The sequence below is a fragment of the Emydura macquarii genome, unplaced genomic scaffold (assembly GCF_026122565.2).
Source record: "Emydura macquarii macquarii isolate MOO-44397 ecotype Brisbane River unplaced genomic scaffold, CSIRO-AGI_Emac_v2 contig_18, whole genome shotgun sequence".
Taxonomy (NCBI): Eukaryota; Metazoa; Chordata; order Testudines; family Chelidae; genus Emydura; species Emydura macquarii.
In genome coordinates this window covers 7,607,184-7,751,362 of record NW_027130155.1, presented here as the reverse complement: position 1 = coordinate 7,751,362, position 144,179 = coordinate 7,607,184, and the positions used below count along the sequence as shown (strand labels likewise).

General features: G+C 40.5%; 1 protein-coding gene across 2 annotated transcripts; it reads right to left on the bottom strand.

Annotated features, from left to right (window-relative positions):
• Positions 1 to 38,466: 38,466 nt before the first annotated feature.
• PLOD2 (procollagen-lysine,2-oxoglutarate 5-dioxygenase 2) lies at positions 38,467 to 115,880 on the bottom strand. 2 transcript variants are annotated; one of them, XM_067555677.1, is made up of 20 exons: positions 115,475 to 115,880; positions 87,700 to 87,791; positions 85,712 to 85,848; positions 79,141 to 79,304; positions 75,616 to 75,728; positions 73,284 to 73,347; positions 72,086 to 72,183; positions 69,165 to 69,266; positions 63,339 to 63,464; positions 61,024 to 61,145; positions 51,867 to 51,971; positions 49,634 to 49,759; positions 48,206 to 48,347; positions 46,911 to 46,973; positions 44,881 to 44,994; positions 44,394 to 44,459; positions 41,412 to 41,516; positions 41,013 to 41,159; positions 40,512 to 40,637; positions 38,467 to 39,713 (listed from the first exon to the last, which is right to left on the bottom strand). In XM_067555677.1, the coding sequence occupies exons 1-20, from the start codon at positions 115,587 to 115,589 to the stop codon at positions 39,558 to 39,560; spliced, it is 2,283 nt and encodes a 760-aa protein (XP_067411778.1). In that variant the 5' UTR covers positions 115,590 to 115,880; the 3' UTR covers positions 38,467 to 39,557. The 2 variants fall into 2 exon arrangements, with proteins under 2 accessions (XP_067411778.1, XP_067411862.1); XM_067555761.1 differs by lacking the exon at positions 46,911 to 46,973.
• Between the last annotated feature and the right edge of the window lie 28,299 nt (positions 115,881 to 144,179).

The following is a 144,179-nucleotide window of genomic DNA, read 5'->3' as shown; positions in this document are numbered from 1 at the left end:
AGCTATTTCAGTGGGTATTTTATGCACATAGCATGGCTAAAGCCTGAAACATGGCACATTATGAAATTTCAGCTAATGGTGACATCCCAGCCCCATGCAGAGGCAAGCAGTTGGGGGTAAATGGTCAGTACTATGCAATGCCTGCTAATGACAAATCCAGAGAGTTAACTAATTCCAGATGGAATAGCTCATCAGAGCAAAAGAGGACTTTTAATGGCAAGGAGGTTCTCTGATGGTTAAAGATCACACTCAAACTCACTATTTTCAAAACACAAATTCTTAATGAACGCACCCCATAACCATTCTGAGGGAGGGCAGTAAGAAGAGGCCACAACACATTTTTTTTAATAAAGGGATTGTGGGGGATGCACCTAATTAAGTTGGTTGATGCAAAAATACTTTTGGATGATGTACATCCTCCATAAATGCACAATCCATATCTCAATCATTATGTAAAAGACATATGGAGGTGGGTGGGAGGAAGCTTATTATTTCTCCATGGTAAAAGAAGTAATTGAGTGAGATCACCTATGCAGTTATTTTTAATAGGGCAAGATTATGCAGTTCATTTTTAGTTAGGGTTGGAGAGGAAGCGAGATAAATCACTTAAAAAAATCCACTATAGTGCTCTCTGCTCACATGGTTTTATTATTGTTAGCATATCCAAAGCCTATTCCCTGCTAATGCCATACTGTATAAATCTATAGAGAAAATGTGGGGGGGGGGCGGGAGGGAGGGAGCAGGAAACCCACCACTGTCATCATTTAATGCACCCAAGACCAAGAAAACACATGGGCCATAGAATTATTAGTTTATAAATTTAGGAAATTAATGTGCCTCCATTTTTCACTTTACCCCAATACTAGAATTAACTACTTATTTTTTTTTTGTTTAATATTAATTCATAATTTGTCCTATACTCCAAATAAGGGGATTATTGCCAATTTCCTGGCACAATTACTGCAATATGTGCAATAGTTTTTACTATCTGGTTCTATTGAAAATGATCCTGTCCTACATGTTATTAGGCACTATAGGAATTTAATTTTTTTTAAAACTGTGTGTGTAGAACTGTTGGCAATTAAACCAAAAAGATTTCCACTTACTACCCATTTTCAAAGGCTCTTTAAAAAGGTTTCTGAAGGCTTTTCGATTGTTACAATTATAAGAATACAATATTATAACAGTCAAAACCATGTTTTTTGAGCATTCTTAAAAAAAATAATTACAAATAATTTTTAAAAAATCTTCTTCCAATATAGGGCTGGATTTGAGCCAAAAGTGGTTAAATGGAATTGGTTAACATAGATTCTCAAATGTTTCAGTAAAGCTCACATGTAAGTCATGCAGACTATCAAATAACATCCCTACTACAGCAAGCACTGGCATGGAAAAGTAATAATGGGAAAGCATTTAACAAATCTTTAGTGTGTGTTAATGCAGTTTAGCAGCTGGAAACAAAGAGCCAGCAGCATGGTCTCCGTAGGCCATCAGAAAGTACTTGAACTGCTGCCTCAGAAACATTTGCTAGGTGGGAAATGGCTGTTCTTTGTATCAAAAACCAGATTCACATGCAAACAAGGGTTTTTATTCATGAACATATTTGCTATAAGATATTTGTTACTTTCCAGTTTCAAAGTCTCAACCATCTGTTCAGAAGCAAGAGTGATTCAATATGACCAGTCACTTGCTATGAATACTCAGAGTCAGCCATGGGCTGAAAGTTATCCATCCATATTATTCAGCATATACTTACAAGTAGTGATCACATCAGCAGAAATCGAGATTTACAAATAGAGGGGAGAGGGGAAGGAAAAGGGCTAAATTCAGAAAAAAAATACTCCTAATGAATAATTTGACCTACTGTAAATTCTACAGACCTGACCTGGGTGAGAACCAGCAAAGTAGAAGCAAAAGCTTCTATATATTATAACATTACCAAGCCCCTGATGCATCCAGTCCTTGAGAACACTGGATAAGAATTAACTGTGTTCTGGAGTTTGTGTATGTGGTGTTTAGTGATACAGTTTCACAAAAAATTAATTAAACTATGACAATTATCAAAATTGACAGTAAACTCTGAAAAACAATTACATAAGGCTGGTTACTGAATAGCCCTCTGTCTCCTGGAGTTCACCATACCCAAACAAAGTTAAACATCATTTCCAGTGCATTGTGCCAACACTGGTTTTGCTGCTATCTGTGTATAAACTGTATGCTTAGTTTCCACTGTTGTTAAAATCTGGCACATCATACTTTGGATCATTCAGCTTAGACCTTTTAAATAGCAAAAATCTTGCACAAGTTTCCTCTAATGTCAGAAGTTTTACCATTTAAAGAGTTTTTAAGAATAAAGGGTCCAATCCAACCCAAGTTCAAAGAAATCCTTCTGTTGACTTCAGTAGGTACTGGATCATGTTTAAAGGGAATAACAACAACTAGCTCTTACTTATCACTTTTCTACAATCAGGAGGTCAATTAGTATCATTATCCCCATTTTATAAATGGGGAAACTGAAGCACAGAATGGTAAGCCCTGCTGGGCAGACAACTCCCACCTTTTACATGCTCCCTAGCCCTGTGAAAGGTGGGAGTTGTCTGCCCAGCAGGGTTTAATAGAAGTAGCTCTGATGGATATGTAAAGACCCCTTAGAGACAACTTTCGAGTGTTACTGGGTTCCAACATAAATCCTCTATGTCCTGACTCAGAGGTCGGCAGCTGAGATGGTAGACCTCTCATATGGACATTGAGGAGAGAATAATTTGGGGGATTATGTTTAAAAAAAATCTGAAGAGATTGGGATAACCTCCAAAATATTAGCAAATTAACCCACTTACTTTTTCCTCTGCAGAAGATTGAAAGCCAGTTTATGATGTGGATGTCTCCAATCAACCAGGTATGATATATTGCTATTCAAACAGCTGCTTCCCTATTAGGAGACAACACCTTGTCCTTGCAATCACTTTTTCTTGATGTACTGTCTCCTTGACCCTGATACTCTTAGAATTGACTGAATTTGTTGGTGCAGAAATGTTGTCAGAAGTGATTCCTCCAGAAATGAGGAAATATATTTCTGTTCAATAGATAAGTGGGGAATAGCCATGAGGAATGGATATTTTATTATCTGTGCATCTCTAGTGAAGCTTTTAACTTCTGTCACTATACAAATGCTCAAGTGTTTATATCTTGAAATGGGAATCAATTATTAACAGAGCTGGTCGAGAATGAAAAGACCTTTTTTCATGACAAATTGCCCCATAAACTGTGTCCCATAATCCACTGTGCTACTTCTTTGTACTTCAGAGGACAAGGAGAAGGACAGATAATACATCAATTTCAACGCAATTTTGTTGCCAGTTTATGGAAAGCTGTACTTATTCTCTGGGACCAAACTTACTTTACCATCTTTTTAAGACAGAGAACATAATGAAAACATCTGTCTTTGGTCTCTGCTAAGCCTGTAATATTGGATATCAACATGATCATTACTCTCCACCCACCCACTCAATCATATGGCTATTCCTTGAATACACGTCTGCTCCTCAAACAACTTATTTAAGCCACCTACAATGGACAGTACTTCTTTTAATCAAAAATAGGTCTCATTCTGCAGTGAGTTTATTCACACAGTTTCCATTTCTTTCCATTAAATACTTTTATGGTATGCCGTGATCCCTCTTTATAATGTTCTTCATCAGGATGGTTTTAGTTTTCGGTTCCTCAACTCCATTAAAACCTTGAATATGTTTTCTCTCTTTCCAACATCCCCCTTACCATGTCTTCTCAAATGTTTGACTCCCTAGAAAAGTGGGCCAGACATTGGGTTATGTCTTCTGTGATTTCAATGGAGCTATGCTTAATTACACTAGCTGGGGGTCTGCCTGTTTGTTTGTTTTTTAAGTGATATTGTTAGGAGCTGGGTATTGGGTCTGTGTACTACTCCTGTGCCATGAATAGATTTAGAATTACTCAGCTGTGTATCATAAGCCATATGCTGCCAAAAGCTAATGGAGATTGCCTTTTAGCTTAAGTGCTAGGTGCTTGTTGTTTTTCAAGTCAATGGATCTGAATTTTATCCTCCCAGCCACCATGAAGTTCTGAGTGTTCAGCCTAGTGATAAGGCAAGAGTGAAGGGCCTTCTCAGAAACTGCACTTTCCCAAAATGCTGATTCATGGAGAGTTAATTTTACAAGATACATGGTGCTGCACCTCTGCCTACATCAGAGCTGGAACTGGTAAAAATCCAAGCTACTGTTTCCTAGTTGAATGCTAGAAAATATCCTTAATATAATGATACATCACACAGATGTATCTCAGCTGAGCTTTTCTACTTTTTATATATACCAACTGCCACTTATTAGAAAAGCTTTATTAATAAAATAAAATAAAATAAAATACACCCCCCTCCCCACACACACCCACACCTTTTTGCTTTGAACATTAGACATAGGCCTTTTGTAATTCTTTGATTCTGGGACCAAAGACCTTGTCATAGAATCTACTACTTGCTCCAGAAATGCAATCCAAAATCTCAGCTTCCATAAATACATACATAAAATAATAATAATAAAAAAGAGTTGTTCTAGCCTTTACAGCTGTGAAGAAAAGCTAACACGAACTAAGTGTAAACTGAGGAAGCATTAACTACGAGTCTGCAGAGCACCCAAAGAAAATAGCTCTGAGAGGGGTAAAAAATTCCCATTAATCTCCATTGGGTACAAATATTTAAACATAATGTTGACAATTTAAGAATTTTGAGGCCTATGTAACTGGCTAGCTGGGAATTCCCCTGGCATAAAGGGGGCATGTCAAAGGTGAAGCTTAAAAAAAGATAGGGCATGCTGGGCTGCTGCTGCTTCTTGCAGTCTCTGGGTGCATTCTCTTCTGTCAGTATGTGATGCTACTGCGTCTCCTCTTTCCCATCTCCCCCACTCAGCAACACTGTGAAGAATGGTACTATTGTTACTGGGCTTCTCACTCTCCCTCAGTTTGTGACAGAGACTGGAGTGCTGTTTTTTCCACTGGAAAAAGGACAGTACTTAAAACACTGTGACCATTTCACTTCATTCTTGCCTCTCCTCCCCCCACTTTGCAAGCAGCCTCTTTTGTGTTTTCAGTATGTGTCATTTGCTGCACATTCTTTTAGTCCCATTTCCAAATTGTGCCCCTGCCTCCAATTGTTAACACTATCTTATGAAGAGCACACTACACACCCACAATAATAAGAGACAAAAGGAAAGAACATCTCAGCTCTCCTCTCTTCTCAGTGTCTGTGATATTGCTGCTGTGTTCAGCTCTGTGTGCCATCTGCATGGCCTCTGTTCTGCTATATGTAGTGATGTGTAACTGACAGTCAGTCCCTTTTCCTACCCGGCAAGTCCAGAGCTTTAGGGTGTGAGTTTTGCTCCGAGTGTTCTCTGTGTTGATACTAGTGTACTCTGCTCCAGCTGCCCCACTGCTAATTTGTAACCTGCTCTGCATCATACATAAGGGCACATGCTGAATTCCTGTTTCTATAGCCAGGCTGTGTCCTTTTCATCCTCACACCTGCCATCTCTACTGCTGCATGTTACTTTGCTGTTGTCTCCCCTACTGCTTATAGCACATGTCACACTGCTTGTAGGAAGGAGGAAATATTTCATTTGAATGATTGTTGGGTAGCCTGCATTGCTGCATAATGGCACCCAGGGAATGTGATATATAGTTATATACTATATAACCATAGTCTGGAGTTATCTGTTGAAGTTTATGTCAGTGGAGCCTACAGATTACTTCTATTGTACAATACATACTCAGCTGCTACTGCTCCCTTCATGCCATGACTATCAGAGCCCACATTTTACCCATACCATTTTCATTATAAGTTTTATTTAAACTCTTCATATTCTTGAATATTTCCTAACTAACAGGATCTCCAATTAGGAATGTCTTTCAAGTCTGAAATCAGCCTATTTATTCATCCCCTTACACACAGGCATGTTCTTTAATTAACAACTAATAGAGCATTGATGCCTCCTAACACTTAGGTTATTTCTGTGTAGAATAGTTTGTATTGCTCTTTCCAAAGAGAAAAACAAAACTACTTCCTGACATTTAACTTTGCCTCATTCTTCACTACACACATTTCTCATTGGCTACAGATGACAAAGGCAATTTAGAACAATTTACAGATTAACCACAAATACAACCAACATGAAGTCAGTCCGGATGCAGATTGGCACATTATTAAATATCTGTAGTCTGTAATATGTTCAGATTAGCTAATTTGTTTCAATTCATTAATTTTTAAATTAATAAATTGCACACCTACTTTGGAAAAGCTATTAGCTTCTAACTGTAGCTCAATGTTGCCCTCCTGTGGACTGCAAAAAGGCAAGACTTGTGTTTTTTGTGTTTATTTAAGGCATTCTAAATAGTAATGAAAAGCAGGGAGGTGAGCTATTCCTTTCTGTGTACTGTCGATGGTTTCAGTCGCTGCAATTCTAATCTTTACCTCACACTCTTGTCTTTAGACGCTCTTTCACTTTTAATTTGATGAAGCCCTTCAGAAAATGTTGGAATGGGATTGTCTGGGAAAGACTCTTTGTAATGTTTATTCGTAATTCACATCACAGTCTCTGTAGCACATTAACAAGGTAAATCAATGAGCTGGGTTGGGTGAATCTGGGAGCAATTTTAACTATGAAACCTGAAGAGAGCTGAAGTATGACTGAATTTAGTAAAATTTGTAAGCATGTGTGACAGGCCCAGTCTAGTCACTGGCATGCAGTGGACTATTTTCGATCATGTTTCCTTGTTCCCCTCACCCACTCCCCCGTTACTTGTGCCAAAGGGGTTGGAAAAGAGGCAGGACTTGAGACTACAGGCCAACCAGATTTCCTAGCAGGATGGCTGCTTTGGAGACAAAGTAGATGGCACTTTGGGATTAGGAAGACTCTACAGCCAATCTCTATATGGCTGAGGCAATAGCCAGAAAACAAGAAGAGGACATCCAGTCTGGGCTAGGTAGGAGCAGTTTGTGCTTATTTGTTGTATATATTGCACACTGATCACCAGGAAGACTGGTAGCTTTAGGGGGAAGAGGATACCTAAGGCCTTTTCTTTTGCTGTTCAAACTGTCTAATCCCTCTGTAATTGCTAGGGCAGCAGTTTTAGGCATGGCCATGTTTTGCAGTAGCAGAGATCAGGATCTGAAGGAACAGCTGACTCACACTAGACACAGCCAAGACCCACATGATAGTAGGGAAAAGAGGAAATGCAGCAAAAAATAGGCAGGGCACTAACGTCCTCTCCTATTTGTGAAAGTGGAACAAAGCCTCAGGGTTCTGCTGGGCTCATCGCTACCCGGAATGACCATGTAGACCCGTGCTTCCTTGCACTTGCAGCTTGCTAGGTGACTCCAGCCTGTCCTCTCACATGGGGATCTGGCCACAATGAGCCACATACTTGTCATTGTCAGACTGGGTTGCTGTGACTCACTGTATCTGCAGATGAAGGTGGAGGTGACAGAGGCTCCTGCATGTACAGGATATGGCAGCCCATCTCTGCAGTGGAACTGGCCATGTGTACTTCTTTCCTGTGCCCAGTGCTCTCCACCTGCAGTTCAAATAGAGCTTTTTAGAACATGAAATACTCTGGGAAGATCAATCTGAAAATGTAAGTTACCTATGCAATGATTTCATACCACAATGATGAAAAATTGGATAGATAGATAGGTTAGATAGATAGGGGAGAGAATGGCAGCTCATCTTCTTTGTCTTTCTGACAATAGAAAGTACCATAAATAAATCACTGAGATATAGAGGTTTTCAACAGTAGATAAGAGCTAGATAATTTGGCTATTCATGACATTCTGTGGAAGTCTACAGCACCTATATAATAACCAACACACTCTTACAAACAAGTATAATTATATGTTCTATTCTGGTATGTAGCCTAATCTATAGATTATGTATTCATTATATTGATACTTAAGAATTCTCTGTTATCACTCTGAGATTTGACAGGTTCTTGTCCCAAGATCAGGCCCAGTATTATTAAAATTACTGTTTAGTTGGGAACCCTGATGCACACAGTTGCAACACTCACACTTTAGGAACCCTTCTGTATTTACAATAGTTTATTAATACATTTAGCAAATTCACAAACTCTCTAGTCTAACCCAACAAGGTAGCTGGAGGTAATACAGAATGTACATCTGAACATCCATATTCTCACACCATCTCTTTTAACACAACCTGAAATGTTAGCCATTATCTTCCTCATCACCATCACCTTCCTCATCATCACCAGTGGACACCATTCTAGCATCTCCCAAGGGCTATCTTTCTCTCTCACCTCCTGCACACAGGCAGGGATACAACATTTATAATATGTTACGCTGATGCCACTCTGTCTAATGCATATTCAGTAGGAGTTTCTCCCCTCTTTCGTATTTGTATTTCCTCATGTTACTAATGTTGTGGTGCCCTTCTCCTATAGGTTAACAAATTAATGATCTCAACTTGTCATATCTGTCAATTCATTGCCATGGCACTCTTGTGGTCAGACATCTGCAGATGTTCTATCCTAAAATATCAAAAAGCTGGTGTTAGCTCATATTCCGGTGGTTGGCTGGTGTCATTATGGACAAACTTTCTCCTTAAACACTCTATTCCCAGTTCCGCAAAACTTAGCGGTTACCGTTAGGCTGTTTTTCTGTGCCAAAGTACAGAGGTCTCAAACCTTATGCTAACTGCTGAAACCAATGCCTGTAGGTACCTTGCATTACTGCTGAATAAAATAAATGCTAAAGTTAGCTTTATGGGCTACAGGTGATGGGTTCTATATATAGAAACTCCAAGAAAAACATGAGTTAAATCCTTAGGCACTGGTTACAGATGGATCCAAAGCAAAACCACATGTCTGACTAGCCCTGAACTTTAGGGAAGCTCATATCTGAATCTGGAAATTGAACTTCAGACTGGCCAATGATGAGCCAAACAAAAACCCCAGGTCCAAACAACCTCAAATTTGGGGAAGTTGAGATCTGACTTTTGTGGCTTGGGCCCATGTCTGGTTACTATAGAGTCAAAGGCTTTTCTCTGAGGAAAATGGGATGCTAATAACCAAGTGAAGATCCCAGTACGAACAAGGACTTAAGCAGAGAGATCCAGAAAAAACATCTGGAAGCAGTAGTGAGATGTGGCCAGATGTTCTATTGCCAAAGAGTAAACAATAGTAATGGCAAGGGAGATTTTTCCCCCCTCTAAATGCAAAGAACATCAGCAAAGGAACTGTATAGAATAAAAGGTTAGTAACAAAGAAAAAGAAAGAAAGAAAGAAAGAAAGTGGATAAGGAACATCTGCTTTAAAAAGCCATTTGAAAAGCAATAGCAAGGGAAAAGACAGCTGTTTAGTTTGTAGTAGGTCACGGTCAGGCTGCCCACTAAATGGTAATCATCATATGTATACGCCTGCCTAACTATCCCATAAGCGGACTCTTCATTTCTTAGCAAGTAGCAACTAAATTTTATAAGCCACCCACTACTCTTGATTGGTAAACAGTATTTCACTTGCAGAGCTCTGAAAACTTGAGCATCACAATGTATATGTTAATAAAGCTTCAGGATAACTTAAGAATTTCAATATCATAAAAACCATTTGAAGTCAACAGAGATCCATATTTTACACTAATAGGAAGAATGACAGAATTACCTTTTAATGAGTTCCAGAGACACCTAGGTTTATTTCTAAAGGCAGGAACTGAAAGATTTGAGGGAAACGGTGAAGCTAAGACAAGTTTTTAAAGTGACATCCTGTACTAGATGGTCCTTGACAGGTCCTAAAAATGCAAGTGTTGTTGCACTGTATGACATGATCACTAACCAGTCTTTTGTACAGAGAACTAAATTCCACTCTTGTGCAGTTCCCTTAATTTCAGCTGAATTGGAGCTCTTTACACCATGTCTGAATTTAGCTATGAGTTTCCTCCTTGATATGCAATCCAAAATACTATCAAATTAGTCAGTAAAGAGACCTTCTGATTCTGCACAGTCTACTTTTTAACCTTAGGATTTATCTGAATTTGCTGTACATTTAAATGCAGGTACAATACAGAGGATAGAGAAAGTAGATTTCCCAATCCTAAGAAACAGGGGGAGGATGGGCGAAGACTGACAGTAAAATGTAGGAAAAGGGAGACCCACAGGATTTTCCTCTTCTTGGTTTTCTGATTCCTTCTTTGTCAAAAGCAGTGCACCACACACATATGAAGAAAGCCTGGTGGCTCACTATTTTATCATTCCAGGCCAGTACAGTGCATTGTATGTCAACAGGGATAATGTTCTTGTCACATTCTGGGGTGCAGCCTAAACCAGTGAGGAGTTGTCACCACCTGCGCTGTAATCCTGGGTGCTTCACGATGCTTTGCTGCTGTAGCTCCCAACCAAGGCCACTCACAACTAGCCCAAGCATGTGTGTGTGCAGCTGCAGCCCTGGTCCAGCAGCTCTGACCCCAGCAGCTTGCTAGTGACACAGCAGTCACACTCTGGCTTCCAACAGCACACACCCAGTCCTGGAATTTCCCCAAAACATGTGTTCTTCAATGTCCAGCCCTCTCCTGGACAGTTCAGATCTTAAGGTTTGTTGATCCTCTAAAGAGTCAATATTCAACAATTTGTTACTTTAACTGCAGTTACCAAACAGCTCAGTTTAAACAGAGGACTGGATTAGTTTAGATTAAAAAAATAAAACAAGTGTATAACCAAAACAAGACAGGATTTTAAGTGAATTCAGGTTTAAGAGATAAAGTTAGAAATGGTTACAAACAAATAAAAGTGAAAACACACATCCAGAAGTCTAAAACTGAATATAGTAAATTTTGGTTCAAGGCTTTATTTCCGATGACCTTTCTCACCCCCAGTCTTTCAGCAAAATAGTGACTGACCCTTTCCATGGTCAGGATCGCTCTCAGACACCCAAAAGTTCTGGTGCTTTTTTTTTTTTTTTTTTTTTTTTTTAGGTGAAAGAGAGCGAGAACTTGGTGTTCTCTGCCCCTCACTTTTATAGTCCAGTAAAGTCCTTTGAAGTGGAGTCTTCTGAGGGTTACTCTTCCAAGTAACGTTTAGTCGAGCAGTAAGGAAGGTGAAAGAGTGCAGTGGTGAGTGGCTCCATGCTCTTTCTTCCCCCACTTGTGTTTGCTAAAATGCAAATTGTTCTGTTTCCTGCTATCTCCTCCCCCTGTGCTCTGGAGGAAGCTGTTTATTACTTATATGTAAATTGAGGCAAACGCAGTCCTTTGTTTACGATAGGCCTGTTTAACAACTTTTGCCTAAGCAGGGCTGTATGGTTTTGAACATGTACTAACAACATCGTAAGATGGAATTCAAAACTTTACATATAATGTTGTTACATGCATTTCACCAAGATATCAGCAAGTTATTAGTTTTCAGATGAATCCTCACAAGGCGTATTTTGTATGAAGATTATTTCAGTGATGGGTAGGTTGTGAATACAGAGGTGCATTCAGTCACAGTTCTGCACATGCTTTTAATGTGAGGTTCTTTTACAAGGGGTACAAATACAGAACACAGGAGCCAAGTCTACCCAGTCCCCTTTCACAGAAGTTAAAGACTCAATAGAAACCCATTGTCCCCCCTCCCCCCACACACACAGAGTGTAGCTAGGACTGCCACTGAAAGTGCTTTTCACTTTCTGTCATGATGCTTAATGGCACAGAGCACATTTTATGCCCTTTCATGACCCTGCTGGAAGTCAATTTGCTGGTTCTGAAGCTCTGCAGCATCAGCTCAGCTGCCCAGTTAAAAAGCTATATCTGAAGTGCCTATATCCAAATTACAATTAAAAGAAAATTTATAATGTGTACATTGATTTATGTTGAGGAGCATCCTTCCCTGGTAGATAGATATTTTGCATGTGTGTATGCATTGGAATTCTGAGCAAAGATGTACTGCAGGGACTTAAGTACAAGGCTGGAACTGATGAGCAAGCAGCTGTTTCATTAGCGACTGTATAGCTCTTGATTTAGAGGTTTCATTCACTTGGAGCTGAGAAACATCTTTTGTGCCTGACACTATAAATGTGGGCAATTACTAAAAACTAGAACATGACATTTTCATTGTTGCCTTCTAGTCTTGTCATTTGGAACCAATGGAGTTGAAAGAGCGATACGAGACATTGATTCTCTAACTACGGTGCAGTAGATGTTCCCATTCCCTCTCTTTCCTCTTCAGTGAAATAACTAGATATTGCCAGGGATTAGCAGAACATGAAAACAAAATGGTTCCCTTATGTGATTGTCTATGGACAATCCATGAGGTCACATCTTGTTTTGGTTCTACGAGCTCTCCCCCATGATGAAATCTTGTCCACTGCAAAACTGATTTATACCCTCTTATCCAGGTTGTTAGTCCTAGATTCACTCAAGGCCAAGATCAGTCTCTTTTTAGGGTAAATGTACCATGGTATAAATTACACAAAGCAAAGCCATATTGTAGTGTTGACTGTTAGATTTGCTCAGGAATTTAAAAAAAAAAAAATTTTTTTTTGATGAAATATCAATTTGTCGAAACGACGTTTTTAAAGGACCATACCAGATTCAATTAAAAACTTTCATCAGGAAAGGTTTCTGAGAACCAGGATGGAATTTCTGGTCAAATTCAGAGAAAGAGAGAACATGTAACTCATCCCAGAATGACCAGATGATCAGAGCCCTTACCTGGGATGTGGGAGAGCCAGGTTGAAGTCTCTTTGCCTGATTCAGGCCAGGGTTGTGAAACTGGGTGTCCCAGGTCCCAGGGAAGTGCCCTAACCATGAGACTGTGGCTACTCTGGGATGGGTCTTTGCTTTCTCTCCTGCTCATACCCCCATTTCTGGTGTGGGTGGATCTCTCACGCTTTGAAAGGTCTTGGTTTCATCCTAAGAAGAACAGAAACATTTTGGAAGTCTCAAACTTTTGCAGGATAGAACCATTTCCTGCCCAGCTCCATTGATTATGATGACTGCACATTATAAACCAAGCACTGAGCATAACATTGGTGTAAGACAAGTATAGAAAATTGTGGTATTTGTGTACTAGAGTGGTGATATGCCACACACAAAAGCAGCCAGCAAGTCCTTTGTGCACCTGTTAGCTCTCTCCAGTGACTGGTTGTCCTTTCAGACAAACTTTTCTCCCAGCTTTTCTTTTCGAAGTTCGCTCTTTATATTTCCCAGAGCCAAACAGATACAGCCCTATTGTAATAAGTTTGTAAACTGTTGCTGCATCTCTCACTCTTGCATCTGAAGACAATTCTTCATCTCTGTCTGTTAGCTTTCCTTGAGGAGATGGCAGTTGCTTTCACTGTACAATCAAATATATTTAGCCTGGTGATTTCTAGTGCATTAGCTCTTTAGAAGAAGCAGAAACAACTAGCAAGCAAACAAAAAAAGACTTACCATGAGTACCTTCTTTCAGGCTACATTAGGAATTTCTTTGTATTCCAATTGGTAAGAGAAAGAATGCCTTTCACCCTGAAAAGGCTGTAGTTGGTACAAAAACCACAGCAGCTCATCTACTCTGCAGCACAGCTCACCGTGATCAAATTACTCCATTGCTCTATTTTCTGAACTCGCTCAACATCAAACTCAAAATCTAGTCAAAGGACTGGGAATGGCCCTGTCTACCTGCAAAACTGCCTCTCTTCCCTGTATAATGACCTTCCTCATCAGCAAGGTTCCACTGGAACAACTAAACTATTAACCAATACAAAGAGAATTTGTGAGGTACAGGGACAGAGGTGAAATCCTGGTTCATAACAGTCAATGGCCCAACTCTCATTAATTTCAACTGGCCCAGGATTTCACCCAGATGTATGTGGGAGTCAGACGTAATCTAGAAAAATGTAAGCTCACAAAAGATACGGATAACCACAAACTTCAGTGTTCAGATCCAAAAGTAAAGCTCATGTTTTCAACTTAACTTTCCCACACATACTTAGCTAAACCACCCATTGAAACACTACAGGAGTCTCTACTATCTGTTTAAGGTTTTTCTTACTTGATTAGAGTGAGTAGAGACACCTGCCAAAGCAGAGCTTTTATCACATGAAAAGTATTTCTGCCAGAACATGTGGTTTTGTCTAAATCGACATTTTTTTACAAGAAAATGTTGATTTCAATTAAAATTTTTAATTTTTTGATTGTTAGAACCTAAATGAAAAATATTATTTTGACCTGTTGAGCTGTTTTGATTGAAAATACTGGTTTTCCATTTTGATATTTCCAGTTCAAAACTTATTTTTGTGAATATTTTAATCAACTTTTTGCTTCAATTTGGAACAGAAAGTCATTTCAAAATGTTAAAATTTCCCACAAGAGGGAAGTTCCATTTATTAAAAAAAAAATCTCTGTATCAAGGAGAAACTTTTGACATAGACGTTAAATATCTGATTCTACATTGTTGGTCCAGTTCTCCAATTTTTCTGTTGTGAAATTTAGATGGCATTTGTAATGGGTTAACAGAAATAGTCATAGTAATTAGTGGTTTAATAGAAACTACAGATGTTTCCCATCTTTAGGTCATATCCAGTTCATACACATCACAACTTGTTTTCATTCTTTATGAGTCCCAACTTAATGAAAGCTTGAAATGGGGAAAAACCATTATTCACAAAAATGTTTCAGAGATGGAAAATATGCCCCATACAGTTATCTAGGAAAAAAGGGGGTCTGTAATCTGATAAACTAAACAGATGCTTACCCCAGAGAGAGGGAGAAAATGCAGTATTAAAAGAAGGCAATGTAACACCTAGACACAGAGACATTCATCAAGAGCAGTTACATTAACCACAGATGTACTGTAGCTCAGAAAGAAACCCCTCTCCCGCACAGAAAAAAAAATAATAGTGAAGAAAGACTGAAGGAAGATCTCTACTCTCAAAACTCATCTATAAGGAAAAATAAGGTTTTTCAAAATTATTTGTAATCGGTTCTCCTACTAAGGTTTTTTCTAATATGAAAAATTGCTGTATATCTTCTCTGCAAGTATGAATTAATGTTGTTTAAGAACCCCAGACAGTTATATACAGCTTTACTTTCCACAGCACGATTTCTAATCATTAGTGTTTTCATTATAGTAGCACATTGGAGCCCCATTGTGCTAGGTGCTGTACAAATAGTGGACAAAAGCAGGAAAATAGCTAGCTGTAGAGCATAGAGCCCAAGACTTAGATTCAGCAAACCTGGGTTCTATTCCTGACTCTGCCACTGAGCTGCTTGGATAAGTGACTTCATACTCAGTGTCCCATCTGTTGAGAAAAAATTGCAAATAATTATACTTACTTGTTTTGAGAAGTATTTTAAGTTCTACAGATGAGAAGAGTTGTATGAGAGGGAAGTATTATTAATGTCAAAGCCTTTATTCAGCCACACAGAGGGGTAATTGTGACTCCAGCCAGGGGCTACTCACCCGTTATTCCCCAGGGTGAACAAATGGGAAGTGAGACGTGTGACAGTTCCCAGGACAGTGTCACCTTGTTACTCTTCCCCTCACCACCACACACACCACCACTGAGAGGAAGACTTGTTTGTGTTTAACTGGGTGTCAGCTCCCTGATACCTTCAGTTTGTTAGCCACCCAAACAATCTCCTCTGGGCTATACCAGCGCTTACTTTACCTTGCAGGTTAACGACAGATGCACCTCAGTCTCTGAGCTCCTTTGAAGCATTCGCCTGTAGTATTCAGCCCCTTATCCACTGAACGCTCACTCAGGTTTGCTCTCCGCAAGGCAACACACCAGCTTGAATGATTCAATTTAAGATCAGCTCCCCTATAACATCACAACGCAGAGAGATGTATAATGAAAACAGTAATACATTTATTCCCACAGGTTAAGATTTAAAAGATAGTGAGTAAGGATAATGGAAAGAGAAAGTTTACATATTCAAACAAAATCATAACACGATTTCTTGCGATTAAACTTAACTTTAACAGGCTAACCCTCTGTGTAAAGATGCTTAACTCACCCCTGATGTCTTTTGCAGCATTTCAACCTAGCCTGCTTGAGATCCTGTTTTCATTAATGTAAACATGCTGTCCATTTATTTCCTCAGGTACAGGTTAAAATAGTGTCTTTGCACATGGCCAAGCTAACCCTCGTAGCTTGTTTTTTTCATGTGTGCTGCTGTTCTGTGGACTCCATACGTAAATGAGGCTTCCATTGTGTTGGCTTATAATGCTTACTTTACATCTGACAGAGAGCTACGCATCTGACTGCCTGTCTGGAAGAAACTTGTTTTTCTCTTTGGTTGGTAAACATGTTTTCAGTACATACACATGAAAACATGTTTTCAGTACATACACACAACTCCTTAAATATCATTCATCCATCCATCTGACAACAATATTCTGACCAGTATGAGACTGGCTTTCATTGGAGACCTCACATGATATTCTTTATGGATAAATAGTATGAAAGGGGTGCACTAGGTGTAATGAGTTTGTCAGGCCTGTTTGGAGTTACTGTTACACAATAGTGAACCCTTTCCCAGTTGGCATGGAGGGGCTCTTAGGGGTCACAAGAGGGCAGAGAGGAAATGGGAGCAGCAGGTTGGGTTCATGGGGAAGCAATGAAATCCACTGCACTGATCAGAGAAGACACCAATACGCACCTTTGCTTAGCAAAATTGCTCCCTGTTCTTCTGCACTAACACTACCAAAATCTAACTTGTGCTATCACTGACATTTTTCTACCTCCATGTCATCAAACCCTGCTCTGAGTGGGAATTTATTCCCACTTTACAACTATGAGACACTGTCTGAGGGGTGTGAAGGAGTCTTAGTGCACATGAGAATCAAGACGTGTTAGATAACTACTAAAATAGATAAACGCAGGAGTTCATATTCAGTATGCGGATCTAGTTTGCCACAGATCCAGAGTCTTAGCGTACTGAGGGAGAGGTGGGCAGGCTGGATAATACATATCCATCCTCTTCCCAAGATCTGAACCTGGACCTCTGACCTCCCAAGTCAGTCCCCTAACCACCAAGCTAGAGTCATTTCCTCCACCCCCGCATGCACACACTGTTTCACCCGATGACTAGTCAAAATTGTATTTTGTATTTTAAACAAAAATGAAACCGTTTTAACGGGAGAGAGACCTATCCCAGAATACCCTATCCTGGGTGTTAGGCCATTCACTAAGGAGGTGGAGACCTAAATTCAAGTGCTTGCTCCTCTGACTATTCAAGTATTTTATATAAAGTGATTCAAGACTTGAACCAAGTAATTTAGGGTTCACAAGAAATGACAATGAGTAAATTATGGTTTTGAATAACTACAGCTGTGACCTAATGTCTTAAATCCAAAGCCATCCAAATCCAATATTTATATATTTTACAACCAACCAGAATCATCAGGAAAATCTTGTATCATTTTCTGTAATATTTACCACTATAGAGACTTCTATTAACTGGGATAATACAAATAAACACTAGTGAACCTGTAAATCCAGTACTTTCAGTGACCTTCATATTTTGAAATGGAGATATTCTAAAAAAATCCTAGGGGAAAAGAGAGATACACTATGGAGAAATTACTTAGTTATTTAGTGGAAGCCTGCCAGGAACAGAAGATTGTAACAAAAGTTCTACCAAGACTTCTAAGAAGTGTTTACATGGATGTTGGAAAAAATATTTTAAACAAATATTCATAGTAAAGTTCACATATGTTGCCAAAAGGAATCTGTCACTAAGCAAGAATTAGGCGCATTGTAGGAAGCCGCTGTGGCTTCCCACGGAGCCAGAGCCTGAGGAAGGACGCCCGCGCTCTGATTGGCTCAACTCACACCCTGCCCTGGAGTCTGCCCGGCAACAAAGGGCCCGGGCCGGGATAGGACAACCCGGCCAGGCCAATTGGCTGCCGCAGGGCGGAGCCCCAACAGGAAGGGGAAGTACAAAAGCCTGGCCCTGAGCTCAGTAGGCCCCAGACTGCTGCCAGAGGCGGACGTGCTGCCCTGCCAGCAGAGGCCTAGGCCAGAGCCTAACTGCCAATGACGACGACGACGAACCCCGGCCCCACCTGGGCCCGGGGATTGGATAGGGCCCTCGAGAAGCTGGACTAGGCAACCCGGCCAGGACGACTGGGCCGAGTTACCCCGAGCCCGGGGCCGTACTCTGGAACCGCCAGACTGGGCCGAGACCCCAGAGCGGCCCGAGTGGTGGGCACCCCCGGAGGCTGGGCTAGATTTGGAGGAACTGCCAGCCGCCGAGCCCCTCCCTACAGCGGGGCTGGACTTGGAGGAGCTGCCCGAGGCCGAGCCGCTCCCCACATCCAACGACCTTGAGGAACTGCCCCCTGAAGAGGAGGTCCCCGCCTTACCCCCGGTCGACGAGGAAGGACTGACGGCGCTACCCCTGGAGGACCACCTTCGTGGCACGGAGGAGGCAGGTACTAGGGTCAGTGGGGAGGAAGTAGCCCAGGGACAGCCACAGCCTGTGGCTGAAGCCGCCTTATAGCCGGTGTGTTGCGGCGGGAGCCCCGCCGGCACAGTGGCAGCCGCTTCTGCCACTGCTAGGGCCCTGGGCTGGGACGCAGTGGAGACGGGTGGGCCTGCATCCCCCTCCCCTTCCCCTTTTCCCAGCCACCCCAGGAGAATTGCTCTCCTGACCCCGCCTGAAGCCGTTGCCTTCTCTGCTCACCCTGCCTAGGGGGTGGAGCAACTGACTCCTGGTTCGCTCGCCCTGCCCGAGGGCCTGAGCGATCTGCCTCTGCTCACCCTGCCTAGGGGTTGGAGCACCTGACTCCTGGTTCGCTCGCCCTGCCCGAGGGCCTGAGCGACCCACCTCCGCTCACCCTGCCTAGGGGTTGGAGCACAGGACTCCTTGCTCACTCGCCCCGACTGGGGGCTTGAGTGGCAGACTGAGTGCTCGCCCCCACAGAGTGGCGAATTGCCTAAACTGACCGCTCGCCAAACGCGAGCTATTCCCCTGTAGGAAGCCGCTGTGGCCTCCCACGGAACCCGAAACGCTTACACGCATACTTCACTAAAGGAAGATGTCTACATTTCTTGACAATTTCTAAATTTAATATTACAAGCTGAGATCATTTTCTTCTATAAAATGATCTTGAATGAAAGTTATCCCCCACACAGACCATATTAGTATTGTTGTCTTTCATTTCGTGTCCTAAGCTGCTGCTGCTGGAACCATTGTGTGTCTTATTTGTGATGTCTACATTTTTTAGGGGCTGATCCTGCAATTGCTTACACATTGGAGTAATTTTACTCATGTGAGCAATCCCATCACACATGTTGTGTGTTGTTGTGTGTTTTTATTTCCCTCTACCCCCATCAATACTACCAATAACTGGCTAGTGTCTCCATGTCATTTAAACCTGCTCTGAGTGGGAATTTACTTTCACTATGCAGCCCCTTTGCACTGCAAGAGTGGTGTAAAGGAGCCTTAGCCACATGAGAATCAGCACATGTTAAATAATTACTAAAAGACAGATAAATCTTATACAGGAGTTCACAAACAGCATGTGGATCTAGGCAGAGACAATGACCAAGAATGCTGATGGAGAGATAGGTGGGTAATGCACTTCATTCCCTTTCCCACTCCATGGAGATTCAGTAGCACTGTGCAACATTGACTTTTCAGTGGGATCACCCTATGTGGTTGGATACCTTTTTAAGGGTGGTCCCCTGGGTCCAGAACCCACCAATACATTCCCTGGTAGCATGGCTCTGGAGCCATGACATCAGAAATGCAAAGGTAGGAGAGCAGATGCTGCCAAAGACATTACTACAATGGAGACATGGAAAGGCTCCACAGGTTGTGCTGCAAAGTAGCAGAGGTTTCTCATCAGCTGCTTGAAGGAGCACTTAGTTTAGTGGCTGATTTGATCACTTGGAACAAGGCCCAGAGTTCTTCCCCCCCCCCCCAAAATCCATAGGGTAGAAAGTAATTTTGTGTGTATGTGTTTAATTAGTCTGAGATACAGTGGGTGGAATTCATAGGCTGTGTAGTTTAGAAGAAAATCTACTTTTGTTTGGATTAGAAGCTAAAAAGTTAGGATTCTACTTATCTACGGTCTTATCACAATGTAAGTCTCTCTTAGTATAGGACTTTCTAACTTCTCACACACTAAGCACTTCATAACACTGCCGTAAAGTCTGAGAATTAGATGTAAAATAAAACAACAACAACAACGAGGGGAACTTAGCAAAAGATAATAGCAAAATAAGAGAAAGCCACAAGGAATACTTACCTAACAGTGATTACAATATAACGTAGTAAAGACTCCACCCCATTGCACTCCTTAGCTCTTCAGGTCTTTGCTTGCTGTGCCAAAATGGAAAGCAGGCTGAAGACACATTCGGGGACTGTCCAAACATAAAATACTGGCAAGAGAAGTGTCAAAAAAATTGTCTTCCTAAGAAGCTAGATAATCAAGATAGCTAGAACCCACATTATGTCTTCACAATGGATATCCAGAGAATCCCAGAATTTTTCATTGGGTAGGAAAATGAGAGGTGATGAAGTTTTTAATCATACATATACAGTAACACTCAGACACTGGATTGTAAAGACTCAACGAAACAAATTCAGTGATGTGTGGCACTCATGGTGCCCCATGTACTAATGCATTTTCTGTGTATTACTAATTCCTCTGCTTAAATATGTCTGACCTTAAATTGTTTCATTATAATATCAAACAATTGCATGACTACCCAGGGGTACATTCTAAGAAATAAGCTTCTGAGATCTGAGCCAGGCAGAGAGCTAGGGGTGCCACCCAGGAAGAGCCAGAGATGCAGGGAAAGTATGGCTGTTGTTTCAGTGCCGGCTGTTGGTTATTGCATAGATTAAGGTGCTAGAAATGCTGGGACCTGTAATTTCAGGGGAAAGAGCCTTAAAAAGGTACAGGACAGGGAGGGGCTCACACCAATCAGCATCATCTCTCTGTGCAGTACTTCCCTAACTTTTCATTCTTTTGATGGGAAGCCTGACTGGGTATCACATGAACTATCCCACTCTCAAACCCTGTAATCTCACAACCATTTGACTGTCAAAGTGTCTAATTCTACAGACCACCAGGAAGGAATCTAGGGAACACTAGATGACCACAGTTTGAGAATCACTTGTCCAATGGTTAAAGCAAAAGACTGCAGGGCAAGCATCCTGGGTTCTTCTCTGAGCTCTGCTGCCAGATGACATTGAACAAATCACAAGTCACTTTCCCAGTTTGTAAACTGGAGAGGATACCTACTTCATTGTGAGAAATTATGCTTGCAAGGTACTTTGAATATCTATAGAAGCATTGCTGTACCAAGAGGTATTGTATCACCCTCTGTCAAACAAGATTGTATTACTATCACCTCATGAAAGATGTATATAAGAGCTACAAAAGTGCTATAAATACACACATACTTTAAAATAAATCATTAATATTCAGGATCTATTATTTGAATAGCTAAATATTTATAGAGAAAATATAAATAAATAAGGGAACAAATAAATATAAATAAATGAATTAATTAAAAATAATATAAGTATATATTATAAATTATATAATATATGTATTGTTATTATAAATAATAAATACATAATAATAAATAAATAAATAAAGGGAATTCATTTATACAGGGAATAAATAAATAAGGGAATTGGCATATTTACAACACTAACATCTCTTCAGATTGTATGTGCCAGTTTATAATAACCTTTATACATTTCTAGTTTGACCACAGGATGGCAGAAGTATAAAATCAAAGAATTATTTTTAATTCCACTTGTTCCAGATCTGATGAATGGTGTATATAACAATGCCTGTTTACTTAGATTGCCTCGGTCTTCTCTTCCTCAGTAACTAGGCTGAATATGTGACCTCCACAGCAAATTAAGAAAAAGAATTGCATTACAAAGATTTTAATCCTTACTCTAGAATGCAGTCAAGAAATGGTCATACATATTATTTGCAAGATGTAATAGAAGTCAGATGTTGTACAGAAGCTCAGTAATTTACAGGCATGACCCAACAACTGAGACTATTTTATTTTCCATATCAAGTATTGTTTTCATTGTGGGCAAACTGGAATTACCATGGTTTATTTTGGATTTGACAGATCTTTGAGACACTGCTTGCAATAGTAATTTTAACAAACCACTGAATAAATGAAATTAAGACTCTGTCGTCGTGGCATGTTTGCTGGATACATATATGTAGATTGCATCTGAGCTAACAGGATGAATAACCAGAGCAAAACATCAGCCAAAGAGGATACCATAGAAATACCAAAACTGTATTCTTAAATTATACCCCAAAATTTTTTGGGTTGATTCTTGGTTCAACTTTGGCAACTTTGATGGCATCCTGTCCTGATTTTAAAAAAAAGAGTACTAAGCACCAATGACATAATTCAGAGAACTTTACTTGGGTTTTGTGTGTGCTTCTGAACTTACTGCATCACAGTGTACTCTAATTTGCAGACAGCAACAATTTAATTTGAATGATTGTAATGATCGTTTAAAATAGGAATTTCTCTGAGTGAAGAAGTGCAAACTCAACATTTTGCAAATCAATAAGCTTCATGTATCTGTTTCCATTTTGGAAAGCAAAGGAAAGTTTTTTTTAGTTTATATTTGGTTTGAAGGAAGATAGTATTGCAGTGAAGAGGAGACAGTGGGGAGAGAAAAACAAGGGACAGGGGAGGAGAACATCTATTTCTTTTTAATAAACACGGAGAATTCCTTAGTTTAAGTACTTACTGAGTTGTACTCTCAGTTATGCCAGCTATGCCTCAGTGTTTTTATTTTGCTGCAACACCTTACCATAAAGAAAAATTTCATAATTCAAAAGCTGAGTGGTTGAGAAGCTATCTGAAAAGGATGAATATTCTCTATCAAATTGTGCAAAGCGATGGCCACCGGTGCTTTCTATTAAAGTCAGAGGTGTCAGTGCAAAAAAGAAATGGTTTTTCTACCACTGGCTTCCAGGAGTTTGAAAGAAGTTAACCATTTAAGAAAGAGGTAAGGAAGGACTGCAGCTGATCTCTTTACCAGTGGACCACAGACATTTTAGAAAAAAGGTGGGTTAAAATATGGAAAAGTGCCATTCATCGGCAGAGTGGTATTGGAGAGAGGAAGTGTAATATTCCACTTGTAGTTTCCATGCAACACATATACAGCAATTAACAGCAGCAGGATTGAAGTACAACAGACTAAGGTCCTTTAAACATTGAAGTCAAATAGGATTACCAAAATGAAGGCAAATAAAAGCTAGGAAAAAGCTAAAATTTCCAGGCAGTTTCTATCAATCATCTTATATACCATCATCAAAGACATATTCAAAGGATCGTGTGCAAGTGATGGAAGGAGAATTTGTTGGGAAGCAGTTGGTTTCTCAGACCAAAGCATTATAGGCAAAAAGAGGCTTTGTTAATCTCTGAAGCCATTTACTCTATTTCTTTGTTCACCAGAGTTTGACAGTCTTGTCAATCCAGTTGGTACTGTACTTCATTATTGCTATTTACTGTTTCACAATCAGGCCAAGTTGAGTAGAATTACTCATGGTTTTAAACCATCCCCTTCACTCCCATAAAAAAGCTCTTTAGATGTTCTGCAATATCTAGGCATGAGAGTGAGAGTCAAGGTTATTACTGCTGCGTCTATGGAATTTCCCTTATTTTATGTTAGTATAGATTTGGTTTAGCCACAAAACCAGATATCCCTGCAAGAAAGAAAGCAGGCAAAAATGAGGTTCTTTTGAATCTTCAGTATACTTCAATACTTGTAGAAAAAACATAATTTCCGATAAGCTCTTCTCACATCTTCCTGCAGAGAAAGAATAGATACAAATCCAGTAAAGCAATGTCTACATAAAACGAAACCTTTTGACAAGTCAAAGTCCTGTGGAAGATATTCAATCCAAGTAAGCTTTTTAGGTTTCACTCTTTACAGTAAAGAAGCAGCATTACATACCCTACTGTATATGAAATCATCAGCTTGAAGTTAAACACTTTAAAAAGAGACAACAAAAGCAGTATATTTATATATGGAGAAGATAAAAACCCATTTGCTTTTATATGAGACACATTAATTTATACAACAAATAATTCCTTATCTTTTCCTCACAGACCAGGCTGCCTGTATTGAATCCTAAGGGCAAAATCTGAGCACAACTCCAGTTAGTGGCAAGACACACACTGACTTTAATGTGGCCAGGATTTCACCCCAGGTCTTTTGCATCTCTATTTCTATCAGGCCATCTAGCCTATCTACTTGCCTGTACATGGTTTGTACCTACAGTATATAGTTTCTTCCTGGGCATGTATGAAAGAAACCCAGATCCAGGATTGCTGCAGCCTGTGCTTATCCTCTGCCCAGAACATCATGCTATAAAGCTCCCTTCTGACTGGGAGGGAGGAAGAAACTGATACCTACATACAGCTGTATTTTATGTATAATATTTATAAAATATACTCTTATCCAGCAGGAATATGATATCTGATCCTGTGACTCTAGATACAGCCTTTGGCATTCGGTCTTAAGTTATAGTTGCTAAGTATTGAGCTGCTTAAAGATGGATAAGACAAGATTTTACCATTTTTTGCAAAGAAACAGGTTTTAAAATAGTTGAAAACAATGTACAAGAGCTGGCAGAATTTTCAGAAAAGCCTTTGACGATGTGCATCAGAGTGGAATAACTAAGACAAAAGCCTTGCCACCCTGATGATTATGCTAGTAAAATGTCTTAGCTTCTGCAACCTACAAACTTTATGGTATTCCACCAGTAACACTGGTTTCTCCAAGGTTTTCCAGTATACAGTAGCAGTTTCACTGAACTGTTGCAACTTTAATAATATTTTCCACCCTCTTCCACAAGTAAGAATAGTAACAGGATCAACACAGTAATTATCTTTTCCCCAGTTTCTTTGTGAAATGGAAGAGGATTTGTCACTAGTATGAGACCAGTCCTGCAAACCTTTACTCACATAGTCCTTACTCTGTGCATTACACATGTAAGCCAACTCAATCCATAGAGTTCTTTTCAAAACAGAACATAAGCTTCCCTCACCAAGGAGTTTCTTCCTCATCGAGCATTTCCCAGAGGAATTTAATTTAATTTACCGTCCATTCTCAAACAAGGACTACACCCAGTTTTTGAGACTAAGCATGGCCCTCCAAGAGGGGTTGCACGTTTTTTTCTCCAACTAAAAATTCCAGTATATCAAAATGAGCCAATAAAATAATAAAAAATAAAAAACAAACAGCCAACAGGAATTCTTAGCTCTTCCAGCTCCCTCCAACTCTCTCTCAAGATTACAGAGTTCCTTATATATTGTGTCCTACACAGCAGGCCTTGCTGGAACCGGAACTACAGCCCCAGCTGCTCTGAGAAATAAAACTCCCAACCTGCTCTGCTCTTATGGTCTGGTGAGAGGAAGACTGGTTGGAAATAAACAGCCCCAGCTCATGTACTGAGCGGGAAGGGCAATTTCACTTCCCCAAACACTTTGAAGTGCACTTTTGGGCTCTAAACAGAGATTGCAGCTAGGGGATCTTCCCCTCAGCACCCACATTCACCCTCCTATAGATATTTCTTCCAGAACACCATAGAACAGTGTAATTTCCCTCATTAGACTTAAAGGGGTTAATATATTACCAATAAAATTGGTTGCAGATTTTTTTTTTAAATTTAAATATTTATTCAACTACAATAGAAAAACAGGAGGGGGGGGGAGGGTCATTTTTCTGGGTTTTCATTGATAACCCAGAAATTTAATCACTAAGTTTTAGTAAAAATTTTCAGTTTTCAGATTAGGAAAATTGAAATAATTGGTTTAAATTAAAAACAGATTTTTTTTTCTGGTTTTCATAAAATAATTCAAAAAATTTGTCGTGGAAAAATAATTGGCATTTTTGACTGGCTCTATTTACAATTGCATTTTCATATCACATTTTGGAGTTACCAGGTTTATGAAAAAAACCTGAAGTAGCATCATGTTCAGTTCATCGCTGATATGAACACATCCATAGTCCAACAGAGCTTTATCACAGTCACTTTTTGTTCTCTATATAAACTGTGTTGCTCTATTGACCTGACAAAGGGACCTCTGGCTTTCCTACATGGCCTGATTCTGTGGAGCGTCCTCGATTCTTATGGAAGTTGAGGGGACTTAATAGCTGGTCAGTTAGGACTTGATCCTACTTTATTAAAATTAATGGGAGTTTTTCCATTGGACTTGACTAGGAGCAGGACCAAGCCAACGGTGATGAAAGGAATACATTTAAAAGTATGTGTTGTATAAAATGTGATTAATTATAGTTATTGCTAAGGCCCTACTTGAATTGCACATTGATTGTTAAAAATTCCAACTGAGTTATGGACAAGCCATGGAAAATTTCAGAAAAGTAATAATGGACCTTATTTGCAATAATAAAATCTATTATTACTTTTTTGTGATTTTTCGCAGTCGGCCTCCTGGGGCTGACAGCGGAGGGTGGAGGGGGGGGGGGCGCCTGCTCTCAGCCGTGGGGCAGCCAAGGCTCCCACTGTCAGCACCGTGCATGGTGGGGCTCCTGCTGTCAAAATTGCAGGGGAAGCCTAAATATAGCAGAATCCACAATTTCCGCAATAGCGCAAATTAAGTAAGGCTTTAGTTATTGCACATCAATATGTTAAGAGACAATTCTAAATTTTATGGCAAGCTTACATATACGTACGTTTTCCTAACTCATGCTCCCTTTAAATTTCAGAATTTCCAGATTGTTAAACTTAAGTTCAAATATTGCTATAGATTCCAGTGTGTCTGCAATTTCACACAAACTTTTTTTCAGCTCAAATTTCATCCACTGTGTCCAAGCAAATAATTTGTTTTATTTGCTATTGCCAGGAAATCCTCTCAAATCTACAGGAATTTCACTAAATCTTCATTCAAGTTGTAAAGAAGTCCTTCAGAAGAAATTATTTTACTCAGACATATACATCAGCTTTGCAGTATTGGTGGAAATGCATTTTGCTATTTATACAGATTTATGGAGGTTTAATAATGTGAACAGCCATATCAGAGAGAGGATATTCAATAGGACAGTTTCTGTATTATTTGACTGCTTTCATTGGACTCAGACCAGGAGGACAGCAGTACTGGAGACCAAATGGTGCATCTGGAAGCCTGTGTAACAGATGTCCTCATTACAGTACAATCAGTCATTTCTGTCTAGATGAAGGATGGTCAGTATTTTAACGGCCAAAATAATTGCTAATATAAAGTTAGAGAAAAGCCTGAATTTCTAACTCTGAAAAGTTCTAATTTTCCTAAACTGTAAAGCAAGAACAATACAGCTTCCAAGATTTTCTTTTAGATTCTAAACTTCCTTGGAAAATCTTCGACCTTCTATAAAGTGGTATCGTTTGCCCTATTGCAAATAAACATTCATTGTAGAAATGGACAGAGCTTTAAGATGGATTTTTTTCTAAATACTTCAGAACCACAACCCATTGATCTAGATCATTGATTCAATGCCAATTGAAGTTAAAGGACAAATACATTAATTTCAGTGGGAGATGAGGCAGACCCTTACTTACCAAATATTTCAATCTGCTCAAAACAGTCCTAGTATTCGTCAATAATGGTGTTTTTATTTTATTTTTTTTAAATTAGCTTAACTTGTTTACCATGCATGTGTTAGTAATTGGACCTACAAGCGGTACATCGACTCAACATGAGCTTTTCTCTCATGGGAGAAAAGCTAAAAGTCTATGGATTTGGCTCCCATATTTGTGAATGATAATATATATGCTCACCCCAAAGACTGAAATTTCCTGGAAGTACAAATTTATAACCAAAAACATAAAATGAGTGATGTTTACAGCTTAGGAGTCCTTGCCATTCAATTTTTAAGGTTATTTTTCTAGAACGATAAACTTAGTCAAAACCAAAATCGGTATCCCTGCTGCCATTATATGATGGACTGCTACTGCACCTCTTGTGGGTTTTTAGTAGTTCAGAGTTCCATTAAGGGCTGTGGAACCTGTCTTAATGCTTTAATGGCAGGATAGGTTACCTCTGTACGGCAATAAATTGCTGTATTCCAACCATATTTTAAAAAATAAATACAATTTTGATTCCCAGACTTTCAGTAGTGCTAAATAATCAGGCTATCAAAAGTATTTCTACAATGTGTTTCTCTTCCTTTTAGACTGAAAATAATTAAGAATGACCCCCAAGTTGCCAAAAGCAACAGAGTCCTGGTCTACACTTACCTGGCAATTCGGCAACAGTCAACGGGAGTTATGCAAGCTATACGGGGTTATTTGCATAACTTCTGTCGACTGCTGGGCTTCCCTTCTGCACGGCATCTTCATTGAACTGCACTGACGGGAACCGTGTTCCTGTTGACGCAGTGCTACGCCACTTGAGGGGGTGGTTTTACTGTATCAACTTCCGGATCGATTGAGCGGGTCTTCGCTGACCCAGATAGGTTGATCTGACGGCGGTGACTTTGCCACCATCAGTGTAGACATATTTTCCAAATATCAAGGACAACTGCATATCTGAATTTTGAAATGCATTTCTCTCTCTTTATCCCTGTATTTTACATAAAATATTAAAGAATGAGTTTGACCCAAGCCCCCATTATCTGTATGGAACCCTCTGGGGTCTAGAGAGCACAGCCCCTTTAAAATCCTGTCCTTTAAAAACAAGGGAAGTGCTATTTTTTTCCAGGAAGATGACATACTGATGGTTTCAGGAGGGAAGGAGGTAGAGAGGGCGAGCGACAGGGCAAGCGAATATGCGTCTGTAGCTCCAGACAAGAGGGCCTACACTGAGCAGGCCTCTACGTAGGGAAGCAACCAAGACTGAAGCCCAAGGAAGACAGAGGGCCGACCAGAGGACAGCCAAGGATGGGAGCCAGGAGGCGTGCCAGGCCAGGAAGGAATCACCCGAGAAGGCCAAACTGGAGCTGGACCCAGTATCATCGTCCCCAGAACTGCATGGGGCTGCAAGTACTGGGGCTTATGACTCTGCAATGGGAATAAGGAGGGCAGTTGTTGTTAGTTAAGTGGGGAGGTTGTTGCTGTGTGGGGGTTTGCAGAGAAAGCAGCACTGGAAGAGTTTGTTGGGACAAGTTTACTGGTGCCGAAGACAACCAGGACCACCCAAGATTCACTCTCAGACTGGAACTCTGCTCAGAATTCCTCAATTTTGAGTCCAGATGCATTGCTTAGCAGCTATCTGTGGTGCCACTAGTGCTGCCTCATGGGGGACATCACCCTGTGTGACTGGCTCCCTCTATCTTCTCCCCCTGTTCTTTTTTCCTACCCTGTAACTAAACATTTCCCTTTCCTATATTTATTGCATCGTTCCAGTGTGTGTGTTTACTCCACAGGGTTTGGAAAAAGTGACCCCGGGTGGAAAAGGAGGTTCCCTGATGTATTCACCTTTTCTTGGTTAGAGCCATCCCTCAAAGTGGACTCCATCTTGGTCACAACGGGATTACAGTTACATGCATCTCTGTGCTACCAACTTTTCTTTCTTGTTCTACCTGGGGGTAGAAGTTCCTTGGATTGCATAAAGATCAGAGTCCTTCCTTTTAAAACTGAATACAGTCTCGTTCTACCCTGTGGGTCGTTTGAGAACAAAAACATTTTATCACAATTATTCAGCTTGTCTATGAAAAATTTCCCATTTCCAGTGCCTGCCACTGCTTTTTAAAGATAGTGGAGTCGTGTCAGCTTATTCCACTTGGATGCTGACTTGGGTTTAGTCTTAATTTTAAGAAGGTGGCCTTAAAATATGGCTTTTGCTTGTTAACAAGCAGAAAGTGCGCATGAAGGGCACATAACCGGGTGGCCACTGAGCAGATGTGCAGAAGGCAGGGAGAAAATCTTCACTGCAAACTGCAGAGTAGCCATAAAGCCATTTTGATGAGACTGCACCAGTCAAATTGCTGACATAGCTTCTACAGGCTCATATATAGCCTCTGACATGGTGGGGAGGATCAGAGAATCCTCCAGTTCTACCCTGTCCCCTCCAACCTGCTATGCTGTAGCAAACAAAGCTTATAAGAAGCTGAACTCCATTCCATGCAGGCGAGCATGCTACCTGTGCAGCCTCCCACTCCTATCCTTTATCAACTGGAAATACACTGGTTCTATTGCCACAGAGGAAGGAATTCGATTTTGCATTTAAAGTAAATCTCATAATAAAAAACACATGCCTTGCATTTGTCCTGACTTTGCTTGTCCAACTACATGATACTTTGGATAAGAATATAAGCCTGGACTGGCACAATATGGTTATATCTCCGTTGGAAAGTTGACATCCGGTAAACACATGACAGGTGAAAGGAGTAGCAGCTTTGGATAGTGTGGGATGTGCAAACAGGCAACAGGAAGGTAGAAATGGGGCATGATGTATGTTATTTGTATTCTAGCTGTATATTGTAATACATTTAAGCAAAGTAGCAGATACACATTATTTTACATAAGTCTACATGAACACCTGTATTCATTCATCATACACTGATAATACTGTTATGTTCATTAATGCAGATGATTAATCAATAGGTTTTACTAACTGTCTTTGTGTTTTTCTTATTGCAGTGGTGCTGTGTAAGCTTTCTATCCTGCAGCACACATGCAATGGCATGGTGTATCCTTTTCAGCAAAGCAATGGCAGAGAGGGAGGCAATAATGTTTTTATACAGAACAGGCTACTTCCGATTAAAACAAGTGGTGACTGATAGGGCACAAGTTTCAGGAGACAGTTGGAAAAAATGAGTTTGTTCTAGGATACTTTATTTTTTCCCCATTTATTTACATTCTTTTGCTATAAGTCAATTCTCCAGAGAGCACTTTAAAAGTCCTATGGAAGTTTCTCTCTAAATCAGCGGGTCTTGAACATTTGGAGTAAAAGTGCCATGTTATTAGACCAAGACTTTGGATGTACAAACCTGTGTTTCTCGCCTCCTGTTCATTTGTGCTCAGAATCACAAGGCTGCTCAGCAATAATTCCACAAGATTGACATTTGGAACAGCTCAGCCTTGACTGTGAATCACAGTTGGACCACACAGGGGCTGTGCCCCAGGCCTATCATTCAAGAGGGTGACATTTAGAGCATCAGACCCAAAGATCTCAGACTTGGATTTAGGTGACACACGATTGACTGGACTCTTTTGAAAATCCAAAACTACGTAGTACTGGTGTATGTATCAGTAGTTGAGACCCACTGCTTTACATGACACTTGCAGCCCCTCTGCATGTCTACTGCTGAGGGGTGTCTGTCAGCTAGAGGAAAACAGGGTTACTTACCAGTAACTGTTGTTCTTCGAGATGTATTGCTCATATCCATTCCAATATAGGTGTGTGCGCGCCCCATGCACAGATTCCCGGAACTTTTTTCCCTTAGCAAGCCCCGTAGGGTTGGCTTAGGCACCCCCTGGAGTGCCGCACTCATGCCGCACTACATAGGGTGCTGCGGACCCTGCGGGCCCTCAGTCCCTTCTTTCTGCCGACTCCGACAGTGCAGATGGAGGGTGGGTGTGGAATGGATATGAGCAACACATCTCAAAGAACAACAGTTACTGGTAAGTAACCTTGTTTTCTTCTTCAAGTGATTGCTCATATCCATTCCAATATAGGTGATTAAATAGCCACACCTTGGAGGTGGGCAGGAGTCAACAGTGAGCTGCTCTCATGAGCACGGCCCTGTTGAAGCCCGCGTCCTCTGTCGCCTGCTGCACTATGGCGTAGTGGGATGTGAAGGTGTGGACCGACGACCAGGTCGCTGCTTTGCAGATGTCCTGCAGAGGCACTCTTCCCAGGAAGGCCACCGATGAGGCCTGGGCTCTGGTTGACTGCGCTGTCACAGCTCCTGGAAGCGGCACCTTCGCCCGCTCGTAGCAGGTCCTGATGCAGGCGGTGATCCAGGTGGAGATGCATTGGGTGGAGATGGGTGAGCCTTTCATCTGGTCCGCAACTGCCACGAACTGCTGCGTTGATTTCCGGAACAGCCTGGTCTGCTCGATGTAGAAGGCCAAGGCTCATCTGACGTCCAGTGAATGCCATCTCCGCTCCTCCTCCGAACAGTATGGTTTAGGAAAAAACACGGGGAGGAAGATATCCTGGTTATAGTGAAACTGAGACACCACCTTAGGCAGGAACACCGGGTGGTTTCTCAGTCGGACCTTATCCTTATAGAAGACCATGTAGGGGGGCTCCGAGGTCAATGCTCTTATCTCGGAGACCCTCATAGCCTATGTAATGGACACCAGGAAGGCTAACTTCCAAGAGAGGACGAGCAGCGGGCATGTAGCCATGGGCTCGAAGGGGGGTCCTGTCAACATGGCGAGGACCAGGTTCAAATCCCAGGGAGGCACCGGGTCACGGACCTGCGGATACAGCCTCTCCACCCCCTTGAGGAACCTGACTGACATGGGGTGGGAGAACAGGGATCGCCCTTCCATTGGCTGGTGGAAGGCCGAGATGGCCGCCAGGTGTACCCTGAGGGAGGCCAGTGCCAGGGCCTGGAGCTTCAGATGGAGCAGGTACTCCAAAATCACCTGTATGGGCGAACAGCTCAGTAGGATACCCCGGGACTCCGCCCAACAGGTAAAACGCTTCCACTTGGCCCGGTACACCACCTGAGTGGAAGGTTTTCTGCTACCCAGCAGAACCTGCTGGACCTGTATGGAGCAGGCTCTCTCTCTCTCCATCAGCCAGAGACATCAAGGGGACGAGCTGCTGGAGGAGCTGGATGATCTCCTCCTGCGTCTCGACCTCTTGTGGCGATTCTTCCCACCTTGGGACTGGTAGCGGCGTCGCCTATGTCTCCGTGGTGTTGACTCGGACCACGATCAACTCCTCGGTGCCGAGGTGATCGGAGCCAGAGCAAGCGTTGTCGGAGCCGACGGTGCCGAGGCAAGCATTGTCAGAGCCGGTGGCGGAGCTGAAACGGTCGGTACTGAAGTAGTCAGTGCCGAGGCACTTGATGCAGTGGCAGGCACCGTGACCCGCGTCAGGCTGCGCACCGGTGTTAGGGATCGGTGCCGAGCGAGGCTCTGTACCAAGGTACCGAAGCCAGAGCTGTGACCCCTGAGTGAGGCAGAACTGGAACAGCGTCACCTCGCACGTTTGCCTCCCGACCGCTCGCGGTGTCGAGGAGCTTGACGACTCAGAGGCGGAGTTAGGAGGGGAGCCCGCACTCTTGACCCTCCTCGACCATCTGGGGGGAGACCTTGACTTCTGTCTCCTCCACCCACTGGGGCAACCCAGGGCGGGTTTACCCCGAGACGCCGGCCCCGGAACCCTCAGCCGAGGGGGGGACGGAGGCGTGGGCAGCCACGAAAGCCTCCCGCCTCGATGGCCCTTGCAGGGGCGCTCCCCCACCCCCAGGAGTCGGGGGGGAGGCTCCTTGCAAGGAGATGCCGGTGCTGGAATAACCTCCACGGCACGTGGCTGGGGCAGCTCCTGTGTCGCTCCCTGCTGTACCGGTCGCAGGGAGGAGTCCATGTGTGCGGCCTCAGGCCGCTTCTTCTTCTTCGGCACCGCAGGCTTCGGTGCCGGTGCCGGCGCCGGCGGAGCACTCTGTACCGAGGAGACGCTCGGTGCTGCTGGCGATCGTGATGGCTCGGAGTCCGGACAAAGCGCAGACTCCATCAGGATAGCCTTTAGCCAGGCGTCCCGCTCTTTTCGGGTCCGCAGCTTGAAGGCCTTGCAGATCTTACACTTCTCTCGTCTATGCTGCTTTCCGAGGCATCGGAGGCAGCGATCGTGAGGATTACTCACTGAAAAAACTTTTAAACTTTAAAGCCAGTGGAGCCAGGCATGGCTCAACTGTAGCCCCTGAGGGCTGCTATCTAATTACTTAACTTCTCTACTAACACTAATCTATCAACAATCAACTGTAACAAAGAAATGCACTAGAATGCTAAGGGAAGCTACTTGCGATATGCAAGAGGCAGACGTTCTAGCAACCATCACAGGCAGAAAGAAGGCACTGAGGGCCCGCAGGGTCGGCAGCGCCCTATGTACCGTGGCATGCATGCGGCACTCCAGGGGGCACCTAAGCCGCCCCTACAGGGCTTGCTAAGTGAAAAAAGTTCCAGGAATCTGTGCACGGGGCGCGCACACACCTATATTGGGATGGATATGAGCAATCACTGGAAGCTCTTAAGCTACTGGTCTTAGTTGGGGGTGGTGCTAAGGGGCACCAATCCAGCTAGATCTCAGGGAGGGCATTATGCTTTTGGGAAACAATCTCTCTCAAAACTCACTGGCATGCAGGAGCGTGGCCACTGCTACGTGGCTTTTTGGGTTGTAGTGGGCACTCCTCCATGGCCAGTCAGGGCAGAGAAGGGTGTGATGTGGTGCGCCATCCTGTTTGCAGTGATTGGCCCAAGTATCCAGGAGCAGGGTTTGCCTTCAGGGGAGCACAAAGACTGCGGTTTGTCCACCTAGGTATTCTGCAATACTGCACTAAGTCACAGTTCTGCAAACAGCGTTGCACAGAGAGCATGGGTGGGCAGTTTATTTGCAGCAGCACTCCCTCATTCCCGCTCCCCCGATCTCTCTCTCCCCCCCCCCCCCCCCGTTCAGGATCAGGGAAAAAGCTGCCCCAAAGGCGTTAGCTGAACAGCTCCTCCTCACAGCTGGATAAAGGTCTTAGAAATAGCAGAGATGCTGGTTTCAGGCCAAAGAAACAATTTCTGTATAAACTTGCTGTTGAGTGACATCATCCTTTTAGGCCCTACTCCAGAGCCAGCAAAACATCTAAAAATAATCAGAGGAATTCCAAGCCAGTGGACGCAGTGAAGGCAGCATATGTACAAGACAGAAGATTCATGTTTCGGACCATGTAAAGCTTTTTTTAAAAAATAAGCTGGAATCATAGCAGGCACCATATTGCTCTTGAGCATCAATCTTGTGTTAATAATGTAGGGCCAGGATATCAGTTGGTTATTTCAATGGAGCTACACCAATTTACACCAATAGAAGATTTGGCCTACAGATTGCAAACATCCTGGGCTGAAGCTGTCTTTGGGCTGTTGCCATTTCCTACTAATACAGCGAACCACCTTAAGCTGAATATGCTTTGTTTGCACTGTTTATGCCACACAAGTGTCTTGAATAAAACAATTCCTTGGAGGATCATTGTAAACAAAACCAACACATGGATCTTTGAAAAACAAAAAGAACATTTGAAGTCCCATTCAGAAATGTAACTTTCCAAAACAATTTGTCCAAAAATATTTAAACAATACAACCTTCTCTTCCTCTTCACCTCGCTAGACCTTAGCATCATCATAGGAGACCTATCACTATCTCACAACTTCTGTCCTAATCTGAGGGAGAGGCGGCCGTAAGAGCACAGTACAGGATCTCAGAATATGCATGAATGACTCTTAGGCCTATTCCCTGTCTCCCTTACTTTGAGGGAAGCAACTCTGAGGTGAACTTTGAGGTTTCCTGAATACTAACACTCCTGTTCCCATTCCCACCACCCCGAGATCTCCCATCAATAAGTACATAAGCACATGGCTCTTTCTGCTGCATATGTGTGGTGTAGGCAGTTAAATGCACACACAGAGCAGTCTATTATCCTCTGCTCTTAAAGCTATATGTCAACAACTATAATAAACAAATCACTTCTCCCATGAGAGGAAAGGAATCTCCCTGCTTCAGGACTCTTCCCTCCTCTGGCCATATCCTATCTTTGTCTTGCAATGGATGATTAAAAGTTAATATATGGATCATGACTTCATGCATAAGATAAAGTAGGTTTTCAGGAAGCCAAGACATAGGACCACTGGACTGGATCTGCGCTCTAACTCTCAACCTAATGATACAGTGAAGATTCCACCATATGGAATCCCATCTCACTTTCAGTTTTGGCTTGGGTCTCAGCAAAGTTCTGGCATGGCAGTGCTCCACCATGAAAAAAAAATACTTTGGGCTTCTTAAGGCCAACGAATGGATCAATCAACAGAAGAGTTATCATCAAAGACAATGGGCCAGGAACCTGATATAAGTTGTCATACCTCCATTAAAGTCAGTGGAATTATAATCATTTACACCACCTGAGACTGACTTTTGCCCCAGTTAAGGACTACTGCTGACGGTCTGCAAATGATTACTTCAGAACCAGTGTGATTGTTAATGCTGCAGACTGGAGCTCTGCTATATCAACAGAAAAATCTTCAAGACATTCAGCTGATAGCTTATTCACTCACAGCGTTCTCGAGGGGAATGAGTACATTCATACCATTTATAAGGCCAACAAGCAGCCTACTCCTTTCATTCCAGAAAGGCATAACCCAGTGCTCCCCCACGCTTTCTCAGTCGCTGGACCATATCTGAGATAAAGATTAAAGAATAAAATAAGCTTTTTGCCGTGGCTGAAAAGAATTCATACAAACTTCACTTGCACAGATGAAAATAAATCCCAGCTGAAGGCAGTTTTTGGAGCAGGTTTGGCAGAGTCCTTTCCAAACTTTTGCATCCTTTTCATTTCCTTGCCTCTTTATTTCTATAAGACCTACAAAAGGAAGGCTTTAATGTGGATGCCCTGCTTTTGATTAACATATATTCCATCCATAAAATAAAACGGGGGTGGGAGGAAGCTCAAAATTCACACTTGAGATGAGGTCAGCATTACCACATTATTGAAAATCCATCATTTCCCTTTGTGCTTAGCTGTGCTCTTATTCCTGTCAACTCATTGCAGCAACAGAAGAAAATGAAGTGAGTGACGAGCCTATGCTATAACAACTTGTGGCATAGTGGCTTTGATGCGGGCTACATACTTTTTTTTTTTAAAAGAAGGCATCTGACATACTGTGTGTTATCCAGTAGTTGGCCCACAAGTAGTGCTGAAGGGTCACAGTGGCCCCCACTGAGGATTAAACATACTCGGGATTGTCATTTTGTTAAAAAGGAATTAAAAATTGCCCTCTCTTCCATCACACCTACCACTGAATCTAGAATTCATGCGTGGGTTAGCAGTGAAAAACTAGGTTTGAACGTAAGCAACACTGATCAGATAATCTGCAAACATCTCATCTACTACAGTTAAAGAGCTCACCTTTATGTCCTTGTACTCCTAGTGCTTTATTTATACTGCCAGATTTTAGGCTGCTGTTTCTCCATGTTACTTATCTTGTGTCTCAGTTGTGTAATCTAACACCTCTCAAGGTTTGCTTTACGGTATTACTAGTGCAAATTCAATTCAAATGAGCTAGTTTACTAACAGTATATTAAAGCTAACAGTGAATTTAGGTACGGTTTGTTAAGGCCAAACATTTGTGCATTTTAGATTTTAATGCCCATTGAAGTTTACCTATTCTTCCAATATTCGGTCAATGCAGAGAAGTAAATGAGTGTTTTGTCTCAATGTTTTAACATTCCTATCAGCCTGAAACAGATTTAGTAACCTCTATGGATGAGTAACCAAAGGTAAGGATTCTAGTAATGTGCGTCTGAGCAAGGTAAAAGTGTCTGCTGTCCAAGAAGAGTCTAGCTCGTTCACACGGCTCAAAGCTGAAAGGGTGAATTAATGAAAATATAGATGTTTAACAATGAAACCAAGTCTTCAAACAAATAAGAATCAAAAAGTAAATCAGTGAAAAACAAAATCTAAACTATAGAAGCAAAAATTATGCAGAGTGATCTGCAAAAATCTCTCCTTGTCCTATTTTCAAAGTATCTCTTTATAAAGCTTTATTATACTGACCTATATTAAGCTGACCCAGTAGCAAAAGGAATACTCTGTTCCATGCCATCCTAACAGACCGTAGGCAAACACTCAGAAAAAAACATGTTTGTTTTAACAAAGGCTGCTTTCATGCTGTAGAGTTCTGAAGATTTTCTGAATTTTATAATTTGCCCAAGTGCAGCCTACATCTAGCCAAAAGCAGCTCATTCAGTCAAAGGTATCTGCAAAATTGGAATTTATTCATGTCAGGAAACTCAATGTGCTGGTGCATTTCTGAAATATGTAAGCATCTGCTTGAAATGGAGAAAAGAATAGAAATACGGGAAATGATAACTTGGAAAAAAACAAATTGGTCTCAAAACCACTCTGACTGACCTACAGTACTGGTGTGAATTCCCCTCAACACAGCATCAGTCAGGGTACTGGGGGAAAGGGTTGCTGTTTAGATCACCATGAAACCCTGCTAGCAAAAAAAGGATTATTACAACAAGCAGCAAACACATTGCTGCTGAAGCTCTTAAAACTTTGCCCATCTTGATAATGAGTGAAGCACTGATTAATGAGAGACATTATTCAATAGCAACAAGTAAGTAGCGGTGAATACTCAGAATATTTAAAAGAAAACTTTTTGCCAGCATAAATCATGATTCCCATGATACACAGTAGTTCCTTTTAAAATTGTTAATTAGTAAATACACTACATTCTAAAAACAACAGTTTTGGATATATTGCCATCTTCATTAAGACAAACAATAAAAACTGTTACATTAATTTAAAATTACCTTTTATTTTTCACAAGTTTTTAAACACATTGTGCATTCTGGCGCCTTAGGTTCCATGGTTTAGAGTTTGCTTCAAGTTTCTTTAAATTACACACAGTAGATACAGTAGGAATATTTAAAACAGATTCCTTTAAAATAAATTGTAAGTCAAACCTCTCAGGTTTCAAAGAGTGACTTCACCAATTTCATTTTCCTGATACAAAATTCAAGTAATTTTAAATAACAGAAAATTGTGTTTACAAAACATCCTGATATTAAAATTTACCAGTGTTCTGAAAATAGGATTCTGATTCCCAGTATCAACCTGGTGCAACTATACATTTAAAAAAATAGCTCATTTTAATTGAAGAACACTTGGTAAGGAGAAGTAACTTTAATGGGATGAGTTCTTCTTTAAAACACATATTCGCAGTTCTTGACAAAAACATTTTTTAAATCTAACTTATTTAATCTATTCCTCAATCTCTGCAACACATGCTTTCTTTAGGAGCATATAGATGTTGATATTTAATATAAACTGAATATTTTAAAAAAATTTTACTGAGGTGTTGAAGTGCACCTCAACACACAACAAATGCTTTTGCTTAAAACCAAAATTTGTGTGCAATTCTGCTAGGGTATGGGGTTCACTTGATGCTAATTCTCTATGTGGTTCTTTTATTGGTATTTATAAAATATGCACAACACACAACTTTATCTGCATCATTTTACTGAATGAAAACCACAAGAAAAGATTTGGAGATAATTTTGTATCTAGGAACTTTTCATTACAGAAAAAACATATTCATTTAAAAATGCATTTCTATTTTCCCTCCCCACTCCACCCCTCAAGACAGCAGAGTACAGAAATAAGCAGGACATTTTTCCTTTGTGACTCAAGGCTCAGAGCAGACATTTCGAAGTATCCAACCTTTTTTAAAGTTGTTTTTTCAATCTTTTAGCTCGAAGTAAAGCTGCTGTTTAGAGGAACTAATTTAGAGTTTCTTTTATCACCATCTTCTTGGAGGAAAACTATAAATAAGAGTTGATGTCATAAAGAACCAACCACTGGTTTTGAAGAGGCAGGAAAAATAAAATTAGGGATCGATAAATGACACTGCAATGTATCTTGTTCCATTTAAAATGGGAAGTCCTTCGTGTAAATGAGTAAGTCTTCCTGGATGCATGAAACTCCATCCTTTCCTGGGTGACTCAATGGAACAGTTGTACCTAATAAATTTACATCCACCTCCCTGTTGCAAAAATGAGAAGACAAAGGTCTTAGTTTGGGTTATAATTGCATTTACAAAGTAAAGATTTTCCTTTTGGCCAGCAATTAGAGTCTGTTATTGTTATTAACAGATACTAGTATGGATAGAGAACTTCTGTGGTTAAGTAAGGCATATTTCTTAAGCAACATTTCCTTTGCAGCAGTACATGTGGCACCATCAACACATGGCAGTAGGGATTTCAGTCCCTTTTATTTTGGTAACCACTGCAGAGCAGCTCCTTTAAACAGCCTTAGTGGTATAGTTGTTTCCAACCAATTGCCACTGAATAACATTGCTGCAGGTGACAGTCTAGTTAACCATCTTTTCTAGGCCCTGCTTCAGGACAGCCGCTCTATTTGAGACAGCACATTTGTGCATGATTAAGTGTTTTCCTTTATCAGGGCTCTCGAGCTGAAGCATCATTCCTAAGGTGCGGTTTTGAAAATAAGCTAAATAATTTAAGTATGGGAGTGGAGAATACATCACATGCATTGGTGGGCAAAACAGAACAAGTTGTTCTACCTGTGGATCAGTTAATATCTTTTAGAGCCAGATTCTACCACCATTAAGTTGACTACTACCATATGCCATGGGTTGTTCCATTGACATCAATTAATAGGGCAGCAGCAAACGGTTCATCTCAGCAACACATTATCTCTGTTGCATGTCTTTTCCTCTTACACAGGGTCCTAATCATGTCTATTTGGATCCAAGCATGGAAATGATTTAATAAATTGAAGAAGAGCAATATTTAGTGAAATGAATAAGTGATGGACTTACCTGAAAATCTTCTCCTACTTTATTGAGAGCAATGTTGATTGTAAAGGTAGAGGAGTCATGATGAGGTCGGAGGGAACGCTGTCTGTCAGTAGTGTATTTGACAACAAAATTCAGCATGGCATATCCCTGAAATAAATGTGTAGTAATCCAAAGGATTTCTCATCAGTGTGTGAATTTCAAAATCAAACGTGCTTATTCATGGAAGCTAAATTTTAAAAACTACTTACTGGCAAGCGTTTTTGCTTAAAATCCACGTCAGAAATGGTTACAACATTGGATTTATTTTACCAATCAAATGAGGCAACACAGCGCAAGTCTGGAATATTTTCAATCAACACATGGAGTAACACATTTTTAAAAAATATATAAATAAAACTGAGAAAAGTGTAGCCTCCTTTAAGATATTCCACGAGTAAGATTCTGAGATTAATCTAATAAATCATTCACTACAAATTAACCACTCAGCTCAACAACTCACCAATAATAATTTTAAGAGTTTACCTTTGTATAATAGCCAGCAAAGACTTTTAGTGTTACTGGTGCAATGAATTCTCTAATAAAATGTAGCCATTCACCATCCAGTCCAATTTGCTTCATGTGAATATCATCAGTTGGGACATTTTCGTAACCTCCAGATATACGACTATCCTAAAAACCAGAAAGGCCTCAAAATGTGATTATTTTTTCAGGACTTACATAATACAGGCTTTAATTTCTTTGAAAACCGCAGACATACAGAACTACAACCAAGACAATAAGTTTCATTTTTAACTAAGCTTTTAGTACTTGCAGACTACACTTTGCAGGGCACTTTCTAATGAAGCACTTATTAAACATTAAAGTACATGAAGACCTGCTATTAAAGATGTACCAGTTTTATTTACAAGAGATGACACTTACACGATGTTTTCCTCCAGACCATTGTCCATAATGTTCCATTTCCTCTACCAGTTCATCACAGGCAGTCTCCGAAAATATGGGAAACCAGTACACATCTGGACATGGCTATAAAAAAACCCCATATCATTATTGGTTTAGAAGTCATATTTGTTACTGCAGTAATTTTTTAACTGTTTTTAAAAAAGAGCTGGGTAGATTAATAAAAAAATGCCACTATTTCCACTCTAAGTCAGAATTCAGATTTATTAAAGTAATGAAGGAAGTTCTGATCCGTAGCTGCATTTGCACTGAAGGTGGCAAAATCTAACAACCAGCGTAATACAGCGTGCCTTTTCATTTCACTTTGAAGTGTTATTTATTGTGTTTAGTTTGCGTACCTGCTGGGAAAAAAATGTGAATTACAATTACTTTAAGCTTACCCTCATTCATAAAAAATGTTTAGATATACAGGAGAAAAAATTGATCTGTAAAATCTAGGATTACTGTCATCTAAACGTGCAAATCTTTGCAAAACTTATCTTTGGAAGGCAAAATCTGCATGTGTCAGTCTGGGATATTTTAAGGGGTCTCTCCTCTGATGTCTCCAAGTACCACCCCAATATATGGTGTCTGCAATGAGCATTGCTTTGCGAGTTCCTATTGTCCAGACCGACAAAAAGTTTGTAAAACAGGGAATTTTAGTTACCTTAGTTTGGTTTCTCTTAGGTCTTACTGGTGAAACTGCTCGCCTCCTCCTCTGCCCTTTAGTCTAAGGGCCGAGAGATAGGCAAGCACTGATGAGAGTAAGGCATGAAAGGAAAACTCTTATGACCTGATCTCTCAGCACATCATTGTTATTGACCAACCTCTGACAGCTACCCACTACACTTATTCTCTTTACAGTTTTGTCCATCATTCCTTTTGGGGGTGATTACTTAGGGCTGGCTTCTGCCACTCTCACTCGCACTCAGCAGTACCTTGCTCCAGAATTAGTCTAGGTAATTACAGTGGAACTACTCACAGAGTACTCAGCATGCATGAGGACTTGTGGGAAGTTTTACAGACGGGGAAGATCCTCACAATGGAGTTATCTAGCAGATGCTCTTTTAGGAGATAGATCTCAAAACGTATGGATTTTTCTCAGTTCCATTTGCTGGGATACTAACCAATGTTCACTCTCACTAAGTAAGGACTAAGACAAAGCAATTTATCAGGGATAAGTTTTAATCCAAAAATTAACCCTGAAACCCACCAATCCAGTCCCGTGTGCAGTAATAAAGTCCTGCATTGCATGCTCGTGTGCCACTGACATTGATAGGTAAAGCACTAAAATCTGGCACACACGCCGGATCTGGCTCCACTTTCCTCAAACTGCCTTTTAAAATATATATATTCCTGTTCTACGAAACAATGTATTATATCTACAAAATAACACAGCAGCTGTCTTCAGTTCCCAGCTACTCTCAGTGGAGTGTTCATCAATGTCAAGTCACTGTCAGCATAGCTGGAAGACAAGTGAGAAGATGAAGGGTGGAAGTCTGCATGCTTGCATTGCCATGTCAGTCAACTCCATCTTCCTTAGTTTGTTTTATTTGAACCCTCCAGCTCATCAGCATGGATTTTATGACTGCCTGATAACATAAATTTTAGTTAGATCAATTCTGAAGACTGCCAACTTGACAGTATGTATTCAAGTTAGGTTTGGCATAAATATCCATATTACTACAGATTTCATTTCCCCATCACTCTGGCCCATTCATTTTTTCTCATAAGCATCCCTAGCTCTCTACAGTTTGCATTGAGGATGGACTTGCCAAAAGCACTCAGCATTAGTCTAACTCCCATTGACTTCAATGGGTCTAGAGTTAGGCCAATGCTGAGCATTTTTGAAAAGCCCACCCTATCTATCCATGCTCTCCTATAAAAAGTTAACCCTTCTGTGAAAGTCATTAAATAAAACTCCATGTGCCAAGCATCTGCAATGCTGAAAATCAACCCCAACACTGCCCATATCAACTTCTACGGTAAAATCCGATGGGAGTTTTGCCACTGACGTCATAGAGCCAGGATTTCATCTCCAGCATCAACCTAGTGATTAGGGTCAACTTCACAGAGAATAAAAGATGTAAAGCTGCTGCAAAATGGTTGTTTTACATCATTATCAGTTGTGCCAGCATCTGAGCTACTTGGACACTTTCACTGTTGTCTGGTAAAGTAATCTTTATTTTAAAATAATTTGTGGAAGGTTACTAGAAGTGCATGTGAAACAACTTGGCATGATTATGGTTCTGAGGAATCTACGGGTTTTTTTGTTTTGTTTTTCTAAACAGACTAAATACAAGGATCAAGCAATTCTGAGGTGCAAATGTTAGGCATTTGGCACTAAAATCACTGCACTGAGGGCAGGAGGATCTGTTTGTTACAAAAAAGGGAATAAAGAATATATTTTCCAATTAAAACAACTGGGGGAATTTAAATATAGGGAACGGACTAGAAGGTGAAACTTCACCAGAACACTGGGATTGACATTCTTCCTCTTGTAGAGAGTTCCATGGGGTCCCTTTTTATCTCAAGTGCTCTTCACATCAGTTGCAAGTCTCACTCAGAAAACAGTCCTTCCAACAGCAGTGTCCCTTAGCATTACGTGTGGGTACTGATGCATCTCCTACCTAACGAATTATGACCACCACTTCTTGCTGCACTTGAGTTTTCCTTGGACATCTCCCGTCCAACTGTCGAAAAGGATGAACCTTATGAAGCTTAACAGTAGAGAAAGTTCCACAATGCAAAATTCAGTTCGGTACCCATGTAACAAAATTTCTAATTTTGTGAGGTGCTCACTTCCATTTTGCTTTAGGTCCAGATACACTGTGAGATCTAACAAAATCACAGCTCAATGTGATATGACAGTTGAAGCAATTATTCTATGCCAGTTCAAATGTTTTGTAAAAGTTTTGATTAAATTGATTGTGTTTCTCTCATTTTAATAGTATGATTACCAACCTGTTCCACTAGATTTTCAGTGAAGATCTTTGAGTAGTTGGGGTTTATATAGGTTTCCTTCCAGTCCTGAAAAAAGTGATTTGAACAGATGAAACAGGCCATTTGTTTTATTTTTTAAAATGTATGAAAAATATAGAAATTAAAAATAAATTTTACTACTCTGCAAATACCTTTGATTTCTTCCATTCAAATCATTAAAAACAAATGTTTTATTATATCTGTAAGTTAACTCTTGATTTTATTATCTCAGGAAACATTTGGGGCTTTAGAGGGCCATTTTTACGACTCACACGTGCATTTCTTTTTCCAGATCATATGTCATGTATTTTATATAATATGCTGCTACTGAATATATTATGAGGCATGTGCCTCTTTGTATATTTTAATATTTTCCAATATATATTAACCATAAAAAGTTATAGTTTTCCATATGCATCATATATTGACTAAAACAGTTAACAGTTTTCAAGAATAATCTGATATATACCACAGGGTTTTCAAAAATCTGCCACAGATCATTGTTGTAGTGGGAGGTATTGTAGTTGGCAGTTGAAATAAGTCTCCCAAATTCATGTCTGTTGGTAATGTACATAAAGACACCCTGTATCAAACAAAAAAGAAAATGATGTTAGCAACATTGTTTAGCTGAGTAACAATAAGAATAATAGCTTACATTTTATATATATCTCTGTAAAACACAGACATGTAGCTAAAATATATATATTCTGTGGGCTTGTTTTTAAAGGAAATCTTTAACCTTTCACAGGACACATGCATTTTTTCTATGATCCGTGCTAAAAATAACACATTTGGTATAATTTGTCTTCTAATCACATCAAGGCAACAAATGTTTTGTAATAGTGCAAAGATGCAACTGGAAAAAGAAAACAAATTCAACCTTTTTTGTTTTTTCTTCAGTAAGCCGAGAAAGACCATATATTAAAGTCCTCAATGCTCCTGAAATACCTGTTTTCAAACAGAACTCATACAAATAAATCTGACAAGGAAGTCTAGGGCTGGGGATTCTGTCTAAAACACCGAAAGAAGTGAACCATTAGAAAAAACGTTAAAGTACTGCCTGAACACCAAACATCTAAGTTCTGCATTGCTTCAGACTATTTACTATTAAGTAATCCTTCTGGTGAATTGATCTGAAATAAAAATATATATCTGAAAATACAATCCATGTTATAATTATGATGAGGAATAAAGACTCTCTCAGTATTTGAGTGAGATAAGCCCAAAAATTAAATGTGCTGGTATATTGCTTCATAAATAAAAGCTACAGGATATTAACTTGGCTCCTTTGACTAGAATTAGTAGCGGAAATATTTTTGTTTAAAAGAAATTGGTTTTCTTTTAGTTTAACTGTTTTTCAGACCAACTACACATTTTACAAAGTTCTCTCTCTTTTTTAGATTTGCACAACACAGAGCAATTCCCTCTTGTTTTCTTGTACTTGGACCTCAGTTTTAGGTCTGAAAAAGTGTTAAATTGCCAGCATGGTAAACGTGTTAAACGTGCTCAGTTCTTGGCTCTTCTCAAAACACTAAATAGCTGTAGCAGGGAAAATAAGGAGGGTCTGGCAAAAGTGGCTAAACAATGCTGATCATAACACTTTCCTATATAAGGCACTCTGGGCCTGATTCACCATGTTGCTGTTCCAGATTTATTCAGTGTAACTGTAATTTCAATAGGACTATATCAGCATAAATCTGGAGAAATGCAAATGTAAATCAAGCCCTTCGAGGGAGTAAACTTAAGTTTGTTCTGGTTTTAGAGTGATTTTGTAGATTTGAAATGGGGAAATACTGCTAGAGATGCTATCAGTTCTAGGACCGGAAGGAACTTTTTAAGTGTGTCCAGTCCTCCACACATGTGATTGTAATGCACCATTAGTGTTTGCTTCCTTTTCCTGAAACATGACATTGAAGTTAATGGACACACTGAGATCAACTCTGCAACCCTTCACACATGTGGGGCCAGCAATAGGACTATTCATGAGAGTAAGCATTGCAGGATTTTGCCCAATGACCGCACAAACACAAGCCATAGCAAAACTGAGCAAATGGAGACTTTACAAATAAGACAGGCTAGACAAGCTTTGCACTGTGTCATCTTTTGTAATTTTGAGTAGTATTCAAAAAGATTTTGAATCGTAACCAATTTCATTGCACTAATAATGTCAGTAATTAAAATGTAATGGCCTATATCCTCAAAAATGGCTAATGATTTTGGTTACCTTGATTTCTGGATGCCCAACCAAACTGAGACAACTTAAAAGGAACCGGATTTTCATAAGCATTAAGAGCCCTCATGAAAAATCAAGGCCCCTTACGATGTCTTGATTAGGCATCTGAAGTCACCAGTTTCTTTTGAAAATTTAATTTAAGACTAAAGAGAAAGGTATAGCAACATTTTACTAGAGTAAGTGGAGAGAGGGGAAGGATTTTCCTGCGTTAGAATAACACTGCATAATAGTAATAACTAATGAATTATAAAAAAAAAAAGCAACACCTTTGGGGGTCTGAGCATATGGAATGTTTCCGAAGAAGGGGAGCCTTTTTCCCTTTGTACACTCTAAAATGAAGGAGAAGCATCACATCAGTCGGTCTCTCTCTTTCTCAGAGATATAACTGTGGAAACCTAAAACCTAATACATTAGGTAAACAGCAGCCTTTGATCAAAGACTGATATTCTGAAATAGCTTTTACGGACAGCATGCATCTCCAAGCAAAGCTCATATGTACATGTTAAAGTTGTATCCAGCAGCCCCTTCTTATCTGCTGCAATACAAAAACAAGCACGTTCCAGATAGTCTCATAGCAAAGGTTGAGAAAGAGAAAGAAAGAAGGCAATTCTCTGATGAGCCACAGAGTCAGATTAGTTTAACACGAGCACATAGTAAGCACAGATGGCACTAGCTGATGCTAAGGAAGTTGAAAACAAGAGTAACTTGATTTATTGGGCTGTTCTGTAGAATGAGTACAAACAAATGAAATCATGCCTTGTTATGGAGGGAATAAAAAAATTAATACTTGCCAACTTTTCTTGTTCAATTCAGCAAGCTATTTTTCAATGCTATACTGTCTGGAAATAGCTGTGGTTTTACCTCTTATTTGTCTCTGTTCTGAAACTAGTGTAAATATCAGTACAAATATGGATTTACATATTTATACTCTTATAATATAAATCAGTCTTCATATTACTGACAGTATAATACAAGTAACACTCAATATGCAACACCCTTTAATAAGAGTATCACCATTCTGAAAACAGCTTAAAATAAGATGTTTATATTAACAGCTTCAATCATCAACTTTAAGTATTCTCACTGAAATATAAAACACAGTGTTCCATCTAACTTGCTATAAGTTCCAAACTGTGTAGATTAATGAAGAAATTTCAAGACAAATGGATATACTCAATGATAACTGATACATTAACAAGGTAGCCACTGAGTTCTCCATCATATTACACAATTGTGCCAACAGGCAAGGTAATTACAGTACCTATGAATTTTCACTCTGTATAAATAAGAATAATTGTGCAGTCATATAAATAAGAATCATTGTGCAGTCAGTGCACCAGTCTGCTGGTCTCGAACAAAGTCAAATGCTTCCATTGTATTCTTCTCATTGATTAAAAAAATTTATCACAAAAATCCTAGTATCCTACAAAAAATTGGCTAGTACTTTTAATTAGAAAGAAGTGAACACAATTTAAGTTTAAATACAAACAAGTGTAGCAGGACACATCAAAAAAAATCTGCATGTACTGTTTAAAAGCAAATCATTATACATACACCTTACCATTTCCCGGGCATTCCTGCAGAGTGCCATATCAGGATCCAACTTATCACGAACAAAATAGTTTCTCTCTCTCATCTCTGATCTGAGAGTCTGTCCTTTAATTAAGTATACATTAGCGACATAAGGGATGTTCCAGACTCCTCTGTAAAAGAAGTCCAAGGGAAAAGGTTTAAGACTATGAAAACTGGAATGTGTTGTGTATTTTACAGTTTGAACATCATGAGTTTATTATTTACTGACAAGCCTAAGCAAAGTTCAAGGCAATCATGCTGTAAGGTTCTCAAGATATCTCAAAAACTACAGATGGACTTGAAGGGAGCACACCCTTCTGTAGGGTCAGGACAGTAATTCACATTTTATGAGCTTTTATCATGAAGAAAGTAACACCACCAAGTTATCCAACGTGGATTTAAAATATATAAACATGTCCCTTTTCAGATTAGGTCAGGCTATCAATCAAATTCCTTTATATTATAACATTACACTACTCTGTGAGATGGAGAAAACTAGTAAACAGATTTTATGTTTACACTAACACCCTACTGTAGCTTCTCACAGATGGGACTGACCTCTTTACATTGATACCCAGAGAATGCAACAGGCCATAAATTTAATTCAGTTGGACCAATAACAACGAATAGGCATGTCCACAGTACAATGCACTACTCTGCAGATTTTCCTTTTCTCAGAGGCAGATCTATAAAATCAGTACATAACTGTAAATGATTATCAGGCCAGTAAGACCTTTTTCAATTGTCAGGGCTAAGTGAAGGTCATGGGCACACATGAGAATCAGGCCCCAAGTAGTTTAAAGTGCATTCATTTTGGGAAAAGTTACTGTATGTGAAATGAAAATATTTTTCATTTGCTTCGACTTAGTCTAACATTTTTGTGCTGTTTTAAGGATGGAATATAGACAGCATTTAATGGAACAAATATTGCAGTGACAAAAATGGTTATTAATTTTAGTTTCAACTGCTGATTAAATACTGTGCTTGTCCAGAGGAGATGGGAAAGCACTTTAGTTGTTACACATTTAATGAAGTGTCACTAGGATTCTTTTTTGGCATAAATTCACAACAGCAGATTAACATTATAACTCCTTCAGTTTTTGCAATTAATTAGAGTTCATTTTCATAGTGTAATCATATTCAGTACTGACAATCATTACTTATTAATTAGATGTATTGTGATAGTACCTAGGCCCTCACTGCGCTAGGCCCTGTGACTTTCCATTCCAGGTTGCAGAAGAAGAATAAAAAAAGTGATCCCAGATTATTGAAAAAATTTACTGACAGAATTGACATGAACTGTTCAGAAATTCTCTCTCTTTACATGGAAAATATTGATATTTCTAAGGCAAGGAAAGAATGTATTGCTAACTATTGTACACAGGTATCTAGTGTTCGTGATTAACTTAAAACTTACACTCTGTTCCCTTGGACAATATCCACATAATCTTCTGATCGAGCATAATAGCCATCAGGGCTCAAAGCACCCCAAAAGTTGGACCATAGCTTCCCATGGCGAGTTACAAGTGGAGCAATTATCTTTCTGTAAAAATGATGTGCAATAAGAAAATTAAAATGAACTTTGATACTATTGGCATTAAAACAGTTGTGAGGCTGAAGATCAATGTCTGCTGCATATCAATGGCCTCTCTCACTTCTGTGCTTTGACAGAGCATCAGAATTGAAGGACCATCAATCATCAACTCTTAGAAGCAGCAGTTCTACACTTGAGCTTAAGGGAAATATTTTCATTAACTGTCAGTTTCCAAACCTCCAGCTACCCAAAGGTGAGAACAACAAATAGGAATTCAGTTGCTATGCCCAGGATGCCTATAAATCATAGAGTTTTCAGGCAGAGGTAAATACTATCTTGTCCTCTTTCTGCAGACAGGAGTAGCACAAATAGTTGCTCTTAACAAATCTTAGCTAAGGTTTTTGTAGCAAAGGCCAAAGATGGCAAGGATTTAGATTATGGAACTTATTTCAAACAGTAAAACAACTCGGTAGACATTTAAAACAGAGGTTAGAAGGGAAATGTGACGTGGCTAGAAATGGAAGCAAAATAATGGAAATTCTGTTCTAAGTACTGTCCCCTGGTAGGTCTATTTGTGAAGCTTGTGCTACTTCTGTCTGCAGTACACTGGATCCTAAACGTCTCTTTTACAAAAGTAACACATTTCAGCAAACAAATATAAGCAAAATGACACACCAGCTATGCCTTTATCTACAACTCAGTCCTCATGTCATGAGGTAAATGCAAGGTTGCAACATATGCTGATGGAACTAACATTCTGCCTCTTTCTCTGACCCACCTGAACAGCCTGGCATTACCACTCAGGGACAAATCCTACCTACTTTACTCACATGGGAATTCACAGATCCACATGAGTAAAAGCAGCAAGGTTTGGCCCTAAAGTAGAAAAAAAATACGAGCCATGAATAGTATTCAATGTTGGATCTTTTCTGGAAATTGTAAAAAGCTAACAAATTCTATTTCTATCAGAAATATGTCAAAGTTTAGTTTGTCATGTATCTTGAGAAATTATTTAACAATGAGAAACTGTTCTTAAGAGCAAGAACAAAGATGTTCTATCATCTCCAAGATGAAATCTATTTTTAAAGCTCCAAATACTAAGACTGAAAGAAGTGGGCTACTTTTATGCCTGAATTTTACAACTTTTGATCAATCAATCTTGGAAATCCTGCTTCATTTAATGGACAGCAATGACAGCACGTAGCTGCCTTCAGAATGGTTTATATACTTTTAAGTTCAGATTGGGAATTGCTGTTTGAGAATTGTACCCAGAGATGGTGCATGTTCTTCTATGCAAGACCTTTTGTGAATTGCTAGCTCCCTTGCTTGGTATAAAGAGTCAATCAGAGTATCTTCCTGGTCAACATGGGCTAGATACACAAGAGGACTTAGGTACCTATAGCTGCGCCTTTAGTTTCCTAAACTCCAGAATCAGGCCCTATTGGGATTCACAAAACCCCCACCTACCTGCTTCCGAACCCAGTAGGTGCCTAAACTTGCTTGACATCTACGGTTTCATAGTAAAAGTTCCCCAGGTGTCTATGTTCCTGCCTTTGCATATGCCTTCAGTGGAAGACGACCTGTCTTCTCCCGCTTTGTGCATCCAGACACCTAAGCCCTAGAGCTATGCACGAATTGGGGGGGAAGACAGGCACTCCTCCACCTAACTGTCCTGTGAGTATGCTCACTTCACCTACCTTTTGCTCTTTACCATTTTCAAGTGAGAAAGTGCTTCCATTAACCAGTAATTAGGTCTGATTATTTTTCCTACAGAAAACTCAGCATTCCTTTAAAGCAGGCTTTTGCAAAGAAGAAACCAAGATTAATTACAAAGTTAAAAAAATGTTTGCCACTGGAATGGTTTAGTGGTCTGTTGGCAGGTCCGTTCCTCAGTTTTGAAGGCAATGGCAGCACACAGTTTGCAGTAACATGATCACCTTGTGCTCCCTCTCAAATAGAGTGGAATGCAGATAAGCTCCAGCGTGAATTGTGCTGATTTTCTCTTACAATAATTCAATGCCTGAGAAGGAACAAGTAAAAAAATGGGGATCCTGGAGAGTATTTCCAGACTAGGGAAAATCAACATCCTCAGTTTTAAGGCAAAGATATATCAAACCTGTTTTGCTCTATCAGAATTCTTAAAGTCTTTGGGTTTGTCAGCACAACATCCGCATCTATGCTGAAGTAATAGTCACAAGCTTTATTCTGACGACAAAGGTCCCTGCAAAGAGAGAAAGCAGCTCTTAGCAGGCACTCTTATGATGTTAAAAATAAGCTTATGTGAAAAAGTCAAGGACATTTAAGAAATACTTGATAAAACTTTTCCAACTCAGGGGCCTAAAATCATGTACTTAAATCCACATTTAAATGCTTAAGTAAAAGGGGTCTCCTTTTCAAAGGTGCTGAGCAATCTCCTGCTTCTGCTGACTTCATTGGGAATTGCAAGTGCTTCACATCTCTGAAAATCTCCAGCTTGCATTTAGATGCCTAAATATGGACAAGTTTGCAAGTGTTGGCTTCCGTATTAATGTATAACTGAGTGTCTAAGGAGCTTTCCTTGAACAAAGAAGCTACAGATGTGATCTGCTGATTTGAATGGTAACAGAACTCCCTTCCAGGAAGCTGTTAACTGAAACCCTTAGCAAAATACAAGGGGATGTACTTTCACCAACTAAAGAGGGGCCGGGAGAGAGGGGGAGAACCAGGGTTCAGCTCCACGCAGCTCCCTGCTGGGTGCTCAGCTGCCCCTGGGTTTCTCACCTTTCCACTCCCAGCCGGGACTGGGGGGAGGAGAGGGCAGCTACCTGGGTCTTCTCACCTCTGGTGGGGAGATCTGCACCCTGCCAGGAGTGAGGAGCTGAAACCCCAGGGAGCAGCAGGGCTCCCAGCAGGGAGCCTGGGTGGCAGCCTGGCTTGGTGCGAAGACCCGGTAGCAGCCCAACTGGGGACCTGGGATTTCTTGTCAATTTTGCAGCTCCAGTACAGCCAGCCGATGTAAGTAATGCAGTGTCTACATTGACACTGCATCACCCTAACTACCCCGACATAAGCCCTATGCCTCTTGTGGAGGTGGAGTTATTATGTCAGCATAGTAGGGCACTTACATCAGCAGAAGCAAGGCTGTAGTGTACACAGTGACATAGTTAGGTCGACATAAGGCAGCTTATGTCAACCTAACTGTGCAGTGTAGACCAGGGCTCAGAGTCAGTTGTCACCACAGTTGCAATAATCATTTGAGCTGAATTCCTAAAATAATACTGAGTTAACAGGAAGGATAGTCCGTACAATGAAGAATTCATTGAAGAAGAGGTGTTTATGCACAGGTCCATGTTTGATAGTCCCAGGTGAAAATACAGGCTATTATTTAACCGACTCCTCCTTCACAGCCAATGTTCCATCATATGACTTTCCTACATGTTTGTGTCAGGTTATGAATTATGATTCCTGAATTTCCGGTAATTCTTTACACTCAATACTTCCATTTGACACTGGCAGAGTTTATTTCAGTCTATTAATTTGCTCTGGCCAAAGCTTTGTAACTTTGCCATAAAATTCATTTGGCTTTATTATTAGCAAATAAAGCCCCAACTAAATAGCATAGGGTTTTTCCTTTTAATCAAAATGTGAAAATAATCCATATAGATCGTTTTTAACCATATACTACATAAAATGAAACCAAAAATAGCAGCTTTAGATTCATTTTTTGGCAGACATAACTGGAAAAATTAACTAATTCTCTTCAAATAAAATGTTGTAGGCAATTTGTGGGACTTCAACTTGGTATTTTTACAAAATAAATTGTCAGAGTATTGTGTTAAAACTGGCTTGATGTGTCTAGTGTTAAAAATCCTTCTGTACTTCATTCAAATATATTAATCTAAATGACAGGCTATTAGACATTTGAAAAGCTTCCAAGTTAACATATAACCAACAGACAAGTGATCTATTTGGAAGCCTTTAAATATTACCTTAAATATAAGTGAATTCATTTGTAATAAATGAAGTTATAATAATAATTTTAACCAACAACAACAAAAAAAAAAAACAACCAAAAATCTTCAAATCCAGTTTGGACTTCCTGACCTTAGTTTGAACTCTTTCATTTTTAAAATCTTTCCTTCCATTCACACTGAAGTATTATAGGATGGATCGCTAGGTTAGAACTTCACTTTTAATTGTGAGTTTCCTTGCATTTCTACAATTTTTGTAGGAATTCTGGTTCTTATCTCCGCACTAGCAAACACCATAAACAAATCCTCTATAAAATTCCCTAGTTTTGGATTATTCATAACATGGAGTTATAAAAAGAAAACCTGCTCATAATGATGAAATTCAGATTTACTTTTCTAAGGTTTTCAATGCAGCCTAGTAGCTTTCCCTTGGAAAAAGAAATAATATTTTAGTCTTCTGCTTCAGAATATTATGTTTTGACAATACCCTAGTCTCTAAGGACACATACACTAGGATAACACGTGACACTACTCCTTAAGGACATTAGGGTTCCAATACTCAAGGATTGTCCCGGAGACAGGGCCGGATTTCCAACTAAACACAGTAGGCACATGCCTAGGGGTGCCTAAACACTGGTGGATTACCATACAGGACAACAGGGCCCGAGCCTAGTGGCCCTGACCAATTTGGGGGCCTCACATGAGCGCCGGAACTCTGACCCCCTGCTCCTCCTCCTCTTTCCCGGGGACCCGCCATCCTGCTCCTCCTTTTCCCCCTAACGCCCTCTGGCCCCTGGCTAGGTCAGAAACTGGAGCCTGGGGGTGAGCATATTCCCCACACCCAGAGCTGGCCGAGCAAGTCACCCCAATCCCCCCTCCCCTCCTTGAATGGAAAATATGAAGGTCAGCTGTAGACCGGAAGACTGCTGAAGATCTGTGCCTAGGGATGTATAAAGTGTAAATCCGGGCCTGCCTGGAGTCTCCAGGAATTTTAGATTAATCTTTCATTAAAGATTATGTCATGTGATTAAACCTCCAGGAATATGTCCAACCAAAAGGGGCAACCCTAATAGCAATGACAAATGGGCTGTTTGCTTTTCAAAGATGCCCAAGTCATATACTTTTTAGCTTAAACGCCTCAAGGAGAATTTTATTCCCCTTGCCTCAGATTTATTCCTTTTGCTTCAAATTTTGCCTTTATTCCCCTTGCCTTAGATTTATTTTAGTAGTATAAAATAAAGTAGAGATGAGAAGTGGCTAGTAGGAGAAGACAGTTTCTGTGAGAGGGTTAGAATACTGTTGAACTCCGCTTATCACTTGATCCTCTGTGACAGTGAGGATCTCAGGAAAAGGAAAAATGTCACTGTTCTTTTGTGCACAAAACTTTCCACTGAGACCATGTGATCTTGAAATAGGTTACTGCTAACCCACAGTAATGTTTTGGGAAGAGATATATAATCGAATCAATTTCCTCTAACAAACAGCCATTTAAAATGTCTGCAGGCATGATTTGTATTTGAAATTGAGGCAGACTATCATTTTCTGCCCTTCTTAGTTTGGAAAGAGAATTTCAAGTCTGGAATAGATGACATAATACCTAAGGACATATTCAGACTTCTCTTTATGAATACCCAATCTCCCACTTGAATGTCCTAATTGAGAAACACCTTAAAGAAATGGTGCACAGTGATATTATACAACATTCACCTCTCACGTGTGTCTTATGAAGGACGAAGATTAACCATCAGTATTAACAGCCATTTGGTGAATGTGAGTTAACCATTGCATTATATAGTTTAGTCATTCCTGCTCAGTTGGAGCTGAATTGAATAGATGTGGTGCCTTTTCCATAAGATGTTAGTAGCATACAGTTCCTGCCATGCCATAATTTGTCATCTAGATCTTGTTACCCTTGCCTTGGGTCAGCAGGTGACAAACTGCACTTTGCAATTTCTGAATCTCATTAATGAAATCATTCAGAACAGTATATACCAGCATTTCTGTCCCAGTAGAGATAAACATACCTAACCACACAATGGATAAAGGACTAACTTTCATTTATTAAATTAAGCCTGTGGAGCAGAACTACTGTAGTGGCTCTACTGCATCCTGAAAACTGTAAAAATCCCCTGAAGTGGGAAAGAGGTAGTGGGGGATCATCAAATAAGATGCTAGGGACTGATAATCCTACCAAGGACTGAACAAATTATTTCTTACATTTGTCACAGCCTGAACATATTCACTCTAGAGTTTTCTGTTATACCAAAATCTACAACAGCTGGTTAAATTTTTATACCCAAATTACAAGGGTGAATATATCCAAGTTCACAGTTGAATTGGAAAGAAAAATGACAATAAAATATCACACATATTCCTTGAAGACAAGGTTTTTAAAAAATGAACAACAGAAATTTCAAGAGATGTGCATACATTGAGAGAGTGCTCAGATGGTATTACATCTTTCTTTTTCTCTTTTTTATCCTCCCTCCTTCTGCTCTCACTTTGGTTCTACAGCTGGTGCAAAGAATGTCCTTTTGTGTTCCCAATATAGATTACACTCTGGAATTATATCAAAAACCATTGCTGTTAATGCACTGACAATACACAGCTTTAGGTCTTTTCAATGACAGCCAGCATTGCCACCCAGTTGTCACAATGTCTGAGAGGTAAATAGGTAAATATACAGATGGAAAGCAACTGTCTCAAACTTATCCCAAATAAGACATAAATGAAAATGGGGGAAGAGGGAATCTTTTTATCAATCTATCTGGGAAATTAACTGCAACAACAGTTGAGGAGATCTGGTCTCCAATCTTCATGGTCTTGGAGTTCTACTGGACTTATTGATTGATTGATCCAGGACACTCAGATTGTAACATTTTCCACCTTTTCTGGCCAAGTAACTGTGTTCCACGATTATATCAGCTCCAGGTTAAATTCTGCAATTGACTGTACATAGTGATGAAAATGGAAGCCGAATGGATACTATAACTAGTCCATCACAAGGTTGACTGCCTCTTAAATGTACTTTAAAAAAAATCTGAGAACACATCAATGTTCCATGCTTCTGTCGCCTCATATGAAACTAAATAAAACTCCATCTTGGTTCTGGTAAGGGTCTTAATGGAAAGTAGTGGGGGATAGAAAAATGAAAATCTACCCCATCTAATGAACATGCTGTGACAAAAGATTGCCCAAAGCAAAACCAGGAATGTCACAGGACTCTGCCATAAGTTTTAGAATGGCAGGTAGGATTTGTGGCAGGATTTTTGTCTTAAGATGGCAGGTAGGATTTATGCATGCCCTTCTCAGCATATTCTTTGTAGTGATAAGAGATGAGCAGAAGGTAATGTGCTACATAATGGATCTGATACAGCCCATGAATCTATGGATGAAGTCAAGAAAATTGGGTCTATTTCTCACAAAACTTGGATATATAAATTAGAGTGGTCCAGTTGTATGGAGCCCTGGCATCTGTACAAAACCAATGTTTACTGCTTTGATAAGGTAAAACAGACTGACTAGAAAATAAATCCAAAATTAAGAAGTCAGGAACTGAAAATAGACATTCACTAGTCAAGAAATTTATGCAATGTTGATTGATGGATTACTTCTATTTGTTCAAACACATATTCCCACAAGGAATCTGTTTAAGACAATGGGCCAAATTCAGATGCAAGTTTAAGGGAATCTCAGAGAGAAGCAAAGCAGTAAAAGCAACTTACAAGTGGGGGTGGTGAAGAATCAGTTCATATTGCAGATACTGAGGTGGCCAGAAGATGATGTATTGTAAATTACACCAGTTTAAATGACTTTTGAATTTGGCCCAAGCCCATCAGATTGTAACAACTGTGTGAGCATTGCTTGAACTATGCAATGAAATCTTGAAAAACAGTCAGGTCTGTGAAGAGTCACTCTTTTCAATGCATTCACATTGGAATACTGAAGGGAATGGAATGAAATTATTCTGAATGCCAGATGAAGAGAAGACATGGCTGAGAGAAAGCAGCAGATATATCCCACAGGGAATTTGTGTAGCAAATCTAATCCAAAAGTTTGTTGGATTTATCAGAAGAAAGCAAACATACATTTTTCAGATGTCCGCAGGAATCAGATTAATTTCAGAAGGGAGAGGAAACAGACCTGGAGGAAGTTCAACACATAGTTGAACTTGAAATTGACTTAGAATTGATTTTAGGTTGAATTAAGATGATCTGTCAATTTATATTTGCATTACTCACTTTAAAATTCCTACTTTTAATAGTTATTTAATTACAATGCAATTTTTTGGGGTGGCTTCTATATAATTATTTACACTTTCTCTTTATGCTACACATCCCCTTGAAGACAGAGACAGTTAGCAAGGGGCATTTCAGAGGAGAAGCAACATGGGCCAAATTATATTTGTATTGTTGTAGAAATAAGTATCCAGTGTTATGTTTCACAATGTGATTATACTTTTATCTTACAAAGGGGAGTCTGATAGAATGCTACACAACGCTGACAGACATGTTTACTGCAGCTGGGGGGAGGAGGTGGGCTCTTTCCTGTTTTTAATATTCTGGTGAATAGCTAGTTTATAGCCACCACTCCTGCCACCCATTTAAATTATTTATAATCCACCGGATCTCAAAGAGTCTTAGGGGCTTTTGTATGTTGTTGTTCTGCTTTCTGTTACATCCTGCTACTGTAAACTTCAGGAGAGAAGGCAGAGATCTCTAAGCTCTTCAAGTGAGATCTGGAGCTTAGCATTCTAATATGGTATAAGCTTATTACTGAAGATAGCACTGCCTTGTTATGCTTGTACAATAGTATAAATGGGGGAGGTGAGAAGATCCGCTAGACCTGTGCATACAATAAACCAGCTCACAAGTTTTCAAGTGCAGTATGTGAATGCAGAGAAAAAGCAGACTCTTATTGATTTTTTTTTCAAACCTGCAAACATCAAAAGAGCAGCACAGAGCAGACTCCATTATCCTCTGTCTACCTTGTACAACTAGGGTCACGCCTAAAGATGGATGAAGAAATAAGTCAACTGAGGAAATATCCTTAATCCCTGGAATCTAAGTGATGTTTGACCGTTAATTCAAAAGAAATTAAATGGGACTAGAGGAAGATAGTTTAACATACAGAATTGTTAATCTAACTGTATCTTGGAACCCTGCATGATGCAGTACACATTTTTACATGACCCCATAACATACAAATAAATTTAACCTCTTACATTAGGATACATATGTTAAAGAACTACGTAGGCATGGAGAGAAAAAGATGCAGGACAAAATATATAAATACACAAAGGCCAATATCAGCCCCAGCATTAGGCATGCAACTTCTATTCATGTCTAACAGAGCAGCACCTTGGTTGCACCATGGATGCATTTGGCCTATAGATGTAATAAGAGACACCACTGGTATCTTCAGTGATATCTAAACAGGCTCTAACAAGCTTATGAGGAGAATGTGGTCCATTAGCCATCCTCTCTAGTCAGTGGGTTTGCCAGCAGACAGGAAGCATTTATATATCTCCCTAACAATTTAATGGTTGTTTCTTACTACCAAATTTGGATCATCTGGGGTTTAGCTGTGCTTCTGGAGTTGTAGGTGTTATTCTATTCTGAAACTTCTAATTCTGTTTTTACAGTGAGGGTCCTTTTCTTCATTATTACTATGCCTCCAAGGAAATAAAAGGCCCCAGAGAACACTCAGCAGCAGGTAAGATTGCCAGAAACACATCGGTAATACGAAATGTGCCTTTTTAGGGAAAGAAAATACCTATAATCCCCTAAATGATGTAGACCATTAAGTCAAAAGATCTTAAACGGGAATAAAGATAACATCCACTGAAGCTTTAAATCAACAATTCTCAATACCAAATGAACAATAGCTAGGAGCCCTGTATGATGCAATTCCTCTCCCCTAGGCATTGTTTTGCAATGTCCAGAGAATAATCATGATTGCAATTTCTCATCAGAAGTCCCTGGAAATATAGTTTTAGAGGCCATTAAAGACATGAAAGCAAGACGTAAAATTGAAAGCAGCTGCATTTACATTTAGAACAAAACATGGGAAAAGACCAAGAAAGGTCTGCTAACAGTTAGCACCTGATGTAATTCTACATAGCACTAAGCCTTTCCCCTCACAAATAATAAATAAAATATTGAAAGAAAATGTACTTTTACAGCATAAAACAAAAGTTATTGTAAACCCATTGAGTAGGAATGTATATATTTGGTATTAGAGAAAGAAAATGGATTATTAAGAAGTTTGATCTGGCATTTAACATAGTCTCTGTAGAGACTATATGAATTCTCACTGTTAACTAGTGCGAATAGACCAAAGCCATAAAGCCATAAAATACAGATCAAAGCTCAGGTTCCAAACTACACCCACTACGATACACTACATTATAAATCTTTGGGGAGGCTCAGAATGGATTTGAACTAATGAAATTAAAATTAATGAAATAGATGCCAGATGCAAAATCTGGATCTGGGTTCAGTTTCTGACCCCCACCCTATTCCATATCTGCAGAAAGAGAAAATTCTGGTGTGTTCATCTCCAGATCAATATCTACTTCTACACTAAATATAATTTTACTGTAACAAACAAGATGGAAAATGTAGAGTACAAGAATGCATAGATATGATGCATCTTTGAATGCAAGCTGTATTTTTTCCTTGACACATCATTCTATACTAACTTTGTTTTAGGTTTTGAATATATGTGCTCCCATAAAAATAGCATCAGAAACAATACAATTTTTCAGAAATTAACATTTCTTTTTAAACTTGAAATAATATCCACATTTTGTAGTGTAATGTAGTATAAAATTTGACGTGTATTTTATGTTGTATCATTTACTTTGTTTTGCATATTGTGCTCTTTTTAAAAAACACAAATTTATATTTGGACAGATTTTACTGCTCATCATATATGCTTAGAAATATGTTCATGTTCCTGCCAGATATACTTCATGAATAATCCACAACATCTGTTCCATTCCTATATAATCTATTCCTCTCAATATTCTTAAAGCCTTCATCAGAAGTCCAAATGATAGATCATTTAAACAAAGTCAAATCCAAGCCAATAAGAGATGCCTTCACAAATGAACAACAGATTCTTATATTAAAAACAAATGTAATGGTATACATAAGGAGGACTGGACATAAAACTCTCAATATTACACTTTGTGTGTCTAAATAGAGATTTATTCCATGAAAACTCTCACTTAAGTGTCTATCTATTCATCTTCTATTGAAAATTAACTTAACGTTTGTATGCAATTTTTAAAAAAGGATTTAGAAAAACAGAAGTTACATTCCCATGTTCCTGACTTCTGCTTGACTCAAGTTCTCCTCGGGTCCAACAATTTTTATACTTCTGATAGCCTTCTTGGCTTTCTCCCAAAATTTCTTGATGTGCTTTTCGTGATAAACCTCCTGTAATCATGTTAACATAATTCAGAATTAATGTAAAATACCAATTAGTGTGCAATAAGACACAAATAATAAAACACAGTGTCCAAGTACAAATTGTACTATGACAGGAAGAAAGAAGAGGTGATTGCAATTTTTGCAGATATCTTCAGAATACTTTCAAATACAAAAACAAGCTCTTCAACTGAAGAATTTAGAAAAACAACTGTAATGCAACAATGGAATTCATAATACTGTGGTTCTAGTATTGGGGAATCACAAACTGTTTACATTATAATTTTGCTGGATGCATATTTTGCAACCTATAGCCCCACGACCACAATAAAATCTGTACAGATGAACCCTTATGCCAATGCAAAGTCCCATGGACTTAGTGGGCTCCAGAGATGCAGGGGTCCACCCAAACACATCCAGTTACAGGATGCAGGCTTAGAGCTACATAAAGTGTATGTAAGAGATCAGTGTTTGATCTTAGCCTCAGTCTCTGACTTTCATGCTAGGAATGCTATAGAGATAGTGCCTATCACGCTCTCCAATAATCTCGGATGGCCAGTAGGAGGAGAGGCACAAAACTTACTTTGGCTAGAACCACTTTTCCTCACAGTTAGGAAGTTTGTGATGACATGAGACCTTTAAAATGGATGAAGGTGCAGAAACTGGCTGGAAACACTGACTGAAAGAACGGAACGTTTGTGCGGGGGAAACGGGGTGCAAAGAATCTTCATCCAACTGGGTAAACCCAACATTTCTGTGTTTATTCATAGAAGTGCTGAATATTTGATAATTCCCTCAGAAATTACTTTTTATTTATTATTTATCTTGATTGCTAATTTCCTTAGCTATGCCTTACAGTTCTCTTCAGCATGCAATAGTTTCAGGCCAAGTTTCTGTTAACGTGGCTGCTTTAGAATAACTAAAAAAACGCACCTGAAATCCCCTCCAATTCCCCCCCTCTTTATATTAAAAAGAGGGAGGATAACCAACTTCTTTTGATTATTTCAAAGGCTATTTAACTTCTGATTGGTGAAATGACGCACTATTTTTGCACAATGATCAAAGCCCATCATTTTTTTACTGGTCTACACTTTACATGCTTTTTGCCAACCCCCAAAAATATATATTCATAAAGCTTGAGGGCCAATTCCTGGTTTCATCATCAAAGCATGCCATGGCACTGATGTCAATGGGACCAAATACCTGTGTAAAGAGAAAAAATGTAGGGACAAACCCTGTTATCACATCACCTGTGGGCCAATCCTGCAAAGACTGTCATTACTCATATGATTAAGGATAAGATTATGTCATGGAATCCGTGACTTCCTGTGACCTCTGACATTTTCTGCTTCAGCTTGGGGCAGGGAGGGACAGCTGTCAGCTGGCGGGGAGCCTGTTGGTTCCCTGCCCTCATGGGTGGGAAGAAAAGGGGCCCTGGAACTCCAAGTCCCCACAGGTCCCAGGCACCGCTCCAGGCAGCGGGGGCCCACAGACACAGAGCTCCCAACCCTGGCCCCCTATTCCCTGCCTCTGCAGGCATTGGGGGAGGGGACCCTGACACATTGCTCTCACCCCAACCCTACCCCTTCCCCAGTCAGCCCCATTTTGCATATATTGTTATTTTTCGTAAAAATCAAGGAGAAGTCATGGCTTCCGGGAATTTTTGCTTCTTGTCCGTAACAAAAATATAACAAAATAATTATAACAAAAATAACCATGACAAAATCTTAACCTTACATGTGATTAATGCTACTAAAATCAACAGGTCATAAGTCTCTGCAGGATCGAGCCCTGAAGTGATTAGCAAGGAGCACTCTAAAAGTAAAAGTCAGCCCATCTGTTCTCCCTTATGTGTGTTTCAAACGGAGATGGAGATTCAAATATCTTTCACTTTAAGGCTAGTGACCTCATGTAATCCAAATGTTATGACAAACAGCAGGAGCCCCAACTGTAATAAAATAACATTGAGGACTCTGTCACAGCAAGCAGAAGAAACTAATCCTATTGAATTAAAGGCTCCAGAAAGTGCCTCTTGAATTTAACCAAATAAGCCCTTTGAGAACTGTGCCGTTGCTGTTTAATAAAATGATATCATCATATATTTTCCATTGCTGTTTACCATGTTACGAAATATCTCAATTACCTTTATTCAAGTGCAATTGCTAAAATGTAAACTGCTGAAGATAGTTCCCGAATACTTACCTTATTATGAATGAAGATACTAAGTGATTCCTTTGGGTAATCCAGAGTCAAAAGTCGGTCTAAAAATTTAGGTAGGAAAGGAGTTGGTTGTTCAATGAAAACACCAATTGTAACCCTTGGATATTCCTAAAAGAAATAATATGTTGACACAAAACACAACCAGTAACATTTGCCTCCTCTCTAAGACTACAACCGTATGAGTTCAGTCCTGCTTTTAGCATAGTTGAACTAAATCACGTATCTAAATAAAAAGGATTTAGGTTTATTAGGAACTGGGGAACCTTTTGGGAAAGGAGGAACCTATACAGGAAGGATGAGCTCCACCTAAACCAAAACAGAACCACACTGCTGGAATTTAAGATTAAAAAGGTCGTAGAGGAATTTTTAAACTGAGGGCTTGGGGAAAGCCAACAGGTGTGGAGGAGCATACAGTCCGTAAAGACATTCCTTAGGGGAGTGTTCTATATCTTAGTAAAGAGGAGAGGATAGAAGTTGATTAACTACAGGTAGAAACTGAAGAGAAACAGTCAAACGAAAATATCCTATTCAATTACACCACATGAAGGCAGACAACTAAATATTGACAAATTTTATAAATGCTTGTTGTATACAAATGCAAAAAGTCTAAAAAGACTAAGATGGTGGAACTTGAGTGCCTGGTATTAAAATGAGGATATTGATATAATAGGCCTCACGGAAACTTGGTGGAATGATGATAATCCATAGGGCATGGTAAAACCAGGGTAGAAAATATATAGGAATGGCAGAATAGGTTGCACTGGTGGGGGAGGGGGAAATGGCACTATATGTGAAAGAAAGCATAGTGCCAAATATAGTAAAAATCTGAAATGAATCAAATAGTTCCATAGAATCTCTGTGGATAAAAATGCCATGCTTGAATAATAGGTGTATAACAATAGGAGTATGCTACTGACCATCTGACCAGGATGGTGATTGTGAAGTGCTCAGGCTGATTAGAGAGGCAACAAAAACAGAAAACCCCATAAGAATGGGAGATTTCAACTATCCCCATACTGACTGGAAACATGTCACCTCATGATGGGATGTAAAAATAAAATTTCTAGACAGCATTAATGAGTGCTTCTTGGAGCAGCTAGTTCTGGAACCCACAAGGGGAGAGGAAATTCTTGATTTAGTCTTAACCTGGTCCAAGAGGTTAATATAGCTGAACTGCTCAATAATAATGACCATAATGTAACTAAATGTAATATATTTGTATGGGGGATACAAGAGTGAAATGCCTGCACATTAAAACATACACACCCCAAATAAAAAAAAGGTAGAGGACCAAAAAAAATGCTAGCATGGCTAAGAGTAAAACAGGCGGTTAGAGATTTAAAAAAATCTGTTAAAACTTGGAAGTGAAATACTACTGAGGAAATATAAAGGAGCACAAATTCTGGCAAGTCAAGTGTCAAATTAGACAGGCCAAAAATGATTTTGAAGCAAAAGACAAACACTAACAGCATTTTTTTGGGGGAGGTGGGGGGTACATAAGAAGCAGGACATCTTCCAAACAGCCAGTACGGGTCACTGGATGATTGAGGTGTTAAAGGAGCACTCAAGGAAGACAAGGCCGTTGTGGAGAATCTAAATGAATTATTTGCAATAGTCTTCTCTGCAGAAGATGTGAGGGAGGTTCCCGCACTGAGCCATTCTTTTTAGGTGACATATTTAGGAACTGTGCCAGACTGAGGTGACAGTACAGGTGGTTTTAGAACAAACTGATATATGAAACAGTAATAAATCACCAGGACCAGACGCTATTCACCCAAGAGTTCTGACAGAACTCAAATATGAAATTGCAGAACTACTACTAGGTGGCCCATTGGTCTGACCCAGTATGGCCATCCATTCTTATGTTCTTAACTAAATTCTCTACAAGTTATTTTCATTCTCAGTTTTTCTACTGAACATTGCAGGTCAAGGTTTTAAATTACTGACCTATGAAAGAAATGCACATAAACACTGGAAAAACAATATTTCACAAAATAATTTTAAAATAATATGCAAAATATATTCAGTTAATATTTTAGTTATAGAAAATATATTTTAGTTGTGTAAAGAGAAACAAAGACTGATTTTAAAAATCAATTACATAACTGAATTTATGCCACAAAATATCTTGCTCATCCATATAAGAGTTCATTAATGCATGGAAAGCAGCCAAAGACTGGCAATGCATAAATCTTATAAACAATTCATGCCCTACTTTCCTACTAACAGATTTATACTCAAGGAACTATTGATGAGTCAGCTATAGTAGATATAAATTGTAGATACATTTTACTGTAGTTCATTACCATAAAAATTTGTAATCACACGAATAGTTGGTTGGTACTTGCTCATTAGCATTAAGCAGCAGTTATTTTTCTGTTTGCAATTTATGGTAACAAGAATAATTAAATAATTTACACAGAGTTTAGTATTTATTCTTTGTTAGAGTAAAAATACTACATTTATCATTAAGAATGAAAGAGAAGTGTTGTAAAGCCAGGCAAAGTGTTTTAAACCATTTAAAAGCTAAAATTATTTTGGACTTGCATGTGATGGTTTATAAAAATTACCAGAATGTTATATAAAAAGATCATCATCATTAAAACAAAATTAGAAAACTTTTTATCTAGAACAGGTTTGTAAGTTAATTGAGACAGAAATCTAAGCTTCTAGTAATGTACTCCTACACACAAAGATTTACCATAAAATATATTTTTCTACCTCTAGACAGCTAATATAAACATTTTTAAAACTCATTGCAATGGACTTCAGACTGAAACCAAATATAGGTATAAAAGATTTCAAGTTAGTTGTCTTTAAGCAAGTCTACACCCACTTACAGTGTGTCTGCGTAAGAGATCAGGATGTGTTGAAATTTCAGTGTCATTGTCCATATGTGAGACACAAGGTGGGTGAGGTAATATCATTTATTGGACCAACTTCTGTTTAGTGGGAGAGGAGACACACTTTCAAATTACACAGAGCTCTTATTCAGGTCTGGGAAAGGTAGTCAGAGCTAAATACAAGATCAACCAGACAGCACATGTTCTATCTGGTCCATCATGGAATCAGAGTAAGGAGACTTTTCCAGATGGCTAATAGAAATAAAAAATTACATTTCAGTAGATTCTAGCAGAAGCACATGTAAGCAGAGAGAATAGTAATTGAAGTCTGTAATTGCAGATTCCAGTATTAGAACTCTGAACGCAGAATTTGGTTCTATTTACCATGACTATATCTTGAGTTCCACCTTTTAGTAGAGAAGAGCATATAGTTCTTGCTCAAATCTAGGTTTCCAACACCTCAGATCTGAAGGATCTGAGATCTATATTTTGGTTCAATACATTATAAAAATAGGGGTCACTGCATAATTCTGATCCACATGGTGATTTACATTTTTATCCCAATATTCTGGATTTATCACATGTGAGGTTTTGGTTATGTCTTGTTTATATTTTATGGAAATCCTTACAAAACTCTAAGCCTGCCTTCAAATTTTAGGTTTAATTTGGTAGGAACAATTATTCATCTGTACTGATCTCACTTGTTTGCCTTTTAACGCTCATCTTTCCATAAGCAGCAGATGGGTGGGTAGGTAAGGATGTCTTTTCTCAGAGAAAAATACAAGACAATGTTCTGTATATATATATTCTGTATATATACAGTATATATTAACAACAGCCTGTGGGAGTAGTTTCCCTCAGATTTGGGAAAGAAATGGGAGAATGAAATTGGGCCTTCTTTTCAATTCTGAATGGGGAAGGATCAGGACAAGCTATGAGTCTTTGAGGTTTCAGAAATAGTTCCAAAGAAATTAAACTCTACCATCCTGTTATAATTCAGATTTTAAGAATATGAAGAGTGCCAAATATTCACGATGATACTAGCCTCTGAACCCTAAGGCAACCATTCTACAAAGGAATTATATTTGTATACAGAAATCATATCTAAACTTGTCCAGATCTAGGTAAAGAGAATCATTTGAGATGGAATCAGTCTAAAACTTTTGTTTTACCTCCACATAGCTGGGATCAGTAATCTCAAGATCTTTACTTGCATGTTAAGGGAACTGAAAAAGCTCAGAATCCATAGACCAAGTACATCAATACAGAGAGTCAAATAAAGCTGTACAAAAAAACTCTGCTAGGGCCCAGAGTTGTCATAGGTGGTGTATTTTTCACTGAAGATTTTAAGCTGTTTGGAACCACGCAGGTCAGAATTAAATGTATATTCAGAAGAATGAAATACTGCTTCATACTCAGAAGCCATCGATAAACATGCTTACAAAGCTCTAAGAAAAAAGATCTCACTATTACTACTGGCAGAAGAAAGATTTGAAGTGAAAAATATGCATTATATTAAGTATAGTGCCTTCAGAACAGATACCTTTCAGCTCTGGGCAGCTATCCAGTGGCCAATTATTTCACATTACTCTCTATAGGAGTGTGCACAGGCATGATTGATTAATTAATTAATTATCACACCAATATATTAGTATGATCATTACTAACTCTATTAGCAAAACTCCAACTACCTTATATTCTCAAGCAAACTTTAATTTAGAATTTGAGGGCAAATATATATACACCTTGAAAAGAGCCTGATTAGAATGTCGCAGTTTCAAAAACAAAACAAAAAGCACTACATGTAAGAGAGTTTGTAAATAATTTAAATTCCAGCAATGACATTCTACCCATAGCTCTGCCCACACTCAACTTATTGACCAGTGACCCTTTTAGCCTGCCATCATACACTCATCTGCATTCACAATAGGGGCCACAGAGCACCACTATCCTCACCCTCATTGTACTTGCACCACCAATAATATATGAACCAGGAGACTTAACCCTCCTCTAATCCACCTCTTCCATTACAGGCCAGGAATCAGACTAATAAACTTGTTGACAAAAATCAGAGGGTTCTTTCTAGAACAGGGCTCAAATCCATAGTATGTTTGTAAATGGTCTGCCTCTAATGAACTCAGTATAGACTGTAAAAGCCTGACATGGAGGGGCAGAACCCCAGCCCCAGGGTGTTTCCAGGACAGGTCCAGCCCTTGTGTTTTGCCAGGGTTGGGTGCAGCCTCACTGCCAAGTCCATGTCTCCGTGCAGTCAGTGGCCTGTGCTTCCCTCTGCCATACTGGAGCCTCCACATTTATTTATTGACAAAATATGCAGAATTTTAAAATATTGTGCACAGAATTTTTATTTTTTGGCACGGAGTTCCCACAGGAGCACACTGTGCTAATGTTATGGCATTTGGGGATTCCTCTATTCTGGGAATCCCCAAGTAGCTAATTAAACCGACTTTGTGTTTGTTGTGTTGTGGCACAGCAATGCAAAGCAGCTGGTATGAGGCCAATGATCTGACCTTTTGATTTTTTATTATTATTACCACACATGTAGAAGCAACTGCTCCACTATCATTGCACTGTTTGGATAAATGTTTTTTGTTTACTGAACACATACCCTCTCTAAGCACAGAAGATTTTGGTCTTAATTCCCATCAATTGATTACTAATAGTAAGAATATTTTTTATTTAAATTTATTGTAATTATAGTAATGGGAAACTTATGCCAAATTATAACCAATATGAAAATATGACATTAGGCATTTAGCAGTACTGACATGCTTGTAACTCATAAATCTGTTTTCATTATTCTGTATATCTGACATATGAAAACAGCCTGAAGTGTACTTAAAATGTAACATTATCTATTGTAGTCCTTTTGTTTCAGAAAAATCACTTTATGTGCACTGAAATTCATGTATTATAAAGTGTTCAGTTATAAGTGAGATATACTTACTTTAACCATTGATAGGTCTAATAAATCTAAATCACAAACACCACATCCAGTTTCACGTGTCCAAGCATTAGGGACATAATTTCCAAAGTAACTGAGGTAAATCTGGTAAGCAAAAGAAGAATTCATGTTAACTATATGTAAATGTAACCCATCTCTGTCACTTTTACTAATCAGTGTTAATCCTCAAAATAGGCTTAATGAATTCTATAGAGGTATGCTTTTCTTCTTTAAAAAAAAAAAAAAAAAAGACACAAACAAAAAAGACCTGCTAAAAGCCATTTTGACTACTTGTACAAGATACAGGGTGTCTTCACTGACGGTGGCAAATCCGCCGCCATCAGATTGATCTATCCGGATCGACTGAGCGGCAGCGAAGACCCGTTCAATCGATCTGGAAGTCAATTCAATTAAACCACCTCCGCAAAAGGCATAGTGCTACATTGACGAGTACGCAGTTCCCATCAGTGCAGCATAGTGGAGACAGCGTGCGGAAGAGGATACAGGAAGTTGATGTAAGTTATGCAAGCTACCGTGCATAGCTTGCATAACTCCCATTGACTGCCATGGAATTTCCCTGTAAGTATAGACCAGGCCACAGATGTATCATTCTCTGGAATTTGTGGTTACAGCTTCAAAAAGCTGAACAACTGTGGTGGGCATTAAAAAAAAAAACGTATACTGCATTGCACCTGTCTTTGTAAAATGCCACAATTGATGCTTTGCCAAAAATTATCATCACAACCAAGTTAGTACCCTTCTTGTATCTGATGGCCACTGGCATTTATGGGAAAATAGAGATGGGCAAAGGGCTAAACTCCCTGGGAAGGGTGAAAGGATTATATAACATTTAGAAGATACAGATGCCCAGATGACAAATGAATTGGACTGAAGCTTTTTCCCTTTCTGAATAGCTATTCCGGGACCCAGAAGACAAAGAGTGGAAACATTTCATAGAAGCATCGGGCTCCTTGACAGATTCTTTAGACGGTTGTGTTGGCAGCTTTGGAATTGGCTCCAAATCAGTTATATAATTATTCTGATGATGTCCTGTCTAGGGTGCTGTGTCCTCTTGGAAACCATATTTTATCCACTATCACTTTAGCAAACAAGGTCTCATCCAAATTTATATTACCATTCTCATGGGTTAAATGACTTCTTCCATACTATCATAAAGCCTGTTTTAGAATTTTGTGTACTCATATGCCTTACAACCATCCCTATTACACTCAATGAATAGGCAGCAAAATTTCCCATGTGAAAACTGCTCCACAGTAACTCAAATGTTACAATTTGCTTGTATTTGACCTGATATGTTTATTTCCCCTCTTCTTCATCAGATGTAGTTAATGGAAAATATTTATTATAGCCAAACAAAAAATAAAGTGTTACCTGACTTTCAGATATCTTTAAATAAATCTGTAAGAGAGCTTAGCCAAATAAAAATATTACACCAGCACAAAGATAACTACACTAAGGAAAAACGTAAAGAACACTTTACATTATTGCTATAATTTTGTTACTACCTTTTAGATAAAAATAATCCACTGAATCCTAATCTGAGTTCAACAGAACATGTACAAAATAGAAGTTTCTTGCAAATACTAAGTATTTACATTTTGGAGATTATTTCAATGTGCGGCCATTCCCCAGCTGGTGAATGTTTAAATGCTTTTCTAACCTGTTTGTCACATTTATGCATCTCTGCTTAAACTCTATTGCCACAGAAGGGCCCAATGATAGACTGACAAAATGGCTCAGAGTAACTCCTAGGAGGATTTTTTTCCTGCTTCAGTAAGTTTTTAGACTAAAATTTTAAAATGCTTCTGCTCCATGACAGAAGGGGGTGAACTACTGTATGACTAAAAACAGGAATCAAGTTTTGTTTAATATAGACTATTTTGGGAATTCGGTTTCATCCGATCCATTTGTTAGATATATATTACAGGTTTTTTAAAAACAGGAAAAATACATTTGTAGAATCTGAATGTTGATGGGTAAATAGAGGTACTAGCTAGCGTCAAATAGAATTAAAGCAAATGTTAGGACAAATAAGAAAAAAATATCTACTAAAACCATTCCCAGAACCCATAAAAAAGTGTTAGCAAATGAGACCTAAAGTATGTTCTAGATGACATTACAACCCAGAGCTGATCTTTTCAAATGTTTTCAATTACTAGCTTTTATATTATCTGTAGATTAAAATTCATGAAAAAAGAGTAGTACAGTTTACATCTAATACATATGACTAGAAGAATACATGCAAACATTAACACTTGTACAAGGAAGCAATATGGAAGAAATATCCGCTATCTATTATGTATTTTAGAAATATAAGTCAACCACAGTTTACCATATCCAATAGAGTAGATACTAATTTAAAAGATGAAATACTAGGGGGAAAACTCTGGGCTGGGATTTTAAAATGAGTGGTATTGACTGGCAGGACTATGGTGGTAGTAGCAACCTTGAAGGACTATACTCCACTTCTGTGCCCTGCCTGGGACTTCTCTTTCCCAAAGCCTCTACATACTTCACTCGCAAAAAGCCTCACTATGCATAAATCACCTACTGTGATTATCATGGAATAAAGTCAAAGTTCTCCACTTGCTGTTCAACAATGATGATGTGATGTTCAATCAAAATATTAGCTTTTGAAATTCAGAGCTACAATCCATTTGCTAAGCGAAGAACGAGCAGTTGCTGTAGCTTATCAATACAGTGACCATGGACTAACAGGCTGAGGAGTACGCTATCAGCACGATACATGAAAGGTTAGCCATGTGATGCTTATTAACTTCAATCAGAAAGTGAGCAACTCATTTCCTGGTGCCATGCTGAAAGCTGATTTCCGTTTCTTTCATTTTCTGCGCCCTTATTAAAACTGGCCCTTCATAAAAGCCAAAGAAGTGACTGTCACTTACTTTAGTGGGGCCATTTCCATGTAGAGTGACGGGCAGCGTCTCATACATTGAATTCCTAACTCTTACTCTTCCTTCTTCAAATTTCAAGAGAACTTCATCTGCAAATTAACCAGCATTTTAACAATAAAATAAAATTATTAATTGTAGGATGCTCAAGCTATCGGTGCTATGTCACAATTAACACACTACATTTATTCTGGTACTTTGTAAATTGTGGGCGTAGTAGGTAGAGCACTGGATTGGGACTCAAGAGACCAATGTTCAATTCTTGGTTTTGCCACTATTTTGCTGGGTGAACGTGGGCAAGCACCTTTCTGCCTTGTGTCTCAGTTTACCATCTGTAAAATTGAGATACTGTAATGATACTGACCTCCTTTGTAAATAGTTTGTAGTCAATGGATGAAAAATGGTATAGAAGACCTAGGTATTAAGTAGTTAAAAAAAATCTAATGGGTTTTCTTACTACCTTAGTTTCTAAGCACTGTATACATAAATTAGATGTGGAGGATAACATCCATAGGGGACTTCAGAGTTTTTTATGCTACATCCTTCACATGTTTAAGGAAGCTTTGCTTAGGGCTTGTGCTATTTTATAACCTTAACTTTCCATTTATGAAGGAATGCAGTTGAGTTATTCCACAGCAGAAGGTCAAAAATAGAAGTAAGGAAAGAAGTTTATGCATACACAAAAAAAGACTTTCAATTAAAATTATGATAATCCAGTCAATGTAAGGAAATTTAAAATTAAAGCTAGCCTTTTTCATTATGCCTGCTATTAGAGTGATCTCAAATGAATATGTGATTTCAGTGCCCATATGTACTTTGCAAGCCCTAATTAAATTTAGTTATAAGAAGGATGAAAAAGCCAGTCTTAACTTCACATTCACTGTTTGTTTTGATATATTTATACTAGATTTTGTCTATTTAAATCAAATTTTTGCTAGTGATAAATAAAAATCAATTAATATTGTAAATATCTGATCCAAAAGGCATAATAATCTTACTTAATGTATGCATCATGGAGTAATCTCTTGCACACATGTATAATTTATTTTAAATAAGGGAGGAGACAACTATTTTCACTTTAAAGCAAACAAAAAATATATAAATGACAGACACATATGCAGCACACGCCAATCAATATATGTGCTAATACACATATTATATGTGTACCATATTATATAAAATATATACATACCAACAGCTCCATTCAGGATCTGGAAAATGTTGCACTTGTGGTCCAAAGTAATGTTAATACGTGCCTAAAAATTAAAAATAGCAAAGACACTGAGGTATTATAAAAATTAGCATAGCACATGTTTAAATGTATTGACAGAAGATAAAACATAAAAAGCATACAACTTTTAACTGGTTATCTGTTTTGGGATCTAATTACAAGTTTTTAATCTTTCAGGGCTCTTCTTTTTCAAAGTCTCATTTTGCTTTAGAGCTCACAGTTTCTTGCATACGTCTAGAACATTTGATTCATCAGAAAATTGTTTAAATTGATATAATACAAAAGCAATGAGTTTGTTTTAAGTTCTGTAAACTCAGTAAATGGAGATCATGACTTTCCAAAGGAATCACAGTTTGGCAGTATAAGCTAGAGAGAAGTCTCTGCTTGTGTTTTCTCTCTAAAAAACCCAAAGAAGTCATAGCCACATAGAATTAGCATTTTTAAAAACACAAAATAAAGCATATTTCTTAAAATATAAAAGTTAAAACTAAGCTTCATGATATAATACAATAATCAGTGGCCCTAATATACAGAGCACTACAAAACAGAAGTTTCTACCCTTTCCCCCTAGAAACTAATTAGGGCTTGATTGTATATTCATTGAACACCCCCAAACTCTCCTTAACTTCAGTGGTGTTTAGACTGCACAAAGAATTCAATATCAGGCCTAAAAGATGATCTGCAAATATTTTTAAAGTATTTCATTGCAGTGAAAACATCACTTTGCAAGGATCAAATAGGAATTCTGTGCTGCAGCTCTGATTAACTACACCTCTGAAACTCAGGGTATGAGTTACATTTGTAATTATAGATTTAGGTGCCTGGTTGTAGGAACCCAAATTTAAAAAATGTAGATCTAGGCATATAAATATCAAACAGAAAACATTTGTAGTGAGCTTTGAATTACACTATTTCCTTTGGGCTCTCCAGATTTCCTCACGTATTTTGTAACTTTGTTTCACCCAACAATCAATTGTTTGATTTTATATACATTTCAAAGGATTTCAGGTCTCAGTAATCCATTCCCTTTATCCCATTTTGTAAACTCCAAATTACTTCTAAAGCATGACCTTCTGAAACTTCAGCATGTCATTCTGGTTCCCAGACTCTTCCACACTGGGACCTCTCTTTCCATACCAGGACCACCCCATGATCTCCTCATTTGCTGGGACCTAATTGAAACTCCCATCTAGCAATATGGGATGGATGGGGGGATTGTGCTCCCCACGTTGAGAATCTCTGTTTGGTGAAACTTTAGAAAGCAAAAGGTACCTGCAGGCAGGTCCTGGCATAGCAGGGGAAAAAAAGAAAACGTTGGGTGCAGCAAAATGGTGAATTCATTCTTGGCAATGCCAAATTCCATGGCTGCAGAACTGACTAAGATTAATGGGGCTGATCATCTCTCAGAGCTATTATTTTAGCCAATGCAGTGATGCCTTCCTGGATCGGCAGACAGCCTGAAACAATATTCTCATAAATTCTAAGGTCAGAAGGGACCAATATGATCATCTAGCCTGACCTCCTGCACAATGCAGGACACAGAACCTCACCCACCCACTCCTGTAATAAACCTCTAACTTATGACTGAGTTATTAAAGTCCTCAAATCATGGTTTAAAGACTTTAAGGTACAGAGAATCCACCAGCAAATGAGCCAGGCCCCATGCTACAGAGGAATGTGAAACCCCCCCAGAGCCTTTGCCAATCTGCCCTGGGGGAAAATTCCTTCCCGACCCCAAATATGGCAATCAGTTAAACCCTGAGCATATGGGCAAGACTCACCGGCCAGACACCCAAGAAAGAATTCTCTGTAATAACTCAGAACCCACCCCATCTAACATCCCTTCACAGACCATTGGCACATCTACCATCAGTAGTCAAAGATCAGTCAATTGCCAAACTAGCCTGTCCCATCATACCATCTCCTCCATAAATTTATCAAGCTCAGTTTTGAAGCCAGGTAGGTTTTTTGCCCCCACTGCTCCTCTTGGAAGGGCTATTCCAAAACTTCACTCCTCTGATGGTTAGAAACCTGCATCTAATTTCAAGTCTAAACTTCCTGATGGCCAGTTTATATTCTGAGCCATGATCCCCCTGAAACCTATTCATTCCCCCTAGGCTGCCAGCCCCTGCAGAACAGCAACCATCTTTGCACTGTGCCATTTACAGCTAAGCACAGAAACTTTTTTTTGTTCTTAGGGAGTTTGTAACAGCCTTCTGACAGTATAATTGAAGCAGCAAGTGATTTCAAGGAGATAGAACTACTATTAAGGAGAAAACCAGTCACTACATACCCTCTGCACTGGGTCAATATAGATTTTGGTATAAAACAGCCGGTCATCATCATTATCCTGCAGGTTCCATTGCTGTACAATTTGGTTTATATATGGTGCATAACCAATAAATCCTGCAATGTCACACAAGAGAATTTATTTCTATTTGAAAACTAGCTTTCTGTTAATTCCATTGCACCAGTCAGACTGCAGCGTAAACATTCTCTGCCAGCTGGCGCAGACAAAATAAATTCATCAGTTTCCAGCCAGAACTCATCTCCAAAGACTTATGTCTTCATGAAATACATTTTGAATAGCTTTCCGCTGCTTAGTTAGTTTTCCTTATAATAGTATTTTTAAAAACATGGAGTATTCTGGGATCTGTTTGAGATGGTTAGAAGAAAGACTCAGAGTTCCAGGGTGTGGGTCTGAGGCTATTACTGCTGCTAAGAAAGAAGTGATCCAACTGTGGAAAACAGCATGAAGCTAAGCCTTAGTGTTGTCAGTCTCCCCTTGCTGGCAGGGAAATATAAATCCAATATACCAGAACAGTACAAGACATTCAAGAAATGTAGCTGAAACTTGTTATACATCACATTTACTTCAAAGACCAGAAAAAAAAAAGCACGGATTAGGTTGGGTGGGGTTAACTCTCAAAACTCTGCCCACAAAACTCCACCCACTCATGAGTCCAAGAAAAGCCCAAGATGAGATGCTGTGCACAATAGATTGTGCAGCTTTTCATAGTGACCATATTTCCTTTGTGACTGCTTTAATCAGCAGTGAAATGGTTAACCATGCTGACATTTAAGTGATAATAGTTAGGCTTCCGAGTTAGCACTTCACTGAAATCAACAGCAATAGGTCACACTTCTCTCAGAGCTATTGCTTCAGGCTGTCTGCAGACTCAGATGAACACTACTTTTTAAAGTTACGTCTACAGTACAGCCAAGGTGCTGCAGCGCCATAAGGGAGATGCTTCCTACATTGACAGAAAGCTCTTTCCATCGATAATGTTAATACACCTCTTTGAGAGGCGGTAGGTAGACTGACACCAGGGTTTAGATTGATCTAATTTTTAAGTGTAGGCCAGGGGTCAGTTACATTTGGTTTACGTTGTGTAGGTCATCTTTGCAAACATAAGGTCTAAAGGCTTTATGCCTTTTTTATTTTTTAAGTTGTAGAATCTCTACCACAAAAATGGCAGCCATCAGGAAAAAGTCATCATGAAGAAGCCCAATCCAGACAGCTCCAAAGCCTGAGTTTATGAAAACAATGTTTTTGCAACTAAACATTTTAGCTCTATTAATCCACCAACCCTCCTTTCCCAACTCACAAATTAGCACTTATCTTCCTACGTATTCCTTCCAAAGAAAATAGAGATTATTACTACAAAAAGTGTTGTGACCCAAGAACCTCTCAGTGCCAACTGGCAAGGGGGTACAGAAATCTCATGAGTCTGGTGTGTACATGCTAGTTCTCCTCAGAACGTCATGCGAGATCTCAAATGAAAGCTAGTGTCACAATGGTCATTAATACAACTGTCAGTAACTCCCAACAGAAACTAATTAATTGGCTTCAATTAAGCATGCACTCTTCCCAGTGCTGTAGCAACCGCAGAGACATGGGTACTACTAATAGTGCCCTGTCACAATACCTCCGTTAGATATTAAATCAAAATTTTAACTTTATTGACCAAACTTGTAATCTGATCAAAAAAAGATATCAAGTTACTTTGACAGGATCTATTTTCTATAAACCCCATGTTCATTTGCATTAATTACATTACTCTTCTTTAATATTTTGTTAATGAAGTCCCATATCAGCCGTTCCATTATCTTGCCTGGGATTGAAGTCAGGCTGACAGGTCTATAATTATCCGGTCTACCCCATTTACCCTTTCTAAAAATTGGCATAACATGAGCTTTCTTCCAATAGCAGTGTCAGGATTCTTTCTGTTCCTAATAGATTTTCAAAAACTATGTCTTATTGTCCTGAACTCTGCTGGCTATAGATGTCTCATGCTCCTTTGCTCCCATTATCAATTTTCTACAATTCCTAACTTCTGATTTATCTTTTATTTATTACTTTCAGCTTCCTCTTTCTTCCATTTGTTTTTATTATATTATATATATATCAAAATAAAATAGCTGCTTTCACTCCCCCTCTCAACCAGGTTGGTTTTTTTAACCAACACAGCCATCTTCCGCTATGGGATTGGGGCTTTTTTAGGCATCTTGTAAGGTGTTCTTAAATGATTCCTAATCATCATTCACATTTTTCTGATAAAATTCTTCCTCTAAATCAGATCTGGCTTAAAATCGTTTTCAATTTTGTTATATATTACTGGCCTGGACTTGATTCTGCTTACACATTATAAATGTGATTAAGCCTCGATCATTAGTAAATAAGCTACCAATTTAGTTCTGTTATCAGTTCCTCTTTATCTGTTAGGACAAGGTCCAATAAAGAATTCCCCCATGTTAGCCACAACACTTTTTGAGTTAGGAAAATTGTCACCTATAATGTTTGGAAGTTCCAAGGATGTTTTAGCACTAACAGTGCAAGACCTCCATATTTTTTTTTAAAGTCTGTATCAAGATATTAGTCACCAGAAAAGATGAAAAACAGGTTTTTCTCCAGCCAGTAGGTAAGAAATGTGTATCCCTCTTGCAGGATGTAAATTAAGAAATACAAGCCAACACAATGGATGCGCACTTACGTACAGTGTCAAATGTTAAAGAGATGTGATGTCAATGCAGAAGCTGCACGTGGAAGGAAAAAAATAAGCCACAGGTGGTTATTCTGTCCATGAGCAAAGACAATAATTTTGGGGGGGAAGGAGGGGAGAAGAGCATAACTAGAAAGCAAAGAAAACACCCTCTCACCCTACACCCAGGAAGTAAATGGACAGTGTGTTTACATTCATAAAAATGGGATCTCACCAGCCTTGGTTGAAAACACTGTAGAGGAATTTGGATAGATAAACTTCTTTAGGCATGTGGTTAACCTGTTATTTAAGTTTACACTCTAGATAGTATGTTACGATTTTGTTTTAGTTATAACCATTTGTTTCCAATAGTCTTACTCACTATCACTTGAATCTTTGATCATATATTTATAGTGAAAACAAGAACCAGTTTATTTACGTACTGTGATATTAAACCCAGTGCTGAAACTTACAAGGTGATGAATTCCATTTCTTTGGGAATAGTGGACCTGGAAGTTCTGTGAGGAGCCAGTGTGAGAGAGGAACACTTCACAGGGACTTGAGGACAGGGGTACATCTATTGTTAAACTGCAAGGTAAAGTAAGAGCTGGCATAGCCCAGAGGACAGTTCTTGAGTCACTAGCAGGTTGGTAGTGTTAGAAAGCTGACACTGAGTTAAACATAAAGTAAGACTCCTTCATGATGGAAGCAGAGAGGAATAAGGTGACCCACAATCACAAGAGTTAACAAAAATGTTCCTCTAATGGTGATATGTATGAGAATAACAGAACAGCTAGCCTTAAATAACCTTTAATATGCACAACAGTCATACCTACCTCCTGAATTAAGGAATCGTTTTCCACTCCGGACAACAGGATACTTGTCTGCTAATCTTTTATCAGGCCATATTAGTCCATCTGCTGCAAATACTACTTTATGGTTAGCTTGCTGGAACTTCTTTAGCATCTCTTCAGGGCCACCCGCAAAGATAACATCATAGCTAAAGTAATGGGAAAATACCTGTTAGCTCTGATTTTAAACAAGAAAAAAAAAAAAAAAATATATATATATATATATATATATATATATATATATATATATATATAAATAAAAGAAAACATTTGGCTTATTCAGACTTAAAACTATCCAAACTTAAATAAACAAAAGAGAGGCTTCATAATGCTGATGTAATTCTTTCATTCAGGAGCATGACATATTATGCCATACTTTAACACCATGTATAGATCCTATTTCTTACCAACACATGGCCAATCACTATCTTAACCAGTCTACATATATGTATCCCTTCCCTGTTCACCTACAAACAAATATCTCTGACTATTTCATTTTTTTGCCTGAAATTTTTAAGGCTTTGCCTCTAACCTGGCTTATTTATTTAAAGTTTAAAGTGTTTTAAATAAGAAACGAATAAAAATACACATTTTCCATTGTAAAACAATCTTTTTTCTTAAAAAATTATTTATTGGTGGGGGCTCAATAGCTAAAATAGATTCGGGTTGAAATTTGAAATCTGGCATAAAATAGCCCTTGTTGGAAAGCAGTGAGTGGTCTTGCTCCAGAAAGCAATTGGTTTTGATTTGATGGAGTGAGCTATGTTTAAAGAGTCACATGCTGAGCATGTGCAGTAGACTTGCAGTTGTAAACCTAGAGAAACCCATGCATGCATACACCCTAACTTAGCTATGCACTTTTCAAAGGTTTCAGGAAAATAGAGAATCTGATAAATTGGATCCTGTTCCTGTTGCATTCCCCACCAATATGGCCAATCTTAAATGATAATGGACAAAGCTTGGAGGCAGGATGTGCTGAGTTCTAATCCCACCTCTTCCACCCAACAGCCTTCACAATTCTCTAACTTTACGTTCTTATTCATCAAAGCCTGCAGTATACACCTCCCAGAGTGATTGTTAAATATAACTCTCATATTCCAGGTGGGAACAACAGACACAAAAAGGTTTAGGGTCTAGATTTCAAGAAATATTAAGTACTTAAACTAAGCTGAAAATGCTCCATACCTCAAGGAAAGCATAAGAAACAGAAAGACAGACTTAAAATGACCAGGCCAAAAAGTCAGAGGAAGTTTGCAGCACAGCTGGGAGCAGAATCTAGTTTGTCCAGCATTACAGTTCTTGTCTACTAGAGATCAAAGAGCTGCTCGGAAAAAGTTTCAAATCAAAAGTGGTTGGTTATATTATTTATAAAACGGGGTTGGTCATATTCCCCCACCTTGCACTTTAAGATCTAAAGAAGAGAAAACATTACGTAAGTGCAAACTATTATTAGGTCTATTTTACAGAGAGTAGAACCATGACACAGAAGTGCTGAATGATTTGAAGGGGCTGCACCTCATGATAGCCAGTTAGACCACTGCCTGAAATCCCAAAGCTCTTACAGCTGATACTTACCTCTTTGTACAGATTTGGTAGCCTTGTAGCTGCCTGACCAGAAAATGGAGATACTAGTTCTCATAGCATTTTTATACAAATCACGGGAGAGACTGTGAGAATTAATTGGAGACTATCAGTTCTTCAAGGAAAAGAAAAACCACTGAGCTATAAAAATACAGAACAATACAAAACAATTCCCCTGCCTGCCCTTCACTGTAGAAATCTATACATTCTTCACACTCCCAGGAATAAGGTGGAGAATAAATCATATCAGGTAACATTATTGCAACAGGAATGCAGCAAATGAAACATACCTTTGTCAATAATGACAGTATTTGTGAGCCCTAATCCATTTAGTTACACCTTCATGCTAACAAAGAAATACTGTCTACATCTAATGACTAGTTTCCTTGTTTATGCATACTTTAGGTGCTATTCCAGTCAGTAAGAGGGAAACTAAGAAGCCTGCCTTCCTTAGTAACAATTATACAGGTTTGACATTTGAATTTAAAGTGATTACAAATGAAATTCATACAATGAATTCATTACATAGCACAGTTATATGACCTGTGCGAAGCTTGATCTACCACATTTAAACTATGAGTTTTTAATATGCAATCTTGTCACTTACTTAAAAAAAAGAAACCAAATGAATAGGAGAGTAGGAAAAAAAAACTGCCAGTTGGATTAAATCAGCAGTCCATCTTGTGCAGCATCCTGTCTCCTAGCATGGCCAGTACTAGATGTTTGAGGAAGGGGAAAGAAATCCTGCAACAAGCCAGTTTGAACTACCTGCCTATAAGAGAAGTTTCTTCCGAAATCCTGTCAATTACTGGATGGCTATGAAAGAGGAAGTCTTATATTCCTTGTAATCCCCTACTGCCGCTCCCGCTGTCTAATGTTACTGTGGATGTTCTTCTTACCCATAAGAATGTCCAGTGCTTTTTTTAATCCTGCTAACTTCCTGGTCTCAGTGATAGCTTGTAGCAATGAGCATCACAGGTTTATTGTGCTTTGGGGGACGGAGGGAGACATTTCTGTTTTAAGATTGTTGCCTTTCATTTTCATTGATGTTCCCTTGTTCTTGTACTATGAGAATCGGTAAATAGAAGCTCTGCATCTAACTTCTCTATTACATTCATCATTTGGTATTCTGCAAATATATCCCCTCTTCTCCATCACCTGCAAACTAAACAGTCCCAATATTTCACTCCATCCTCCTAAGGAAGTATTTCTACTTCTAATAACATTAATCTCTCAACTCTGAACACCATTTTCCTGCTATAACTCTTTTGAGCTTGGTTGAGCAGAACTAAAGTGTATTCCAGGAGAAAAAAAGACATATCATTGAGAGTATAATAATATTTTCTATCCCATTCCTTACATATCTTAGCGTTTTGTTTTGACTGCTATCGCTTATTGAGCAGAAGTTTTCACTGAACTGACCATAATGATGCTCGGATCTCTTTTCCAAGAGGTTAGAGTTAATTTGAAAATAAGCAATGTTTATGTGTAGTTCAAATTATTCCTGCCAACGTGCATTTCTAAAGTACATGTCCCAGTTATGTGATAAGACTCGGATTCCACTCTGGCCTTATCTAATCAGGCAGAACAGTCAGTGACCAGCCATTGCTGTAGCTGCACCATTACCAAGTCCCAGGATACTCAGCAAAGCAAAAATAAGATGCTCTTTGCACTGATGCAGCTTATTTTCCTTGAAACTGGGGCTAATTGCATGTCTTTGCCTTCCCTTTTTACACTAGGGATTTGTACCAGTGAAGCTATACCTGTGGCTGACGTCTCCAAGACCTGACATAGTGCTATTGTTACATCTACTCCTGACCCATACCAACCACATGATGCAATTAGCTTCCCTACCTAACTTTGACAATCCCATGTATATTATTTGCAATGGAAGGCTATACACCCAGAAAATTAGTGGCATTTACCTTATTTAATCTAGAGGAAAATACTAATTTAAGTAATAAAATGAGTGTTGAAAGACACATTTATGAGAAATGCGTTTTCAAAGCATCCTCTATAAATGAAGAACAAATCACTGGCAAATGCTCCTTGTTACGAACCATAACAAAAGCAGTATAGTCCCTTTGCCAAAAAGATGCCTTATTCTAAAATTGAGAGACTTGACATAGCTGCATACTTTCCAGCTTTATTTCCTATTGGGGGAAGAAGGGAAGGAAAAGATACTTCAGAAACAAGCTCAATCTATCTGCCAGGATGAAGACACAGTAATAGCAACAATACTATTTTTTGGAGTCAGGGGAAAAAAAAATCCTTGCCTCAAATTACTCTGAAGACAAATGAGTAATTTGGAAGGAAAACTAATTTTTCTGAAAATGGTATCTTTGGCGTCCATTTCTCTTCAAACACATGCAATTTCCTGCTGCACTCTACTCCAAAAGGCATAAGCACACACATCAGGGCATAGAAGGAGCAGGCATGCCAGAGCACACTGCACTACAGCTATTCTTTGCTTCCTAGGTATAATGGGAAGCAGAGTGGCAGAGCAGCTTTGAAGTCATTCTAGCTTACCTGGAGGATCTGGGAGAGGGCTTGACTCATAGATTTTAAAGCCAAAAGAGACCATCATGATCATCTAGTCTGACCTCCCGCACATTGCAGGCCACACCCAGCCATTCCTGTAATAGACTTATAACCTCTGGCTGTGTAACTGAAGCCCTCAAATCATGATTTAAAGACTTAAAGTTACAAAATCCACCATTTACTCTAGTTCAAACCAGCAAGTGATCCATGCCCCCACACAGTAGAAGGCAAAAACCACTCGGGTCTCTGCCTGAAAGCTACTTCCCTCCCTCAAATGCAGGAACTAACTAAATGAGAATCCGTCCACTGAATACTACTCTAAGAGTAGTCCTTTGAAGTGAAGGGGACTTACTTGCAGGATAAGGTTCTACTCACTAGGAATAAGGGTGCTGAAGTCTCATCTTTACAAACTTTTCTAACAGGACAAATTTATGCTAAAATAAAATGTTAAAATAAAATGCTTATGAAAACTAGTTTTCCCTTCTGTAGGTTTGGCACAAGGCTTCATGAAAAGAAATAAGTATATCTTGGAGCCTCCCAGTCTTACAAAATTTGTCTGCCTTTCCCCAGATACATCCTTCCCTCCTCTTCCTAGTTGAACTGGTGAAGCGTGATTCAGAGCTAGGATACAGCAAGACACAGGATACGCTGATGGGGCATCAAACTCAAATAAGGTTAACCTCCTTTAAAGAATGAAACAAACTGCTCTCAAGATGCATTCCATTGATCAAACTACAGTGAATTGGTAATAAGGTTAAATATGAAAGAAAGTATCAGTATGTAGCAATTTAATAACTGAATGGATAGCTTATCCCACCAACCAATTGTTCATCACTTTAAATGTAAATTAAATGTAGGAGAGTGAAAATATTTAGTCCTATATGTCAGTTCTATTACAAATCTTACTCATAAAGTACTTAAACTGATTTATGCTTTCAATTTCTAACTACTTCTTGCATATCATAAAGAGAAAAAAAATGAGAGAATGTAAGTAAAGTCAAGTCATAAAACATAGCGTCAGGTTAACAACCCAGTCTAACAGCTGCCCTAACTCATAATATAGACAGAAAAGCATGGGAACTTTTGAATAAATAAGATCATGCAGGAAACTCACTCTCACATATGAACTTTGCTAATTTAGCCCCTCCAAATCTGTTTAACTTTCAAAAACATTCGTACATTTTGGAAGAAATCCTAGATTGCACAGAAGTTATACTAAATCAAAAGAGAAATTAACCTGGTGTAAACCCAGGAGGACATTGCATTGTCAGCTTGCGTAGAATGACAGCATGTGAGACTGAGAGACTGAGTGATTTTACAGATTTAAAGAAAAAGAAAAAAGAAAATTAGAGTATGTCTGCCAAACATTTTATTCCCAACTGACAAAAGTCAGTTTCAGATCTGACATTGCTGTGAATAATGAAAGCAGCAGATGTTACTCAGCTCACAAAAAGCTTCTCAGGGTATGCTTCAATTTGCACTTCTGCAATTCTCTGCTTTGTGATTCTTTCTCCTGGCATCTCCCAAGGCAACAGCTTTAAAGGTGTGACCTTGCTCTGCCTGAAGTTGACAGGGAATCTTCTGTCAACTTCAGACCAGATTCTCAGTTACACCAATCCAGTCCTCAGGGCAGGAACAGAAGGGATTTGGGGAGTATGGGGAAAGATGGCTTCAAGCCATCTCCTTATATTCTGGGACTGAGAGGGACCTGCCTGGCCCCCAGGAAGGCTGCTGTAACTTACACTTTGCTATGGGCCTTGGGAAGCAGAGAACAGCTGTAGTTTAGTGTACTGCAGCATGCTACATCCCTACCCTGGGCTGTCCTCTCCTTACACACCCTTACATCGGCAGCAGAACCAGGGCTGGAGAGGAGGCCCTTACTGCAGCTCTACAGCAGGTGGGGAGACCCCTCACATCGAGATATTCTCAGAGGGCATTTCCAGCCCATTTAAGACCCCTTTAAACTGTCAGAGCAACAGAAAGGGGCTTTAGAGTTTCTGAGAGTTATGCCCCAACTATCTACCGGCCGCCACTTCTGTTTGAAGCTGCTTTTACCACATCCTCACACACCACACTTCTATCTCACAATCACTTTCTGCTAGAACATCAACAAGACCGTTGCTTTATTGTGGGAAAGGGTAAACTAATAACTAAATGTTTAGTCAGTCCATGCGTTTCACAGCTTGTTAGCTCTTGATAACATTGTTCATTGTACAGCAGAGCTATGGCCCTGAGACAATTTTTACATCTGTAAATCTGACAAGAACAGAGACATCTGCTCCAATTGCAGTCTAATATTTTTATGAATGGAAAAGTAGAAGCTAACTTTCTCAGATAAAAACTAAAGCAGGGGAAAATATCAGCCTGTCACAACAGCTTTTATTAGCATCTTACACAGGCTAAAATGTGAAAGCAACAAGCAGAATTTGCTTACCATTCAATAAACATTACAACCAAGTCTTCTTGATCAGCATAGCTTTCTATGCCTTCTTTCAGCAACCGTACTTTCTGTCCTCCTCCAATAGCGTTAACTAACTTTCCACCTTTCCACTCTTCATCTTTACCAAGGACCTGGGTGACAGCAAGAAAGTACATTTTTTTACTTGTGCCCAGAGGGTAATTTTTAATATAACCTCATTAAAAAACAGATGTCAAAGCAGAGGCAAGAAAGCAAACACTTTACAATGCTATAACATCCACTAGTTAAAGTGTAGTGAGTCAACATTTCAAGTATCGTAAATTTTCCACGTCTTAAGCAGAACTGAGCACAATTACATCATTTCAGAAATATGAGAGAGATGTTTTCTAACCAAATAAGAACCCAGAGATTACTGTCTGGTACATCTGGTTACTCATCTCTCTCTCTCTCACTTAGGAAGAGAAGATATGTTGATGGTAATATTTCTCTAAACTGTGTATTAAAATAGTCATCCGTTATATCACCTTTAAATATTGCTACAGTAATTGGAGGGAAAGATGGGGTAAAAGAGCATAGATGGGACATGACAATGGCCAATAGTAACTAAGTGTCTAGTTGTTTTTGATGCTTTGGGCCACTTTCTCATATTAGAAATTTAGGATGGATTCCCAGGCAATTAAATCAACTAAACAGAACTCCATCCTTATCAAGTACTGTCATATCAGCAATAAACACTTAAATATTTTGTAATCCTTGAAAGTTTAACACAAGCTTATTTCTTTTATTCTTTTATTTCTACTAAATATCAGAGGGATTACAACAATATAGTGGTTATAGTACAATCAACAAAATTACAAGCAAATGGCACTCTCCAGAGATCAGTTTCCTAGGATTTTTAATATATTATTGTTCAGTTAGGAGAGATGTATTTTCCCCTGTATTTTTTCAAGACTTGGTGGTTGAAGTAAACAGACTGCAACATTTCAATTTATTTCTAAAAGAGAAACCAATAGGCTAACCGTCATTAATTAGCCTCTTTTGATTTATAGTTTCAATAGTGTGATAAGCATGAATAATATTTGACGCAGATACCTTTGAATCCCTTGGTTTTGTCTTGAGGGACTGATTTACGGGAAAGAGTTAAAAAAAAAAATAGGGCCTGTTCATGCCCCTGAGATTTGCATGCTGGAGACAGCTTCAGGATACAGATTTCTTCATCCTGCATGGAAGTAGTGGGACAGAGTAGGCCAGCAAGAGGAGTGGCCTATCAGAAGTGGTGGAAGAATGATAAGGGAGTGGGTGGGAAGATTTGTATTGTCCTCCCACCAGCTCTACAGAGACTCCTGGGAAATGTAATACAGCAAAGGGATTTATTATGTTGCCATGCTCCCCCTCCCTATAGTAGAACCCCATTGAAGTGGCATGGGGCCCTAAAGGCATCTTCAGTTGCAGAAGCCCTGTCACCACAGCTCCCCTGGTTTTTGCTGCAGGAGGGATGATGAGGTAGTCAAATATATAAAGCTTTGCTAAGCCATGACTAAGGTATGACATGATAATCTAGAAACATTTGAGGGGTGTGAATACCAAGGGAGAAGTGGCATGCCTAGAATAAAAACAGCAAAATAGCTAGGAGTAACAACAAATTCAGTAATAAGGGAACGGAATTAAGAAAGAGAACTTATACTTTCAGCAAAGTTTTCCCAACAGTGAAATCTAATAACCTGTGGAATAATCTCCTGAGGTCAGTGGAAGAAACCCCATCACCTGGCACATTTAGAAGCAGACTAGACAAAACACTAGCAAATGTATAATAGGAAACATATCCTGCAGGGATATGGAACAGATGACCTTATGAGTCTTCTCCATTGCTAGGTTCCATAATTGTTTTACCTTACAGCAGTATTATCATGGCACATCGTTTCTGTGTTAAGACTATTTCATTTCTGAGTTAAGGCTATAAAACTATTTCCAATACTCAACACAAGTGACAGAGCATACAGTACCTTCACTGTATAGTTGAAGTGCTTTGCAGTTTGCATGAAGCGGTGAAAGCCATCAGTTTCTTTAGTTGCTATAGTTAGAACTAATAGTTTATCTGGTGGGGGGAAAAAGACAGAAGATCAACAACTTTATATCATAAAGTCATCGTTTACAACAAAGAGGCTGACCATCAGACTTGAATGCATATTAACTTTCATAGTCCACACTGAGCAACACTGTGGAGTTACTAAGGCACTTGTGCCGCTGTGTGTGAGAGTTAGAAAAAAGTGGAGAGGATGTCACATTACAGGACTACGACTTCAAATGATGAACCAACAACTTCAGATGAACATACCCTGTGTTCTTCCAAATGCCCCAATGAAAAAAGCAGAATATATCTAATATGCAAACAAGTGTAATCTAAACGAAAAACAACCTAATATCACTATGAGACAGGAAAGGTTCTTTAAAGAAGAATGATTCAATACATTTCTGGTCAGAATCTGAACTAAGCCTATGCCCCTTTACCACACAGCAGCAACACATTACAGAATCTTGTACCAGACCCCAGCTTAACAAATCCTTTAAATGCAGTTGCAGGCACAGAGGTTGGGAAACTCAGAGTTTACAGGTTAACTTTTTTATAGTTCTAGAAATACACTGCTGAGAATAGAATCTCTGGGAAGCCTGCAGTCCTGAGATTGATCACATTTTTTGGCTTTATAACACGTTATAAAAGAGCAAAACTGTTCCCTCTTATTCAAAGTCTGAGGTTTGTATGCCACCTCGTTGCCTACTCTGTACTTTCAGTGGCATGCCACCAAATGACAGCAAAACAAACTTCCTTGTCATCACCTTTGCTTTTGCCTGAAGTCCCTACCTTGAATAGCTCAAATGAAACTATGAAGCTCCAAAAGAGCTTGGAATTGCCCTGACTCAGCTCTTGAGCAGTACTCAGTACCAGAGCCTCCCTGACGTGCAAAGAAGGTTCACACTCAGTGATGGGTATTTAGTCATGCAGGAACCCCAGCCAACCTTCTCTTCTTATCTTTTAAGTGGTCTGGCCTCCAGTGAGTAATTCTCTAGTTTGGTTTAAGCCACAGCTGTTTTCTAAACAGCACTAATGAGATCACCCCATCCAGAAATTCAAAGTTCATCCTCCTCCAGGCCGAGTTCATGTTGCTTCACTTTCCCAAGAAAAATCCCCTAGGTTTATCTTCAGCAGTGCTGCAACATCTGTTATAGGCAGAAGCTGTGACAATATCCCTACTATGACAGTATCTCGCTCCAGGACAGGCTGACCATCCCCTAAACACACAAGTCTTCAACATCTATGTATTTCATTGGTCACCTTCTGTTTGGCATTTTATTTTGTTTGGCAACAATAGAATTAACAAACAATGGTGTAGCAAATATACTGCTTATCCCTTTCCATCCCTTCCCTTGTAGAAGGAATGCATATCACTAGTTACTGTTCTCTGGGAAAGAACAGTTACTTACCTTGTAACTGTTGTTCTTTGAGATGTGTTGCTCATGTCCATTCCCAATTTAGGGTGCGTGTGCGTGTGCGTGCACCAAAGGCACCGGTGCCAGAAAACTTTTCCCCCCTCGAGGTACCTGTGGGAGCTGACTCTAACGCCCACTGCAGTGGCGCGCACATGCGCCCACATATAGGCGCCATCGGCTCCTCCTCCCTCTCAGGTCCTTCTTGCTGGAATTCCGACTGAGGGGAAGGAGAGCAATGGAGAGCAAGCTCCAAAGCAGGAACCACATTGAACTCTGGGATTGGAAAAGCAGGGACGCACTGCATGATGGGAGATCTCTGCTCCTGATGTTAATGAACCCACACTTGCACACACCCAGCTCCGCAGTTATCAGACCATTCTAGTTATTGATCTCCAAAACATTGAATCTGCCTGATTGCACTGTGAGTTCCCTCGAAGGAACACTGCCCATAGCCAGGAATGATCAGCTCCTATTTTCCAGCATAACAAAACCACTCTGGTATACCCCCTGAGTCATTGTTTACCCATAAACAAACCTAGTGTTCTCCCTTGAACCATTGTTTCTTCCTTACAAAAACCCCTACCCAAGTTCAAACCTCTGTTCTGATGCCTGGATCCAAATGCTGCATCAGTTCCAGTTAGACTTCCCCTTTTCCTGACTGATCGTGTTGGGGGCTCTGCCTGTCTCAAGTGCTCTGGACCCTAAGCTGAACAGCCTGTCTCCTGGGAACTTTTGAGCTGCATGGAGTGGTGAGACCCGACCCCCCCCCCCCCCCCCCACCACTTGTTCCCCCAACACACTCTCTCTCTCTCTGGTTAAGCCTACTTCTTCCCCTTAGACCTAATTTAATCTCTCTCTCTCTCTCTTTTAGTCCAGTATAACTTTCTACACGTGACTTTTGTAATCAAACCTGGGCTAGATTTCTCCAATATCACAACTGAAATTGTGTAATACTGTAATTATTTGATTGTTTTTCTTTCCTTGTATGGTTATTACTATTAGTATCATAAGTTTTATATACCTGGCAATAAAATAACTCTTATAATCATGCTGGTTGCCAGTCTCTCTCTCCATACTTCATTTACTTCTTTGTGTTCTTGGCTTCCCTATCTTGCTCTGCAGCAATGCTTCTTTTACCTAAGCCAAAGATCCCTGGAGTGCCCAAAAAGCCTATGGGGTTTGCTCATCAAGGGGGTTACTGCTAGAACAATTGTAGAGTGAGAGGGGGGCAGCTGAGAAGTGCTGCTTTGCCTAGCCCACGGAGTCCAGGGGCAAATAAGGGCGGCAGCTGAAAAGTGCTGTTTGGACTCAGCCTGCTCAGAAGTGTGCTCTGTTCTGGTGCAGTGCAAAGGGGCATATAAGGGTGGCCGCTGAAAGTGCTGTGTCACCCAGCCTGCTGAGTTCAGGGACATAAGGGGTCAGCTGAGAGTGCCGATAGCCTGGTCTGCTCAGATGCACTCAGTTAATCTGGAATGTGTGTGTGTGTGTGTATATGTGTGGGGGCTTATTTGAATCTGGGGCTGGAGGAACCCAACCCTGAAAACCTTAGGTCCTGCAGGGTAGCTCCTTTGGGAGGGGACTTGTAGCCATATGAACACACAAATAACACAAGCAGTACATTAATAGAATCACGCACCCCCTTCCAGGAACGTAACCCTAATAAATAAGCGTACCCCAAGGTGACAGGCAAATCTGGTAACACTTGAAGCACCGCCCTATCAAAGCCAGCATCATCCTGAGCTTGCCGTGTCAAGCCATAGCGGGATGCGAAGATATGCATTGATGACCATGTAGCTGCTCTGCAGATGTCCAGCATGGGGACATGCGCTTGGAAGGCTGCAGATGATGCCTGTGCTCTCATTGAGTGGGCTGTCAAGGACACCGGAGGCATGACTCCTGCCTCCGCATAACAGGCTCGGATGCAGGCCGTGATCTACTTTGAAATCCGCAACTGCCATGAAGAACTGCATAGAACAACAAAAGGCTTTGGTTCTGTCAATGTAAAATACCAGGGCCCTTCTCACTTTGAGAAAATGCAGGTGCCTCTCTTCACTGGAGCTGTGTGGTTGGGAGCAAAAGACAGGTAGGAAAATCTCCTGATTAAGATGAAAATGGGAGACCACCTTAGGCAAAAAGGCCGGATGTGAGCATAGTTGGATCTTGTCCTTATAAAACACGTGTAGGGTGGCGCTGATGTTAATGTCCTGATCTCCAAAACTCACCTGGTGTACGTAATAGCCACCAGGCAGGCGAGCTTCCAGAACAGGTCTGTAAAGAGGCCCAAAACCATGGGTTCAAAGGGGGCCCCAGTGAGTCTGGAGAACACTAAGTTCAAATCTCACAGAGGAGGAGGGTCCTTTAGTGGCAGGAAAAGCCTTTGTAATCCCGTAAGAACCTAGCCGTCATTTTGTGCGTAAAGACTGTTCTACCTTCCACCAAAGGGTGGAAAGCAGATATGGCTGCTACATGGACCTTGATTGATGAGAAGGACAATCCCCCTTGTTCCAAGTGCAGCAGATTCTTCAAGATCATTGGATCAGCGCCTCCGTTTGGGAAATGCCACGCTGGGCCGTCCAGCAGGTGAAGTGCTTCCACTTGGCCCTGTAGGCTGATCTGGTAGATGGCTTCCTGCTTTCCAAAAGCATACATTGGACCTGGATTGAGTAGGCTTGCTCCTCCTAACTTAGACACAGAGCATCCATGCCGTCAGACGTAGGGAGGCCAGTTCTGGGTGGAGCAGGCAACCTTGATCCTGGGACAGATCTGGTAGCAGTGGGAGGGTCCATTATCTCGGTACCACCAGCTCTAGAAGCATCCAAAACCAATTATGTCAGGGCTATGCTGGTGCTACAAGGATGAACCATGCCTTCTCCCTCTTTACTTTCAGGAGGACTTGAGTTGTTGACTCCTGGGAGATGTACTGCTAGTGGGTGAATGTTGTGACTGATCCAAAAGTCCCAGAAACTTATGGCCTCTTTGCACAGGGCCGGGGACCAGGTCCCATCCTGGTCTGTTGATATAGTACATGGACACCGTATTGTCTGTGAGTATCTGCAGCACTTTGTTGGTAAGATGTGGCAGGAAGACTGTATAGGCTAGATGAATTGCCCTGAGCTCCTTAATATTGATGTATAGCCACAGTTCCCCTGAGACCTAGTGCCTGGTAAACATTTTGGGTAATTGCAATGCTGGCCTGAACCTGAGACCTTGACCTGCCCCTGATGAGACAATCATCCAGGTAAGGGAACACCTGCACACCTCTCTTTCGGAGGTATGCCACCACCACCACCAACATGCACTTGGTGAAGACACTTGGTGCAGTTAAAAGACCAAAAGGGAGCACCGTGAATTGGTAATAGTGATCTCCTACCATAAACCGTAGGAATCTCCTGTGAAAGTAGGCGTCCTCTAAATCAAGAGCAGCGAACCAGTCGCTCAGATCCAGAGAAGGAATGATGGTGGCTAGGGAAACCATACGAAACTTTAGCTCTCTGAGGTACTTGCTGAGGCGCCTTAAGTCCAGGATAGGCCTCAGTCCTCCTTTTGCCTTTGGAATCAAGAAATAACGGGAGTAAAAATCTCGACCCCATAGGTCCTAGGGAACCTCTTCCACTGCACCCACCTGCAAGAGTGCTCGCACCTCCTTCTCGAGAGAGGGGTCGCTGAAGAGGAACGGGGAGAGAGGGTGGGAAGGCGGGAGTGAGGCAAATTGGAGGCCACTGGGCTGAGCACCCATCGGCCCGAAGTTATGGTGGCCCAGGCCCAGAGAAAGTGGGCTAGGAGAGAAGAAAACAAATGGGAGACTGGATCCACAGGCAGAAGTCGGGGGGGGTCATTCTCAGACACACCTTCAAAAGACCTGCTTTCTGCCCTGATTATGGCAGCTAGAGCCCAGCTGAGGGCCGGTGGATGACGAGCAGCCCTGGTGTCTTTTATATTCTTTGTTCTTTCTCTTATCGGAGTCCCTGCGGGAGTGCTCCCCAAACCGCTGATGATGTTGAGGCTTGAAGTGCCTCCTAAAGGAAGACAGGGTACAGAGGCTGAGGGACCTCAGTGTTGCCCTCAAGTCATTCATACCATGCAGCCTGGAGTCCATCTGCTCAGCAAAGAGGGCTGTGCCATCCAAGGGGAAGTCCTGAATTGACTGCTGCATCTCTGACTGGAGACCCAAGGATTGCAGCCATAATGACTGTCTAATAGATACCACCGAGGCCATTGTCCTGGCTGCAGAGTGCGCTGCATCAGAAGCTGCCTGCAGCGATGCCTGGCTATTGATCTTCCAAAATGGCCTCGAACTCCTGTTTAGAGGAAAGGGACAATGAGTCTGAACTTTTCTAGCGACTGCCAGATATTGAACTGATATCCTTCCAGCAGCGCCTGTTGATTTTCCACTCATAGCTGCAAGTTAGCTGTGGAATACATTTTTCAATCGAACAAGTCCAGTCTTTTTGCCTCTTTATTCTTGGGGTCAAGCTCACTTTCCTGTCTGTCCCTCTCGTTGGCGGCGGTGACTACCAGGAATCTTGGGGCGGGGTGGGTATAGAGGTATTCTAACCCCTTTGCCAGTATGTAGTGTTTCCTCTCTGCCCTGGGGGGAGATGTGGCAGGCAAGGAGGTTGGAGTTTGTCAAAGTGCCTTGGCTAATTTAACCACCCCTTCGTGGACCGGGAGGGCCACTCTACTGGGAGCCACTGAGGCCAGTATCCCAAAGAGCTCGTCCCTTGGCTCATCCAGTTCCTCTATTTTAAGGCCCAGGTTGGAGGTGACGCTTTTCAGCAGACCCTGGTGTGCCCTAAAATCATCCAGTGGTACCGCCGAGGAAGGACCTGCAACTGCTTTGTCTGGTGAAGATGAGGAGCCTCTCTTCTGGGTGAGGTGGTTCCCCCCGGGCTTGAGGCATGTGAACCCTCACAGTCAGAATCCGTGTCCAAGTGCGGTGTCGAACTCTGAGGGATGAAGGACTGCGGTACCGATGCTCCTCTCATGGAACTGGACTGTGCAATCCCAGAGGGAAACTCCCACCATGGGCAGCACTGTAGGGAAGCCGGGCATCGGGGCTGTGGTTTGCCTAGTATGAATAACCTCCTTGCTGTCCAAGGAGGAAGAGCTGCTGTCCGACGGCCAGGGTGGCGCTGATTCTGAATATCTCACAGTGCAGTGTGGAACGTGCTGATGCACCGGCACTGGTGAGCAGCATGGAGAGCATGAACAATGGACGTGACGGGACCGGCTCTTGTCTTTTGGCTTCTTGTATGGACTATGCAAGCGGGGTCACAGTGCCGAGGAAACGTGCCGTGTGTCCGGGGACCTGCATCGCTTCGTAGCTCCATGGCAGTCTGCCAGAGACCAGCGGCGGCAGCCTGGTCTGACACTGTCCTGACCCGGAGAGCGTGGTCTGGACTCCGGGACCACCTGTGCACCAGTGAACGGAGCCTTGAAGACGGGGACTGTCGGGCAGATCTGTCCCTTGATAGGTTGCCTGTTGGTGCCAGTGCCAAATCTCAGTGTGGCGGCCTGCCATCCATCAGCAGCTCAAACAATGCCAGGAGGTCCTTCACCACCTGGAAAGCCTCCGGAGTCTATGGCACCACCAGGCGGTGAAGGCCTCTACCACTGCCTGGAGTCGGTGGAGGGCCTGGTGCCGGGGTTGAGGCTTGCAGCGGCGATGGACCCTTCTGAGGCTGGAAGGATTGGCGGCCCAACACGGGTCTCGCCTGGTTCCCCTTAGTGTTCTCCATAGGGGAGTATCCCCACTCTTTGCGGGTCTTCTTCAGTATCGGAGATGGTGATCAGTGTCGAGAGGAGGAAGAGGGCGCCGGAGGGACACTGTGCATCAAGGTCATCGTGCTCAGTGCTGAGTCCGATCTGCCATGCTCTGACACTGGTCTAAGTGCTGACTCTATCAGGATGGCCTTGAGACAAATATCTCGGTCTTTCTTAGTCTGTGGGCAAAACGTTTACAGATTTTGCACCTCTCACAGACGTGCACTTCCCCAGACACTTTAAACAACTTTGATGTGGGTCGCTCCTCGGCATAGGCTTCTTATACGAAGTGCAGGGTTTAAATCCCAGGGAACAGGGCATGCCCCGACCCTGGGACTCTAACAAACTAGCACTAACTATAACCAAACAATTAACTATGTACACTAGAACAATGAATAAACCACTAGGTTTTAGCAAGAGAACTTGCGAAGCCAAGAGATGTTCCAGCACCGTCCTGGCGGCAAGAAGGCACTGAAAGAGAGGGGGAGCCAATGGCAACTATATGCAGGTGCATGTGTGCGCTGCTGCAGGGGCTGTTAGAATCGACTCCTACATGAACCACTAGGGAAAAACGTTTTTCAGCACCAGTACATGAGGCACGCACACACACACCTAAATTGGGAATGGACATGAGCAAGCACTCGAAGAAGAACAATAAGCTTCAGGAAACCAACTGAGCTATCACGATTTCATTGCTTCTTCACCTACTCCTCTGATTACTGAGTGAGAGCTAGCAAAAATTAGCTAAAGGAGAACTTGGAACAGAACAACGGGGCCCAAGAAAAGAACATGAATTTCTAACCATACTGAAAGAGAACTGGAGTTTAAATCGAGAGTGTTTGTGACGGGAAGCGTTTCCTTGTAATCCAACCCCACTACACTACAGAGATTGGCCTCAAATTCCACTGACATTGTCCAAAAAAATACGGGGTCAAAATTACACTGCTGTTGTACAGTGCTTTGGTATCGTTGTCTGCCTAGCTGCTGCCTTCCCTCCCATGTATGGCTTTATTTCAGTCAATAGTTTAAAATTGAAGTATTTGGAAATTCTTTTGGATCAAAGAGCCTATAGAAACTGTGGTAAAGTCAGGCCAGATGGCCACAAAAGGGTATTCCAGGGCCGGGTGTGGGCCCAAGAATGCCAAAAGCCCTTTTTCCTGCAAGCAGAGGAGAGATTACTGCAGGGCAATTAGAGACACCTGGACCCAATGAAGGACTACTCCAGGTGTACTTAAACCCTGCCTTCTCTAAAGGGATTGGGGGGGGGGAGGAGAAGGAGAAGGAGAAAAAGAAAAAAAAAAGAAAAAGAAAAGTTGCAGTAGCAGTTGCCAGAAGGTTTGTGGCAGCTGGAGGAGAAACTTCCCCCAAGCTAGGAGATGGTGCTTCTCTGCAGCCAGAGGAACAGAGAAGGAGAGAACCCTTGGCCCCAGCCAGCAGGAGGGAGACACAGCAAGGTACCTCCCCGGGGAGATGGGGTAACCGGTGACTCCTTAGCCCACTACAAGGGGCAGAAGTGGGAGATCCACTAGGGGGAAGCTGGCCGTTTGCCACAAAACATACATGCTATTCTAAGCAAACAATTTAATGGAGATCAGTGAAGTAGTAAAGATAAACTAAGAACTGAGTGGACCAAACTTCTGGAGGTTGGAAAAAGAGAGCTTTATTTCCCACTCCTGTGGTCCTTGAACATCTTTATTTCCTGGTTCCAGTCAGGACCAAAAGTACCAAAGTTGTGCAGGAGAGGTGACTCTGATATTCCAGCCAAAGTGGAAACTGGAAATTCCTGAAGTGTGACAAGAAAAAAGAAAAAAAAAAAAAAGTTTGAGATTTCCAGCCCAATTTTGTATACTGGAGAGGTTTAGATGAACATCCATGCTTCAGGGTGCTTATCCAAATATTGTGAAATTTCTCAAGCTTTGCAACTTAAAAATATTTCAGCAGCCTTTTGTAAAAATACAGTCCACATGGTATTTAAACATATGGGTTAATCTCACAATAGGACTTCAGTGGAATGTGTCCACCAAGGTACTGACCTACAACCAGACACAAAATGTGAAAGAATACTTCAACATGACTAAAAAACTGTTTGTTTTAAAGGACATCCAGTCTAAAGCAGTTATACGGGAGCCCGTATGGAATGGATAAAAATAAATCCTGGACCATGACTAAAATAGAGCCAAAGAGAAATGGGTTGGGGTTTTTTTTTCTGTGCATTCAGAGTAAATTATATATTCTGAAAAATACAGCACTTAAAAATATAGAATGAACTGGAAAATATGATCATACTAGACTGTGTTACAAAGTCAATTTAATCCTTTATTGAAAATTTCCTACATGAACTCTAAAAAACTGGCTACAAGTTTACAAGACTTGGCAGAATTTCGTTTGGGGCAGACATATTTTACACCTACCCTTTCCTGCGGAATGTTAACATCAAGGATTGCAACATCTGTACTAGACAAGATGATGTAAATGCCAAACATTGTCTGGACCAGATTTTTTATTTATTTTATATATAACATTCCATTTAATGACTCAGAAAAGAAGTTCAAACCAATGTATGTTCTGGCAAGCACAAGTTATCTAGCATTGCTAAGTAGGGGTGTTTGTTTTTTAATATAATAAAAGTTTGTATAAAACCATTAGCACTTTGTGCAAAGATGGGAATGCAGGCAGTCCCATCTGCAGTGTGTTCATTTAGCCCAATGTTCATTATACAGTGCAATAATGGTCCAGTAAACTTTTCTAGTCTCATTCGGAATTGGGGAAATGAGCAAGCATGCCGACATGTAAATAATCACAACCTGGGACTGCATAAAACAGGGAAACGTAGGCAGCCAAATTGAGGAACAGTCAACACTGAGCTTCAAGAGGACCTACAAGATGGTTCATATTAATTGAAAGCACAAACTGATTCCATTATATAGTGTCTCAAACTGTGTCGTACCAAACTGAGGCTATAGATAATATTTGCAATAAGAATATTTTGGTTTTTCAGTATATTTGTCCTAGTTTGAACATGCATTTTTTACATTATATCTAATGAGTTGTTACATGCTCTCATTCAGCAGCTCTATTGCACTAGTCACATTGGGGTACAAGTTGTTAGGTATATGTGATTCTTAAAAAGTTCTTTTACAAGCACAGTAGCAACTGCAGCTACTGTGCTTGAAGCTGGACTCTGTTTGTGGAATAGTTACCCTTTGCGTTTTTTTTATACCTGGATCTGCCTGAAGAAAGCAGAGAGAATATACCATCATCCTGTCTATTGTGTGTCCGGTGCAAAAATGATACTGCAAAATGTATCAGATTACATTTATATGGGCATGCATCTGAAAAAGCAGCCCCCTTTCCTTTCAAACCAACAAGTAATTAGAAAAATACTATAATTCATATAACTTCATAGGCCTTAATCTGATCTCATGAACTGGCATAGCTCCACTGACTTCTTTGGAGCTGCTCCTCACTTATTCCTGTGTAAGTGAAAGAGGAATCAGGCCCTAGAAGACTTCTACACATCACAAAATCAGTCATTTCTCGCTCTCCCGATGGAAGATTGAACCATAGATCTAGGACTGAATGCTACACTTAGCATCCAGCTCTTGAAGGTGATCCTTCTATATAAGGGTTAAGATGTATTGGTGAAGCAATGTTGTGTAGCTTCCTTTGTCGCTGTACTCCATATATATTTTCCTGGGCCAATACCTAGCCTCCTTACTCATGAGAATAGTCGCCTTTACTCAAACAGGGTTACTCACTGACACCAAGCAGGAGTTGGCCCCATGGATAAAAGCAGGACTTTTATATTAAAGTCTGTCAGTTCAGTACCTTTAACAAACTATCATTTCACTTAAAAAGGGGGTGGAGGGAGAGAGAGAAGAAATAGTGTTAAAAAACCATCATGCTAAAACATAGCATTTCATCTCCATGAGACTACATAATGTGCTTGTAACCCAAGGTCACCCAGTATGGCTCTGTCCAGCTCAAATAGCTGGACTGCTATAGTTCATACAGCCTTTGTGCTAACAGAGAGGGGTCTTTTCGCTTAGCCAGTAGAGACTTATGGTTTTAGATCTAGAAGTTCTGGGTTTGAATGCCACTACTGAGAGGCCACCTAGGGCATGGTGTTGCATACTGCTGAAATTAAAATTGATCCTATCCAGTTTCTGGAACCTTCCAATACCGCACACAATTTACACACACAATAATATTTCTGACAACAAACATGACCGTGCACCCCCAACATCCATACATATAGGGAACCAAGGTAACTGCAGGAGCCAGTGACATCTACACAAAGCAGAGGGACTCCCCGCCAACATTGCTCATCCACCTATTCTTTGACAATATGCTTCCACTGACATACAAGCTGTCATTTGCGCCTTGTCAGTCACCAGAGGGGAGCATCAGGCCTGGTGTTTCTTTATATAATAGACTTAAGAAGCATTTCAACATACGTAAACAGGAAGTATGCAATCCTATAGCCCAATGCAATAACTAGGTATAAAAAGATGCATGAAGACCAGAACTTCAAGCCAGCAGAGTGTGCTAAACTTAGCAGAGTGTTACTATAGAGGGCATTCTGACAATTAAATAAATAAAACAGACCTGCTTTCCAGAGACAACAGCTGAGACACACTCAGCATTTGGCTGATACAGTATCTCCAGAGGCAAATGCACTCATTTTAAAATGCAAATTATAACTTTACCAATAAGGAAACACTTTGCTAGTCATGTCTAGAAAGACAAAGCTGCATATGAGGTCTTTGTAATGTATAAAGAATCCTAATGAATGTTTACTACATCATCTAATTTCCCTTACATAATTGATTTTTGGTTGCTATTCTCAAGGTTTTGTCAGCGTTCCCATCATAAATATTTATTTTCAGGAATCAGAACTATAATTCAGAATGTTTGCTTTGGGCTGAAGTTTAGCCAACAAGGTCTAAGCCAGGAACAGTTACGCCATGTTTAAGTAACAGTGTCCTCTGCCCAAGCCCCCTGCCAAACAATGTGTGACTAATCAGATTTTTGCCATGCTCTGGCCCATAATGGTTTTTATTTGAATGAAGACACACAGCTTACTAGTTAATTTGTACCAGTGCTTGAGGACACTTGCAGAATTGTTTTAGGAGCAGCCAAGACTCAGAATACTGTTCGCTGCCATGTGACGACTGAGATTCAGTTCTTAGATCCAGACCTTGGACACCCATTGGCACAGCGGTGCTTGTACTCTGCCCAAAGAGAAAATGAATAGTGGATCTCTGAGCCACACACTGCATTGAGTCTTAAAGAAAATTTACAATTGCAGGAATATAGTTCCACCCCCAGGGTTCTGGCAACTATGCAAAACCAGAATGGTTTTATATTTGTGGATTATTTTGTTACTAGAACCTGTCAATGGAATTACAGCCCCATAACTGGTAATCTCTTCAACTCTGCATCCTCTGCCTCTGTTTTAGGTGTAGGGGGAGTGAAAGATGCACAAATACCTGCCAAGAGTGGCTAGTAAGGAAGAGACAGGGAGCGGGGGAAGAAGAGAGCCTAGGACTCCACAGAGCGAGGACACAGACATAAAGACAAACACCTGCTCTCCCAGGATGTGTGTATACTGCAATTAGACACCTATGGCTGGGCCATGCCAGCTGACTTGGGCTTGCAGGGCTCAGGCTAAGGGGCTATTTAACTGCAGTGTTGATGTTCAGGTTCAGGCTGGAGCCTAGGCTCTAGAACCCTGCGAGGTGGGAGGCTCCCAGAGATTGGGCTGCAGCCTGAGCCATGCAAGCCCAAGTCAGCTGGCATGGCCCAGCCATAGGTGTCTACATGCGATGTAGACATACCCCCACTGTCACAGCAATACTTGCATGTTTCCACCCTGCAGCACAGTGGAACCTCAAAAATACAAACACCAGAGCTAGATCTGATCAGTCAACCCAATGCCACGTGGAACCGGAAGTAAGCAATCAGGCAGCAGCGGAGGAAAAAAAAAAAGAAAGCAAATACTGTACTGTGCCTGTATCGCATCTTAAAAGGTCGGCACATCTGGGCTTCCTATCCCCACCCCTACTCACCATGGGGCAGCCACTTCCAGGTAGGAGGTGAAGACACTGAGATTTACGGGCACTGTTGAGAGCCCCTGCTGCAAGCCCAAGGCACCCTGAGCAGAAAGCTTGGGGTCTGCACTGCTCTCCTGTAAGCCGTGGGCACTGTTTCACCTCATCCCATCCTGCCAGGATGGGGACGCTATTTTCCTCTCACCCCTTGCCGCCAGGAAGGGAACAAGTTTGCAAGCTCAGTCCCAGCCCAGGAAAGAAGCTGTGGTAGCCCAAGCTGCTGATGCTGCAAGGAAGCTGAGGGTGCTAGGATGGGAACTGTTGCTGTTGCAGCTAGAGCCTGGTCTGGAGCGTGAGGAGCCGGAGTCTGAGCTGCCACTGGCACGCTGCACTCTGGAGGAGTTTTAAAGGGTCACAGCCCACATTGCACATGCGCTGATGCAGCCCAAGCTTTGCCCGTGGCTATGCTCTTGGGTCCTGTCAGTACCTCTGGGAGTGTGAGGGGCAGGAGAGGGAGGGGCACTGACAGCTGGCTGGAGGCCACTCCCTGCCATGTGCTGCCTCTGGAGCACAGCAGGCAGTGCACAGAGCAGAGCAAGCCCTGGGGAGAGGGGGCTGGGGCTTGTAGCATCAAGAGTGCGAGGCTGGCCCGCCCAGCTCAGCCTAAAGGCAAGAAACGGGACTAGGGCAGAGAGCTGCTGGCAAACCAGGAAATGGTGCCAGGTTCCTTAGTGCCAGGTGCCACCTTTGCAGAGATCTCCCCCAGTAGCACAGTTCTAAAAATAAAGGGAAAGTTTAAAATAAAAGATTTGGCAAGATAAGGAAACTGTTTCTGTGCTTGTTACATTTCCATTAAGAGGGTTAAAAGCAGCGTTTTTCTTCTTCCTAGTAAAGTTTCAAAGCTCTATTAAGTCAATGTCCAGTTTTAAACTTTTGAAAGAACCACCACAACATTTTGTTCAGAGTTACGAACAACCTCCATTCCCCAAGTGTTTGGATCTTTGAGGTTTCATTGTATTCAAGTGTGTCAGAGGAGACAGGTCTTGAGGCCTAGTGGGCTTGACTGCCTGGCACCAAATATAAGAGGAAAACCATGCAAGTTGGACAGAGAGACCAGCCATCCATATAGATGGCCTAACCCATTATAGTGTTCCCTGAGTAATAAGGCATACATCACTTTCCAGACTAGAACGCATCAGATGTAAGTGAAGACACAGATCCTTGAAATGGGAGAGCAAGATTTAGCTGACCTTGCATATAAAGTATTACTTGCTCACTCTTCCTCTCCCTCACTGGAAGATTACAGACTTATAAATAGGTTTTCAGTTTGGGTTCCCTCCCCCTTCAAGTGTTCTAAATTACTATGTTTTTAAACCTGGTATTGAGTACTCTAAGCTCACAACCAACTGCGTAAAGTAGCTAAGAGTTCCTGGCTACCATTTGCCTTTCTGATCCAATTTCCGTAGAAAATGGAAACAGATGAGAGAGGGGGTGAGGGGAGAGGAGGGAGAAGCATTTCTCTAAACCCTTGTTCACTCCCAAATTGGATGCTCATTTCCATGGATATGGAATCAGGAAACAGCTGAAATTATTAAGAGTTCTGACTCTGTGTTCTGCTTTTGTTCCCTTCCAACTCCTGCATCCACAGGAGTTGGAACAGAAAGGCAGCCAATAACTAGCAAAAAAGGAACCCCAGCCACTTTTAGATGTCAAGCATCCACATCAAGTGACAGTTTAAAAGTAAAATAAATAAATAAAATTACCTTGAGAATTTAGGAGCCTGCCCTCTCAGAATTTTTAGTACTTTGAATTTAGAAAAAGCTGCTGGTAAAATTTTCCCTACCTTTCCTCCCTACTCCCTCGCCCCTGAACTGGGGTAATCTTAGGTTTTTTGGAACGGAGAAGTAGCTAGTAAATCCAGAACTCTGTTTATAACCAATATATCTGCACAGCCAGCACATCCTCCTGTCACAGTCCTTCAAGCCTGACACAGTAGACCGTTTTATTTTTATTGCTCTCATAACTGTGCTGTCTCACAGACACCACGGTAAACATAAAGGGTAACAGCAACTACTGAATGTACTATTTAATCCAAACCAATTTGGCAAAGAGGAGAAGTGATTCTTGGGTTTTGGAACTATTGAGTAGATTCAAAACTCAAAATTACCCAGAACTTTATGATGAGACTAGTAAAGGTTGACGAGGAAAACTCTTAATAGCTTCTTTGTGATACTGTGGGTCTATACGACAGTTTACATTTTGTAAACTGTATAATAAATGAAGTACTTTTCTGGAGCATATCCTGGAAAATGAAGAAGCTCTACAACATTTTCTGTATATGGCAAGGTAATACAGCGCTGATTGAAAACATATTGGATAGTAACTTATTTTAAGACCAATTTATTTCTCCTTTGAAATCACACACGAAGTACTCCTTGACCATTTGGATAAGTATAGCTCTCAGTTAACTCAAAACTTACACATGTACTTTTAAGGGACCACCTAGTAGACAATTTAATTTTATTACAGTACAAAAGAATCTGAGAAAAGGCAACCACGCCCAGACCAGCATCAATATTACACATTGTAAGTTTCTAGAAAAGGGAAGTCCTTCATGAGAAAGGGTCTAAATCTGAATTAGTTTACTCTGGTGAAGCCTAAAAAAATTCTATTTTTTTCCACCATTTTGTTCCACTACTGTCAGAGCCCTACATGACTATAAGGTCGTCTATAGTGATGACAATGGCTCACCTGCTCTTTCCTCCCCAGTACTGACCCACAAACTGTTACCTGGATGGAAAGTTAAAAACCCTGGAAAGCAATACCCCATTCCAGACCTCTTCACAATAGGAAACTTAAATGCAAGAGCTGGAATGCTCCAATTATAATTCTGCCAACAAACATGAAGATGAGTGAATAAAATTAGATTTACAATGGTCATGAAGTTGTATATGATTTAACATTTGTAAAGACCAGATTCTCCGGGGGTGGAGGAGAGAAGTCTAGTAGATGAATAGCATAAAATGGATGAGGCAGGGGAGCGGTTACTATCTGCCTTAAAAATAAAAAATGGTTATACATGTGACTGTTTATATATACAGATCTATGTAAGCCAGCAACAGATACTGAGATTTTGAGTGCACATGCAATATTTAACACTCATTTCAGTACTGAGAGTGAGGGAACCAGCCTTGATTATGAGACATTTATATAGTCAAAAAAGCAGTGAGCCAACAAAAGAATTTCTGGTTAAATAAAGTATTCAGCATAGGTCATATTTCAAGCAGAAGAATGGGAGCATTTGACATACTTTTTCCAGGATTCTTAACAGACACCAGAACATGCTGAAATAGCAAACATATTGTTTGGTCTAAAGTAAGAACCATATATTGAATACTTCAGATTAATTAACGTGTGAGGCAGTGGTTGGTGCAGCTCAGTTAGATCACACTACCTTAAAAACCTTATTATAATGTAATAAGCCTCCTCTTCTACATTTTCAAGACCTTGCTGGCCCCCTCTGCTGATTCTGCAAGTTGCTGAGTTCTTCTGAGAAATGCAGACTATCTTCAAGTCCCCTTAACTTTAGCACACAATATCTTGCAGGATTGGGCTCTAGGTGATTTCATTAACATTGGAGGGGATAGTTCCTCACTTTTGTCTTTAAAAATATACAGGACAGGAGGAAAGAGATCATAAACATTTTAAACAGAATTGTTAAAAATAATAAAAGCATTAAGATGTAAAGATAAAGTTGAAATTATGTTCTTAATTCTAGAGGCACAGTTTGCTAAGCGCTGAAGCACATATTGACTAGCATTTCATGCACCCATACCTGTTTGCCAGACAGCTGGCTGAGTTGGAGCCACCACTTCAGATTTAACACTGAAGGACAGATTTTTCAAAAGAGCACAGTTCCCTATGTGCTAAACTCTATTGAAAATCTGGCAGTAATTGTTAAGGGGGGAGCTACTGAGTGTGTTAAGCACTTTTGAAAATCTGGTTATAAATATCTGTTTTTATCTGCACCACAAACTTCACAATAATCACTTTTTGTGCTTTGTATGATAAGAGTGTGCCTCACTGCAAAATAGTTAGAAGTGGCTAAAATATTTATGCAGCACCCTAAAGAGTATCAGATTTTTATTTTTATTTTTGGCTAACCAAGACCAGTCACTTACTTTTACCACTTAAAAAAAAAAAAAGTAGCCACCCCCCGCCAACATCACTTACATGTACGTAAAAAAGTAAATAAGCTACTGTTCTCCTAAGACTGCAGTTAATTATACAACAATATATAAGCTGTGTATGTTGAGCTGCAGGTAGTACTGTGCATATCCATCCAACAGGAAACTAAAAAAAAATCAAATATGCAGTATTTATATATTTATTTTTTTGTGATTTTCCACATGCTCTTTGCCTCCATGAATCACATACCAAAACATACAATTAAGAAAGCAAAATAAAAATCAAAGTCTGGTCTTTTGTTGATATTTCCACCATCTAGGGACTCAAATGTTATGACAGGTCTAAGCTCATACTCTGGTTTGGCTGAGTTGTCCTTGGTCAAGGACAAAGGCAGCTAGTTGACAATTTTGTAGCTGTCGAGTCGGAACCAACAGGTACCGAATAAGGTGCGGTTTATAGGATACGGGAGGTCAAGGAGACAGTGACGAGGCTTGTTTTTCTTAACCAATAAGTTTTTATTTTAAACAAATGACAGCAAAAGGTGAGGGAAACTCCATGCACGAAAGGACAAAGTACGCCACCCAAGACTTCTGCGTTAATGATCTCACAGGATCAACGCACGGCTGTCACTTTTGTGACACTAGGGTGCCCAGTTATGGAGTTTCCCAAGAGGGTTTACAATACAAATGACAAATAACAGTTAGTTTATACTTACAAAGCTAAAGTAATAATATCTCATGCTGGCCTATACTTAAACAACTGCTTGCCTTAGATTCTGCAGACGGGAGAGAGTCACTCTGGGTGATCAGTCCGTAGCGAAGCAGGCTAGTGAGAATGTGTTAGCCCACTGAACTAACATGCTCAAAACGTTAGATGTTAGGTAATTCTTCTTCCTCTCTGGCTACTGTTGCTTGGCATCTAGGTTTTATAGTTTTCCACATGCAATAGTTTGCTATGCCTTGGTGACCATTGGCTATCATTTGCCACATAACCTTTTAAGGTTATCACTTGGCTTCCAGCCAACCAGAGCCTACACATCGCCGGGCACTTGCTGCCCATGCACCAGTAAGGTGACGTGGCTTACACTTTTGCCACTTCACTATAGAGTAATATGGCTTAAACCTATGCCATTCCCTTATAAGGTGACATATAAGTTTAGTTCATGTTGCTGAGTCAACCCTCCTGAGGCCACTTCCTTATTCCGCATGGGGGTAAGTATGTGGTGCTGCAGACGCCATTATGTGATTCCATTTCCACAGTAGCCTCCTGATCCTGGGTTTGGCTGGGGGCTGGTTCAAGTTCCAGCTAAACTCCCAAAATTACTAATTCCCATAGATTTAAATCAGTGTTCGTAGGATAGGAACTCTTTAGAAAATTTCCCTGTTGTATGCAGGGTCCTGAAGTATGGGTCACGTCTCAGATTAAGATACCGGCTGATAGCTAGTGCTGCTGCAAATACCTTAGTAACTGGGCCATAAGTGCTGCTGGAATGTAGCCTGGTATTTTGGTCTCTGCATCCCACTGCTTCTTTTTAAATAAAACAGAGATGAGATAATGCAAATAAAATGCTTACATTAACTAAAAGGTGCTTTGAATTTGCCAGATAGCAAAGTGCTAATTTCATACAGAGTGTACTGACACACACTCACAAAATGGGTGAAATCTATCAGCTGATCAGCAGTGCAAAAGACCATTCAAGAGTATGTCACAGGGTATAACTGCAGTTTACACAGACATACCCACGGTAGCTTTAATCTAGCTAGCTCAGGTTTCAGAGCAGTGAAGCTGCAGTATCATGAGCTTCAGTGCAGACTCTACAAACCCATCAGAACCCTTGGTAATTACTCAGGTAACTAGCACATGATGCCACAGCTTCACTGCTCCAGGACCCCAAGTTAGCTAGATTAACGCTAGTTGAGTATGTCTACACAAGCTGCAATCATGATTGCAGTGCAGGCATCCTCCCACGCAGGGCCCAAACTTAATTTTTTCGGGCCCAGTACAAACTTGCAACACGGGCCCCCTCCCACACACATACCACAATCCCTCATCCCATACATACAATCTCATGAGCCATGAAAACTTTTTTCCTCATGGTAATGGGAGTTGCAACCTGGGCCGGGCCCCCCCAGGATCTCTGGGCCCTGGTAAAGTGTATCCTTTTCCCCTCTATGTGGGGGCCCTGCCCCCAAGGGTAGTGCTTCATGGAACTAAGCAATGTACAGACACAGAATAAAAGAACTGTCTGGTATTACATCCACCCCTGAATATTCCGGCCAGTTTTTATAGTTTAAGAGTTCAGGTTCCTTTCCTTTTCTTTCCCGTTTCTTCAAACAGCTGAAGAACGCTGACTATACAAAAGGAAAAAAGTGAAACTTATGATACAAGTAGAAAAATTTGGCACTGTGGGTAATACTAGTAAATGTTTTTTACAAATAATTTTAGATTTTTGGGTTGATGCTGTCCCATCTCCTAAAAAGCATACGCTATGTTTTGCCAGTAGCCCTAAGCGTACAGTCAACAAAGCCTCATTAAAAATCACATGTTCACCAATTAATCTAGTGTCATTAAGTGACAGATGGAATGTTGGCTTGATGTCAGGGCTGGCTTCCACTCTCAGCACTTTGATATTTAAATGAAAGCCAACTACTAGCGTTAGATGATGAGAGTCTTTCCATTGATTTAATGGGATTTTGGATCAAACCCTACCTACTGAACGAAGTGTTTTGTTTCAGGCAAGCATGGGACAGGTCTCAATTACCGAGTTAAGAAACAAAACAAAAAACAAAGTTTATTGGGTATATCATGTCATTACAATGCATGAAGCAGCTGCTCCCTAAACACCTGTGCTGACTTTCTTGTAAATTGTCAACAGGACTGCTTTTCAGTGCATAATCTGAAATTGACATGAGCTGCACAAGTGAGCAAGTTTATTCAGCTCATGCCTTTCTGACTGTTTAGTGTATCAATAAAAAAACTTGGTGTCCTCAGGCTTTCTTTATGAGGCCAGCTGTTTAAACAAGAGCAGTCAAACAGAATAGTGAGAATTCTCTCTTATAAAGACTTTCTTCTAACTCTCTACAGCTAACCTATCAATGAAGTTGAGGACTGAGATTTGAAGTAATGACCCATCCTGAGGTCAGTCTTGACTTGAGAAAAGATGAACTGGAGCTGTAGCAGAGCTGAGAACAAGCAATGCTGCTTCCCTGCACAGTCATTATGGCTCCTATTTTGAAAAGAGCTCAACACCCACAACATAGGCCAGATTTTCAGAACTGTTCCACTCCTCCCAATTCAGCTCCAAATAAGCAGTAAAAATTCTGAGCTCTTTTGAAAAATCTGGCCAGATTTTTCAAAAATGGCAGCTGGTGGTCTTTTAACAGTTTTAAACATATGGCTCCAGTTGTGGGTGCTGAAATTCTGGCTCTGAGCACTTCAGAGAGTCTGGCTTTAACTATTTAAACAGGTACACGGGCTACAAGAAGTTCATCTTCACAACCATAAAGGACGAAAGTGTTTCTTTATGAAGAGCTCCTTTATTCTGCACAAACAGATAGCTTACAACCCCACAACTGCCAGGGAAAGCTTCTAACTGGCCATTAGCAAATGGACACTTCAAGTCCTCCTATATAGCATCAATGAGAAATTGCCCCCATCCCACTCCTGGAGCTAACAAGCTTCAGCACTCTTATAATGGAAGTCAGCACAGAAAAGCAGCAGGATACCCAGCCCGTCTCTGAGCCAAGACTTTGCATCCTACCTGCTCTTAAGCTAGTGATTGAGATACTTCAATTAGTAAGTCCATGTCTGATTCTGATCTCACTTACAATATTATAAATGAGGATTAACTCTATTAAAAGTAAATAGAATTACATTGATTTAAAACAGGTGTAAGTTCAAAATCCAGCTCAGTAACTGAATAACACCTTGTTGTAATAAGCAGAGTAGTAAATTAACACACACTATGGGAACAAAGCCTAGTCAATTTTTGCATTTCATTAGATGGCAAAAGCAGTTCTAGCAGGTATTAGTGGAATTATATTTTTCCTATAGGTGGGCATATGTTGGCTTTCACTGAAATTAATGGAAGCAGGATGGGTCTATGGAATCTTATCCTATACCAGTCAAAGTCAGTAGAAATATTCCCCTTGACTTCAATGGCTGCTGGACTTAGCCCATAATGAGCAACTAGGTTTGTCCTGCACTTTCCTCCTGTTCTATCTTACATCTCAGGTTCAGAAGCTAACAGTACTTTTTCTGCTTAAATGCTCACATTAATTACAAATATAGGAACCTATGCCAGATTTTAAATAAAAGAGTAATGTCAAAAGAATGAAATCAGCACTGCTGTCAAATAAAAAATATTACACTTTATGTTCTGTAACTTTCATCTCCCTGTAAGATTCTGCAGCTCATTAAATCATGATCTTTCAAATCCCATCTCATACTTCCAAGAAAAATCCACACTAGAAGTCCTCCAAGTTGCTTCCCCAGCAAAAAAAAATTAATTTGTGTTACTCAAAAAGAGTAACAAGCAGCTATTGGAACACAAAGAAATAAACTGATTTTGTTCATGGTTCCCATATAAATTCCAGTTTAAGGTTCCTAATCAAAGCAGAATTGTATTTTGTTGCTTTAAACTACTCTGGAAATCAGCCTGAAGTTACTTTGTACTTCACCACAAAGATAATCATAACTTACAATAAATTACACAGCCATACATAGTGCACCTTTAATTTTGGTTTGCATAGAAAAGAGATGACATGGCCAAATATTTTCACTGAAAGGATTTTGAACATTGTCAGTGATCTAGATATTTCAATGACTAGCAGAGGCTCATACTAACTCGAAGGCATAGTATAAAAGTTACTACAGCCACTATTGAGTTAGCTACTATACTATAGTAGTAGTACTACTACAGCCAATATTGAGTTAAGACCAAACATAATGACAATATACAGGAATGTATATACACATATTACAATAACGGCTGTAAAGCAGTCAGTTGTTTTGAGACGAGCCAAATATAAGATACTGTTCTGTGTCTAAAACACAGTGTACTACAAAGCAGTGGTTCTCAACCTTTCCAGATTATTGTACCCCTTTCAGAAGCCTGATTTGTCTTGCGTACCCCAAGTTTCACCTCACTTAAAAACTGCTGGCTTACAAAATCAGACATAAAAATACAAAAGTGTCACAGCATGCTACTACTGAAAAATTGCTTACTTTCTCATTTTTACCATATAATTATAAAATAAATCAATTGGAATATAAACATTACTTACTTTTCAGTGTATAGATCTGTATAAACAAGTCATTGTCTGTATGAAATTTTAGTTTGTACTGACTTAGCAAGTGCTTTTTATGTCACCTGTTGTAAAACTAGGCAAGTATCTAGATGAGCTGATGTACCCTCTGGAAGACCTTTGCGTACCCCCAGGGGTACACATACCACTGGTTGAGAAACACTGCTATAAAGTAACTACTATATACTGTGGGTGGTTATTTATTGGTGGAAAGTGAGATGTTTTGTGATGAATTATGCATTTTAGACGTTTTGCTTCTGTCTGATCAATATGGGCCAGATTATGATAGTCCTAGTCACCCTAAGTAGCATCTTACTTCAGGAACAGTCAATCAAAGCCTACTCCTCTTCTCCTTGAATAGGGTGCTCCTCAATCTGAGGAAGGTTATCACAATCTGTCCCTTAATGATAAAATATACCACTTCCAATTAAACCATTATCTAGCTATCATCTAAAATCTCCTACACAAACAGGTGCAATACATTCCCACTACAGAAGTGTGACCAAACAAGATACTTTTATGCTGCAGAAAAGTAAAACCACTGTTTAAATTTCTCCTCTCTTCACCTTCATGACCCTCGCTGAAACATAATTATGAGGAGGACTTTAATTTTGCATTTTAAAATAAAAAAACATTTTAAATAAAAAGATACAGATGCCCTTATAATGCCCATACCGATCCTTCATGCAAATTCAAGCACTCGGCATAGTAGACTTAAAAATAGTGACTAGCAATAAGAGATAGATGACATTACATTAGAGATTACATTGATTAATGTACATTAATAATACAATTCACTGGACAAATTGAATGGTCCCTCAATGCCAATAGTCAAGTAACTTTTTTGTTTTTAAATAAGCAATTAAATTTAGCACAGAAAAGAAACCAAAATACTGAAGACATGATCTAATCAGGAGTTTCCAAATATTTTAATTAGTGCAAATAAATACTTCATATGAGACATGCAACCAGTTTAGCCGCTAATCCTGCAAAATGCTTGCACAAAACCCCATTGACTTACAATGAGTAGCAAACCAACCAATGTATCTGTGCATAGCATAGGACCTTGATGATAAATGGACTGATTCTGCCATCTTTACTCACAAAGTAGCAACCTGCTCAGTGAGTAGTTCCACCGAAGTGTGCTTTGGTATAAGTGTGTTTGGAGTAGATTTTTACCACCCTTACACTACACTGCAAGTAGCATACTGAGAACAACAGAACTAATTCCACACTAAGTGTTACGCAATGTGAAGAAGGGTGGCAAGATTTTGTCTTAGTATATAAATTTAAGATAATTTAACATTTCCACCACTGACTAGCATATATCAAAGCATTGGCAAGGTATGTTAACATACTCCACCCCCATTATGTCATTCATATTGAATGTTATGAATGGATTACAAAATGTGTCAAAAGCATTTTGCTAGTGAAGTCTTTCAAAGTTAATCCAATAATATTTAGAATTAAAAAATTTAAGTAGAAATGTGACACAAAAGCAACTTTTCTGATCTGCACTCCAAGAGCAGCAATGTTTGCTAATTTACTGTTATCTTCACACACACACATTTCCTACTGCATACCCACAGCAGTGAGTTATTCTGCATGTTTTAATCTAATTTAGGACCAGATCTTGCAAACACTTCTGCAAATAATCATTTTACACCTGACTTCAGTGACCTGAGACTCAGAAAACCCAAATACAATTCCCTGATCTGCCAGATTTCCAGCATGATCTTGGGTAAGTCATCTGTGGATCAGGACCCAAAAAGACAAAGATACTTAGGTTACTAAATCTGGTGTTTAGGCACCTAAATCTCTTTAGATGCCACTGAAATCCACAAAACTCCTGCTGAATCCTGCTGAACTCTCTTGGGTGGTCACTACATTAGATGACAAGAGAGAGATATTTACTAAGTATGACACAACAAGAAATGTCTTGACATCTAAAACTGTGATTTCTTCATCTCCACAGAGTGGACTAAGCTAGATACTGATTTGAACTTCGCCAAGTATTATGTTCCCAATTTGGACAATTAATGGTCTTTTTGTACTGTTTCACATTTAAGCTGTGTTTTCAGGAGTGGGGAGGGAGGGATGAGGAGGAATTGTTTTTGTTTTGTTTAACTATAATTAACCCCTAATGCTTTTCTTGTAAAATTAGTTGCAATAAACTGGGCAATTCTGGTCAATTAACTGTGGGACTTTTTTTTTTTTTTAAATCAGTAACTATTTTTGTTACTGTTCATCAGCATTTGTAATTCCATATTAATGAACCATTGGCTTTGAGCAAGACTATGTATGTAGTCTGATTTGAAAATAATAGAGCAAGATATAATTTGGCAGCCATTTTTCCTCACTCCAGTTACAAATTATTTCCATTGTAAGTAATATTGAGGTTTAGAAAATTCAACATGCAAGTTGTCTGCTATCCACTGAAAATTAAATATTGTTCCACAAAATACCAGCAACCTAGAAACTAAGCTCAATACTGATATAACACAAAATGGAGATGTGTCAAGTTCTATTTCTCACTGAACAGCAAAACACACTTAATAGAAGGCAATGAATTGTGCACAAAATAACTCAGGAAAAATCACCAATAGCTAGAACTGGAGCCTGCAGCTAACAAACCTTGCTGTATGTCCAGGATCAAGAAACTCAGGGAGCAGCTTCCAAGTCAGCAGAGTCTGTTATTCAGTACAGATTTTCTTAATATTCATGTTTGCCAGAACCCACTTTTTAAAAGTGACAGTCTCCATAATGCAAATAAATGTTTTCTATTAGTATTGTTCAAAACTAATAGATCAATCCTACTTCACAGAGGTATCACCAGAATTAAATTAATGTAACCCTCCTCCCTCCAAACAAGTTAAACATTCTGTTAGCTGTTAGACTATGCTATGATCTATCCCTTAAATCTTGAGACCCTACTTCTAACACCCACCTTAACTCACTTGTTTCCCTCACTTAATACAAATAAGATATACACCACAGTTTGAAAAGGTGTTTTATATGAAGTGTAGTTGGAATGGAATGGAATGCAAGGAGTTTGCTGTAAATTGATTCACTGTGCTGAGTAATAAAAACAGCAGCACACACACCCCTCTAACAGACTGCAATGAACTCTGAACAGAGAAACTTTGAAGGAAATCACTACAGGGGCTAATGCCAGACTGGCAAGCTAACAAGGCCAGCACTGTCCATATAAGGAAGCTAGAGATGAGCAGTTTCACACGTCTACAGTCTGGTATACCTCAACATAGGATTTTGTTACATGAGTTATTACTCGAGCTCCTGACAACAGCTTTACCGGACGCGCTCTACTCAAATGGGGTGAGATTTACAAGATTCACTCCTCAAACGAAAGTTTTCCTCTGCAGGCTAAGAGCGAATTTAACCAGACATTAAAATAACCTTATTATTGCTTTGAACTTGACAAGATTCTAAGTTACTTTTATCACCATGTGAAATCGATCTAGCAAGATAGGATACCTTTCCCGTACAAGATGCAGTTAGAAATGGGCATTAGGTTCAACATCACAGCAGAATTGTGACAAATGGCTCCTGAGTACAGACAAACCTGTCTGACCTCTCTTTCAGCTGGTTTTGGGCATAAGTTCTTTTGTTGTTTTACTCACTAAGGCAGGGGTTCTCAAACTGGAGGGTCGTGACCCCTCAGGGGGTTGCACGGTTATTATGGGGGGGGGGGATCATGAGCTGTCATCCCCTGTGCATGTGGTAAGGAGTCATGGTATAGGCGGAGTCATCACTTTGGGGGGGGGGTTCTTCACAGCCTGAAATATTTTCAAAGGGGGGTCCCAGCAAAAAAGAAGTTTGAGAACCTCTGCACTAAGGATTGAATTTCTAGCTGCACTCCAGCTTCTTGGAACATTACAAGAATCAAGCAGCAGAAGGCGAACAAGCTTTGGAGTGAAAGGCTGGGAGCGCAGGTCTCCAATTCATTAGGTTTCCGCTAGGAGAAGACTCTTACATAGAAGCTAAGTAGCGAAGCTTCACTGGAAGTAAATGACTAAATTTGGGTCGTCTGTGACTGGCGCCATCTGCTCTTCCAGGAGGGGCTAGAAAATATGTGCCCCTCAACACCTTGTCCTGGCTCTCAGGCTATTCATGGGGGAGAGAAGGAAGACTGATTACTTAACAGGGAAGAGACAGGGGCAAATCTCTTCCCCCCCATAGGGGAAAGATCCTGGCTTTGAATTTTAGCTTCTCAGCCAGTGTAAGTCTGTCTTTGTGTGGTTTGCCTTACGATTTGCTAAATACATTAGGACCCGTTTACCGGCTTCCTAGTCAACAACTTGAAGATCTTTGTATAGTTCCTCCCCAGCAGGAATTTCATGATCAATAGGTAATCATGGTCATGCACCATGAAAATGAGTTACTCCCCCCCCCCCCAAAAAAAAAAAAAAAAACCCAAACCCCTCTCTCTGTTTCAGAGGTGTAAATACATTTCCATTTAAAAAACGGCCCCTGTTTCAGCACACAAGTCACCCGAGAGCCAGGAGGAGGTTCAGCTTTCAGGTGGAAGTTGCCCAGGGCAGTGCGCGGAACAGAACACGCGAACAACCGAGTCCCCTGCCTGAGACTCGCAAGCCCCAAGCCAGAGCTGGCGCTGCTCCTCCGTCCTGGAGAGAGCGGCAGCTGCCCGAGAGCAGGGCTTGGCGCCAAGCCGGGAGAAGCAAACCCCGGAGTGAGTTTTAAACCAGGGCTACAAAATAAACCAAAAGCTGCCATCCTGGGGGTGGGGGAGGGGACAGCTCACTTCTCCCCGGGCCAGGGAAGGCGATTTCGCGTCTCGCTGAAACAAGCCCACGGCCAGACGCAGGCTCCTCGCAAAGGAGACCTGGGGCGGGCGGTTTCCCCGTGTTTTTTGCAGTGGGTCCGTCCGTGAAGGAATGAATGGAGCCCCGACCGCCCCCGAAGCGCACGAGGAGGTGCCCCGCGCGCAGCCCACTGCTCACCTGCGGGCAAGGGGGGCCGCGCTGTCTCCGCTGCCCGGCACGGCGGCGCGAGCGGGAGAGCCAGAGCCAGCAGGAAGAGGAGGCTGGGGGGCTGCCGGCGGCCGTTCAGCGCCATCTTCACCCCTCCAGCGGCGGGTCGCGCATCCAGCAGCGGCTCCCAGCCCAGGCTTCTTCGCCCCAGCCAGCGGCGCCTCCCGCGGGGTCCGGCCGTTTGCCCTGCTGCAGCCCGTCACTCCCCCCAGCACCATGGGAGGCGCCGGGTTCGGCAGAGAAGGGGGTGCGGCGGCCCGGGAGTGGGACGGGCAAGTTTCCACTGCTGAGCGATTGGGGGAGGGGGCAGCGAAGCCCTCGTGGCGAGCGATCAGTCTCCACCCGCGGCTGCAAGGGCTGGCTGGGGACAGCCCACCCGACCCGACCCGACCCGTCTCCTGCTCCGCTCGGGGCACTAGACAAAGGGCGGCCCTAGGGCGGGCGGGGGCTTTATGAGCTTAGCGGCCGTGGGAGGGTCCGGGCAGCCGGCAGACCCCCGGCAGGGGAAACGGGAGCCGCCGCCGCCGCTCCTGCAGCAGCGACCCTGCGATTGGCTGCGGGGCTGGCGGGGGGTGTCTGCCGCACAGAACCGGCTCCAGAGCCTGGGAAACAGCGGAAGGGGCCTTGCCTCCAGCCGGTTCGTGGGAAGCCTCCGCACATGCCCTCGGCAGAGCGAAGCCGCTTCGCCTGCAATGCCCCGGCGGCGGCCCAGAGTCGGGCTGGAGCAGAGCGCAGAGCGATCAGACGGGGCCAGTAATGGGAAGGGGGAGAAAGACGAGACAATGGGCCAAAACCTCCCTGGGTGCAAGTGAGCCTCGCTCCCTTGCTCTGGGCTGAGCTGGGCACAGGTGCTGGAACAGGGCTGGTGTCATTGCACCTGGCTTGAAGTGGTTTCCATCATGTACATCATTTACAGTTTGGCTCAATGTGCAAATTGTGGTGCTGGAAGGAGGGGTAGATAGGAGGTTGGGGGGAGGTGATAAATCAAGTGCCATAGCTGTAGCTGACTCACAGTGCAGGAGAGGCTGGCAGCGGAGCAGGGTAAGTTGCCATGCATAGCTCTTTGTTAGCAGCAGAGCCCTTTGCTAGTTCAGGTGCTTCTGAAGTGAAGTGTGTATATGTGTTGTTTTATCCTGGAGCTGGACTTACGTGTTCAGGAACATTATGTAAGGGATGTGGTGCTGACTAGGTGCCTATATAAATCCAATATTCTGTATAATTAATATAAAATTACTGACATGCACCTTTGGCTTTTATTTGGTTCCTCCATAACATTGCCCTCATTTTAAGCGGTGAAATTTACACTTTGTTCAGTTCTCCTTTATTATTAATTTATTTGAAAAAGAAAGCGTGCTAATGCAATCATACCTCTAGGAATTTTTTCTTCAGATATATATATATATAAATATATATATAAAATGAAAAGCAGGGCGATAATCACAAAGCATTGTTATCTGACAGCTGCTATTTTGAATAATCTATCATGTCCATCGTTTCTGGCAGAATTAACATGCATTGATGGATAGTCCATGCATTGATGGGCTGATATTGGGTAGTCAGACTTGGATAGAATCTTCCTCTTGCTTTCAGCTGCTCTCTTCAGTGCTGTTAGGGCACGAGTCACGTGGAGATCTTAGGCACCTAACTGCCACCTCACTGGAGCAGAGGAAGTGGAACCTGTTGTCTCCCATCTCCCAACAAAGTTCACTAACCCTTGGGCCATAGCATCATCATCTTTATTCGCTCTGACCCAATGAATATGTAATTGTTTATAGACTGTGTAACAGGAGAGACCTATCCCAGAATATACCAGAGCCATGGGGTTGGGCCTTCGTGGAGCTGGGAGACCCACGTTCATATCCCTTCACTGCATCAGTCAGAGGGGAAATTGACTGCAGGTCCCCACATCCTGGGTGAGTGCCCTAACCACAGGGTCAAGGTTATAAGAGAATCAATGGCAGCACCAGCTCTTCCTCCTACACTGTTCATTAAAAACGCCTGACCTGGTTTAGGTGCCTACCTCCAGGAGAGGGTTCATGGCTGCGAATCCAGAATGCAGATAGGAACCTAGGTAGTACAAGGGGCCTACCATCAATCAAATGTAAGCCCTGCCCCACTGACCTTTAAGCCCTGTCCCCTGACCCTTAAACCCGCCCCTGTCACTAGAAGTCCCGCCCCATCCGGTCACCTGATATCCAGTCCTGCCCCAGGTTATGACTTCTGGGTCAAGATGGCCACCTGACTGGAAGTGGGTGGTGTGACGCCTCTGAGTATGCGACCCACCCCCTCTCCACCAATAGGAGAGGGTTTTGCTCCCGTGGGACAACCCAGAGAGTGGGATTGGCCCAGAGAGGGCACAGGGAGGAGTGGGGCAACCCCTCCGCCACTCGGAGGGGGCTTAGGCCATCCCAGAAGGGAAAGGTGCACCACTCAGGATAGGGTGGAATCTCTGGGGCTCGATGATTAACCTAACTTAATCCTTTTGGATTTCTTATAAATAGTCTGCTTCCTAAGTAGGCTCCTGTAACTTTTTGTGCGGATCAGACGGTCCATATAATGCTCTAAACAGGCATCCTCTGGTTTGGTCATTTTCTTTGAAACACTGCCAGGGTCTTGACCGAATTGCACAGCATTTACCTTGTGCTAAATGTTCTTGAGTTAAGCAGAGACATTGCATAACAAAACTTATGGCAATTACAGAGTTTAATAAACTCTTAAAACATAGTTCAGCACACAGGTCCTGAAGCTTGCAGTTTATATCCTCAGAAGTCCAAGTCACACAGTCATGGTGCCGTTGGCCTGGAGTGTCTATGACACAACCCTCACAATCTTTATAAGAAATCCAAAAGGATTAAGTTAGAGAATGGTGAGGGGCCCTACACGCGATATCAAGCTTGTTTCAAGAGATACTTTTATTTGCAGGTAACAATCTGCCAGGGTCTTTTCCTTTGGCCTGGCCCGCCGATGACTCCATGGGGATGGACAACGCGAGGCCGTCCGGCTCGTCGGGCTGCCTCACGGTCGCTCGGGTTTCAGGGTCCAGCATGTCGAACAAAGGCTGAGCCAAAGGGCCGTCCTCAGAATTGTTGCTGATGTAGCGCTTTCCACGCAGGGATGCCAAGGCCTTAGGAGCCAAAACAAATTCCGAAGGCCTCACAGGAGTGGTGAAGGTGTCCATGTTCTTCTGTTGGCGTTTTTCCACGAACTGTGAACCACGTGGTCTGGAAAACAAGACACTTTAAAGGCCCTGAGACTTCGGGGCAGCACTGCTGCCTGACCAACCATCGAGCCCCAGAGATTCCACCCCATCCCAATTGGTTCACCTTTCCCTTCTGGGATGGCCTAAGCCCCCTCCGATTGGCGAAGGGGTTGCCCCACTCCTTCCCGTGCCCTCTCTGGGCCAATCCCGCTCTCAGCATGAAACGCACGCCGATTGGCAGAGGGGTACCCCATCCCGCCTCATGCACTTTCTGGGCCAATCCTGCTCTCGGGGCAGTCCCATGGGAGCGAAAACCTCTCCTATTGGTGGAGAGCGGGTGGGAGGCATTCTCGGAGGGATTGCACCACCCACTTCCAGTCATGTGGCCATCTGGGGTCCAATCCCGCTCTCAGGGCAGTCCTGTGGGGGCGAAGCCCTCTCCTACTGGTGGGGAGCAGGTGGGCAGTGCTCTCAGAGGGGTCACACCACTAACTTCCAGTCAGGTAGCCATCTTGACCCGGAAGTCATAACCTGGGGTGGGACCAGATGTCAGGTGACTGGATGGGGCGGGACTTCCAGTGACAGAGGGGTGGGTCTTAATGGTCAAGGGGGCGGGGCTGACATTTGATTGACGGGAGGCGCTCCGTACTACTTTTGTAAATCCCTGCAAAGGCAGGATTTATACTACACCTTCTCCTCAGTGTGCTAATTTAGATGGCTCTAAACTCAGCATGCTGGCTTTTGTGAATCCCATCTTTGGTGTCTCACTCTCCCTCTGCATTCTTTAAGGGGCTGAAACGGGGTTTTGAATTCTGCTAGGCAGCAGGGCACGTAAATGAAAAGCACTGCAATGCTAAGTAGTTCAGCACTTAAGCCCCTTTGTGAATCCCACCCTTAAGACTAATTTTTAATGTCTGAATATTTTTGATAATATTGAATGGATAGTTTAAAATAACTTATATCCAATAAAATAGCAAACAAATGAGGAGTCTAAACCAACTCCTTGTTCAAAATTATGTCAGTCCTTTTCCTTAAATCCCTGGCTGTTACACAGTGCTGTTCATCCATAGAGCTGAAAGATGTTAAGTATTGTCTTCTTAGCATATTGAGTTTCTTGCTGAAAGTTGAATTCCTTTGCAAGCTGTAACATATTAAACCAGCCCATCAAGTCTGCCAAATGAAGATATTGGACCAGACCCTCAGAACGACTACTTTGATGACTATTTAAGTTCAAAGACTTTCTATAGAAATACATTAAGTTTAAAAGACTATTTTGAGAACAGAAAACTTTTATATCTGACATGAGGATGTTTAGATTTATTGGAAGAAGAATTTGAATTCCTATTAAACCCTGATGGAGCTGAAGAAATCTCCCAGAAAAACTGACTAAATAGAAGAAAGAGTTAAAAGGCTAACTTCAGTGATGTTCTGAGAATTTCCCACCCCAGGGAACAAAGACAATAAGATGTGTGTATACTCTATATGCATTAAACAGAATACATATTCTTGAGCTGAGGATGTTACTAAGGCAATCCCAGGAAGGCGTTAAGCCAATGAAAGGATGACAGCATAGGTGCTGGCAGACACCCACCCTGACTTGAAGTAGTAACAACACAAATACAAGGTTTCTGCCTTTAGTACCCCCACTATAAAAATTGTTCCAGCACCACTGAATGACATAGGTAAATTGTGAGTCTAGCCACATCCCTGAAAGAGATATTTTCCTCCTTCCATGAAGTTACAGGAAAGAGAAGGGTCTCTGAGCTGAGAAAGCAAGCCAGCAGCACTCTGCTCCCATCCCTCAATTTTGCAGCATGTATCACAGCCCAGCCTGTTCATTTCACCTCTGCAACCAAACAGCAGCTTTCAAATGAAGTCTGCTAAGAAGAAAACTGACACCTAGCACCATCAGCAAAAAGCAACCTTCCAATTTAGATGACGGCACAAAGACTTCAACATGGATTGGTGAGATGGAAGTTACTAATGTACTGCCAAAACAATTAAAATCACTTTGTTCTGTTAAACACCAAATTGCTTATACCATGTGTTCCTGAAAGGGAGACTTGATGTAATATTAGTAAACAAAGAGAAATAGTCAGATTTCCTTTGGATTTAAGATTCTTAACATTCATTAATTTGCTTGTCTCAAGACCGCTACTTGAATGACTTCTTTCAAGTAACCGATTTAAATAAATACTTTCTTTAGTTTCTTAGGACTTCATTAAGATTACTCACCTTTACCCTTTATAAACTGTTTAGGTTATCCATAAGAAACCAAACAGGACATGCCTGCCCTTTTATGAAATTATTTTGCCCATCTATAAACAGTTTTAGTAATCTGTGGTACACTAAAACAGGACTCACTAATTTAGGGAAATAAAATACTTTGGTTTCCATTTACCCAGAGAACAGTGCCAACATTAGAAGCAGGCCCACTCTGAAAGGTGTAATCTCTGGGCTGGTTTACATTAGAAAAATAGATTTTTGCCCGAGTGATGGGTCAAAAAATCCACACCTCTGAGTGATGTCGTTAAGCTGACCAAAATGCTGGTGTAGAGCAAGCTGGTGTGGAGATTTATCTACCACCTCTTTGTGGGGTGGCAGTAGATTGACTACAGCAATGGGAGGACCCCTTCTATTGTTGTAGTAGGTGTAGATGTAGCCTCTGTTAAAACCTCTGAGAGTGGCATACAGAAAAAATCGTAACTGAAGTCCCCATTGTTTGTTTATTTTTTGTTCAATATTTTCTTTTACTTAAAAACGTAATGATAGCTAATAATTGAGCAGGAGAGACTTCTCAGTTTCCTGCAGCTTCCCTCTATCTCTTTGGGAGGGGTGGCAGGATTTATAAAGTCCCCTCTGTCAGAATGCCTTGCACTACAACTGGCTTTACTACCAACTCCATGACACTGAGGGAAGTGGGTGAAGAGTTCCAGCTTCTCTTACATTTTGACTAAAGTCTACAAGACGCTAAACAGAATCATCAGCCTGCATGTCTCCTGCAAATCTTCAAGTTCCATCTCAAAACTCTTCTATTAACAAGAGCCCCTGTCTCACAGAGTCACCTTTTCCAGAAACCCTTGAAATGTGGTAGTGCTGGCCCCAGAGGCATCCCTCACTAGCTGTAAAGGTTTGATGCGTCCTTTACACAGTAATAAAGCACAGAAGAAGGAAATAATGTCTGTGGAAAACAGCTCTAAAGAGCTGTCATCGGTTCACCCACAAGAGTGTCCAAAGAAGAGAAAACATCTCATGATGACAAGCTACTTTAAAACCCACATATCACCCAACTGCTAGGAAGATTCTTTTAGCAGATGGCAAATTTGTCATGTTTGGCAGAAGTCAATAGGTCTGTTTTGTCTGGTGATATGTGAATCATCCCTCATGCACCTTCAGCAGCAGCAATCAGTGGCTTTTATAGATGACAGAATTCATTCTTCTCCCTTTCCATCCCACCACACCCCTTCAGTTTCTTCTCCACGTAAAGGGAAACATTTTTTTTTTAATTTGTTATATATGGTCCTAAGATATCACTGGCCGGCTCAAAGTCATTGGAAGTCTCGAATTTATGGTTTTGTCTGCATACAATTACCTACTTGTTCTAAAGTTCCAGAGGGGTAGCCATGTTAGTCTGTATATAGCAAAAACAACGAGAGTCCTGTAGCACTTTAAAGACTAACAAATTTCTGCAGGCATAAGTTTTCATGGGCTGCATCTGATGAAGTGGGTTGCAGCCCACGAAAGCTTATGCCTGCAGAAATTTGTTAGTCTTTAAAGTGCTACAAGACTCTCGTTGTTTCTACTTGTTCTAGTTTATTACAGAAACATTACAACTTAGTATGCATTTATTTTTGGATCCTTGATTAATAATGCTACTTACAGTTAAAGTCAAGTTGGTTATCCCAATTTACAAATCATTTCCCGTGTGATAACTGAAAATAAGACAAACTCATTTTAAATTATATAATGAGTTGATGCATATTAAGACTTATATGGGCCAAAAGAAGTACAGTAAGAGCTGAAACTATTAATTCTTGATTTTAAGAATAAGGCAAGTAATAGTCTGATATAATAAAAAGTTTTAAAAAAATCTCTCTTCAGTCCAAAGAAAAAATAAAGATTTTTCAAAAAATATTTCATTCAGGTGCTGACATTTTTAGCCAATTTCTGCATAAGCCTGCAAAACACATTACATGACCCGTACTAAAGAAACGGAAAGCTATATTTTGCAATAAAACTAAAAATAGTACCAATAGGATTTCAAAGGCATAGCAAACAGAACATGGCATTAGAAGACGCATCATGTTTGCATGCCTCAGTTACTTAAGGGTTTTTTTAAGTATTTGATATTTTAGTCCTAATAGTAAATTATCTGCAAGACCTCTCATTTTAAAGGAATCACTTTAACCATTGCTATAATTATACTCTAGTCTTCTGAATATAGTTTTTCTTTGCTTACCACCCTTCAATTTTATCTTTAACTTCAATCAGAATTTCTCTTAATTGTTGCATTGCCCTACAATTGTTGTTAGAGACATGATCCTGCCAGGTGCTGAGCATCTCCTGAGAGGTGCTGAGCATCTCCTGAGAGGTGCTGAGCATCCTCATCTACTATTGAAGTTGAGTCCTCGGCTGAAGATGGAGGTGCTCAGGACCTCACAGGATCTGGATCTTAGTGTACTGCTTGGGCTACATGTATAGCTCTCCGCAAATCACCTTATAAATATTTACTTTGTTTCTCAATGTTATTTATAATCATAGTTATAATAAGCAGTCTTTAGGAACAAAAGATTAATGGTGTTGGCAAGCAATGCCAAGGTGTAATTAGCTGTAGTCCCATAATTATTCAAAAGAGCCAAAGAATGGGAACAATTACAAGGGGAGGTATTTTCCTTTACTCAGTTCTGGAGCCTGTGGACTAAAATGTCAGTGGTGGTAAAAGGTAGTGTTAGGTTTTCTTTACTGGTCCTTCTTTTGGTATGAAACACATGGCTTCTCTCATCTATAGCTTCCAATGGAAGTTTTGCCAGTGACTTCAATAAGTGAAGGATCAAACCTGAAAAGGAAAAATTCTATTGACCACAATGCTGATTTGGCCTGAAACCAGAACCCCTTACCTCTGTCCTAAATCAAATCCAGATCCGAATAACCTTCCTTGCCCACATCTATTCCACACAGAAGCCTGAGCACCTTGTTTTGTGCCCTTAAAATACATTCATGCTACTGGGATATACATATCTGATAATTAAACCAGGGTGCCTAATCCTGAAAAGCACGAAGCACCTTCAACTCCACTGCATTGTAAAATGCTTAGAGATCCTCAAATGAAAGGTGTTCAAGCAGATTATTATTATTTATTAATTCAAAGCCTTTCCTCTGTATAGCACTGGGAAGGTAGAAAAGAGTATAGTGGAAAAGGAACAGACATTCAGAGAAAGCTAGTTGAGGTGATTAAAAATCCAGGTCTCTTGGACCCCTGCTGGGGGGGATTAATAGGAGTTTGTGGACAAAGTTGTTTACCAAGCAGTCTGAAAGTAAGAGGCTGTGTTGGTTTTGTATGTCTGTCAATAAACCATCCTAAGGTAATAAAAAATGTTCCTCTGAAGCAAGCATGTGGTACTAAGCAGACTGAGTGATGTCGCATATATTTAACCAGTGGAGAGGAGTGGGTATGTGTGCATTTTACATCTGTTCACCCTCAAGCAAGAGATAATGCCTAATTCTTAGTCATCCCAGAAAGCTGGCAGAGATCCCACTGTTGACAGAGGTGGAGGCAAACCTTTCAGAATGAGGAAACTTCCTCCCACAGGCCTTGCTCCAGAATAAGGCAGCCTCATTCACATTCTCATCTGGGAATGTCTTCGGCTCCCAGCCTGAATTTTGTTCCCTTCCCCAGCTCTGAAATGTTTATGGTCAGATTGGTCTGACTTCATTCTCTCCAGTTTACTTAGACAAAACACATCCATGCTGCTGTCTGACAATTAAGGAATGTGCTACTGGTTCTTGCCAGAGTGTGAGAAGCTGTCGCTTGTTCATAGTGAGTGGCTGCTCACACCAGTCCCACTGCCTGTTTTCCCTATAGTGCCTAAAGAAGGCATCCCAATCTGCCTTTGAATCATCTCTTTCCAGAATTAATGGAGCAAGTAAACCTAGACAAAAAAGTGAGGCACTTTAAGAAGAAGGTTTCTTCTCTATCACCTAAAATCTAGCAAGGAAATTTGGACACACTTTTCTCCAAGCCTCTAGCAAGCATCATGGGTCTCTGTAATAGAAGATGACCATGGAAAAGGTGAGGAGAGACAAGAGCCGTACGTAGTCTGTCTAGTTTAATGCCTCTGTGACAGGGCAGGGTACTGCTCCGATCTCTTTTTAAGTTACAAACAGCTTGGAGGCCTTCTTCTGGTAAGTACCTCATGTAGTTTATTTCAGTGTCTTTCCCCATCACCTTTACAGACTTGTGCAACCCCTTATTTACACTAACATACAATCCTTATCTCTCTTGGCCAAGGGGGAGAGGGGGAAGAGAAGAGATCTTTCCCCCTGGAAGATCCCTCTAGGCTCTGAGTGTGAAAGCCTCTGCAATTCCTTCCTGTGTCTTTTCTATCTTCCACCTGATTGGCTAATCAGCCTCTTCCTTCTCCTCAGCCCATCCCAATCCACGAGTTAGATACAGCTCTTCTTAACCAGGTCTGTTCTGATTAATTAGAGTTGCAATGACAAGAGTACTGGATCAGCAGTGACTGTTGCCCAGCACACTGTCACAGGGGGCCAATATTTCATGCTTGCCTGTTTTTCCACAAGAAAATGTTTACAGTGAGGGATTCGGCATCCAATGGAAATCACAGGGAGTCTAAACTGTGGAGGGAATTGGAGTTGGAGTTAAAGTGGATTTTTAAAATATGTTTACTCAGAATTGTAATGTTTTGCACAAAGTGGACCATGACTGAGATGCATTCAGAGCTTTTTATGACTGAATCAGTAAGAGAATATTTTCCATCATTAGGGACTTTAGGAATTGAATTGCTAGTTTTGTTACCATGGTTAAAAAAAAAAAAGAAGAAAAAGAAAAAAAACCCAATACACACACAGCATACACCACTATGTTGATATCATGGGGAGAGAACTTTAAAAGCTATCATTTTTCACTTGGGCATAAAGGAATGCTGAGGAGAACTGTACTCAGATCCATTTTAGGTAGGAAGTCTTCTTTGCAAACCATGGGCCTCACATCTGAGCCCATGTATTCCACATAAATTAGTAGTACAGCAGCACCGAAGCCAATGGAGAAACATCAGTGTGAGAGTGGGATGAGAGCAGGATCAAGCCTTATAACTTTTACATCTTTGATACCAATAATGTGAAATGGCTGGCACAGGCAGCTCTAAATCACTGTAATGGTTTTAGATTTCAGATAGGGCAGTAGCCTCAGCACATCCGGAGACTGAGGAAGTGGAGTTTATTCAGATATCCTGAATGTTTATTTTCCTTCCCACTTCTCAAGCCAGTGAATAAAAGCATGCAAATATTTCCTTCTTTAGAACCAGGGCAGTAGCTTGAACTCTGCTTATTTGGGAGGTGTGTGGATGGTGCAGGGTTTGAACAGAAAACACAGTTCTAATCCTTCTGATGCCCACTTCAGTCAGGAAAGGAAGTGAACATTTTAGTGCTTCCCAGACGGTGACTGAGCCTGACAGCTGCTGCAAGGAGTGACAGGCAGCCTAAGAACCTCCACTAATGCCTGCAGAGCAGCTGCTTTCAGAGGATTGGGACAGTTGGATTTTTTAAATAAACATGTCACCCAGAATCAAAGCGTGTTTTACCTTTGCCAGGACACCAAAGCAGGGAAGATGAGAGAGTGATAAATACATAGACATTAGGAATCTGTTTTTCAGCTTGAAAGTAAAGGTCTCAGCCACAGATTTCAGTAATCTGTCCTCCCTTTCACTTGATCTTTTCAAGAAGGTGAGGTCTCTAGGTTAGGTAACTCTGATGGACTTGTGCAGCTCGGCCAACTGAAGTACCTAGTCCACTTTAGCAGTATTTCCATGAGCAGTGACCTTATTGCTCACATTCCAAAGACCTTTTGTCTAGATGGTAGGGGGGAGTTCCAAACCATCCAAATTGCCTGGTCCAATTCCAGACAGCCCAACGCTGAGAAGATTAAGCCAAATTGTCAGAGACACTAGAAAGCCTTTGTAATTTTGTCACATTGCCCAGGCTTGAAGTCAACCCCTTCCATTATATTTCAATGTATGTGGTATTCAGCAAAAATGTCTTCCAGATTGAAAGTATGTAGATAATGGTCCTCGCTACCTCTCTGAGATCTCTCTCATGATGCTTTACCTTCAGATTGTGAAAACAGGAAACAGGAGTTTAAGACCAAGCTAGCAGCTTTCCTATTATATTAGATTATATTGGCTTATAGCCTTGATCTGTGATCAAGGAAAAAGGATTTTCATTGGCTGTTGACTGATGGAGCTGTATGTCTCTGTGTGTCTGAAAAGCAGTAGAAATATCACAGAAGGACAGAGAGAGATGGCAGAAAGCCAAGGACACAGCCAGAACAAGCACAAGGAACATGGACCTGAGGCAAAAGCCTATAGAGAGAGCTTTTAGGCTAAGTGCTGACTGGAAAAGGCTTGGAACTGCGAGCAAAGAAATTGTCTTCTCCTGTTTAACTTCTGCTGTTTTCAGGGAGCGAGAACTTTATACATTCTTTGTAAATAAGCAGGACTGGGTCAAAGAAATACCTGACTCCAACATCAGGTTCTCCTTCTAACCAAAACAACCTGATAAACACCAAATTTTAGCCACCTGCTCTGGTCAAAAAAGGGGTAGCACTACATTTGAATTACATTTTAATGGAGTTCTGCAATATACATGGAAAGAAATCAGGGAAAAACATTCTCCTAGCACCTATGTCTGACTCTGCATGCAGTGGCCTAGTTTATTATCACCTTTTGTAAATCCCTCAATTATGGGAAAGTCTCTTTATTAGATTAGGATATAACTCCATTATGTGAGCCAGTTTTAGAAGGACAATATTCCTGAAATCAGAATTCTCTTGCTGCATTTGAAAGTGTATTCCTTTGTGTATTCATGGCAGTGACCAATATGGTGATTCTATAATGCTTCCCTATTTAGTAAGAAATGTCATTGTTTTACTAGATTTTGGTTTCCAAAGTGGTAGTTACACATCCCAGTTTTACAAAAAATGTTCTCTGAGACCAGAGCAAGGATAAATATATGTGGTATACTGGTCCTGTACTAATGCTTAGAAAGGTTTCTTAGTCCTCTCTGAAGTATTTCCACTAAAGTGTTTCTAAAAAGCCACCCTCACCAATCAAATCTTTCTTTATGCTCTTGCAATTTTCCCAATTCTCCCTTCTATTTTAAGATGATTTTGCTAGCTTATATTTAATGAACCACTAGAATTGGGTTCTAATCCTGCAAAGCAGTTAATCACTTAAATTTAATTAAGCATGAAAGTATTTCCATACAAGGCAATTGGACATGCTTAGATATATGTTTAAGTGCTTTGTTGGATCAGGGCCCTTGAGTTAAATGCATTCTGAAAGATTACAAGCCTTCAGATAATGTAACAGTAATGGATTTCCAGTTCTAGAAATAGTAGCCACTAAAGTCATTTTGGACTTGTAATATGTGGGAGAGACAAGGAAATACCATTATTTATTCTTGGTCTCAGTGCAAATCATACCTCTTTGACCTTGCTGTACAAAACAGCATGTAGCACATGAATAATAGTGATCCATTTTTAATGTGTCATGCACATCACCATGGGATAACAGCCTAAAATGAGATATAGAAGGTAATAAAATGATAATCTGAATTATGAAATTCTAATGTAAAATCTTCTGAGCTCCCAAGAATCCCAGAATTAGTCATATAAAGCGGTCATGAAATATTGGAACTTAAATTTGTCAGGGGTCACTCATCATAGTAATGATTTTGTAGCAGTGATCCAGTAGTCAATGGAGTCCCTGCAGGTCAACCTGTACCTCAGTGTCCTGTGGTCGGGAGGAGGGCACCCTGAACTGCAAATGTTCGACCCCTTCCTCTCTGGGTGAAGAGGCAGCTTTAAACCTGTACCCCCTAATAAGTCCAGCCCCTACTATTACTGTCAACAACCTCAGCCCACCCTTTTCTATTTTCCCAGGTCAAGCCTGGAATTTGGGATAAGGAGTAAAAACCACAGACCCACAAAGTTACAAGACACCAGAACACTTATTTGTAACTCCCTAATTGGGCCATGTCTCAAGTGGTGATGAAATCCAGTCCCAGCAGTGTTTGGTGATTTCCGGAGGAAGATGATAATCCTCCTGAAGACAAGACCAATCTATCACAAGAGAAAGTTCCTTCCTGAATCCCAGATATGATCATCAATAGAACCCTGTGCAACCAAGCACATGTTATACACAATCCAAGCCAACACTCCACAAATGCTGATCCACAACTTATTAGCCCATTTCAGGCACAGCTGGCAAACCCAAACTTGTTGATGGATGATCTTCCAAGTTAGGGTGGGAGAATGGGAAAGTTCTTATTGGTCTAACAGGAGATAGCTGGTAAGTGCTGCTCTTCATTCTTTCATCTCCTTTCCTCATGCCAGTCCCCATTACATGGTCTTTAAATTATCCAATGGTGGACCCACTTGCAGTGTACCAAAATAAGCCTGTTCTGCTGAGCAATTAGAGAGGTCCTCCAGTCATCCTTGGCATCAAGATGGAAGATGTCATAACTCATGTGCCTATGGCAAGTAAGGAGGCAGGATTTTCTGTGGCTAATCAGAAAATAAATACATAAATCCAGGCAATCAGAAAATTAAGCATAAGATTGTGATCCTCCAACGCAATAGGATTAGACATGTGTCTGTAGAGTTTAATATAAATTTCCATAAACAAATGCTGTGCATCTGAACTCTGCTACACGTAGGCCATACAGTCACTTTTTCCATTTCAACTCTTTCCCCCTGCAGTCATTGGGTTTGTCATTTGGACCTGACTCACTTCTAGAGTGAGCCTGAAAAATGAAGTAGAGTGATGAAAAAGCAGCTGCTTAAAAAGCCAAATTATTTTCAGCCAGGATTCCAGGGGCCTCAAATAGGGCATGTTCATTTTTATTAAAAAGGAATCTGTACTTCCCATTTAGCCTTCTGTGTAGGGCTGTCTTTTAAATGAGAATGTGTATGTTCTTCATCTCTTGAAGAAAGTGAAATTTTTGCTGCCCTTGTAATTTTACTGGTTCTCCTTCGCGGATTGCTTTTGATATGGTGCAGGCAGGGTGTAGATAGGAATTTGCTTTACACTCACTTTTCAAGTTGTTTTTCCTTTTTCTTTCAGCCCCAGAGAAACCCAACCTTTGTCCTGGGGAATTTCTTTAGAGAAGAGTCACACAAGTCACTTGTTGCCCAGTCACTTGCAGGAAAGACAGATTCTGATTTTGTTTATATGTCTAGTAAGCCTCTAGTCACAGCAAATGCCTGGATAGCTAAATTGGATCAGGCCCTCCCTCCCCCTGTGGATGAAACCCCATGTGAATTGTTAGTTTGTTGTTAATAGGAGGGCGATTGTGTGTAGATTAATCCTCCAGCTCCACAAAAGCCCCAGTCTCTGATCTCCATAGTTTGGTACTCCACAGTAGGTGCAGCATGGCTGGGAAGAAAGAGGGTTTTGGCACCTTGGCGAAAAGCAGCTTTGAAACAACTAATGTAGATAATATAAAGATCGGTAGGTATATAATAAATAGATAGATGAAGGGGTGGCGGTAGAAGCTGGGGATGCCCATTCCCCCTCCAAACCCGGAAGGGAATTCTTGTGGGGGCGGATCAGTACTGACCCTGCCAACATTAATAAGCTTAGACTGCTCCTCCATCTATGCATACACTCACTGAAGTGGGAGTTTGTGCCCCACTATTTGGTGGGAAAGCCATGCCGTCATAGAGCAAAGGGGCTGTGGGAGCACTGTGAAGGAAACAGCTTCTGCACAACCATCCTGGCCTTCAGCAGATGATGGATATTGGGACTTCCATGAGTAGGAGGACTACCCTTTGTCCACTCCATGGTTGCCAGGGTAAGTATATCCTGCCTTTGATGGGATGATTCCAAGAAACATTTGGAGTTTTCTTGCCCTTCCACACAGATTTTTCTAGTTTAGGGCACATGATTTGGCTCTTCCATTGCATGCTTCTCAGACCTGTAAAGTGAAAGTGCCCCATATTGGTACACTGATCTTCAGACTCGAGAAAGACAAGTGTCAGGAGCAAAAGAAGACTGTTTTCTGACAGTTGCTAACATAAGCTCATCAAAACCAACATTAGCTACAGCTTCACACAAAACAGGAATCTCCAGGAGAGCAAAATGTCTGTTTTAAACTAATAAAATACCTTAGTGAATTCAGATAAGTTGTTTAGATATTGTATGATAAATCAAGGGGGAAAAAACTCACGGACAAAGCTATAAAAGTTTTCTGATTTGACAAGAGTTTAACATCTTCACAACTCTACTTGGTTATTTTTTTCCCCTTCCATTTAATTGGCACGTTGTGTTTTAGAGGATAATTTAGCTAATGAATTTGACCAGTGCATTAGGTAAGCAATAAAACAGAACAAAGGGTATGGTAATGACACATATCTATATGCCTTGGAAGCACTGTGAGGTATATGATGAGCAATGCAGGTTGCCTGCAGCACAAGTTTGGGTATCATGTAATCCAGACTGACAAAACTTTACTCACCTGGGACAAGGTCATTTAAAAAAACAAACAAACAGGCAAGTTAGTTTTAAATTATCATTATGGTAGGAGAGGGACAAGTGGATTTTATGCCAAAGATGATAAACTTATGAAAATTTTGCAAAATTGGTGTAATCAGATTGCTTTTGTAACTTACATTTTAAATCTTGATGCTTAAAAAATAGTTTGTTTTAAAATAAGGACACACCCATCTATAAGTCAGGAGTTTTTAGTTTAAAAAAAAGAGTACAGTTGGCAAAGCTAGTTTTTAAATTGGTACCTGTAAATTTTAGCAGATAAGGCCCAATTCTGTGAGGTGTTGAATGCCACCTGCAAGGTGCTAAATGCCCTCAACCACCATTCTGTACCTTAGAGGAGGTACTCAGCATATTGCAGAATTGAGTCTACAATAACAGAGTGTTATTCGTTCCCCCCCCCACCCCCTATTTTCTTGGGAACAGTGTTCAGAAAAAAATTTGTTTTAAGGCCTAATACAATTCCCACTGATTTCAGTGGGCTTTGGATCAATCAGACTCTTAAAGTCAACTATATATTTAATAAACCTTTATCTTATTTTCACCTTTCCAACAGAGTTGAGCAAATAATTTTAGTGAAATTTTTGAACAATTTAACTTGTTTTCTGTTTGCAACTTGTCTATTAACAAACTATTATTTTTCTCAGTTCTACCTGATATTAAAAATTATTGGTGAATAACTTATTTTGAATAGTTACTGACCCTGTAGTAGATCCCTGTGCAAGTAGCTGGCTGGAAGAATTTGATATTCATAATCGAGAAAGTGTTGATTAGTTTTGACTGCACACTTGGGTCTCAGTATTGTTCTGTTCTTGTTGTGGGCCATCATAACTCTTATAAGCACATTACTGAGTGAATATGCACATTTATGGTTTCATAATTTGCTTTTCACTAGTTTTCGCCAATATTTGCTTTTTGTGCAACCGTTCCTCTGTTAAGCTTATTGATAAGAATATCTTTGGAAGTAAATGCTAAAAGGGACCACATACAGTCCAAGCAAATTTAGTAGGTTTATGTCAAGGACTATTCTCTCTCCCCACTCGCTCTCCCCAGCCCTCTCAAAAAAAAAAGTTCAGATATTTGATCAACTCATCTCTTCATGGAAAAAATAAAACAAAAACAAAAAAATCTAAAAAGGTGAGCTCTTATTGATTTCAGCTGCTGGATTCCACTTCCAGTACTTGGCACAGCTGCTCTTGGTCTTTCCACAGTTTATTCAGTGTAAAAGGAGGATCAGATACAGTGAACCCTTGTCTGTGTCCAACTACTTTGCTAGACTTGCTTTCCTGCATCCTCCCTCCCCGCATCCTCCCTCCTTAGTTTTGGCAGTCAGCAGAATATGAACATAAACACAGTGATTGTAGACGGTAAGGCCCACACTTCCACGTATGCACTAATCCTGGCTGTTGAAGAGTGAGAAGTTACTTCTTGGTGAAGCAGGAAAATATTGCATCTTATTTATTACGCATTACTGTGTTTATTACAACAAGAAAGAAGGTAGCGAGGTAAAGTCTCCTGTTACTCTTGTACAAATCCTTTTATAATCAGTTCTTAGCAATGGAGCTGGTTGCATGGGTGTAACAGAGGCCAGAGCTGACTTCAACTGTTAGCTTGCAGTTCTGTTGTGAATTTTCATGAAATTTACAGTATTTAGAATTCACTTTATTTAAACTCTTTAGGCCAAATGCTGCTGTTATTTACACTGGTGTAAATCCAGAGTATCCCAGGTAAAATCAATTAACTATTCCAGATTTACAAAAGTTTTAATGATGTCAGAGTTTGATCTGAAAAACCGAGACAAATGAAAGAGTTCAGATTCTGAACTGAAATCTGTCCCATTGATGTCAATAGCATTTCAGTGGGACTGGGATTTGTCACAGATAACTGGAGAAAGGATATAAAAAAGATGTAAATAATAGTGGGCCAAATTCAGCAATGATGGTATATTAAGTGTGCAGGCTCCACATTTGGGTTAAACGAGCCAGAAAATAAGCCAAATTCATAAGTAGTGGTGTAAGGTAGTACAAGTTGTAAGGCATATGTAAGGTTTTTACATCATTCAAACTGTAAATAGTCATTATATGCAGTGTTGTTATAGCCGTGTGGGTCCCAGGATATTAAAGAGACAAAGTGGATAATATCTTTTTTGGTCCAATAAAATATATTACAATTCCCACCTTGTCTCTCTAAATAGTCACTGGCATGCAGGAGTTTAAACTGTCACAAGAGATGATGTATTGTAGTGCCACAGCATGTGTATCAGGGCTTGAACTGCAATCTGCTATCTATGCAATGCACAGTTATGTATACCCTCATGATACCAGTCAAATACTCATGTAAGGCCGCACCCTCGGGCCCTTAAAGTGGTTAGTGTTTCCCAATGGCACTGCTGGGTTAGGAGATTATATTTAGGACATTTAAATTTATGCCCTGCTTTGTTTTTATTCTACTTCTCATGGACAGTTTTAATTGTAGCTTTCACCATAAACCTCAGCTTCTAAGGTTTGTTTGGGAGTTTCCATCTATAGCATTTGCCACCCGCTCCTTGAGGCACTCCAGTAATGAACATTTGCATGGATGTTATATTCTATGTGCATAATACCCTCATTTGTACAGTCCTATGGCAGCTTAGCAACATTTGCCCACTTACCTTTGAAATAAGCCTTTGTTCTTGCTCCTTACCCTATGCCTTTACCCTGCAACCTTCATGAACCCATCGCAATCTAGTGACTGATGTAGGGGCTTTTACCTCATATCCTCTCTGTTGCCAATAGAGCATGGAAAAGGGGGTGTGGTTAAGGTCTGTTCTTTAAAGCAGATTTCAGGCATAGGGGAGTGGCACATACTAGGGTCAGGGCAGCGTAAAGGAAGTTTTAAACCATCTTTGTGTACAATGCCCTGGCTTGCACTCTGCACATTTCTCTGCACATTTGAGGATATATCCCTTAGGTTGACTGTTTGTTATAGAATAAATTGCAACGACTAGGGGAAAACACTAGTTTGTTGAACTGCCATAAGATGGCCTAATTTGATAACTAGGTGAGCTAAAGGTTAAACCTTCAGTGTAGGTCAGTGGATGAGACTTGATGGGAAATATGGGATGGAATCCCAGGCTCCCCTGTGAACAGCTTTTCCTGCTGCACCATCTCCTTCTAGCCAAGTTGCTTATTTTTGCACATGCACTAAAGTCCAATATACTAAAGTAAACTGTAAATTAAAGTATACTGCTTTACTATCTATATCTTCCTATGTTCAGTGGCCTAAGTTCATCTGATCATAAAATCGTAGAAGATTAGGGTTGGAAGGGACCTCAGGAGGTCAACTAGTCCACCCCCTACTCAAAGCAGGACCAACCCCAACTAAACCATCCCAGTCCAGGGCTTTGATAAGCCACAGCTTAAAAACCTCTAAGGATGGAGATTCCACCACCTCCCTAAGTAACCCATTCCAGTGCTTCACCACCCTCCTGGTGAAAATCTTTTTCCTAATATCCAATCTAGACCTCCCCCACTGCAACTTGAGACCATTGCTCCTTGTTCTGTCATCTGCCACCACTGAGGACAGCCTAATTCCATCCTCCCTAGAACACCCCTTCAGGTAGTTGAAGACCACTATCAAATCCCCCCTCACTCTTCTCTTCTGCAGACTGAACAAGCCTAGTTCCCTCAGCCGCTCCTCATAAATCATGTGCTCCAGCCCCCTAATCATCTTCATTGCCCTCCGCTGGACTCTACAATGTGTCCACATCCTTCCTGTAGTGGAGGGGCCTAAATCTGGACACAATACTCCAAATATGGCCTCACCAATGCTGAATAGAGGGGAATAATCACTTCCCTTGATCTGCTGGCAGTGCTCCTACTAATGAAGCCCAATATGTCATCAGCCTTTTTGAAAATAAGGACACACTGTTGACTCGTATACAGCTTCTTGTCCATCGTACCCTCGGTCTTTTTCTGCCGAACTGCTGCCTAACCAGTCTGTCCCCAGCCTGTAGTAGTGCATGGGATTCTTCTGTCCAAAGTGCAGGATTCTGCACTTGTCTTTGTTGAACCCCATCAGATTTCTTTTGGCCCAATCCTATAATTTGTCTAAGTCACTCTGTATCCTATGCTGGAGGCCAGGATATCTACCACTTACCCAAGTTTAGTGTCATCTGCAAAATTGCTGATTCAATTTGATGGCTTCACTGACATTATATCTGGGATGAAGTTGGCCTTTGTTGTTTTATCTACTCTGTTGTGAAATATTAGCAGCTTTTTCATTATGTAATAGAAATTATTTCTCAGCTCATTAACCAGCTGTAACAACTGTTGCGGTGTTATATAATCTAGTGTTTTTATTAAACCTATAATGTCTTTGAAGTTATTTGGCTGATATTTTATTGTTAATATAGTTTAATGTCATGTGTGTATTCTTAGTTCCCTAATTGTACCTGTAGTTTGAAATTTAAGAGTCTGATGCTTTGGTGGGAAAAATACTTTCTACAATCTAGCAGTCAGGGAATACATTGCTGAACGATAGTGTAATCTATGATCCTTCCAATAAGAATGACTACTGGTTTGCAGTGGCTCATGCGAATTATGAAGAACATTTTTTACATGTTGAAATAAACTATGATAACACTGCCCCCTATTGTATGTTGAACGTACACACACTATTTGACTACAAGTACATGAAAATGTTGCCTGAAGAGGCTATATAGTCACTATCATTATTAGGGGATGGCAGAAGACAGCTGTAAAAATGGGGCCTTGTATTTCCTACATGGCACGGATTCTCCACACCAGTCTCAGCGATCCAGGATAGGAATAGGCTCAGGAAACATCATGGGATCTTCATTTACATAGATCCATTAGCCCTAGTCCCTGTGCAAGTGATACAAAGGGGCCACAACTGTTATTGTGGCCCAAAGACTGAAATGATGGATATCAGGTGGATACCTGTGCCTCAGACTATGCCCCAGCCCTGCACTGGGTGGCTGGATTTCCCCATCTCCAACCCACTCCTCTGTACTGCACCCACATAAAACCTGTGTATTTAGGCATTGTGCAAATTTCCCCCTCTAATACAGGGGGCCTGAACAAGTGCACCACTGTAGCTTTTTATGAAGAATTTTAGTGGTATGCTAAGGTATCTGGTATGCAGGTCCTGAGCTTTGGGATGGATTTCTTACTCAGAGTCATTTAAAAGTTAATTAAATGTTAAAGACAAAAAAACCTTCAAACAAAAGAAGACCTCAGCATGTCCTATTATTAAATGCTCTTCCGAAAACACCACTAATTTGTGATTTTCATGGTTGTATCTCTTCCAAACAATTTATTTTATTACATCATAATGAGTTGTAGGAAGTATTAGTTTTGTCTCGTTACAGGGTCCTGCAGAACCAGTTTGAGGTTAATAGCAGCATAACAAACTCAGAGCAACTAGTGTCATTTACACTGTCAAATCAAAAGGAAAAAAAATAAATGGTGAAGTTATATCATCTGTTGCTTTGATGACTGGGAGAAGGTTGTATATGCAAGCTGTATCATATATTAATTTGTGGAGACAAAAGCTAAATGCAAAGAAATGAATCAAATACCATTAATTGGAATTTTATTTTCACTTAATTATTCTATAATTGTATTAATGTGTCTTAGTAGTTCTAAAAAGTAAAGAAGTTTAAAAAGAGAAGTAACTATGTTATTTTGTGGTTATGTAAAAACAAGGGCATTCAGATCTTAATCTGTAATAATTTTGTCCTAGGATGTAGCTTTTAATAGCATTTTAGCTACAGACTAGTCTTTTCTTAGTTATACTAAAACATTAGCACTGTAATACTGAAATAGACCAATGCTCTATATGTTCTGGTATCTTGTGCTTGACAGTGGCCAATGCTGGATAGTTTTTTAGAAGTCATATAATAAACAAGATACACCAAGCTGTGTTGTTCTATATTGGGGGAGGAATTTTTATCTCATCCCCACTGGTGGGCAGCTTATGTCAGAAACATGAGAACTGATCACACTGGAAATGTTATCTTACCAGTATATGTGAAGATACTATTCTTGCTAATAAAACTGTCTAGTCATATCCACATTTTTCTTAGTCTATTTGCTTCAATATCTTCAGTCTGCAAGTCATACAGTCTAATAATTTGGTTTATTAAAATATATTTCATTTTATCTCTTTTACATTTGTTTTCTAATTTCATTAAGTGTTCTGTTGTTACACATTTCCATTACATCAGTGTCTATGGGTCCCAGCAAGGCCAGGGCCCCATAATACTAGGTGCTGTACAAACATGGATAATTGTAAGCTGACCCCCTCGGGGTCTATCTAAGGCCCCAATCCTGCAAACACTTACACTTAGCTTTAACCACACACATAGGCCCACTGAGTTGAGAACCCGGATGCATTTTAGCAGAATTGGGGAATAAAAGACACAATATCGACAAAAGGTTGAGAATACAGCTGGGCAGCAAATGGGTTTCCTGTCCCACAAAACTATGCGATATTTCAAAAAATGTTCCCATTCTGCATTGGGACAAAACAGAGACCTTTCAATGTTTTTAACCACGGGGAATCAGACCCACCCCAGAATAGCTAATTGCTTAAGACGCTCACTTGGGAGACCCAGGTTCAAGTCCTTACTCTGCCATTCTCCATATCCCAGGTGAGTGCCTCAACCACAAGGCAATTGGCTATGCCGGGGTGGGTCTCAATCTCTCCTGTTGAAGCGGTTCCGCTTGTAAAATTAAATATTCCTTATAGCAGGAACTTCAAGCTGGGTCTTTCCCAGCCAGGTGAGTGCCCTAACCAGTGGTACATAAAAATCAGTTTCTCTCTCATTCTCTGGCCCAGTAAATATTTAATTATTTATACAATGTAATGGCTCCAACAGGAGAACTTGAGCTAGAAAATGACTCAACATCCCGGTAGTTAGAGCACTCAGATAGGATGTAGGAAATCAAGAATCAAGTCCCTGCTATGCCCAATTTGAAGCAGAGACCTGAAAGTGGGTTTCCCACATCCCAGCAGACAGAGTACCTTGACTATTGGCTATTCTGGGGACTCACTCCCCCTCTGCCTGATATTTCCTTCTGGAGCTGAAAACCTTTACTGACAATAGTTTTGTAGGAACTGACACATTCCCAAAAACATTTTGGGGTCAATGGACTGGCATTTTCTGACCAAAGTTTTGTATGGAGCTGGCTGAGAATACACATACAACATACACATAAATGAACATGGTGATAGGCATTATGTTGCTAGGTACGTGTTTTGTTCTTGTTTTTAAACTGCTTTTAGAGGCAGGATGAAATGTCTATATTAAGGAAAGTGGCCCAGAGGAGCACCAGTTCCCTTCTCAACTTCAGCTGTCACTATTTTAGATCTTTTTTATCAAAATTAAGTGGTCCTGGACAGAGTTTCTCTCCTCCACTGCAGCCAGCTGGGGGAGAATTTCCCACATGCAGGGACTGTGTAGGAGTTCTACACTAAGTAGCTCTGCACTCTCCAGGGACCCCTGCAAATCCTTGTGCAGCTTGTGCTGGATGGGAATCTAATTTAGCGCATCCCCTCCAGAACTGTCCAGGAGCTGTAGAGGATGAGGGCAGCTCAAGTTAGAGCATCCTTTGTGCTACCTCCTGTGAGCAGGCAGAATAGGGAGATTACAAAGGATAGCTTAAAGCCATCCTAGGCTGTGCTTCCTCAAAGTGCAGCACTGAATCTCTCTCTCAGCCTTTTTGTTAAATCCTTATATTAAAGGCCACCATCCACCCATTTCACTAAATCTTTTCTGTTCCAGGTATGTCTTGTCTGAGATTAGCTAACAGTGTTCTAGGTGATGTAGAATCTATAGAATGGCACTAACAGGTTTTCCACGTTAGTCTCTTTCTTAGTAGAGCCAGATTTATGTGCAACTTCATGATCTTTAGAAAATCCCAGAAAAATGGAACAAAACAAAAGCTCTCTCCATTCTGGAAAAGGGATCTTTAGAAAATATGTAGGAGAGCAGGTTAAATTGATGAGATAAGTAATTTTGATTAAGTTTTGGCCTTTTACATAGGCAGATTTCAATGTTTCCATCTGCCACTATTAACTTACACAGGGACACCTCCAACTTTGCTATTTAAGCCTGCATTCTGCTATATATGAGCCATCCTGGAAGGTACTGAGTACCAACAGCTCCCCTTGAGGCTTGATCCTACAAAAGCTACTGGCATTAGAGTTTGCTACTGTGACTAGTTGTCTATGGAAGTCAACTGGGCTACTAATGGTATTAGCACTTATCTTATATGGCTCAAATTCAAAATGTTCACTGGGCATGTATATTAAATTTAGGGGTTGGTGGTTACAGGTGTACATTTTACATGGCAGGTTCTCTTGTTGCATACATCCAAAATTTGAGGATCTTATGCTGTGTCCATTCTATTAAATTCAATTGGGATTTTACCTGAGTTAAGGATTGGTTACAAATTAAGTAAGGAACTGAGATTCAACTCTCCAGTTCATGCATATTGTGTTAAGGGTGGGGGAGAGGCTGTACTTTTGTAATAGGTGATCATTTGGAGTCTTCCTCTCCTCATCTTAATAGAGAAAATCTTGAAGTCTGATGGGAGGGCTAAGGATGTCAGACCATTTTCCAGGCCCCCCACAAATGATTCCTAGCCTAAGAGTGGCCTTCTTTAAGAAGCCTTCCCACATACACCCTCTTATTCAGAATTGCTGCGCACCCACCACTGCCCTTGAAATCAGTGGGAATTGTAGTGCTCAATCTATTTGAAAATCGGCCTTTGTTGCTGAGGGCTCAACAAAGCCAAACCTCATTTGTCAGAAGCCTGAAGTTCACAGATACCTTAAGCCTTTCAGTTGGCTAATCAAAAGAAAATAGAAATAAATTCAGTTTTGCCAAACACAAGCAATCAAAAATCACAACTCCATCCTACTCATCCCCACCAAAAAAGTCATGAATGGCTTAAAAAAATTAGGAGTTCTTTTAAAAAGGCATTTTGGGTTCTTATATTTGGTTTTTGAATCTTTAGGTTTACACAGTTCACATTTTCAAGCTTTTCCCCACACTTTTAATATATGACATCTGAGATGCTCATGATTCCAAGATCTGAGGCATTAAGAAATACACCAAATGTTACAATAGTCACAATAAAATCACAAACATTGGCAACACTAGGCTCTTGGTACATACCACATACTCTCCCTGACAGCAGGATTCTTCTCTCAGACACTTTCCCTCTTCCCTTGGGCTGAGCATTCAGTTCTTGATAACTCCAATGATTCCTAATGACTTGCAGCTGTCTTAAGTGAGTCAGGCTTCACTGGGATCTAGCTGCTTCCTTTTCACTTCTGGGAGCAGTTTTCCTGGGTCCAAGTTCCTCCTAGAACAGCTTTGATCCTCCAGCTTCTACTATTACACTATCAGCTTTGGTGAAGCTTTCCCTTACTAGGGAAACAGAGATGGGGAGTATCATGGCCACGAGGGTTCCTTCTTGGGCTAAAAAAGGGCCTTAACAGTACATTTTCTCAGAACTCTCTCATAAGAATTAACATGTTCTTGCTTTTAACAGATGCCTTACGGTAATATACACTGCCTAAAAGAGTACCTTCCCCTCCCCCACCAAACAATTAAGCATTAAAGCTGATCTTGCTGAAGCTAAAAAATTAAAGAAGTTTGACCTATTTATGTATAATGTATTGATTGTCTTTGTTGAAACTGATAATTAAAGATGTTTTCTGGGGGAGAAGGGGAAATCACGCCGATATGTCTCTCGAGATACTTTAGAGAGACTGTGGTTCCATTAAATGACTGTATTTTGGCCTATACAGCTAAAGATAAAAATTTACAACCATGATACAGCTGGAAAGGTCATTAAAAGATCTAGAGAAATCCATCTGTGAATCTCACTCTATAAAGGTTTTATGTAATAGTTTTATCTGGCCAAGATGGAATTGAATAACGCATTGCAAGCTGAAAATCTTATAATGCTTTCCAAAGCCTGGATTTATGAACGGGGAGATAAACTGGCCTTATGGTCTGGCTGATAAGAAAAGAGAAGAGCTCTAGACATCCTGGTGATGTATTAAAGTTGGATGTGGTTAAGGGTTTTTCCCCCAGATGAAGTTTGTAAAGCACGATAGTGTGACACATAGGATGAATTTGACCTATCACTTTCACTGGAGTTATGCTAGGGATCAATTTGACCCTTTCTGCTACCACCAGGTTGTGGAAGGATTTAAGGAATGAGTATGTTTTAATAAAATTATTGGAGGCCAAAGGGTGATTGAGAAATAAGCACTGTGGAGAAATGTCATTTCTACATTTGAGAATCTTCACACGGGAAAAACCTAAATGCTGATTTATCATTTAATTAAAGAACTATTCTTTGTCTATTTGTGAAATACAGGAAATAAGTAGAGACTTAACTAGTAGTCTCTTAGAACAGCTTTGATAATGCCACTTGCCATTTGAATATTCTACCACTTTAAGCACCCTGAGCAAGTTTGTGAGGAAGGACTTCTCAGAAGTAGGAGGGCTGGAGAATAGGGTCCTTAGTTTGCTGTTATTTAGGGCCTGATTGAGATGCCCTTATTCATATGGAGTAGCACCTCACTCCACAAGTTGTCTTGTGGGGCTAGTTCTGAGGTAAGGTGTTCGTCAACACAAGTCAGGATATCACAGTCTGGTTAAATAACAGTTTGCGAAGGGCCAATGGTCTAGTAGGCATAAATAAAGAGAATTCAGTCTAATGGAACTAAGCAGATAGCAGTAGAAAAAATTTGGAAGACAGTAAAGGATTTAATTAGATATTGGATGGAATTTTCAAAGGATCCTGAGGGAGTTTCTTGACTACTTTCTTGGGCTATAAAAGGAACTGAAGAAGCATTTGGATATGAGCGTCTGTGAAATGACACTGATGTATTTAGCCACATGAATCGGCATAAATCTGTCTATAGGTACATTGGTTACTTAGGCTATCATATGGATTGTGCCTGCTTCCACTGAAGCAACTGGAATTTTTGCCATTAATTTCAATGCAAACAGGATTGAAATTCTAATGTCTTTTAATTTCTGTTGCCAATTTATATAATACAAAATATAACATTCCGTAAAATCAGTAACTTAAAATAGTAAAAATATATCTCCCACAATATTATGTACTATAAAACTACAGTAATGTTGTATCACACCTGAATTTGCCTCTCACCAAAAAATTAACTAAATTTAGAAGGCATATTTCTCATTATTAAAGTACAAGCTACACAAGATACTCAGAGTGAGACACTTGCCCCTGAAATGAGACCCTAAGTTTTCATAGTAGTGCATAGGTAGTGAGTGTAACTGGGAAACTTATGCGGATAGTTTTACCACTATATCTCTGTGCATTGCTTTGAAAATGTAACCTATTATACAATTCAACATCACATCCTTTGTGCCATGTTACTTGATCAAAAATAGCAGATTTTAAAAAAATTTATCACCATTTTGGGATAGATAGCTTCCATCATCTGTTGATTGGAGAAGACAGCTGTGTTATTAATTAAATTTAGAAGGCATACTTCTCATTATTAAAGTTCAAGCTACACAAGATACTCAGAGCGAGACAGTTGCCCCTGAAATGAGACCCTAAGTTTTCATGGTAGTGCATAGGTAGTGAGTGTAACTGGGCAATTTATGCAGATAGTTTTACCACTATATCTCTGTGCATTGCTTTGAAAATGTAACCTATTATATAATTCATCACCACATCCATGTGCCATATCACTTGATCAAAAATAGCAGATTTTTTGTATTTTATCACCATTTTGGGGTAGATCGCTTCTGGCATCTGTTGATTGGAGAGGACAGCTGTGTTATTACCAGAATCAAGAATGTTCAAAATACATCACATCCTAGAAGGAAACATACATTAGAAAGCTACAATTAGATGTGTTTAGATATACACTATTGGTTGTTTCTATGAATTGTTATATTATTATGTTATACATTGCTACATGTTGCTACTCCCAATCTGATTGGCCATTGTTGGTGTGTGTATTGGTAGTGATCATGGCTAATACATAATGTTTGTACTGCTGTCACCTGCCATCAGTAAGTGGCAGCAGCATTCTGTACCCCTATGCAGGCCACAGTTTTGAAGTGAGTTTCTGATTGCAACACAGGCTAGTAGAGATATTAAAGTGTTTGATCCTACACTCAGATACTTTACATGGAGAGTAATATACATCCCAAGATTGGGAAGACAGGACCAACATAGCATTTGAAAACTTTATTAAATGATTCTGAGTTCAGCTTGTAATATTCTTGGGGCAGGGACTGACTTTTGTTCTCTGTTTGTATAGTTCCTAGCACATTAGGGCCCTGATGCACAACTGACGTTCTGAGGCATTACCACTATATCAATAACTAATAATGGGAAATAATGATTAGGGTGAATTCTCTGATGATTCACTTTGCATTGCATTGCATTACCAACATAAACCAGCCCTGACAGCAGCTGAACCAACTCAGGGACAATCACCCCACTGTAACAACCAACATAGAGCTTCATACACCTCTGAGTGCTGCTACTGCTGGCATAGCAGAAGGGAAAGGCTGGTACAGCCCTCTGCTACACTAAAACTCAGTGGGGGTTTTGGTCTCTGTGGCTCTTGCAGCCAGCATAAAGTAATCTAGGAGACCGGACCAGGCAGT

Bases quoted from the DNA above. Each gene is read 5' to 3' on its own strand.
- PLOD2 (XM_067555677.1), bottom strand. From the start codon at position 115,589: ATGGCGCTGAACGGCCGCCGGCAGCCCCCCAGCCTCCTCTTCCTGCTG. The intron at 79,305-85,711 runs GTAAGCAAATTC...CCATTACTTTAG, and splicing joins GTTGTAATGTTTATTGAATG to CTATGATGTTATCTTTGCGG. The intron at 41,160-41,411 runs GTAAGTGTCATC...TCTGGTTTTTAG, and splicing joins GGTCTGGAGGAAAACATCGT to GATAGTCGTATATCTGGAGG.